Source organism: Ochotona curzoniae, unplaced genomic scaffold (assembly GCF_017591425.1).
Source record: "Ochotona curzoniae isolate NIBS_2020 unplaced genomic scaffold, NIBS_Ocur_1.0 scaffold_4701, whole genome shotgun sequence".
In the NCBI taxonomy this organism is placed as follows: domain Eukaryota; kingdom Metazoa; phylum Chordata; class Mammalia; order Lagomorpha; family Ochotonidae; genus Ochotona; species Ochotona curzoniae.
This window is the reverse complement of record NW_024467122.1, coordinates 13,453,540-13,594,770: the sequence shown is the minus strand read 5'-3', so window position 1 is coordinate 13,594,770 and position 141,231 is coordinate 13,453,540. Positions and strand designations below refer to the sequence as shown.

General features: G+C 48.6%; 2 protein-coding genes across 9 annotated transcripts; both read left to right on the top strand.

Moving 5' to 3' along the window:
• Nucleotides 1-21,312: 21,312 nt before the first annotated feature.
• TUBGCP5 (tubulin gamma complex associated protein 5) lies at nucleotides 21,313-52,451 on the top strand. 5 transcript variants are annotated; one of them, XM_040969146.1, is made up of 23 exons: nucleotides 21,313-21,458; nucleotides 23,391-23,444; nucleotides 23,546-23,654; nucleotides 25,924-26,023; nucleotides 26,760-26,839; nucleotides 27,244-27,376; nucleotides 29,758-29,872; nucleotides 30,321-30,410; nucleotides 30,880-30,973; nucleotides 32,375-32,621; nucleotides 33,583-33,785; nucleotides 35,300-35,415; nucleotides 37,529-37,797; nucleotides 39,759-39,957; nucleotides 40,536-40,724; nucleotides 42,815-42,997; nucleotides 44,445-44,529; nucleotides 44,630-44,750; nucleotides 45,489-45,670; nucleotides 48,791-48,916; nucleotides 49,474-49,562; nucleotides 51,159-51,259; nucleotides 52,148-52,451. In XM_040969146.1, the coding sequence occupies exons 1-23, from the start codon at nucleotides 21,313-21,315 to the stop codon at nucleotides 52,192-52,194; spliced, it is 3,078 nt and encodes a 1,025-aa protein (XP_040825080.1). In that variant the 3' UTR covers nucleotides 52,195-52,451. The 5 variants fall into 5 exon arrangements, with proteins under 5 accessions (XP_040825080.1, XP_040825078.1, XP_040825081.1 ...); XM_040969144.1 differs by having other exon boundaries at nucleotides 29,755-29,872; XM_040969147.1 differs by lacking the exon at nucleotides 40,536-40,724.
• Nucleotides 52,452-65,966: 13,515 nt separating this feature from the next.
• Nucleotides 65,967-140,996, top strand: CYFIP1 (cytoplasmic FMR1 interacting protein 1). Of its 4 annotated transcripts, none has more exons than XM_040969594.1 (31): nucleotides 65,967-66,095; nucleotides 88,827-88,949; nucleotides 89,035-89,124; nucleotides 90,449-90,526; nucleotides 90,841-90,942; nucleotides 91,801-91,982; nucleotides 94,600-94,696; nucleotides 94,795-94,923; nucleotides 96,084-96,188; nucleotides 100,457-100,548; nucleotides 101,363-101,480; nucleotides 105,389-105,511; nucleotides 107,096-107,221; nucleotides 107,436-107,602; nucleotides 109,570-109,717; nucleotides 110,863-111,016; nucleotides 112,812-112,968; nucleotides 114,158-114,254; nucleotides 116,124-116,200; nucleotides 116,295-116,403; nucleotides 117,224-117,343; nucleotides 123,379-123,578; nucleotides 127,246-127,333; nucleotides 132,534-132,677; nucleotides 133,558-133,648; nucleotides 134,365-134,495; nucleotides 136,205-136,277; nucleotides 137,043-137,137; nucleotides 137,797-138,035; nucleotides 138,260-138,407; nucleotides 140,294-140,996. In XM_040969594.1, the coding sequence occupies exons 2-31, from the start codon at nucleotides 88,833-88,835 to the stop codon at nucleotides 140,456-140,458; spliced, it is 3,762 nt and encodes a 1,253-aa protein (XP_040825528.1). In that variant the 5' UTR covers nucleotides 65,967-66,095; nucleotides 88,827-88,832; the 3' UTR covers nucleotides 140,459-140,996. The 4 variants fall into 4 exon arrangements, with proteins under 4 accessions (XP_040825528.1, XP_040825530.1, XP_040825531.1 ...); XM_040969595.1 differs by lacking the exon at nucleotides 110,863-111,016 and adding an exon at nucleotides 110,442-110,589 and having other exon boundaries at nucleotides 66,018-66,095; XM_040969596.1 differs by lacking the exon at nucleotides 89,035-89,124 and having other exon boundaries at nucleotides 66,004-66,095.
• The last annotated feature ends 235 nt before the right edge of the window (nucleotides 140,997-141,231 follow it).

Genomic DNA, 141,231 nt, shown 5'->3' with positions numbered 1-141,231 from the left:
CTGATTATATCATTTGTGTAAAAGAATAACAAGTTTCTAAAAGGACTAAATTCTTTTTTTTTTCTTTTTTTTTAAATTTCTTTATTAATAAAATTTATTTTGACATTCTTTACATACTTAGTTAGAGTAAGAAGGTTCAAGGGCTACAGGAAAGTGGATAATACTAGTATGTTTTCCATATTGTTACCTTCATGTTTAAAAGGGGGGTATTAAGGGAGAAGGCCCACCCAATTTCCCACCCTCCCCAAGTCCCGGATGTAGGGCATGCTCTGAGGTTCTTGCTCAAGTGGTTTTGATATTGCAACAGTTATGAATCGCTGTCAATCTTGCCATTCCAAGCACTATGAGGTCTTTGAAAAATCCACTGATTGACATAGTCCATCATAGCTGAGATGGTTGGTTGACCCGTTCTGTCTTCTCTCTTTTCTTCGGTAGGGTTCTGAGTCCAGCATTTAGATTAGGAAGATCTCCAAAGAAACTTCTTGTATGTGCTAACAAGTACAGAGCCTGGCACCGTCCATCGCTCCAATCAGCTGGTGGTTGTAATTGCTGGGTTGGTTCTGTTTTCACTCCCGACTTCCACTGGAACCAATGGGTGTTGCAGTCCAGCCTGGTTCTGCCCAGCACATACTTGGCCCTCACATAAACCAGTGGGAGCTGCAGCCTAGTTGGAGCGACCCACAATAACCCCCACCAGGACTGCCCCTACCTTGGTTTGCCAGTAAGTGTAGCAGTAATCCAGTCTGTCCCACACCCCATTCCACCCCAGCTGCTGTTTAGTTTTATGTCCTCCCGTGGAAGTGGTAACCCAAGAGGGATGAGCCCACTATTACCCTCCCAGGCCTCTCCCACTCCCAGATTCCGGTTGATTCTGCCCAAACAAACCTCGCCTACTTTAATTCTGTTTGCACCAGTAGGAATAATCCGCCCAGCCCGGCTTTTCCCTGATCTAGTCCACATGAGGCGCACAGGTGTGGTAGCTCTGCCTAGTCAGGTCTGCCCCCATCCCAGCCCATGCTCTCCTGCGAAAGTAGCTGTCCTGCAAAGGAACCCTCCCTTATTCACCTGCTGGCTCTGCCTACTTCCTTTCTTGTTCTCAGGCTGGTTGGATGCTGCGGTCCCCTCCGGTACAGGCAACCTCACCTCGGCATTCCATATTGTGCACTAGTCTTTGTTGCGACCAAACCTGGGTCGACCCACACTGGTGCTTGGATTTGCCAGTGGATGACGTGGACAGTTTCAGCCTGGTCTTGCCCCCACGTCTGCCAAGTGTATGCCAGTGGGTAGCTTTCCATGGCCTTTTCTGGGCTGTTTCCTATCATGTTTCTTGCGCTGACCTGCCGGGTCTGTGTCCTGCCAGAGGAGTTGCCCAGGCTCCTCCATCAGAACCTCTCCCAATGCCAGGTTTCACGCTTACCAGTGGGTCCATGAGCCAACCCTACTCAGTCCACCTCCTGTCATAGCAGGAACTGTGGCTTTTCCTGACTGGCTAAAAGGACTAAATTCTATACTAGCTATCAAATTTATTTTTAATTGTATACTAAGATAAAATTTACAAGTTCTAGGATCCACCAAAAGAGTCTGAAAAAAGGGGAAAACACAATTTGGTGACTTATGAAGAAAACTTATCATTAGGCTATGAGAGGCCAAACAATCGCAGGGAAGTCCCCACCCAAAACGAGACCAGGGCGCGTCAACCAGAACTGAATGTTCTAAAGCAGCCCTACCTTGCAGCGCAGTAGTTCCGTCCTGTTGGCTCTGTGGTGCACAATGCCTTCCAGCACGTGAGCGATCCTGCAGCGAGACCTTGCAAGGGATGTCACTTGTGACCTCAGACAGGCTTTCACTGGTAAACTTTAGTCTCCTTGATCGAAAAAAGGAAGCATAATATCTGCTAGGCAGTGAAGGCTAAATAAAGAATGTAATTAAAAATCTTGGCTAAAGGTGAATGGCACAGTGGTTAAAATACCACTTGGGAATGCCTGCATTTCCAATCTCAGTGCCTGGGTTCAGATCCCAGCTCCACCTGCTAACTCTAACTTCCCAGCACTGCAGACCCTTGCAGGCAGGAGGTGATGGTCCCCACCACCAGGGTGGGGGATCTGGATTATCTGGATGGACTTACTGGTTCCATCCAGTAATGGTTCAGGGAATGAACCAGCAGACACGAGAGCTCTTTCTCAGTCACACGTGTACTCTAACTCAAAGTAAAATTTTAAAAAGAATCTTAGCTCAAATTAAAGGCTCAATAAAATGTAACTGCTTTGTGCCCTGGGAACATGCTCCATATCAGGGACCCTGGGATGACACTGAGTGGTCGTCCCCCACCCCAGATAATGAAGCAGTTAGGCTGCCAGGTACATAGCCCTGTCTCTCCTCCCCCCAGCCCCAGACACATGAAGGAAAAAGAGAAAATTAGAAACAGTTGTGTCATCTGCTTTCCCCTATTCCTGGATCCTTACCACCCTAATCAGAGGTCCACATGGGCGTGCATCCTTCTCCACCATGTATACATCATCAAAAATAATTTTTTAATGTAACCGTTTTGGACACCATGTGAATGAGCAGAATAATAATGAAGATACAAGAGATGGTCACAAATTTGAACAATGACTGTTCATAAGTGATGACTATAATTGACCTTAGTAATAATTATGTATGTAATTACTAGGCATCCTATTCGTTTTAATATTTCTCACAATAACATTGCAGTGTCACTGTATGATCACGTGTCATCATATATATAGTCTATATATTGTATACAGGCAAAAAATAAGGATACTTCAAAAAATTGTGGAAAGATAACTGAAATATAAGTTTTACAACAAATGTAATTAAAATCCACTCATAATCACTTCATAATAAACATTTTTCAATGAACTTTTTCAAGACTCCTTACATATATTGTTTCTATATTTGAGTAGACTTCAAAAAGTTCTTAGAAAATGGAATTGAAACTATGAGCTTACATAACAGCAAAATCAAATTTTGAAATTCACACATAGCTTTTTCACGATATGCATTTTCCATGTAATATGAAAAGATTTTATTTCTTGTGCTAAAAAAACTTCTTGCACCAAAATAAAAATCTTCTAATTCCATTTTCCAACAGCTTTTTGAAGTGTACTCAAATTCATTTGGATGAAGTTGATATGAATCCATTGGTTAAAGGCGATGTAAACCCATCTCAAATTTTCTTGAACAAAAACATGAAATCTATCAGTGATCTAGACACAGATGACTCCTGTGGAAGACACTGGCAGGACTTGCTCAGAAGTCCACGTCGCTGTCTGAGGGTCCTGGCTGGGCTTGGGAAGCAGGTGCAGGCACCAGGCGCGGCAAGTCACCGGAGTCAGAGGTAACTCCCCTGCACCTTCTCCAGCTTTGAAGCCTGCAAAGGGCAAAATTCTGCAACACACCCTACATTGTCTTCCCAAGCTCCTGAGCAGATGGACCACCAGCAGCCCAGAGTAAAACTGTGCTTAAAAATGCAAACTTCATGACTTCCTTCACGTCTCATTCTTTTCTCTCTTCTCCCTTATAAGTATTTCCTGGATTCATTTCCCAAACAGTCTTCACACTCAGCTTCCTAGCATCCTCCCGAGATTTGGATCACTGCTACCCCAACCCCCGGAATGGCCTCTGGCTAGTGTCATAATTAGATCTTAATAAGCAATTTCATTGGGTAAAGGTCAGGTTGAAGATGAAGAAACTCAAAGTGTTGAGCTTCCTGCAGCGTTCACAGGGATTTAAAGAACCAATGAATGCAGAAATTTGTTCTAATGGTTTCTTCATCGCTTCATTTCTTGGTATTTCTTAGCCTTAAGGAAAATGAATAATCAATTTAATTGTGGTGTCTTTCTCAGGACAAGTCTATTTTAAAAATCCCCAAAGAGGGCCCAGCGAGGTAGCTGAGTAGCTTAAGTCCTTGTCTTGCATGCTCCAGGATCCCATATCAATACCAGTTCTAATCCCGGCAGCCCCGCTTCCTACCCAGCTCCCTGCTTGTGGCCTGGGAAAGCAGTTGAGGATGGCCCAAAGCCTTGGGACCCTGCACCTGTATGGGAGACCCCAAGGAGGCTCCTGTCTCCCTGCTTTGGATCAGCTCAGCTCTGGCCTTCCCAGCTGCTTCCAATGATAGAAGATCTTTCTGCCTCTCCTCTCTGTAAATTTGCCTTTACAATAAAAATAAATAATTTTTAAGTAATAATAATGTAAAATTAGAGCATCTTACATGTTAAAATCTTTAAGACACTTTTTCAAAATTTGGTAAATCTAGGTATTGAGACATCGCTATTAAAATAGAAAGGATATAAGAAGTACAGTGGCTAAAGTGATGGGTAAGAGCCGCTGATTAGCCCACCACCTGTGATGTGGCCACTGGATCAAGTCCTGGCTGCTTTTTTCCCAATCCAGCTGATTGGCTGATGCAACTAGGGCTGAAGGAGCAGGGCAGCGGGAAATGGTCCAAGGCTTTGGGCCCTACACCCACCTGGGAGACCCAGATGGACTTCCTGACTCCATACTTCAGCATGGCACAGCCCTGGCTACTATAGCCATTTGAGGTGTGGATCAACAGATGCAAGAAAATTCTTTCTCCTCTCTCTCTCTCCTCTCTCTCTCTGCCTTTCAAATAAGAAAAATAAAATCTTGAAAGATGCCCAAATCAAGAGTACCCGGGTTTGATTCCCAGCTCTGCTTTCTGACTCAGGTTCTTGCTAATGCAAGCACTCTGAGGCAGAGTGCTGCCTGGATCGCCGAGTCCCTGCTGCCGCACTGATGTGGGAGATCTCAATTGACTTCCGGTCTCCTAGTTGCAGGCTAGGGAAGTCAGGCTGCTGATGGGGGTGTTCTCACTCTCTTTCCTCTCTCACAAACACACTTTTTTTTTTAAAGATCTATTTATTTTTATTGGAAAGTCAGATTTACAGGGAGAAGGAGAGACAAAGAGACAGATCTTTCATCTGCTGGTTCTCTCCCCAAGTGGCCGCAACAGCCAGAGTTGAGCCCATCCAAAGTCAGGAACCTGGAGCTTCTTCTGGGTCTCCCACATGGGTGCATGGTCCCAAGATTTTGGGCCGTCCTTGACTGCTTTCCCAGACCACAAGCAGGGAGCTGGATGGGAAGTGGAGCAGCCAGAAAATGAATTGGCACCTATATGGGATCCCAGCACACAGCAAGGATAGGACTTTAGCCACTAGGCTAGCACACCAGGCCCACGAATGCACTTTTTAAAAATATGCTGATGTTATGTTTAAGTGCATCAATAAATATATATTGGCACACTTTAGTATTAACTCAAAATACACACATCTAACAGAATCCCCATTGCTATATTTCTGAGTCAGGCTCTAATTTCACATTATTATTAATAATACTCCTGCTGAGGCCATACCTTCCCTAGTTTTAACTCGTAAGGTGAAAGGCCCTTTAAAATCTTGTAGGCTTTCTGTAGTGTGTCTGTCATCTAACTTGGTTCTGAGATCATGTCATCCTGTCCTTGCAACAATATCTGCTAGCCACAAAAATAAGAAAGAGTCAGTATGGTTGTTACCATTAAATGTGAATGAAAAACACTGAGCGTATCACGGTATGAAACAAGATCCAACCACGTGGGCTCTGTGCACCTGGCCAGCTTTGAGGATGCTCTGTCCGCAATAACGGATGCAGACTGAGTTCTGCAGAGCTGTGAATGTGTCAGTCCCCACGCACCTTCCAAGTGGACCTTAGCAACTAGAAGTGAAGCCCTGGGAGGTGTGTAGGCTACACAGAGCGGGCCCCTCCCGACAAAGCCTCACTTTGTCATCTTCCCTTATCTGATTGCTCCCCCCACGCCCTCTCCTTCCTCCCTGGTGTAGCCAGCCTGAAATTAGGTTTGAATCCTGTGTTTTTCTACTTCTTGGTGAACAAGAAAACAAAGGATTGAAGAAACTAACATCCATGGCCTAACATTTTGTTGTGCCGGAAAATGTTTAGCTACTTGAAAATAAAAATGGACCAGCCTGGGATAAATGTGGTTGTTCATTTTTTAGGGATGGATTTGGTAGTCAAAGGAAGGTATCTTACTTTCACTGTTTGGTTAAAATGTCCTTGAAAAACAAAAAATCACCTGAGAAGTTTCAGTGAAACTCTAAAAGATGGGCCAGAATTCTTGGGAAAAAAATGATTAACGCCAAACAGCTGCTTTATATAAAACACGGGATGATGTCAGCTTATTCCAGCGATGGCAGGAAAGGTTTTAGAGCCACAAAATCAAGGGAGAAATGCCCAAGTCTTTGCTGCCTTCGTGTGCTATTTATATTTTAGCAGTTTATATTTAACATATGTCCATGAATATTGTTTTGCTTTTGAAAACAAGTTGTTTTTTAAAACAAACTTTCTAAAGGAACTCTGGATTTATGGATTTAATGGAAAACACTTGGGCTTTTCAATGACATTTGAAGGTCACCGTTCTTTACCAAACATTTGCATTTGGAAAAGACATCTTCAAAACAATCAATTAAAATGCTATTGAAGAGAAAGCTTCTATCTCTAAAAGAGTAAAAGTGAATGTCTCCTCCAAAGTTCCCTTTCAAAGGCTACGTATAAATGTCTGTATAAACAATTAAAAATAGTATTTCTCGATATTGCGACAGGTTCCCAATCCATTCATCCAACATGCTATTACAAACTGTTTAAAGTGATGCTTTCATTCCTCGACAAAATTTATACCAAAAAATAACATAGTTTCTATACAATTAAAGACTGACAGCATACCAAAATGTATGAAGATATGTAATGTGGACTATATACTCAGATGCATGTAACAGGAATATTACTTATTTACTATAACATATCACTCATTCATGCTCAAGAATATTATTCTGTATCTTGCAACAAATGCTAGATGTTATATTGCACACCTTATGATCTTGTGTCAAAATTCATTGCAGAGCTCCCCGTCTGTATTTAACATGCTATTTGCAGTTATAAGTCACTGTAGTTATACTTTAGAATTTAAAATACTGAATAAATAGTAAATATTGAATGTAGAAGGAATGAACAGAGAAGCTGAGTCCATGAGATTCAAATGTATTTTCTTGCCCATCAGCACATAGTTGTCATAACTGAATGAAGGATTTATTGAGAGAAACGTTCCATCAGCCCCAGTTAAAACATAGAAGGTCATAGCAAAGCAGAAAGAAACGTGTGGAGGTGGTTATGCAGTTCAGGAGCTGATGTGACACGCTCTCAAAGGGATGGCTTCCCTGACTCCCTGGTAAGAGGCAAGGACTAACCCAGACACAATCTCCTTCCCACCCCCACTCCTGCCATACTTTTCTGCCTTTTACCAACTGCTCAAAACTCTACATACTTGCCAAGTAATATAAGGTAGTAAAATTCTTACAAAGTAGGTGAAGCCCAGGCCAACTGGCTAAGGGTTGTCATCATTCATTCTTTCTTTCATTGGTCTACGTAGGGCATGCTTCCTAGCTCAACCTGCAGTAGGCCATGCAAAACCTACCTGTGCTCTTAGAACCTGCTCTGACCTTGAAATCTAAACAAAAGCAAGACCTTATGTAATGAGACTGCCTAAGTTATAACAGCAGGAAGAATCATTTAAAGTTTTGAGCAATTGCTGAAAGGCAGCACTTGCAAATTAAGGGGGGAAAAATCACATATTCTCCTAGATTGATCTGAATTATTCTCAAAATGCAAATGCTGATTGGAAAGATAGATAAAAATAAAATTTTAAATAATGCATTGTTTCTCATGGAAGATTCTGAAAGTCAGGATTAATAACCACGTTAAAATCCAGTGCATCCTATAAAGCCACAATATGGAACTGTTAAGACTTGTTAAAGGACATTTATCAGAGTTGGACATGAAATAACTCTGCAAGTCCCCAAAACATCATGTAGCACACACATGACCATTTTTCCAGCTGGCTACTTTATTAGCTAAGCCCTGTGCTGCTGCTGATTATATGCTTCAGCAGCATATAGAAGTAAATCACTCGCAGTTATGTTTTGGAAACAGCAGGTTCTTCTAACCAGATTTTCCTGACATTCATTTTATTTATGTCGTGTTGAAGTTTCATGGTAACAAAAAAAGAGGATGTCAGTGTGAAATTTTCCCTGTCCGCTTTTTTCCCAAGCAAATAAAGTGTGTTTTGTATTTTTGGTCTCCAAATATCATTCACAAAACTTAATTTATCTCTGTACTCTGTGACTCATTGTTTTGGGTTAGCGTCATCCGCTCCTCTATTCTTGTTTTCATTGTTGTCTGGTTCAATTTTTGGAAATTAGTTCTCAGTCATTAGTAAAGAAACTTAAACAATGGTTTTTGGCTGCAGCAGGAGCAGCAGCTGTGGGAAATTGAGCAAAGATGATGCAATCCTCCTGCCACTTTACAGAAATAGAAGGGTAATAAAATACCCCAAGAAAAGCCAACAGGATTATGCCAGGGCAGGAATGGTACCTTCCAGAATGTCTGGCATCTCCTGGGCACTGCTGTATTTACTGGTTCAGTCTTCTCATTCATCCTGCTGAAGGAACAACCTCCATCCATTTTTATTCCCATTAATGGACAAAGTTTGCAACTCTGTGAATAACTTGAGAAAACTCTGAAACACATGCCCCTTCAGATCAAATGGTCAATCACTTTATGAAGAAAAAATTTTAAATTCCTGATAGGATAAGAATAAGATTCTGAAAAACTGAGGATCCTCTAAATTCTCTCTTAAGTGACTTCATCTGCATACAGCCAAAGGGACATTAAGGATCCAACAAAGCATCACTGATTAAGGAAGGTTAGGATGAAATTGACAGAAAGCAATTATCCTTGTCATTGTTCTAGGATAGCAGGGCCCTTTCATCTGGCGTGTCACTGAAGGGTGCACTTTATCCTGGCTCAGCTTTCCAAGAAAGAACAAAATGTCATTTTTATGCACAGAGCCACAGACAACTGATTTTTCTTTTTCTTTGTGACAGAAAATCAATCCTACCTTTAAATCCCTGAAAACTGCTTGTGATATAAAATCAGGCACAAAATTAAAAAGTCTTTTGATCCTATCTCTTTCTCTCTCTCTCTCTCTCTTTATTGCAAAATACTACATGCCAACTTGCAAGCAAAGCTTAGAAAGCCCTAATTTTCCTTTTAGCAGCCTCACATTTTCCAAGGGCGGCATTGGCAAGGACAGATTCTATTCTATGTCCATATCCAGGCAGGCTTCCTTCCTTTCAGTTACTAGTAATGTGACACTCTAGGATCTATTTTGAGATACACAATTATTTCTTCATCATGTTAATGATTGTAAGTACCTCTGCACTACCACCTTGCTTCTTCTAGACTTGTTCCTATAACTTTTGACACATCATTGTAAAAAATAAAACTAATAATTTCTAATTCCACATTGGAATCTGTACCTTCCCAAATTATAATTATATGAAGAAGCACAACCCCAGCTATAGGCAACTGCCAAGGTTGCGTTACACTGCTGGGAGAAAAACAATAGCAGGTGGGCATTCTGGACCTGGTTAATGCCGAATCTGTGTTAACTATTCCAGTTTGCAAGCATAGTTTCCTGTTCTATTCATGCTGCCATGCACCACAGCAGGCTGGGATACACCACCCTGGCCCCAGGCACACCACACCCACTGCAAATTGCTTAGGGAAAGGGGTCTAGGGACATGTTGGAATGGGGGTCACCAAGGGCATATTTGATGGATGAGGAATGACTTCTCGGAGCTTCCATGGATTGGGCCACTGTCCTCGCAGGAGGGCAGGAAAACTGAGACAGAGTGGTTTAAAAGGGAGAAACCGGAGGGCATGTCTGGGTCAGGCCAAGACATCACCCATGTGGGAGATCTGGGTTAGGCTAAGTAGCGTTGCCCCATCACTTGCTACACAAAAAAAAGCTTGGGTTTGAGGAGCATGCCTGGCTGGACTGGGCTGCAGTACCTGCCTACCAGTGTCAGGTCAGGGGGTAGGCCACATCAGCCTGGGCCACAACACCCACCAGAACACTAGAAAACCTGATCTGAGGGCAGAATTTGTAAGGGACTTGTGAGCTTGCCTCTGTGGGACTGACTGTAGCACCTGCCAGTTTGTGCAGAACGCTGGGGGTGGTGACAGGTCAAGCCAGGCTGAACCACTTAACTCTCTAAAACTCACAGGACCTCAGGCTGTGAGAAGGTCAAACCGGGTCAGGCAGCAGCACCTGCCAGCACATGCAAAGGTCAGGACTGAGGGCAGACCATGCCAAGCAGGGCCACGGCACTCACCAACACCTGCTGGCATGTAGAAGAGCCAGAGTGTGGGCTGAGTTATGCCACAACACCCACCCCACGTTGAACAACTCTCCCAGCCTAATTTTGCACATTCCCAGGTCCGTGGATGCAGCAAGGTGAATTTGATCAGCCAATAGACCTTGGAAAAATTTTCTCAACCATGGTGCAATAAAGCCAACAACCTCTCAGAACTATCAAAACGTTCAAGTTACACCTTCAGAACATGCTTTCCCCAGATCAGGGTCCATAGGGAGCCACCTAATAACTGTCCGCCACCTGTGGGTGTTGAAGAAGTTGTAAGACAGCAATGAGCGGCCCTGTCCCCTTCCCACTCTGTGAACACAGTAAAAAAAGAAAAAAAATCCTAATTGGAGGCCCACATGGGCATGGCATCTCTTTCAACTATGTAAACAATATTAAAATATTTCTAAATTAGGAAAAATCTGAAAATGCCAATAATTTAAAGACTTTTAAAAATTCTTTTATTTTGGCAATAATTGAATAAAGCACAAAGGATCAAGGGCTATAGGAAAGAAGTGGGTAAGACCACTGTTTCCATATTAATAATATATTTTTTTTCTGTGTCTGGGGTAAAGGAAGAGATAAATGGAAAAACCCCACCCAGCCTCTGACCCATCCCAGGTCCCCAACATGGGGCATGCTCCAAGGGTCCTGCTCAAGCAGTTTTGATAGTTCAACAGTTCTGAATTGCTGCCATTCTCACCACTCCAACCGTGATGAACTCTCTTCAGAATCCACTGGCTGACATAGTCTCTTCATGGTTGGGGCTCTGAGATCAGCAGTTCAGTTGGAAGGATCTCCAAAGAAACTTTGTCTGAGGTGATCCCAGACCTGATTCCTGTGTGTGCTTGCCAATACAGGATCCGGCACAGTCCGTTGCCCCAATCAGCTTATGCACATCCTTGTTGTTACAATTTCTGGGTCAGTTCTGCTTCCAGCCCTGTCTTCCACATGACCAATGGGTGTTGCAGTCCAGCCCAAACTTGCCCATTTCATACTTGGCCCTCATGCAAACCAGTGGGAGCTGCAGCCTAGTTGGGGTGATTCCCCATAACCCCCACCAGGCTTGCCCCCTACCCTGGTTGCCATGCATGCCAGTATGTACCGCAAACTTGTTTAGTCTGTCCAGCATCCCATTTAGCTCTCATACATGTCAATGGGCATTGAAGCCTAGTTCAACACAACCTTCCCTACTATCCAGCCCACACACATCCTGGCGGATGCCTTTCTTTCCAGCTACCCCTACCCCAATCCTGGTTTTCATGCTACCCAATGGGAGTGGTAACCCAAGAGGGAGGTACCCACTATTTCCCTCCTAGGCCACTCCCACTCCCAGATTATGCACTCTCCAGGTGGTTCTGCAGTTTAACATGACAGAATTTGCCCCCAGTGCCAGCATCTGCCAACCAAAGCTGTACCAAGATAAACTTGTCCTTTAACTCCATTTTCCATGAGCTTTCTGAAGTGCCCCCATTAATGAAAACTTGCCAAAAAAACAAACAAACAACAACAACAACAACAAAAAAACAGAGAAAGCAGCCCAAGATGCCAGGCTCCAACTCAAGCTGTGTCCCCAGGAGGGACTTGGAATCCTGCAGCAGATGCTATAGCACCATCGGGCGCTTTCTCATCCATGGGGTTATTGTTAATTAGATGCTACAGCAGGGGCTCCTTTGGGAGCAGAGCTCATATGACTAAGATAATTAAATGGAAGGAAGTATAAACTGAACCGAAGCAAGATTTGATTTCCTGCCTGACTCATCTGAAAAAATGTGATGATTTGCCTATGTGAGAGATGAAATTGAATAACTCGGGGGAAAATTAAGTGACATGGAAATCCAACCCCACTGATTTTTCTGCAGCCAGCTGTTGAACTTCTTGAGATTCCCCATGTCCAGGAAAATGAATAAATTCTACATGTCCTGAAACAGGGCTGTGTCAACGAAAGGAAATACGATTTGACTTGCACTGACGGGGTGGGTCACAATGAGCGGAAACACAAGAAGAAGCGTGGCCACTGCAGCTCAGGCTGGAGGATGCCTGATCACGTGGGTTACAAGCCTCAGCCTGCGTTCCTTCCTCAGCTCAAGTTGAGAGAACAAGCTCTTCAGATGGTGCATTGCTTCTGGGGTTTTGTGTAGGGGCTCAAGGAACCAACATGCCCCTCAGACTTCCGCTCAGCGACAGCAAAGCCCAGAATGTTCTCTGCAGAGCAGTGTTGGAGAGGACCCTGGCCTCGCAACGCCAGCTCATTAACATATCAGTTCACCCCCAAGACTTAGTTACTTACCCTGAAAATGTTTCCTGAATCCTCCGATCTGTGTTTTCACGGTTCTTTTGTAGTTTTTCAGAACCTATGGGACATTCATTACCCATTTAGGTGAGAAAGCTAATGATGTGGGAGGGGTTTTTCCAGTTTTCTGGGTCTCTCTGGTCTCTGTGCATGGCAGCGTTAGTACAAGTCTAGAACAAGATTAGTCTAGAACAAGATAGTCTAGAACAAGATAGTCTAGAACAAGAATTAAAGGGGCAGCGTTCCCAGATTCATAGCCTGAGGGCATAGCACCAAGAAAGGAATATGCATGCATTTTAGTAAAGGAGTGTTATTCAAAATACTTTTTTAAAAAAAAAGATGTATTTACTTTTTATTGGAAAAGCAGGTTTACAGAGCAAAGAGAGAAAGATCTTGCATCTGCTGATTTATTCCCCAAGTGGCCACAACAGCCAGAGCTGAGCCAATCCAAAGCCAAGAGCCAGGAGCTTCTTCCGGGTCTCCCATGCGGGTGCGGGGTCCCAAGGCTTTGGGCTGGCCTCAATTGCTTTGCCATTGCATAGGCAGGTAGCTAGAAAGGAAGTAGAGCAGCCAGGACACAAACCCAGCACCTATATGGGATCCCGGCACTTGTAAAGCAAGGACTTTAGCCACCAGGCTACCACACCAGGCCCTCAAAATACTTTTATTTTGGAATCAGTTAGCACCAGTCAGTGTAGCTAGCACTTGGCATTTTAGCGTGTTTCTATCCTATCTTAAGGTTTTGATTAGGGCCATCATCATTTCTGTTTTATGTTCTCATGGTTATTGGGTGTGTCTGTGAGATAGAGATCTGAGCATCTTGGACAGTCCTGAAGTCAGTGTGGGTGCGGGGGCTGGAGGCTGCCTCTGGCAGGCGGGATGGCTGACTGTCCAAGTCTGACACGCTTGGTCATAGCACATGGTACCTTGAGGTGTTTTGTAGCAGCAAAGCCAAACTGGACACAGCGACAGAGATAGAGTGGAGGTGACCGAGGATGCCCAGCTGTCCCCCACCTGTTGGCATCCAGCATCCTGGTCTCTCCGTGCAGTCTCCTCCTGCAGGGTGACGATTCTCACCCTTGTCTTCCCTGCTCTTAGCCCATTCCACACCCCAGACGTGCCGTTCTGCCCTTGTCTGTAGGAATCTGCTCTCAGCAGTGTGACTTCCTCAGGTGAATTCACGCTGAGGTCTCAAGGTTTCTAACAGTACATAAACTGTCCATATTTTGGTGTCCCTTCAACTCTTCCCCATAAGCGGTCGATGGTAGACTTACAGAAATACTGATAGGGAAGAAGTTTGGAGGCAAATGTGAAACATTGCTGACCATTCTCAGTGGTCACCGTGAAAGCATGCCTACTTGTCTGACCAGGCCAGAGTCTGTTCTGGCTTCCCCAGCATTCAGGCATCACTGCCATTGTTCTAGCATCCACGGTCCATTTGGTTAATTGCTTCCCAGGAATCCCCTGGTAAGGTCTCAGAACCAAGAGTAGCAAAGCTCAACAGAACACACTGTAAGAAAGTGCCAGAAGGCCACAGCTGAACACTCGCGTTGCACTTCCCTCGTGCCTGGCTTGTGACGGGACTGCAGAAGTTGTCGTCATCAGTGTAATGGGGTCACCAGAAACACAATCCTTGCACCCGGGCAGTGCTAGGGTGACAGTCGGCTGTTTATTTTACTTTACAAATGACTCGGGCCCTAAGCACTCTCTCTGGTTGTGTTGCTTAACAACTTCGCATTTCTGACTTGAATCTAAGCAGCAAGCGTCGCGTTTTTAGAAATGTGGGAAAATGTTCTTGGAGCTCTGTCATCACTTGGGGAACTTTCTCTGTGTTAACCCCGTCCACCTCTCCCCTATAAATATAATTGCCTAGAGACGATTGAAAGCTTTCTGATTTTGGTTGTGAGCTTATGTCTTACACTAGAGGAAACACCAACGCTCTTGAAACAGAAAAGAAGTCACTTCCATTAACTGAGTAACAAGAGAAGGGGAATGTTGCGCCTCTCTCTCCTCCCTTTCTTCATTCTCCCTGACGAGAAGAGCTGACCAAAGCTAGTGAACAGATTTGGGCAGGGGGTCCGTGTCTCAGTGACCACTGCCCAGCTCTGGCCTCGCACCGTGAGAGCCTGCGCCACCATCTCACTCGACACAGGCCCTCGGCAGTGGCTAAAACTTCCCTACTGAAAAAAAAAAAACCACACCCAGCCAGTCCAGTCGCCCTTGCCCGAACACAGGCAGGAACCCGCGCTGTGATCTGAGTCCCATATTCCGTGTCGTCAGCTCAATAATCCAGCCACAGAGGCTGCAAACATGCGACATCCTCACCGTTCTCTTACGTCTGGAATATTCTTCCTCTCCCTGCCTCTCTGGGAAATACCATCACAATAAAGTATTGCCTGACCCTGAAAAGTAGAATGTCCTGTGAAAACCTTCACAAGTGTCCAAATATTTTTGGCAGTTCTATTTGAAACGAGATGCTGTCATCTAAATATTTTCTACAAAGAAATGCTTTAAAAAGTAATACATTTTGGGCCGTTGCACTCACTTGGGGAGTGAATCATCAGACGGAAGATCTTCCTCTCTGTCTCTCCTTTCTGTGTATCTGCCTTTCCAATAAAAATAAAATAAATCTTTAAAAAAAAAGTAATACATTTCAAGTAACGGTGCCATAGATTAAGGGAACAAACATGATCCTGTAAAAATTAGTGTTGCTTTGAAGGAGTCCTGATTGGGCTTAAGTATCTGTAACTGAATTCACAAGGCAAAGATGCGGCACCCGTCTGGCAGCAGCTATGAGAGACACCAAATCCTCAGTGAGAAAATGAAGTGCCTTCCCAGGGAACCGTGCGCAAAGCCAGGCTGGCCAGCAGGGAAGCTCGGCTCTCCAAAGCTCTCGGCTGCGCTTGGCGTCATCAGTTTAAAATGAGCATGCCGCAGTTTTCAGGATTTTCAGGAAACATAGCCAGAGGAGTATTCTGTTTTTAATACAAGGTGGGGTGAGTATAAAGTAAAACCTATTTTAAACAGTTCATGTTACCAGATGTTTTTAACAAAAAAAAAAAAAGTGTCTGGGTGGCCATCCACTGGAACACAGCTAACTCAGTGTTCATGGAAGTTACTCCACCTGAATCCTGGGAAGATCTTGGGTCTGAACTCCAGCTCTGAACACCTTGACCCTAGGCCCCGCTCTGGGAGTTTTTCAATTTCTAAACACAGGACTAAAAAAATTATTATATAGAATTGATTTGAGGATCATTTGAGATAATCTCGTTTGAGAATTTTAGAAACCACGGAGCAATTTCCAGTGCCCCCTTTCATCTTCACTTGCTTGTCTCTCAATCATATCCTTTCAACAACCCTCCAGATTGCTGTCCTATAAAGAATACACACACACACACACACACACACACACACACGCCCGGTAATGCCATGTAAAGATGCAGGCATGGGGCTGACACAGTACTGTAGTACCCTTCACCTGCAGTGCCAACATATGGGAATTAGTTCAAGTCCCTGCTGCCCGACTTCCCATCCAGCTCCCTGCTTGTGGCCTGGGAAAGCATTCGAGGATGGCCCAAAGCCTTGGGACCCTGCACCCACATGGGAGACCTGGAAGAAGCTCCTGGCTCCTGGCTTCAGATCAGCCAAGTTCCAGCCATTGCAGCCGTTTGAGGAGATTTGCAGAATGAAGCACGAAAGAGGTAATGAGTACGTGTTTTTACTACCCCCCAGGGGGAGGGGAACAGCCTTGCACACTTTGGACTCCAGATAGCAGGAAAATAAACACCCCCTTCTTTTAGCAATGAAGTTTGAAACTATTTGATAAGGCAGCCCTAGAGAGTTGAAATACCTCTTATTTGAAAACTAAATATTAGCATTTCTAATACTCAACAGCCCCATTGCTGGAAATGTTTCTGTAAAAATTTTTTAAAAACACGCTTTTACACATGAGCACCTAACTCATAAGATACTGAATGACACTGACCAGGGCAGTGCGATCCAATCTACTGCTAACTAACTCCTCACAGAATATAATATCCACAGAGCAATGAGAATAAATTATGGCTGCCTACAACAACACGGGGACATCCTGCAAATCAAAGGTTGAATGATAAAGCAAGTAGTGGAAAACCACAGGTGCTAGTATTCTGTCTCTGTAGACCATAAATTCTAGCAAGGTTATATAAAATATTGTTGAACACAAATATATGTTGCTATTGCAGTCATTTGGGAAGTGAGGGGCACCTCTCCTCCTTCTCTCTCTCTCTCTCTCTCTCTCTCTCTCTCTGCTTTTCAAGAAACCAGATCAATCTCTTAAACATAATAGATACTCATGCTTTGAAGGTTAATCCTCTCTCCAGGAACCTGGGTTTCAATACCAACTTTAAATTGGTAAATTCACTAGTTGCACACATTGAACACTAGGTGGCACCCAGTCACCTTAAACATTGCAAGTATCCCTAGAATTTCCTAAACACAAAGATTATTTTAATCATATGCATGTATGCACATTTTTCAGGACAGGTAAACTCTTAGAAGTTTTATTTTCAAAAGTCATTTACAGGTAAGGTAAAATTTTGAATGTTTTATAAACACTTAGAATACTTCAATGGAAATTTAATGTCTGTCTTTGCAAAAAGTAGACTTTGACAGCATTTTCCTAAGCCTGGAAAAGAGGCTAGGAGGCCAGCTTGAAAGACGGTCATCAATTTCTGGCTGAGAGCAAGAACTACAGAGAAACACAATAAAATGCCATGTTGAAGTATATACCCTGCCCTTCCAGAGGCTAGGGACATGCTTTATTCCGTGGTCAGATGGTTTGGGCTTCCTTATTTGAGAAGTTATCACTGTGATAGAAAGAAATGAGGAGGTGGGCATTGTGCCAGCCTGAGCTAAGCCCTCCACGGGGTACGTGCGTCCCGTATCGGAGGGTCTGAGATGGCCAGTCCTGCCTTCACATCTGCTTCTGATCCAGCTGCCTGCACACGCAGCCAGGAGGCAGCGATGACGGCTGAAGTCCTGGGTCCCAGACACACAGAGGTAATCCCGGCTCCTGGTTTTAGCCTTGGCCCAATGTGGGCATTTGGAGGAATGAACCTGTGGATACACGATCTCTCTCTCTGTTTCTCCTTCTAAAAAGCATCATACAGATCGTGTGAGTGAGAGGTCATCTCTGAGTGACAGATCACGTGCGTGCCAAGTGTGGAAACAGGAGAGAGGAGCTATGCAACAGTTGTCTCCGCCGTCGTCCCTGGTCCCCATGCTTCATAGCTGGACCACCTGGGGCAGTGACTGCCAGCCTGGAGACTGGGAAATGCCCTCGGCCAGCCTGGCCAGCCTGCCCAATGCCCCAGCACATCCTGCCAGCCAGGTGGACGGGGCCAGCAAGGGCTCCACTTGGCCTGCCAGGTGCGGCATCCTGGGACCTGGTCATCAGGCACCTGCAAGTGTTCTCTGGACGCGAGGAATGCAGGGTCTGAGGGTGGATGTGCAGCCGGAGCTTGCACATTGCAAGTGCCCAGACAGGCAGGCACCTTCACTCAGAGGGCCACTTCGCTGATACATGGTACATGCATACATGATTCCCTGGTACATGAGCAGGGTCCAGCCCCACAGGAAACTTTGGTGAGTCTAGGGGACTCCCAGGGCATCAGGAGGCATTGTGTTGAGGTGCTGTTCCACCTGGAAGTAAAGTCTAAATCCAGGTCATCAGGGAGGACTGAGGGCCACTGTAGGTCCAGCCCCAGAACACTGCGGGTGGAGAAGGTGAATGCGCAGGAGGAGACGTGGTAAGTTCTCCCTCTCAAGATGGCGGCCATCGAGCGGGCAGCGCTCTGGGAGAAGCACCAGGGGTCTGGCTGTGATTCTTCTGCCGGGTGACCTCGGAGGTTTCCACGTGCCTTTCTGGCCTGGAAGGGAAGCTCAGCTGGCTCTCTACCCTACACGAGTCCTGGTATCAGGAAAGTTTCCCAATTTCTCCCAGAGGCCAGGACCAACCCTGTGAGTACAGAGCCCAGGGGAGGGCATCGCAAGCTGGCTCTGAACCCTTGTTCTTACTGTCCCTTCAGGTGCCCAGGACTGGCTCGGGCAGGTGGGCTGCCAGCAGGGAGCGCACTGCAGGGCCTGACCAGGCAGATGGATGCTCTGCCTCCCTCGGGGCAGCAGCGAGGAGTGGACAGGTACCTCTGCCCTGCCCCGGCCTCCATCGCCATGGTCATGGTCAGTGCTGGCTGACCCAGAGCATTTCCGAAATCCCCTGTGGCGGCTGGCTGGAGACTTCCCTGGTCTTGGGCTGCGACTTCAGAAAACCAGAGTACTTGAAAAAGCTCATGCAAAATGAAAGAAGGTAAGTTTGTTCTGGTGACCAATGGATATACCAATGTATATACATATATATAAGTTGAAACCCCTGCATATATGAAGCCTTCAAAGACTTCATGATGTATGGACAAACTTTTTTTGAATATAATTGTTAAAAGCTTTTAATTTTTTCTTCGCTACAAGTCATGTAAAGTTCTACCTCAGCCCATACAGAAACGTCTCCAAGTCCACCTGCAGGGTCTGGCACAGGCTGAGAGGAGAGGGGACAGCAGGGAGGTCACACCTGGCCACATTCCCACTCCAGGGACTGCAGCACTTGCTTCAAGTCCCAGCTCTGGGCAAAGGCTTGCAGCCTAGGGATGTTGCACTTTTTTTTTTTTAAATGTGGGAACAGCTGTATGTCCTTGGGAATTCCTTGCACCTTTCTTTATTTATTTCTGGATCCTCTGAGTCATTCATCTGCTTTTCTCGTCTCAGTGTACCTTTTATTCCAATCTGCTTCAGGCAGGTTTCAGGTTTCAACCATAATGTCCAATTCCTCTGTAGTATGAACTTCCTCTTGATTAATGGATACACGTTTTCTATCCGTGAGAATTTTAATGACCTCCTTTTGAGGTGTTCAAAGTTATACGCAACAGGATTTAAAACTTTGGAATGATGAAAACATGCCACAGGTGGAATTTAAATCAGAGATGGATGAAGATATTTGTGGAGTATGTAACTGACAAATAACCTGTGGCCAGGATGTGTTAAACCACACATGCCCTACACATATCAAAGTTCTAATAGCCCAGCAGCACACTGGCCGCATATGTGGTTGTTAAGCCTCGGGAATGAACGTGCTGAACCCAAAGGCAGTGGGAGTAAGTGTGTTTCATGGGGAGTGGTCATTTAGAAACTGAGTTGCCCACAGGCCGTGCTCTTTTGGCCTCCAGCACCACATCCAGTGTCCAAGGCCCCAGAGGAGCTGAACCCTTCTCTGGGTCTTCATCCACCATGGGACATTTGGTGGTGGCTGGGATGTGTGGTCCCTGGAGAAGAATGACTTGGGCCACAGCTTGTCCGGTGACATGGACCCTTCCTTGGACAATGTCTCTGTGCCCATAAACAATAGTAGGAGTGAAGCTGGTCCCTCCCCCTGTGGCACCAGCATCCTATATGGGTGCTGGTTCAAGTCTCAGCTGTTCCACTTCTGGTCCAGCTCCCTGCTCATGTGCCTGGGAAGGCAGTGGAGGATGGCCTAAGTGCTTGGACACCTGCACCCAAGTTAGGTGAGGCAAGGATGCAAAAGTCCCTGAATACTGTAGCTCACAAGTTTGGGGTTTGTCCTGGAGGCTAGCAGCTGTTCCCCAGGGATGATTTTGCCCCCCAAAAGGCACCTGGCAAGGCCTGGAGACCTTCTGGTTGTCACAACAGGGCTGAGCAGAGTCGCTGTTGGAATCTGGTGAGTGGAGGCCCACTAAAACCCACTCTACAGGGCACAGGCCATGGGTCCGACATGCAGACCTGGCCCACCCGGTGATCCCTAACCTGAGGTCCAGAAAATTTCTGCACACGCTGAGGGTTGAGGCGGCCCCATCTGGTCCTGGGGGACAGACAGGTGAATAGAAGTGATGGAGGCTGGAGCCAAAGACCTGAGCAAGGGGCAAGACAGACTCTGGGAATAACTCAGAAACCAGACGTTGTCAACAACAGCAGAGAACAAGGAGGGGTCCAGCCTCACTGAGTTCCAACTAAGGTGCAGGGGGAAATGGTGGTACGGGTTCCTATCTCCAGGAAGAAAATTAGTGACACGAGACTGACAGGGAAAGGAGGGCGTGAATGTAGCTGAATGTTGCGTGAACCTTCCAGAAAAGCTGTTTGTTCGTTGCTTCCTAAATTCACTGAGACTTTGTGTGGTCCTGGTAACTAGGAATAAAAGTGCTGGTGGTTGGCCGTGAGCAAAAACCCTCCAGCAGGTGCAACAGGAAATATGTCAGGAAATGTACCACTCTATACGTAAACATCCACACGCGTTTCTCTGGGCAGAGGTCTAGGGAGCAGCTAAACAGTGGGCTTGGGATGTCAAGGGCAGACTGGAGGGTTAGAAGCCCACAGGTGGCGGCTGAGGCCGGAGTAGAAAAGATGGCTCGGTAACAGGACACAGGAATTAAAGCTTGCAGAAGGAAGAGCAGCTGATGCCACGGCGGTACCCGGGAAGGCTACGCTGGAGGATTAACTGCAGACGACCACGATGATGGTTGACTACTATCAGTATTATTATTAGCGCTCAAGTCTCCCGACCGGCGACCGCCCCATCCATTCCCACTTGGGAAGTCTCGCGAGAACGGCCGCCGGCTCGCGCAGGCTGGGCGCCGCGGAAGCCCGCGCTCTCGCGAGAACGGCGGCCGGCGCCGGCGAGCTGCCATGGCCCGGCCGGGCCCGAGCTGGAGCCGCCTGGAGCGGCAGCAGGAACGCGACGTGCGCGAGCTGGTGCGGCGGCTCAGCGGGCTGCGGGACGAGGCCGACCCCAACTTCCAGCTCGCCCTCAACTTCGCCTGGTCCAACTTCAGGTGCGTGCCGGGAACTCGGGCCGCCCGGGGTCTGTCGGCCCCCCACGCGCGCCTCTCCGTCCCCTCGCCCTGCTCGGGGAGGTTGGGCTCGGGTCACATCCCAGAATGAACGGTGCAAGATCGGTGCCGAGTGACTAGGTGGAGGCCGAGTTCCTGATTTTGAGTCTGGAAGGAGTAAATGACACAGAACTTTTTTTTTCTTAATTGGCATCCCGTGTTAGGATACTGCCTTGTTTCATTTCCATGGGAATCACGCATGTATCTTACTAATGACAGTTATATAATACGTCCGCTTGGTTTGCAAGAATAGGAGAGCTTACAGAGTCTATGAGAGAGAGAGGTTCCATCTGCTGGTTCGTTTCCCGAATGGCCACAGCAGCCAGAGCTGGACCAGGAGGCTGGACCTGGCTCCCGGTGCCCATGCGCTGCCCTCACCTGCCGCCTCCTGGGTGTGCGGTAACAGCAGGCTGCGTGGGAAGCTAAAGTGCATGCCCCAAGTGGAGCCTTAGCCGCTCTGCCACATGCCCACCCCTAAAACGCAGTTCTTCAGTGTCATTTAGAGAAATAGCAACAGTGCCTGAAACAGATCATATGCCGGAAAAACTTCAGCGCTCTGGCCCAAGTAAACCTTCCTGTTAGTGTCTCTTATTTGGCAGTAGTCAGACGGCCGCTTACTGGAGGCAGTAAAATTAGTGTCTCCTTTTACACATGCGGTCGCTAAACATGACAGGTGAAGTGATATTCCACTCAGCCACTGATTGGGATGGAATTAAATGGGCCGCTAGTTAATTTAGTCCTTTTAAACACTCATGGTTAGCTTTGGTACTAATACCTGAAAGAGTTGAGGAGGTCAAGTTGTAATTTTATGAAGATTTAATTCATCAAAGAAATGAATGACTCTTGCTTACATTTTTAAACATTGTGACCATGTTTTAGGCCCTGAAAATTCAGAGACAAGCAAAACACAGCCTCTAGCCCCAAGAAAGAAAAAGACCAACCTTAACCGCAGTGTGATATATAAAGATGGGTTCTTAACCTGAGCCCAGAAATAGTGTTCAGAAACTTAGGACTAGCAAGCTAAACCCTTCCATCTGCATGCGGCAGCATTACAGATAGGCGCGGGTTTGAGTCCCAGCTGCTCCACTTCCCATCCGGGTCCCTGCTTGTGACCTGGGAAAGCAGCGGAGGACGGCCCAAAGCCTCAGGCCACTGCACCCACTTAGGAGACCCAAAAGAAACTCCTGGCTCCCAGCTTTGGATGAGCTCAGCTCTGGCTGCTCTAGCCGTTTAGGCAGTAAACCAGCAGGTGGAAGATCTTTCTGTCTTCTCCTCTCTCTCTGTAACTCTAAAGTAAAATAATATTTTTAAAAAACGTTATACCAACCTCTGACTAAAAAGTAGTACTTCCATCAGTTATGAATGGAAGCAACAAACCATTGTAGTTTTAGGTTAGCTGTGATTGGTCAGCACTGGAAAGCACCTACCATATTAGAACTATGTAGATATTGCTGAATATTGTTTCCTGTTACTTTAATGGCAGTTTACTGGGCTCACTGCTAGATCCTGCTTTTAAATGCGTTGATTTGACAACTGTATTTTAGCAGTCTTTCGTGTGGTGGATTTCAAAGCTGTATGCAGGGGTGAGTCTTCACACTTCCCCCGGCTCCCCCCTGCCATGGCCAAGGTTGGGAGTGCCTGAGGCAAGGTGCACTGTGCTGGGCCTGGCTCAGTCCGTGGGAAGTCGTGGGAGCTGGCCCACAGGGCAGGGGCGCGTGGACCACGCCTGTGTCCTGAGGGAAGGACTGTCTGAGGGTGTAGGTAGGGCCAGGAGAGTTACACGCTGGGAACGCCTGGGGGTACCGAGAGCTGTGACACAGGACTGCCTAGCCAGGTGACAGAAATGACCCAGGCATTGCACTTTATTTTTATTAGGTTTCATCGTTTCTTAGATGTCAACAGCCATAAAATAGAGAAAACCATTGAAGGGTGAGTTGCTTCTGTGTGTCTGTGTGTGCACATTCAGAAATATATGCACTTTCATGGATCTTTTTCTTAACACATCTGACAGTTTTTTGTTAACATTTTAGAATTTATGAAAAATTCATCATTCATTCCGATCTCAGCAAGGCTGCTAGCTGGAAGAGATTAACTGAAAAATTCCTAAATTCTTACCTGCCCGGCGTAAGTGAGACAAAGGTAAGCCTCGCTTGGCGGACTCGGGTGTGTGTTTCACCGTGTCCGGTGTGTTCACTGTCAGCTTGTTGCCGGTGCTAGCACGAAGCTGAACAGTCATCACTGTCCCACAGGAAGCACACATGTGACACTCCTGCTTTTAGTGTGGTCCGGTGGCCACAGCAGAATCTCCTGGAAAGTGACTTTCGTGTTGCCCTCAGGCTGGACATGCCTCAAGTTTGGGGTGACAGGGAGGGCGTGTTCTTGTCTGTCCTTGTCTTACCCTGACCCGTTGAGGAAGGAAGACCGGAGATTGGCACCAGCAGCCCCGTGTGGGTACTCTAAAGCTTGCACTGGCTTCCTCACCCTGGGTCGTCATAACTGCCCACGCATGCTTGCTGGATGCCCAGTGCACTTTCACATGGTGTCAGGTGTCTTCAAGGCCACCGTGGGCGCGGTGACGCACTAGAAGGAGCCGCAGGATGCCTTCAGCGTGCACGGGTCATGACAGGGAGGCGACACTGATTGAATCAGCAAGGGAAAAGGTGTGAGGAGCTAAGTGTGGGAGAGACCAGGCAGCACTTCCACTGTCCCTGCTTGCAGAGACACGCGGAAAGGAATGCACCTGCCACTCGTCAGGGAGACCCACATGCAGGCCCAAAGGCCAGCCCTGGGCCACCGGGGCATCTGTGGAGAGGACCAGCCATCCACTCTCCCTTTCAAATAAATAAATAAATCTTTTTTTTATTTTTTTTTAAATGTCTGTTCTTAAGCTGTCTGGGTATAACAATGGTACCCGCTCAGAGTTGTATAAAATGAACCAGTTCCAATGTCTATGATGTTGGTTATCAGTTCTGCTGTTAATGGTCAATCATTTTTAATTTAGGGCACAAACAAGATGGATTTGGTCTTCGTAACTTGATGTGGATGGCCTGCCCTGCAGGTTTCCTCCTCAGCGTTACTTGGCACTTTCATAAACTCGGTCACCATTTGTAAACTGCTCATTTCCTTGGGGCTTTGCCTCCATAAATTCTTCATGAAGCAGCAGTCGTCTCACCATCTTTCCACCCCAGCTTCAGCAAAACCGAAATGCTTCTTGTTTCAGTTATAGTAGAATTCATATTGCTGGTCTCTTAGCCGCTTCAGTTCCTCAGCAGATCAAGTTGGACACGTTGTAGCAAGTTAGTATGAGTTTATTTTGATGCAAAAAAAAACATGCAAAATCTTTTCATAATATGCATTTCCTATGACCTTTTGAAAGTTCCTTCATATTTAGCAAGTTATGTGGTATATTCAACATGTTATTTAAGCAGGTTTTAGAGTAAATCTTTTTGCCTGGTTAACAGCACATTTAACCTAGACTAGGCTAGGCTATGATGTTTGGTAGGTTGGGTGTATTAAACAGCATTTCAGCTTAGAGTATCTTCAACTTAACAATGGGTTTATCTGCACAAAACCCCGTCATAAGTCTTTTTACAATAATGGCACTTGCACTTATATCTGCAGTCCATTGTTGCATATGCTGTAAGGACAGGGCTTAAGTATTTACAAAGGCATATCCAGTTGTTCTAATACCATTTATTGAAAAAGGCTATTCCTTACCTGTCAGATTCACTTTGACAACTTTGTCAAAGAACAGTCCACCTTGAATGGAAGGATGTATTTTTGGACTCTGGATTGTTACCTGTGCTTATCACCAGACCATTTGTAGTTGTAAGTGTGTGTGTGTGTGTGTGTGTGTGTGTGTGTGTGTGTGTGTGTGTGTGTGTGTGTGTGCGCGCACGTAGTATAATCTTTATGGAGGGTATTTCAGCATAGTTTTTTGAAATTCCAAATGTAAGTATTTGGGGGGAAGTTACTACACAGATAAACTCACAGTTATAAAACTAAGTTTGTGATGATCAAAGATTGATGGAAAGTTTCAATGTTATTCACAGGACTGGTTAGATAAAGTCTGTACAAATGTGTTAAACTATTGGACGTGTGTAAGCTTCACGGTACGTAATGCAGTGAGAATAATTCCAAAGCTAAAGGCATTTCACCTGTTGCGGAAGTAAAATTCATCATCACACAGATGCCTTATGCTTGTTAGAGACACAGGACTGAAACCTGACAGGCCTTGAGGTTCCTTGTGTGTACACATTTGAAAAAGTTCAGAAAACAGCATCTGTTTGGGTACTATGCGTGTTTTCTCAAACGAGGGGCGAGATTGGGCAGTGACTGTCGTGGGGCGTCCGTTACCTGGTTCTGAGCGCGCACCTCAGACTCAGCGTCTGCGTTTGTGCCTTTGCAGACAGACACGCATTACTCCCTGCTGTCACTGCTGCTCTGCCTGTCTGATTCTCCTTCAAACAGCACTTACGTGGAGACGCCAAGAGACGAAGAAGAAGCGGGTACGTGGCCAGTTTGTTGTACAAGAAATAGTTGGAGAACAGATTTTGTTACTGTTTTTATTGAAAGTTGTAAAAAAAACAGGGGGGGGGGGGCCCTGGCAGCGTGGCCTAGCGGCTAAAGTCCTCACCTTGAATGTGCCTGGGATCCCATATGGGCACCGGTTCTAATCCTGGCAGCTCCACTTCCTCCATCCAGCTCCCTGCTTGTGACCTGGGAAAGCAGTCGAGGACGGCCCAAAGCTTTGGGACCCTGTCCCCAAGTGGGATACCCGGAAGAGGTTCCTGGATCCTGGCTTCGGATCGGCATAGCACGGCCGTTGCACTCACTTGGGGAGTGAAACATCGGATGGAGGATCTTCCTCTCTGTCTCTCCTCATCTCTGTATATCTGACTTTCCAATAAATAAATGAATCTTTAAAAAAAAAAAAAGGAAAGTTGTAAAAAATGTGCAACAGTAAAAGTATTTCTATTTCTTTGGATATAATAGCAATTGCAAACTTTCATGTGAAACTTGAGTTCTACTTGGCTAAATTACTTTCCGTTTTATGAAGAAAAAGCTCACATTTGAAAGTGAGTTAATTAAGTTGTGCAAATATGTTGTCGTTTTACTGTATCTCACTGTTCTGGAACTTTTCATTTCTTGAGTGTGTTCATAGTGGTTTTTTAAGACTTCTTTCCTAGAGCTTCAGAGAAACATTTATGATAAAGCTTATAAGACTCTTCTGTTGCGTTTTAGAAAAGAAAGATGATTTTGACTGGGGGAAATACTTATTGGAAGGCGAAGAAGTTGACCTTGGTCCAAACGTGGACACGCCAGTAAGTAGCCGTAGTCTTGTTATTAAATTACAAAACTTGCCAAGTGATATGGATATAACTGGATATAACTGGAATAACTCAGCTGAAACAGGAGTACTCTTCACAGAATCAAAGAAGCTGGGAGAATTCCTAAAGGGCCATTCCTCTGTAGGGCAAGGTGACTGGGTGAAGGCCGTTGTCTTTAAGAAGCTGTGACTGTGGGGGTTTTGAAACTGCAGATAATACTGTTCCCTGAATTAACAACTTCAAGAGATTGGGGGGGGGGGCGGGAATCGCTTTTTGCTTTTCTGTCCCTATTGCTTCAGACTTTTCTTTCGTATGAAATTTTCTGTGTCTTTGAACCTGAATAAATAGCTCTCACGCTTACACTCCGTGAGATGCAGTCTGCTTCCTTTTCCCATCAGGACTGGTCTGAAGACAGTGAAGATGAAGAGCAGCAGCCCCTGAGCAGAGAGGACTCCGGAATTCAGGTGGACAGAACGCCGTTAGAAGAACCAGATCAAAGCAGGAAGCTGGGGTCTCGTGTCAGCTGGAAAGGTAGCTCGGGCTGCCCAGCGCCAGTGTTTTCTAACAGGAATTCACTAGAAGGTGGGGCAGGCTGTGAGGCAGTTCTATGTTTCAAGATCCTGGCAAGCTCTTTTTAAAAGATTCATGCATCATCTAAAAAGTAGCCTTGAGCGCAAAGCAGTTACAGCTCACTGTGTCGGTATCTCTTCTCTCCTAAACAAAGTACTTATGAATAAGTGTCTGATGAGTTACTTGGCCTCATGGTTCTAGAGGTTCAGATCCCACAGAGTGTGTCGTAGGCCTCACTGCGGGTTCTCGCTGCCAGTGTCCGGCAGTCGGGCACACTGCCCTGCTTCGTCACTGCAGGTAGGACCACTGCGGTACCCTCCTGCTGCACTGCGTGCAGAGGCCTGCATGGTCGCGCTGTAACTGAATTGAGTTTCTACACTGTTAACGAACTTAAAAATTGGGGATTTGAGTATTTGTATTTTTATTTATTTAAAAGTCAGAGAGACTGAGACGGGGAGAAATCTTCATTTGCTAGTTCTTTGCCAGAAGCCTCCAGCAGCTGGGGTTGGTTCAGGCCAAAGCCAGGAGCCCAGAACACAGTGCAGTCTCCTTCCTGGGCATCTGGTAGCCAGGTAGCTGCTGCCGAAGCTGCTGCCCTCCAGGGAATGCAGTAGTGGGACACTGGACTTGGAGCAACAGCCAGGACCCAGATCCAGTGCTCTGCTCTGCCTAGTGCCCACCCTAACTTTGAATGAATTTGGGGGCCGCATCCTATTCAAACTGGAGCTCTGACTTAGCATCATAATGATTTTCTGGGTGTCTTCCTTGCCTTCCCTTGCTCTTGATTTAGACATCCATGGTTGAGTGTGTTGTCACCCACTGCTCAGGTCAGACACATCACCACCATCTAGTCTGTTAAGCCTCTTAGTTTATTTCTGATTCCCATTTCTGTTTCTTTTTTCTGCCAGGTCAGTCATGGGCACCTGTCTTAATGTACTGTATGGGTGCTTTGAAAAGTTTATGGAGGGCCCAGCACAGTAGGCTAGTGGCTAACATCCTAACCTTGCGTTTGCCAGAATCCCATATGGGCGTCGGTTCATATACTGGCTTTTCTACTTCACTTTCAGTTCCCTGCTTGTGGCCTGAGAAAGCAGTCAAGGATGGCCCAAAGTCTTGGGACCCTGCACCCAAGAGAGAGACCTGGAAGAGGCTCCTGGCTCATAGCTTCGGACCAGCTCAGCTCCAGCCGTTGCAGCCACTTGGGGAGTGAACCAGCAGATGGAGGATCTTCTCTGTCTCTCCTGCTTTCTGTACATCTGCCTTTCCAATAAAAATAAATGTTAACAGATAGATAAGTAGGTAGATAGAAAAGAGAGAAAAAGAGTAAGTTTATGGAAAAATGGAATTTAAAATATGACTTCATTTTGGTGCAAAAAAATATACTACAAGAAATAGATATTATAAAATGCTGTACATTGATTTCCAAATAAACAGAGTTACAGGAGCCAGCTTTTAGCAGTCCTGTGTCAGGAACCCAGTTCCCCAGCAGCACTGAGCAAGACAGCTCCTGCCTTCTGCCTCAATCTGACGCTGCCTTTCTCATGCATCAGATTCCCCTGCTCTGAGCCTGTATCGTGAGTCCAGCCCGGGGGAGGCTTTTTACTCCCATGGCTTTGTGATGTCCTCCTCAGCCCCTGCTCCCTTCACAGTTGGCATGGCTATTTGTGAAGTTTTGTCGTTCTGTAGACATTGCAGGGAATCAGAAACATTTGGAAATTGACATTCCAACATCTTTATACATACGGTTGTCAGGTTATTCACTATACGTTTGTATCTTTTTTTTTTTTTTTAAGATTTATTTCTTTTTATTGGAAAGGCAGATTTACAGAAAGAAGGAGAAACAGAGAAGATCCTCTGTCCACGCCCCAAGTGGCCACAATGGCCAGAGCTGAGCTGATCCGAAGCCAGGAGCTTCTTCCAGGTCTCCCACACGGGTGCAGGGTCCCAAAGCTTTGGGCCGTCCTCGACTGCTTTCCCAGGCCACAGCAGGGAGCTGGAAGGGAAGTGTAGCTGCCGGGATTAGAACAGGCACCCGTGTGAGATGCTGGCACATGCTAGGTGAGGATTTAGCCACAAAGCCATCATGCCCGGCCCTGTTTGTATCTTTTTAAAGTTGAGTATTTGGAAAAAAAAATTCTACCCAGTAAAATAAATAAAATTGAATTCTCTGTGTTTCTATATCTAATTTAACGTATTTGATTAGATGCATCTGTGTTCAGACATGTTTGTGGTTTGGTAACTGTTAAAGAGCATGCTGATGTCCTAGGAGCACAAACCGTGGTCAGGATTTTTCCTTGTTGTTGACTGTTCTAACTCCGCTTTCTGACCGTGCCTTGCAGCAGATGAGCCGGATAGTCGGAGCTGGCTGGAGCAGCATGTGGTCCACCAGTACTGGACAGGCAGAGCCTCACGGCCCCCGCACAGCCTGCATTTACACTCCAACTTAGCTGCTGTGTGGTGAGCAACCGAACACTCCATTTAACATCCTGATAGGGGAACTGATGTTCAAATGTGAGCTAACTCAAGTATTCCCTTGAAAGTGAAAGCTCATTTCTTAGCAATTCTGAGCAGATATCAGTTGTTTTTTTTATTTTTAAATAATGTAATTTAATTGTACTGTTTGAAGATTTATTATTTTCAATATGCATGTATTGGTATATATTACTCCATTATTTAATTTCTGTTTTAGGGCTCTCGTTACAAAAATACGTTTGAGATCGGAGATAGCAGCAGTTAGAATTGCTCTGAAAATGCTTCTCTGAGTGTGAGCCTGAATCTGAAGGGAATTTCATGATTTTGTTACATTTCCTTACTGATTGATTACTAGCTTAGTTAGCATTCAATTGCATTTATTCCTTACTATTTGGAAGCCTTTCTCTTGATGCGTGATGCTTGCTTCTTACAGGGACCAGCACTTGTACAGCAGCGATCCGTTGTATGTTCCAGATGACAGAGTTCTTGTTACAGAGACACAGGTTATTCGAGAAACCCTGTGGTAAGATCTGTTAAGAGTCTCAAAGGCTTTGTTAGCAAGACGGGAAACTGTGTTTCTGAAGGAAAGTGTTCAGAGATTTTCACATGGGAACTAGAGCTGGGCAGTGCATCAGGGACAGTCGCCCATGTTGGCCTGCAGCGGCCCCAGGGGCTGATGCAGCATGAGGACCTGTCCCCACTACACCTGCAGGCCCCATGCTCTCACCAGGAAGCGTGGTCCTGACCTTCTGGAAGCCTTAGCTTGGGAAGGTCTCGGGTCACCAAGCGTGCGGGGGACAAGCGTTAATGTCACTGGGGTAGATTTCTTTGAGACGGTGCTGTATCTTGAGTCTTAAGGCAGTATGTCCCCTTTCTTCTGATCCAACCTCGTGTTCGCCCCAGTGCTTCGTTTTTCATCAAAATTTCTTAGACATACTGTATCAGACATCTGTTGAGCTTAAAGTATATTCATCTCTTTTATTTCATTTCAGGTTACTTTCAGGGGTTAAAAAGCTGTTTATATTTCAGTTGATAGATGGAAAGATCACCGTGAGAAACAATATTATAGTAACACATTTGACACATGTAAGTGATTTGCATTTGTTGTCAATTTAATAGAAAATATGTAAATTATAATTTTACTTTATAACATTTTATATTAAATTTTAACTATTAGACATATTTATGATCCAATCAGCCCAATTAAGTTGTGTTACAGCAATTCTTTAGTAATGTTTGTGGCTTACTGATTTTGATTTATGCTTTCTCCTTTTCACTTCTGTCATTTTGTATTGGGAAATCAGTGCGCTATGAGTTTTTTTTTCCCAAATATATGTTTGTAAAACATGTCATGCATGGGTGGGACAGTTGATAACACAGTTAAGGCTCTGCTTAGGATGTCCACGTCCCATCTCAGGGGGCTTGGTGTCAAGTCCTGGCTCCACTTCCAATTCCAGCTCCCAGGTAATGCATGTCGTAGGAGCCAGCTGAGGTGTGGCCACCCTGTGAGGGACCCCAGCTGAGGTCCGTGCCACCCTGTGAGGGACCCCAGCTGAGGTCCTTGCCACCCTGTGAGGGACCCCAGCTGAGGTCCTTGCCACCCTGTGAGGGACCCCAGCTGAGGCCTGGCCACGCTGTGAGGGACCCCAGCTGAGTGAGGCCTGGCCACGCTGTGAGGGACCCCAGCTGAGGCCTGGCCACCCTGTGAGGGCCCCCAGCTGAGGTCCGTGCCACCCTGTGAGGGACCCCAGCTGAGGCCTGGCCACGCTGTGAGGGACCCCAGCTGAGGCCTGGCCACCCTGTGAGGGACCCCAGCTGAGGCCTGGCCACGCTGTGAGGGACCCCAGCTGAGTGAGGCCTGGCCACGCTGTGAGGGACCCCAGCTGAGGCCTTGCCACCCTGTGAGGGACCCCAGCTGAGGCCTGGCCACCCTGTGAGGGACCCCAGCTGAGGCCTTGCCACGCTGTGAGGGACCCCGCCTGAGGTCTGGCCACACTGTGAGGGACCCCAGCTGAGGTCTGGCCACGCTGTGAAGGACCCCAGCTGAGGCCTGGCCACCCTGTGAGGGACCCTAGCTGAGGTCTGGCCACGCTGTGAGGGACCCCAGCTGAGGCCTGGCCACCCTGTGAGGGACCCCAGCTGAGGCCTTGCCACCCTGTGAGGGACCCCAGCTGAGGTCTGGCCACCCTGTGAGGGACCCCAGCTGAGGCCTGGCCCAGCCCCAGCTGTTGCGGGCATTTGGGCAGAGAACCAGGAAATGGAAGACCCCTTTCTTTCAAATAACAGTATAAGCCATAATTCTGTACTTTGGAGGATTGAATAATTTCTTTCTCAAATATGAAATTGTTGCTTGTTTTATTACTTTGTCTTCCAGTAAACATAGTATTTAAAAATAGTTACAAGAGAACTATTGTGCAGTGAGAGGGAAATGACTTTGAATGGTTACAGAAGCCTGGCGTTAATAACTGCAGTGTGCTTGTGTCTTAGAACTGCTTACGGTCTGTGCTGGAACAAGTAGCGGCGTACGGCCAGGTTGTGTTTCGCCTCCAAGAGTTCATCGACGAAGTCATGGGGCACAGCTCCGGAAGCGTCCTGCCCGGGAACGGGTCTGCTTCTAAGAAGTCGACAGAAGCGCCCTTCAGAACCTACCAGGCTTTCATGTGGGCACTCTACAAATATTTCATTAGCTTCAAAAAGGAGCTTGCAGAAATTGAGAAGTGTATCATCAATAGCGGTACTTAAAAGCTTTTTACTTTTCTTCTTAAGGGAGGCAGTGCGTGTGTATTGAATGCCAGTGAGGTTATTCATTCAGAGAAAATTTGAAAGTTACATGGCAAGTAAATAATTCTCATGAAAATACATTCATTTTTAAAAGTTATTTGAAGTTTATATTTTAAGCCATTCATATCTTTAAAAATTCAATAAGTACAGTAGGATTTACGAGACAGTTCTAACTGTAGTCCATTCCTCTCCCGAGAGATGGCCAGTTTGAGAGCAGAGGGACTCGGTTTCTTGTGTATCCTCCCAGAAATAGCTCGTACATACGTAGGCAACATGCACACATAAACACACACCTTAGTCCTCATACTGTTCTCTTCACAGGTTTTCTGATTTAAATCGTGAGGGTTATGTCATCGAGTTTATGTTGTTTTATTAAAAAACAAAGTTGCATAGCTTTAAACATTGGCTGAAATCAGTAGCAGCATACGCTTGGAATTGCCCTGAAAATACTTCCCTTCACAAGCCTGGCTTCGTGGTCGGGCGGCTGTAGCCCAGCCCCCCGTCATGCACTGCAGTGACAGCCTCTTACCCGTGTCTGTCATGGGGCATGCCAAGCAGGTTATTTGCCAAGTCAATTCTTAACTTGCTGTAGCCAATGGGATGTGATGGCACCGTGTCATTTCCCGTGGTCTGGCACCTTGGGTGGTGAAGATGAGTCAGTCTCTGTGTTGTTACAGTCGCATATCTCTCCTTGTCTGTGAACTGTCATTTCCTTCGTATGTTAATTTTCTGCTAGTTTTTTCTCTCCTGGACTTGTAGGAATTCTTGCTTCCTTGTGAAACAAGATTAACACCGACCACCCTCCATTTTGCCATGCCTGTCCACAAGCCAGATCAGTGGCTTCCTGTTTATAACACATTCTGGATGTAGATTTTTTTCTCCTGATGTTGAGTTTGATTTATTGTCCCTTACAGACACTACAATAACTCTTGCAATAGTGGTAGACAAGTTGTCGCCGCGCCTGGCCCAGCTCAAGGTCCTACACAAAGTGTTCAGCACTGGGGTAGCTGAAGTTCCACCTGACACTCGCAATGTCGTCCGGGCGTCTCACCTGCTCAACACCCTGTACAAGGCCATTCTTGAATATGACAACGTTGGAGAAGCTTCTGAGCAAACGGTGCGTGAGACATCTGCCTGGTCTTATCAGTGTGTCTCCATTCTGTACAGCAGAGTGCTGGAGGGCCGGGCACAGTTCCATGTCAAATGACATATAAATTAAATGAAGCTTAAATCAAGGTGGGCGTTTAGCCTAGTGGTTAGGACAGACATATGCCATGTCAAAGTACCTGGGTTCAGTTCCCGGCTGTAGCTCAGGATTCCACCTTCCTGCTAGCGCAGCCCCTCGGAGGCAACAGTGATGGGTCAGAAGCTGGGCTCCCGCCATCTGCGTAGGAGATCTGGATTGAGGCCGAGGTTCTTGCCTTAGGGCTGGGCCATTGTTGGCTTTTGGGGAATCAGCCATGGATGGGAGGCCTTTCTGTCTGTCTCTCACATTAATAGAAACAGAAGACAAAATGTTGGCTTCCAGGGGCTAGAGAGGAATGAGGAGGTCTTCCATGGGTGCAGAGTTCATGATGGTTTTACATCATGAAAAAGTCCTGGAAATTTGTCATAATATGAACTTACTCAACACTGCTAATGTTACAATTTAAAATAGCTAAGAGAATGCACTTAGTGTTATATATATATGTTAAATGCATTTTTTTAAAAATTTATTTTTTATTGGAAAGTCAGGTATACAGAAGGAGAAGAGATAGAGAGGAAGATCTTCTGTCCATTGATTCATTCCCCAAGTGGCTGCAACTGCCAGAGCTAAGCTGATCCAAAGCCAGGATCCAGGAACTTCTTCCAGGTCTCCCACACGGGTGCAGAGTCCCAAGGCTTTGGGCCGCCCTGCTTTCCCAGGCCACAAGCAGGGAGCTGGATGGAGGAAGTGGAACTGCCAGGATTAGAACCGGCACCCGTATGGGATCCTGGCATGTTCAAGGCGAGGACCTTAACCATTATCCTACTGTGCCGGGCCCTGTTGATCTCTTTCAGTTCTACAATTTTTTCCCCTATTAGAAACTGTAAGCGAGTAAAATCAATGTTCTCATTCTTAGTAAAAAACATTGGCAGGGGCCCGGTGCAGTAGCCTAGCAGCTAAAGTCCTTGCCTTACACACACCAGGATCCCATATGGCCACTGGTTGGCCATCCAGCTCCCTGTTTGTGGCCTGGGAAAGCAGTGGAGGACCCTGCACCCATGTGGGAGGTCTGGAAGAGGTTCCTGGCTCCTGGCTTAAGATAGCTCTGGCTATTGTGGTTGCTTAGGGAGTGAATCAATGGACAGAAGACCTTCCTCTGTCTCTCCTCCTCCCTGTGTATCTGACTTTCCAATAAAAAATGAATAAATCTTTAAAAAAAAAAAGTTGGCAGTGCTGTTTAGATAGGGCATCTATACTTGTTTGTGTGAGCTGGCCCAGGATACACCTGCCTGCCTTTTACTCTCAAGAGGGTCCTGACAAATAGCATTATTCCATGTTAGGTAAGTTTTTCGTAAGGATTTGAACCCATTCTGAAGGTGCTTTGGTTACTTTTGAGCTGAATTCTGCAGGAGCCCTGAGCGCTGACTGCGCCTCCTCATCCACAGGTCTCACTCCTGTTCTCTCTGTGGGTGGAAACGGTGCGGCCCTACCTGCAGACCGTGGACGAGTGGATCGTGCACGGGCACCTGTGGGACGGCGCCAGGGAGTTCATCATCCAGAGGTGAGGCCGAGGCTCGGGGCTGAGAGCACCGGTGCTGCCCGCACTGGGCTCAGCCTTCACTGGGCACTGCCCTCACTGGGCACTGCCCGCACTGGGCGCTGCCCTCGCTGGGCACAGCCTTCACTGGGCACTGCCTGTGCTGCCCTCACTGGGCACAGCCTTCACTGGGCGCTGCCTGTGCTGCCCTCACTGGGCACTGCCTGCACTAGGCGCTGCCCTCACTGGGTGCTGCCCGCACTGGGCGCTGCCCTCACTGGGTGCTGCCCGCACTGGGCGCTGCCTGTGCTGCCCTCACTGGGCACTGCCTGCACTGGGCATGGCCTTCACTGGGCGCTGCCCTCACTGGGCGCTGCCTGTGCTCCCCTCACTGGGCGCTGCCCGCACTGGGTGCTGCCCTCACTGGGCACTGCCTGCACTGGGCGCGGCTTCACTGGACATGGCCTTCACTGGGCGCTGCCTGCACTAGGTGCTCTCATCACAGCTGTACTCTCACATATAAGTCCAGTTGCATGTGTTAATTCCAGCAGCCGCTGGGAGCAGTTGGCTCCAGCTGCAGAGCTATGTCACCGCTGTGTAGCCTCGGCAGATTCCATTGCATTGTCATAGAAAATGCCGCTACTGGCCAGTTTAAAATACCCAGGTTCATACTGGTTCACAGCCTTTGTTAACAGACTGTATTTTTGAATGGTAGTTATATTTATGAGTAACTGGTATGTTAAAATGCACATTGTTTTCCCCAAAAATGAATTCCAGTGTTATCAAATGTTTACCTATCTCCTTTGTCATTAGTCAATAAAAGAGGTGAAAGTGTTACAGAAAGTCCTCTCGAGTCCTCAGAATAAGCTACTGAATCTTTACTCTCATATCATTATATTAATAATAAGAACTGAGAAAAACCTTAATCTATTTAGGATTCCCCTCCGTTGATGGATTGTTCTAGAGGGAACCACATAAACTAGAAAATGCACCCACTCTGCAGACCCCGTGGCAGGCTGCATGGTTCTTCCGGCAGTGTGGTGTCTGTTGCTGCAGCCCCTGAACTCATGCAGGCACAGGCCTGCAGGTCCGCAGAGCTCTTCCCCGGGCCTGCTGGAGGAGCTGGCCTCCCTGGCCATCAGACCGGAGCAGTCCAGGAGAATGGTGCTCTGCCGATCATGCCGGGACGTTAGAATACTTAGAGCATCATTTCCAGGATCTTGTAACATCAACTTCAAATGTAGTCTACTCTACATTGATTGGCTTTTTTTTTTTTAATATTTATTTATTTTATTGGAAATGCAGATGTACAGAGAAGAGGAGAGACAGAGAGGAAGATCCTCCATCGAATGATTCACTCCCCAAGTAGCTGTAATGGCCAGTGCTGTGCTATCTGAAGCCAGGAGCCAGGAACTTCTTTCTGGGTCACCCAAACGGGTGCAGGATCCCAAGGCTTTGGGCCATCGACTGCTTTCCTAGGCCACAAGCAGGGAGCTGGATGGGAAGTGGAGCTACCAGGATTAGAACGGGTGACCACATGGGATCCTGGCTTGTTCAAGGCGAGGACCTTAACCATTGCATCATTACGCCGGGCTCATTGATTGGCTTTTGAGTCCTGCCTGTGGTCGCCTTGGCAGGACCAGACCAGAAGGTTTCATGAGCCCCCACCCTTGTTCTAGGCCAGTGGACATCACTTCATCACTAAAAGCAGTACAATTAAGAACTTCATTGGGGAAGAAAAATAGAGAAATCGAGAAATTAGTTTCACAGATGATGAAAATGGGCAGACTTTATTTTTTTTTTTAATTGGGAAGACTTTTTTTTTAGGATTTTAAAATTTTTCTTGGAAAGGCTTAATTCTAAAAAGGACCATCTGCATCATATTTTGTTTAATTCTAGTTCAGGAAGCTGTTTCTCCTTAAATTTTACAAACACGCTTCAGAGTATATGTTCACTTTACTTTGTCGACCCAGGGACGGATAAAAACTGCCCCACTCGGTCCAAAGTTTGTTTCATTTTACTACAAAATCGCTGTTATCATGTTTTGGAATGCCTGGATAACATGCCAAAGCTGTGAAAGATTTTTGTTATTTTAGGAAGAAAAATGAAAGTTTATAATTCCTCTGAATCTCTACAGAAACAAAAATGTTCCAGTCAATCACAGAGACTTTTGGTATGCAACTTACACGTTATACAGCGTGTCGGAAAAGACAGAAAACGAGGACAAAATGAGCGACAACGCCAGTGCCAGCTCCGGCAGCGACCAGGGGCCGTCCAGCAGGCAGCACACCATGGTGTCCTTCCTGAAGCCGGTGCTGAAGCGGATCATAATGGCCGGCAAGTCCATGCAGCTGCTCAAGAACCTGCGCTGTGCCGAGAGCCCCGCGGGCCAGGCAGCAGCCCGAGGTGGGCCGCCCCTTCCGTCGGGAAGCCTTTGACTCACGTGGTGTGTCGTTATCTCAGAGAACAGATGGAGTTCCCACCTGCTAATCAGCGCCCGAATGGCCATGACCAGCTGGGATCGGGCTACGGTCAGGAGCTGGGAGCTCCACTGTGGTCTCCTGTGTTGGGGACCAGAAGTTCCTGGGGCCAGAGCTAGAAAGTGAACTCAAATGGCCCACTGGGCCACTGTGTGGTGGGTGTGGTTTAGTCAGCATCTGACCCAGTGGTTTCACGGCCAGGCAGGGATGCCCATCCCACCAGTGCCCTCTCAGGGTAGGACTAACTCCTCCCTGCTCACTTCTGGCATCCCACAAATCATCAGAGCCTTGTGTGTCCTGGAAATGATCACAATAATTAGGTCTGTGAGCGTGCAGCCTCTGAACTGGAAAAGGAGGAAGCCCATTTCCGGTGGTCACAGGAAGCCCCAGACGCATGTCACTCATTTGGTCCCTTCCTTCACAAAGGCACTCCCTGCCCTCCGCCCTGCGCGTGGTGTTTGAAGCTCTTGGGGGACTAGTGACCCTGGCACACAGTAATCTGTCAATGAACAGTTCAGATTTGATCATAAATTCTGAGAAAAAAATAGTTTTTAAGATTTATTATATTTTTATTGGAAAGTCAGGTACACAGAGATGGGGAGAGACAAAGAGGAAGATCTTCTATCCATTGATTCCCTCCCCATATGGCTGCCACAGGCAGAGCTGAGCCGATCCAAAGCCAGGAGCCAGGAGCCTCTTCTGGGTCTCCCATGCAGGTACAGGGTCCCAAGGCTTGGGCCATCCTGGACTGCTTTCCCAGGCCACAAGCAAGGAACTGGATGGGAAGCAGGGCCACCGGGACACAAACTGGCACCCATATGGGATCCTGGTGCATGCAAACTGAGGATTTTAGCTGCTAGGCTACTGCACTGAGCCCCGAGGAAATCTTATAATTACCATAATGTTGTGTGATGTGAAAGTGAATTAACCTTCAAGCATTCTGCGTGAGATTCTGCTCTGTCAGAAAAAAATTAGCTTATACTTTGTGATCTTTTTTAAGATTTATTTTATTTTATTTTTAAAGATTTATTTTTATTATTTTTTTATTGGAAAGGCAGATATACAAAGAGGAGAGACAGAGAGGAAGATCTTCCGTCCGATGATTCACTCCCCAAGTGAGCGCAACGGCCGATGCTATGCTGGTCCGAACCCAGGAGACTTTTCTGGGTCTCCCACGCGCGTGCAGGGTCCCAAAGCCTCGGGCCGTCCTTGACTGCTTTCCCAGGCCACAGGCAGGGAGCTGGAAGGGAAGCGGGTCTGCTGGGATTAGAACCGGTGCCCATATGGGATCCCGGGCGTGCAAGGCGAGGACCTTAACCACTGCGCCATCGTGCCGGGTTCTACTTTGTGATCTTAACATGAACCTTTTGTACCTGGTGCAGTACCCTAGCAACTAAAGTCCTTGCTTTGCATGTGCCGGGATCCCATATGAGCGCTGGCTCTGATCCCGGCAGCTCCACTTCCCATCCAGCTCCCTGCTTGTGGCCTGGGAAAGCAGTCGAAGATAGCCCAAAGCCTTGGGATCCCACACCCCTATGGGAGACCTGGAAGAGGCTCCTGGCTCCTGGCTTCAGATCAGCTCAGCTCTGGCCAGTGCAGCCACTTGGGAAGTCGATCAACAGACAGAAGATCTTGCTCTCTGTCTCTCCTCCTTTCGTACACCTGACTTTCCAATAAAAAGTAAATAAATCTTTTAAAAAATGCACCTCTCAGTTGTGTAATAGCAGATTTAAAACTTTAATCTTGCTGTAAGGTATGTAAAACTGAAGCAGTAGTGATAGACCCGCAGAACACCAAGAAGTCTCAGGCTGTGTTGAGGCAGCCGACCTTGCGGTGCCTGGTGGGGGTCACCGATCGTCATCTCCCTGCGTGTTTCTCCGTGTGCAGATGCGGAAAGGAAGAGCCTGTACACCCTCTTCCTGGAGTCGGTGCAGTCGCGGCTCCGGCACGGAGAAGAGGCCGCGCCACAGGTCCTCACGGAGGAGCAGGCGACCAAGGAGCAGCTCATCAAGATGCAGTCCATTGCAGAAAGGCACCTGGAGCTGGACGACACGCACGACCCGCTCCTGGCCATTAACTTTGCGAGGTGACGCCCAGCTGCTGCATGTTGGGTGGCTGAAATACGGAACTGTGCACTGTGTGGTAACTGTTGGTATCTGCCAGCCTTAAGCAAAACCCACAGCCGTGCTCTGCGGTGAATGTAATACAGGTTGTTGTGTTCGCTCGTCTCACACGTGTGATTACCCCCCCTGTCATTTGTAGTAGACTGTAGACTTGGTCCTGCTGTCTTCTCCCTGGATGTGGGTCCTCAGGCTCATGGAGAGAGCTGTGCCCACCCAGAAAACGCTCCCGGTGACATGGTCGTGGGCAGATGTCAGCTGCGCATAGACGGGGGGCTTGGCCTTCGCAGGTTTGGGGGCACCTAGCACCATTACTGGCCAAGCAGTGCCACCCTGTCTGATGGCCAGTGTTCACAGCTTGCAGGCCACCCTACCAGCTAGGAGAGTCTGCTCCAGTACCTTGTCCTAATGAAATATTTTGGAAGGAAAGATTTTTCTCTTTGAGTATAAATTGGGTATTTTAAGACGAAAGGCGAAAGTGATGCTTTAAGGGAATTCTGTGGGTAGCAGCTCATATAAAGAAGACTCGTGTTTTACCTTGTAGGTTGTATTTGGAGCAGAGCGACTTTCATGAGAAATTTTCTGGCGGCGACGTGTGTGTTGATCGGTCGTCGGAATCTGTGACCTGCCAGACCTTTGAGTTGACGCTGAGGTCTTGCCTCTATCCTCATATCGATAAACAGTATCTGGAGTGCTGTGGGACTCTCATGCGAACTCTCAAAAAAGATTACAGGTAAGAAGGGGTACCTTAGTTTTGTTTTTGTTTAATTACATTTGATTTTAGGGCACAGTGTCATAGGCTCTGGGATTCCCCCAGTCCCTCCCCGGACCCTTCCCCCATGGTGGGGGTAACTTAGTTTTAGGTAAAAAGGAGTAACTTCGTTTTAGGAGTGGTCATCAAAAACAGCTGAAATTATTTTCAAACCTGTGCTTCAGGTTAATTTGTATTAGGGTAAGCAATTTTCTTTTGAGAGGATTAATGGTAACCACAAGTATCTTTTGGGGTTTTTTTGGGGAAATAGTTACAGTGAGAAAGAGACAGAGGACATTTTTTTCTGCTGGCTCACTCCCCAGACTCCCCCACCAGCTGAGGCTGGGCCAAGCCAAAGCCAGCAACTTCATCCAGTGCTCCCGGGTACTGGACGTGGGGCCCGAGGGCTTGAGCCATCCTCCACAGCTTTTCCCAAGCCATTTGCAGGGAGCTAATGGGGCAGAAATGGAACAGCAGGACACAAATTCTCTCCCACCTGGGACACTGTTCTTTTAATGACTGTAGAATATAAAGCTGCAGGCAGCAGCTTTACTTACTAGGCCACAACATGGCCCCTAGCAATATCTTCTTAACTGTTTTAAAGTTTATTTATTTGTTTAGAGTTGAAAATGTAAACAAAAAAAATATGGAAAGATTTTGTTGTACAGAAGTATCTGTCGTGTGGTCAGTGCTGTGGCATAGTGGGTAAAGCTGACTTGTGTGACACCAGCATCCCATATGGGCACTGATTTGGGTCCTGACTGTTCCATTTTTAACCCAGCTTGCTGTTAATAGCCTGGGAAAGCAGCAGAATGTGGTCCAAGTGTTTGGACCTCTGCCACCCAGAGGGGCAACTGTGAGAAGTTTCTGGCCCAGTCCTGGCTGTTGCATCCATTTGAAGGGAGAGGCAGCAGATGGATGGAAGAGCTCTGTCCTCCTCTCTGTAATTTTATATTTCAGACGAGTAAGTAAATCCCTCGCACAGTTTGCTGAGGCTGAAAAGCATGCCATTGCTAATAGATGACTGGTTCTGCACCAGATGCATATCCATACCATGTAAGAACTTTGTAAAACTTATGTTTGCACACAGATTTTTTTTTAAAAGATTTTTTTGTTTTTTATTTGAAAGGCAGATTTACAGATAGAGAGAGATCTTCTACCCACTGGTTCATTCCCCAGATGACTGCAACAGCTGGAGCTAGACCTGAAGCAAGAGTCCAGGGCTCTGGGCCATTCTCTACTGCTTTCCCAGGCCACAGGTCTGGGAGCTGGCTAGGAAGTGGAGCAGCCGGGACTTGAACCAACGCCCATGTGGATGTTGGTGCTACAGGGCAGAGGATCAGCTTGCTGAGCGACTGTGCCGACCTCAGATGTATTTTGTTTTGTTTTTAAGATTGATTTTTATATAAACAAGCATTCTGGAAAGAAATATCCCAAATATTTAACAGTGGATATTCACTGTGGATGGGAAAGTGTGAATTAATTTTTTGTCATGTTTGTATGATTATATGCAATTTTTTAATAATAATATAGAAAGATTTCATTTGTTTCTGACTGATAAAGGAAAACACATAATTTTAATGATTGAAAAAGGTGTTTAGATGCTAGCACTGTGGCCTGGAGTTCAGGTCTCTTGTGCTGGTATCCCATACACATGCCAGTTCAAGTCCTGGTTGCTCCATTTCCGATCCAGCTCCCTGCTGATGTGCCTGGGAGAGCAGTAGAAGATGGCCCAAGTCCTTGGACAAGCACTCGTGTAGGGGACCTGAAGGAAGCTTCTGGCTCCTGGCTTCGGAATGTCCGAGCTCCAGGCGTGGCAGCCATTTGGGGAGTGAACCAGCAGATGGAATCTCTCTTTCTCTGTGTCTCTTCTTCTCCATATGTATCTGTCATTCAAATAGAAATGAATACATCTTTAGAGAAACTAAATCTTTAAGAGAAGTATTTCTCATTTGAATAAATACAGACTAGAAGCTTATATCACTAAAATGCCCGTGTACAAATCCTAGTGTTGGTGCTGAATCCTGCCTTATGAAATGGAGACATGTCTTTGCCCCTCCTGTCCCCTCTAGGCTGGTGGAATACCTGCAGGCGATGAGGAATTTTTTCTTGATGGAAGGTGGAGATACCATGTATGACTTCTACACATCCATTTTTGACAAAATACGAGAAAAGGAAACCTGGCAGAATGTGTCTTTTCTTAACGTCCAGCTCCAGGAAGCTGTAGGGCAGCGTTACCCTGAAGATAGCGCACGGTAAAAACCAGGAGACACCTTTTGGTTAAAATTGTGTAAAAAAGTCATGTGCCAAAAAGTATGGGAATTTTTAGTTATCATCTTTCTTAATCTTCACTTTAGCTCTGTGAGGTTTGCTAGCATTATTTTCCATATTGGAAAATGGGGCCAGTGAGTAACCAAGTGCCCACCCGCTAAGGGAGACCATCCTGTGGAGCCATCCACAGCCCCGCTGTGTGCCCAGAGCCCATACGGCTTCCTTGGCTCCCGTGGGGCCATCCACAGCCCCACTGTGTGCCCAAAGCCCATATGGCTCCCTTGAGCCATCCACAGCCCCACTGTGTGCCCACACCCCGTGTGGCTCCCTTGGCTCCCGTGGGGCCATCCACAGCCCTGTGTGCCCACACCCCGTGTGGCTCCCTTGGCTCCCATGGGGCCATCTGCAGCCCCACTGTGTGCCCACACCCCGTGTGGCTCCCTTGGCTTCTGTGGGGCCATCTGCAGCCCCACTGTGTGCCCACACCCCATGTGGCTCCCTTGGCTCCCACCATCTTGGGTGTTGAGCTCCCTACTGTGCTGCCCAGCCACATTGCTATCATGTGTTGGTTCTCTGGGACCAAGGGGTCAGTCCCCGTGCAGCATTTTGATGACTTCCCAAGACAAGAACACTTGGAGCCTGGGCATCCCAGGTGCAAACCACTCCCTGTACGTGTCCTCTGCTCCCTTTCTTGAGAATCTTGAGATTGTGCTGCTGTAAATATAGTATTACAGAACCCCTTCTCATGTGTAGTTTTAATTTCTTTTGGGTATATTCCTAAGAGCAGGATAGCTGGGTCACATGGCGGGTTTATTTGCAATTCTCTCAGCATTTTCCATACTGATTTTCATAGTGGTTGATTAGCCTGCACACCCACCAGCAGTGAAGATGGGTTCCTTTCTCCCCACATCCACACCAGCAGGTGTTGTTAGTTGAGTTCTGAATATATGCCAATCTGACTGGAGTTAGATGGCACCTAAGTGTGGTTTTCATTTGTATCTCCCTGATGGCTAGCCCATGTTTTCCACAGGGTTTTTGTTTGTTTTTGGTTTTTTGCTTTGTTTTTTACTGTCCCTGGGTTTCTGAAGCTCTTTGTAAATCCTGGATATTAGTCTCCTGTCAGTTGTATAGTATGCAAAAAGGCTTTGCCTTTTTTTTAATGAAGAATTGACATTGTTAAAATCTCTTCTATCTGTAGTTAGACCCATTATCTAAAATCCTTGTCCCTCTTCCATCTTTCAAAGCAATCTCAGGAGCCTCTGCTGGAATATATGCTAGAAAACATTGCTTAGTTGCCATATTTACGTTCCTTTGAAATATATGCTTTTTAGGATAATATGTAAATAAATGTTGAAGTGCCAATTGTTTTTTTAAAAGGCATCTTTATATGAACATAGTACACTCAAACTAAAGCTGGAATTTCTTATTCAGTCTGTCTATATCTTTTGAGAGTGTGGACACAGCTAAGAAGAAGCTCCCTGTTCATATCTTGGATGGTTTAACTCTGAGCTACAAGGTATGTGCTCAACCTCTACAACTCTTGTTTTCTGTTAAAGTTAAAACACACAATTGGTAGCTTGCTTTCTGCTCTAATTTTTTTGGTTTTGTTTCCACAGGTTCCCTGGCCTGTGGATATTGTTATAAGTTTGGAATGCCAAAAAATTTATAATCAGGTGTTCCTGCTCCTGTTGCAAATAAAATGGGCAAAATATAGTCTGGACGTTTTGTTATTTGGTGGTAAGACATGTTTTCAACAAGTAAATTGTAATTTAATCTTAGCTCCAAAAATAGAAGGTCAGTGGTGTTTGGCTAGGTTTTTGCTGTTGTTGTTTTAAAGATTTATTTGTTTTTATTACAAAGTCAGATATACAGAGAGAAGGAGAGACAGAGAGGAAGATTGTCTCTCTGTTGATTCACTCCCCAACCGGCCACAATGGCTGGAGCTGCGCCAATCCAAAACCAGGAGCCCAGAGCCTCTTCTGGGTGCAGGGTCCCAAGGCTTTGGTCCAGCCTTAACTGCTTTCCCAGGCCACAAGCAGGGAGCTGGATGGGAAGCGGGGCTGCCAGGATTAGAACTGGCACCCATATGGGATCCTAGTGTGTACGAGGCAAAGATTAGCTGCTAGGCCACCATGCCAGGCCCTTTGGCCAGTTTTTTATGCGCACACAAATGCCAAAATAACATGTATTTATAACAGACATCACAGGCCTGGAATGAATATCCCAATGTTGTGTGAGTATTCAGAGATATAGGACCTGGAGTGAGAATTTAGCCGGAATAAGCTTTCTTAGGTGGCAAATTTATAGAACCCCTCATTTACATTCCTCACAACAGTGATTGCAAAGGCCACATGGACCTTCATGCTTGCTGAGTCCCTGATGTACCCTCCAGGAGACGCCCTTTGTGACACCAGAACCTTGCCCTGCCTGGGTCAATGTGCCTCCCCTTCACTTTGCTCTTTCCATCTTTTATAGAGCTGGCTAGTTCTGCTGAAAAATTGCCGCTCAAAGAAGGCCTTCCAGGTGAACGCGAGCTAGGCGCTCCGCTTGGAGCACAGAAAGAGCCGCCAGTGAGACAGCAGATCCACCGGCTGTTCCTGCTGAGGGTGAAGCTCATGCACTTTGTGAACAGCTTGCACAACTACATCATGACCAGGGTCTGTGTCGGCCTCGGCGCTCTCACCTTGTATCTCACAGCTGTTCGGTTACATGTGAACCCACAGAGACCCATGGCTACATGTAGATCCTTTGGCACAAAGACGAAGATGGTCCTTGGAATGTTGCCATGCCATAGCAGAATGCCTGGGTTGGAGTGAGTTCTGCTCCCGGCGAGGCAGCCGCTGATGCCTCCAGCCAAGAGTCCCTGCTGCCCTTTGGGAGACCCACATTCAACTCCAGGCCTCTGACTGTGGCCTTCTGTGGCCACAGCTCGTACAGGCACTTAGGGCTAAACCAGCAATGGAAGATCTTTCTCTCTGCGTTTCAGATCAATGTGTGTGTGTGTGTGTGTGTGTGTCTAAGAAAGTTTAGGATGAGAACTTTTTTAAAGATGTATTTATTTGAAGGAGTTACAGAGAAAGAGATACTGCATCGCTTGGTTCACTCCCCAAGTAGCCACAGTTGCCAGGACTGGGCCAGGTCAGAGCCTGGAGCTTCACCCAGGTCTTGCACGTGAGTGGCAGGGTCGAGGCTCCTATGCCACCCTCCTCTGCATTCTTGGGCAGTTACAGGAAGCTGGCCCGGAAGTGAAGCCGCCAGGACACGCCAGCACCCAGGCGCGGTGCTGGCATGGCAGGTAGGGGATCTGCCTGCTGTGCCATGGCCTTGAGCCAGAGCTGAGGACTTCTGCAAAGCTTTTGCTTTTTGTTCTTTGGGTTTTTTTTTTAAAGATTTTTATTTTTATTATTATTATTTTTTTTTATTGGAAAGGCAGATATACAGAGAGGAGAGACAAAGAGGAAGATCTTCCATCCGATGATTCACTCCCCAAGTGAGCGCAACGGCCCATGCTATGCTGATCCGAAGCCAGGAGCCTCTTCTGGGTCTCCCACGCAGGTGCAGGGTCCCAAGGCTTTGGGCCGTCCTCTGCTGCTTTCCCGGGCCACAGGCAGGGAGCTGGAAGGGAAGCGGGGCTGCCAGGGATAGAACTGGCTCCCATATGGGATCCCGGGCGTGCAAGGCAAGGACCTTAACCACTTGCGCCACCGCGCCGGGACCTGCTTTTTGTTTTTTTAATCATAAAATAACATATCAGGAAGCAAAATGTGTCTCTTTTTTCATGTTTGTTTATTTACATTTGCTTGAAAGAGCACCAGAGAAGGAGAGATCTTCTGTCCACTGGCTTGTTCTCCAGATGCCCTTGACAGGGCTGGAGCAGGCTGCAGGCGGGAGCCAGCACTCCATGTGGGTCTCCCATGTGACTGGCGGGGATGTGAACATCAAGCCAGTGTCCGCCTCCTCCCAGCACACATGAGCGAGACCTTGCACTAGGACAGAGGTGCTGGGGCTGGAACCAACATCCTGATACAGGTTGCAGGAGTCCCAAGTGGCAACTTAAACTACTGTGCCACTGTATACAGCGTTAGAAATGTTTGTTTAACCTTCCAGAACACGTATATTCAAACTTTGGAGGTTCCCCGCTGTTCACAAACACGGGACAGACACATCCCAAATCCCTCTTTTGGAGTCGGTTTTGGAACATTAGCTGTGCTCTTTTCATCAGCAGAAGCTGCCGTCCCTGGAAAATGGCTTCGCATTCAGTAGCAGCCAAATCCCTCAGGCTAGTGCAGTGTGTAAGGAAGAGGCCGCCAGATTATATCCTTTTTTTTTCCCCATAAGAAATAAGAAGTAGCTTCCATTAAGTAAATGAAACTGCTTTTCTTACACATCTGAATCACCATTCCCGGAGGAAGTTCTCATTTGGGTTCAAAAATGGATATTGGAAAGCTGCACGTGTTGCCATTCTGGCTTTCTTTGTTTTGTCATTTTGGTGACCTAAAGAGAACAGAGTCCACTCGTATCATACATGCAGTTCCGTTCTGGTTTTAAGTTCTCGAACGCTCTTGTGAAAGGAAAATGACCCTAGTGAGCCCAAGGTTTGGCTGTGAGGAAGGTAGAGGCCGCACGTGGGCCTCCCCAGCCACAGTGCCGCTCCGGGGGCTGCCGGAAGCCCCTGATTCATGCAGGGAAGTGATGAGGAGTCAGTTTTTTCTTCGTTTTTTTCATCTTCCACTTGAAGTATCTTCATTTTAAGACCAATTTCCTCTATCAGAAGTGGAGCTCACTGTAACACCCAAGTTCATAATAAAAGTGACGTTCAGTTATTATAACAAACTTAACCCTTAATTTTTATGACCATGGCATTTGTGCAGTTTAATGAACTTGCCACTGCTTCCAGCACGCCTGCAGTGTAAGGGGCTGTCCCACGAGACTGGCCCTTTACTGTGTCCACATCAAAGGGCAGTGTTGTCTGGTCGGCCTTTAAGGAAGGTGGGGGTGCTATGTGAAACTTGCAAGGTGTGATTCCTCTTTTTTTTTTCCTTAGATTTTTATTTATTTACGTATTTGCGAGTCAGAGAAACAGAAGTATCTTCCACCTACTGGTTTACTCCCCAAATGACGGCAGCAGCCAGGTTTAAGCCAGACCAAATCCAGGATCCAGGAACCCAGTCTGCCTCCCAAGTGAGTGGGAGAATCCCAGGTTCTTGGGCCACCATCTGCTGCCTCCAGGTGCATTAGCAGGAAGCTGGATCCAAAGTGCAGGGTAGCCGGGACTTGAGCTAGGCACTCCAGTATGCAATGCAGATGTCCCAGTGGTGGCTTAACTCATTGTACCACAATGTCTACCCTACGTGTGATTATGGGAGGAAGGATTTGAGAAGAAAAGGATGGTTGAAAAAAGAGTGGGGTGATACTGTGGCATTGTGGGTAAAGCTATAACCTGTAATGCCAGTATCCCATGTAGGCACCAGTTCAAATCCCAGCTGCTCTACTTGTAATCCAACTCTCTGCCAGTGCCTGGGAAATCACTGGAGGCTGATCCAAGTGCTTGGTCCCCTGCACACCCACATAGGAGACGCAGAAGAAGCTCCTGGCTGCTAGATACTGCCTGGGCTAGGCCCAGCTTTTGTGAACTAGTAGGTGAAGTTATCTCTCTCTCTCGCTCTCTAACTCTGCCTTTTAAATAGATTTTTTTTAAATCTTCAAAAAAAAAATAGTTTTATGTACATCACACAGTTCCATGAAGCATGCTAATTCAGCTTTTTATGTTTCCCCAGATTCTTCATAGCACGGGGCTGGAGTTTCAGCACCAAGTGGAGGAAGCCAAGGATTTGGACCAGTTGATTAAAATCCACTATAGATACCTGTCAACTATCCACGATCGATGTCTGCTGAGAGAAAAGGTACGAGCCGTCACTGTCCCGGAGGGAAGCTGAGCAAGTGCTCCTGTCTGTGTGCTGTGCAAGGTCATGATTCTGATGCTTCTGTCCTGCAGAATATTCTTTAAGGAAGGACCAGGTCAAATGAGGTTACATTAAATGTGTGCCCCATTGTATCTAAGAGAAACATGAGTGGAGCGCCCCAACTCACCTGGATGCAGTTGGGCAATTGTGGGGTGATTGTGTGTGCGCAGCTTAGTGTGAATACTTGAATAGTACAAGCACCATTGGAATTACTTGCCCGGTTTCATTGTTGAATTTAAATGACTTTCCCAACAAATGGGAGCTTACGCTCTTGGTTCCGCGTCAGCACTAACTGGATCTGTATTGCGTACACAGTAAAATGGATGGGCTGATCTCAGGCGGGCTCGGTTCAGAGCTGGCGCCGTCCTGAGACGTGCAGGGCGGTCACTGTACCAATGAGCTGCCCCTGTGACTGCTCTGCACTGGGTGATGGTGGTGGGTTCACTACGAAAGCCTAGTTAGAGAGCCCACATCCTGCCCCTGACTTTGGTCTCCAGGTCAGCTTTGTGAAAGAAGCCATCATGAAGGTGTTGAACTTGGCTCTCATGTTTGCAGAAGGTTGGCAGGCAGGCCTGGGGGCGTGGCGGTAAGTACGTGCTCTGGGGGGCATCTGGGCCATGACCATGTCAGCTTCCCCATGTAAAGGTTTCGCCCAGGAGCCTTTGATCTCAGCAACGTCACCCCTACTGCGTTACTGTATTTTATTATCAAGGAAATTGCATTTGTTCATTAGAACTAGGTAGCATTAAAAATTTTGTAGTTTTTTACTTATGAAAGGTACAACAGGAAAAATCTCATGTTAATTAGGACAAGTAAGCATTCTTACATTACAGTCATGTTTTGTTAAATTCTTATTATGGATAATTTGAAATATACTCAGAATAGTGTAGACAGCATAGCAACCTGTATGCCTCCAGTCCCATTTCCAGCCATGACCAGTGATGACCAGTTGCCCAGCTTGGATTTGCTAAATTAAAGCAGGTTCTGGCATCATGTTAGCTTTAGGTTCAAAGTTGTAATTCAGATAAACGCTAAAAGACAGTGTGTGTTATTCACATGAGTCACATAGAGTGGCAAAAGCTGTGAAATCAGGAGACAGTTGCTAACTGCCTCTCCAGCTGCAGGACCATGCCCTCCTGGAACTGGAAGTAAAGCTGGGCATTTCCAACCCCTCTTGCCTATAAAGGTCATCCTCTGGAATTCTCTGAAGTAAAAACGCCTGCCTGGCACACTGCCCTGGTGTGGTCCCAGCTTCTACTTCCCTAGCCTCGGTGAGGACATGAGGATTCCCTGCATACTGAAACTTGAGGTCCTCCCCTGTGGCTGTGGCTCGGTGAAGCCACCAAGATCGCACAGTAGGCACACGCCACACTCACCGCTGTGCCCGCCTCAGAGGGGCAGGGCGTGTTCTGAGTGGAGTGGGGTGCAGCGGGAAATTGCACTGCCACATACATCTGCTGAAATGGAACTCTCCCCAGTTTCTTCAACAAACAGAGAAAAGCAGCACGAGGAGGAGGACTTAGGAAGCATTGTCAGTCATCGTGACTTAAGGAAGTCCGCTAATGCTCATTGGAGCTTAACACAGAAAGGTGAAAAGCGTGGAAGCAGTTTGCAGTGTGCTTGACCACTGGCCCAGGAAGATATCAGAGCATCCTCGAATGTTTGTAGCAAGTGGTACTGTGGCTGTTCTGAGAGCAGTGTTTCCTGTTAGTGCTTATCCTTATGGAATGTTCACATTGAGATGTTCTGAGCTGCAGGCACGCTTGCCTGAGGGCTGCTGGCTGAGGCTGGTGGCCGGTGGGTGTGTAGACGCCCTGTGTGGATTTGCTGCTTCCTGTAAGTAGGTTACGGTCTAGCAAGCATTCCAAGCCTTAGGCCTCTGTTATTTACTGTGCTTTCTTGAAGAGAATATACCTTCTCCAGAAGACAAAAATAAAAAATAGAAATAGAGAACTGCGTGCAGTCAGCCTAGCTCCAGAAGCAGCTGCTGACTGGAAATAGCCCAGTGTCGCAGACCAGGGAAGCGTCCTGGAGGTACCTGGGAAAGGTTTTAAGTAGGGCAGGACAATTGATTTTATAGTCTTTAGAATGGGGACTTTCAGAAATCACAGTGCATTTGATGTTGCTCATAAGTGACGTCATAGCCCATCTTTCAGTCCCCCGTGCACTTCCTCTTTTCTAGAATGGAATCTATAGAGAAAATGGAGTCTGATTTTAAGAACTGCCACATGTTTCTTGTCACCATTTTAAACAAAGCTGTCTGCAGAGGATCTTTTCCGCATTGTGAGTACATCATGTCATGTTTTTATAGGATCGCTGAGTCCCTGTGGGATTGCTGAGTCATTGGATGAGTCCTGTTACAATTGTGCCATGTGCTGTGTTCTCAGAGTTAGCAGGGAGCAAGTGAATATCAAATAGAAAGGTTAAGATTGAAGCTCTTGTTGGCTTGCTTCTAAAATATCATTTGTTACAAAACAAGGCAGATGGCGGAGTGGACTTCTGGTGGTACATTGGACTACCACGTGCAGACTTTGTAACGGTTGCTTTGCAAAAGATGGGAAAGGATTTTTAGCAATTTTTAAGTTCCCACATCTGAAATATGGACTTGAGAGTTGAAAACATAGGCTATGGAATAAGGGTATGAGGGGAGAAGAGAGAGCTGCTTAAATTCTGGATGCAAAGAAGTATGTTTGCTCAACTTTTTGTAAAGAATGTTTATCGGTTATCTCCCATTCCGATATAATTTGTATATTCAAATTATCTACTTTCTAAGAGTAGCTAAGCATTTAAAAAAAAAAAAACTGTTGGAGGAAGTGATATGTTTCCCCATGTCTGTGTCGAAAGAGTTCAGAACAAGTAGGTTTCATCCACAGGCAAATATACAACACTGTCGGGAGCTGACTCCGCACTGCGTGACTTACAGGACAGCAGTGCAGGCAGGCTGTGTCTTGCTTTCAAAATTTAAATTATCTGAAATGAAAATATACTGCCTTTTTCCATTTATATTTTATCAGTGAAGATAGTCATCTTTACATTAAAAGGAATCAGTGTTGTAACAAAAACGGAACACTTCTTTATATGCTTTTTAATTCACTAAAACTTTATTTAAATATGTATATATTTTTTTCTTCTAACTTGTTCTTCTTAACCTTGCTTTTCTTTTCCCCGCAGTGGAGTCTCTTGCTCTGTCCCTCATGGCAGGCATGGAGCAGAGTTAGGCGCTGCCGGGGCCAGGATCGCCTCCGACCTCGCGTCCGTAACCTGCGCGTTCCCACCGTGTGCAGCTTGCAGAGCAGCTCTGCATTGCCAGGATTGTGTATAGAATCATGTACATTCAAAAATGTGTAAATAATGCAAAATATATATATAGGCTATTTCCTACTATATTAGCTAAAATTTTATGGTGTGGGTACCCTTAGATATAAATTATATCATTTTGAAATTATTTATAAAAAAATAAAAATACATGAAATTATTATTTTTTTCTTTTGTTTCTGTACCTTGGTCACAGAAGCCTTTTAAAATAGTTTCACATGTTGTATTCCGTAATAGTTATCTTAGATTTGTCAAAAAGGGAAATATTTATATTTTTACTTGCTTGGGAAGTTTTAAAATGAAAAATAGCTTCAAGTCTGTATCAATAGGCATGAAAAAAACAGCTTCACTTTGAGGCAACTATTGGTACATGTAATTGTTCAGTATTCCTGAATAATTTTTTTTAAAGATTTCTTTTATTTATTGGAAAGGTGGATATACAGAGAGGAGAGACAGAGAGGAAGATCTTCCCTCTGATGATTCACTCCCCAGGCAGCTGCAACAGCAGGAGCTGAGCCAATCTGAAGCCAGGAGCATCTTCCGGGTCTCCCACACAGGTGCAGGGTCCCAAAGCTTTGGGCCTGTCCTTGACTGCTTTCCCGGGCCACAGGCAGGGAGCTGGATGGGAAGCAGGGCTGCCGGGATAGAACTGGCACCCATATGGGATCCCGGGCATGCAAGGCGAGGACTTTTAACCACTGTGCCATCATGCCGGGCCCATCCTGAATAATTTTTGTGAGCTTGCCAGTTAATAGCTTAAGTAAAATTATGTTTACTATTCAGTTTATCTATTTCTTTATGTATTTCTTGGCATATGTGCTAACATTTCTCAGATGAGTAGAACCAATGGGAAGTGTAACTGTGTGTTGTGACGGAGCGGCCCTGCAGGGAAGTGGCTGAGGGGTCCTGTGCCCACCAGCTGGGAGCCGAGGGAAGCCAGGCTGCCAGCCTGAGCACAGGAGCACCCATGTCAGGGCAGAGCAGCCCAGAGAGGGAGCCCATCTCCCCTTGCTCTGCCTGTTTATTCAGTTCAAGCCCTGGGTGGATTCGAAGATGCTCCCCACACATTGATAAAAGTGATTTTTGTCCACCTGTTCAATTTCAGGAACCTCCTCACAGACGTACCCAGAAGTAATGCTATGAACATTTCTTAGCCATTTCTTAAATGACAAATAAGTTAACACTTGCCACTTATCTCACACTTAGAACTCAACATTTTATGCCTTTTATTATTTTTATATAAATTTATTTTATTATTTTATGATGCAGTTCCATGGGCTCTGGGATTTCCCTTCCTCCCTCCCCTTTCCCCGTCACTGATCTCCCCTGTATCAATACAACTGTATAGTCCTTCATAATTAGTCATAAGTCCATCAGTCCACTATTTAAGTGTATCCTGACATTGCAGGTATGGACAACAGCAGAATCCAGCATCCTGTTGTCAAGATAGTTAACAGTTTCATTGGGAGTCCATCTTTATCTGGAAGTAGAGATGCATGCTGCATTGTATCTTCACATCTGGATGTTATAGTCTGTATTACACAATTACTCTGCATCCCCTTAAATGAAAAGCCATAAAACAAAATCAACAACAGGAAGAAAAAATAGAAAATTAATAATAACATGAAGTTAAATGACATGCTCCCGAATGACCAATGTGTCACTGAAGAAATGAAAAAGAAAATAAGAAAACCTTGAAGCAAACAATGCTACTGTGTGACCTATGAGTCAACGAGGAAATTAATAAGAGAAAAAAATGTTTTGAGCAAATAAAAACAGAAACTCTTTTAAAGCAAGCACTGAGCTCCAAGCCGAACACCAGTGTCCCCTGTCCTGCACTGTCATCTTGACCAGCTGACAGCACCAGCAAAAGCAGAGTCAGAAAGGGAAGCAGAGGCCTTCGGATGGAGAAGGAGCCGCTGCTCCGAGTCTCAGCGGAGTGCTTCGGGAGGGCCTGCGGCTGGGTGAGGCCTGAAGCCTGTGAAGTCTCTGGGGTCCTGGTCCTGTCAAGTCGAAATCTTAGGAAACAGGCACAGCAACGGCACCCGAAAGGAGTCAGTGGGAACAGTGATGGCCCACCTGTTTGGGTTAAGATTTTTACTACTCAAAAAAAAATCATAAAATGTACCAAAAGACCAACTGTCTGTAAGCTGAATTATCACTATTTCTAAACCTGAAATGGAAGGCAAGTTTATTTATAAGATATATGGGAAAGGAAGGATTTTTATTTAAAAAGAGAAAGCATTTGTAATTTGTTACTTCAGCTAACATCTTACTCTGCATCTATATTTGTTCCTTTCTTGGAACTTCAGAGTTCCCAAGTGAAGATTAGCAAGTTTAAATTGGCAGGGAAGTATTTCACAAATTGTCACAGTTGGTCTTTGGGATTTAATTTCTAGAACACGTTCAACCTAAACTTCCCAAAGGACAGAAAGAAAGGGAAGCCACTGGCCAGATAGGAATGTACCTGTGATGGCTGGCATCAGGGCAGGCCTCTCCCACTCCGAGCAAGATGACTGGGGTTTCACTCTGTCCATCAGCTGTCCCTAGCAGCAGCTGGAACTGCCAACCCAGCCAGCAGAACCCTCAGGAGCAAGGATAACAGCTTGTTTTAAAAGAATCTGGCCAGTGCATCCTCGTGTCAGCTGCACCCACCAAATGATTCCCTTCCAACTGAGCAGCAGATACCAAATCCCTCAGAGTCCCATCACACTCAGGCAGGAGCTGCCATCTGCAAGAGGGAATACCAAGCTAAGGGGCACTAAACTGCTGGAGGCTCAGTGTGAAACTTACACACTCCAGGGGGCCCACGCTCAGGGTCTTTGGTGAGTTTTACTTCCAAAAGGCCCATCAGGTATCCATAGCAGAGATCAGAGAAAAACAGCAGGCGGGAAGAAAAGGTGGCATTTTCCCAACATGCCCAGAACATTGTATCCATACCATCCTGCACATCTGCTCAGTGGCGTGACCCATCTGAAGAAGGGACGTGCTTGTCCCTGGTCCCTAACTACCCTTATCCCTGCTCCACTGGGGGAGGGGAATGGGGGAGTGAGATAACCGAAGCCTCTGTGGAGAGCCCAGCCCAGAAGTACAGCCTCTCAGAAGAGCCCAGAGCCAAGGCTAATCCTGGTACAGGGTACTTCCCTTATCTCCTTCTACAGGGCGCATGTAAAACAAAAAGATGATAACCAACCTGAAGGGCTGTAGACTACACCTTGTTCAAGGAGACAAAGCAAGAACTACGGAGGAAATTTTATCCTTTGACACCAAAACAGCAATGTCCCCTGGCCAGATAAGACAAACCCACCTGAAGAGCCTATTTGCCTCTATCTTTTTTTTTTTTTTTTTTTTTGGCCTAGTACATCATGTTTGCCTTTCAACTGAAAATTATACAACATGCTGAAAGGTTAAAAAAAAAGACTGAAACATAGTCCAGGAACAAGCAGATAACGGAGGCAGACATAGATAATGCTAAGGATATAATGGACCTGAACGGCAGTCAAGTGGATCAGATTGACACTTCTTGGCGTTATGGCAGTCATCCAACACCACAGGACACCACAGGTTTACACAGAACTTCTGTGCACTAAACTAGACCAGACATTTTGGCGATCAAACACCTTAACAAATTTTTAAAAATAAAAAGTGAGGCCATCCAAGCCTGCTAAAATCTTGTGTCCGGTCCAGGGGCAAGTGGCCATTCTGCCTGGGTGACTGTCTCACTGGCCCCTGTTTGCGCATCCTACTGCTGGAGTATTAGCCATCAGCAAGAAAAACAAAACACGGAGAAGCCTGAAGGGAAACTTGCAGCTGGCCGGGAAGTGACACTTGCCCGCCGGCAGCACAGGACTTGCCCAGCCACTTGCTAATTGGTTGAGAGACCACCAAGGAAGGAAGAATGTCTTCCCCTGAGTTCCTGCTCAAACCAAGAGTAGTTAAAAAATTATTTTTAAAATCTAGGTCACTTCCTAAAGCCCTGGCATCCCTTTATCCTTTCAGGAAGTACCCCATCGTCTCCTGGATCCCTTCTGGGAAGTGCTTCCCTCTTCCTTCCTTCCATTCACCTGATCACTTTGCAAATAAAACCTCTCTCTGCAACCGATTCCCAGCTTTGTATTTGTTAGGCTGAGGGGAAAATCCTGCCAAGCTTTACCAGTAACACAAGGCTTGCTGTGAGACCACCAAGGGGGGTAGGAGGCAGACGTGGTGACAGGGGCAGGGTAAGTCCTGCATTGAGCGGGAGGAAGGATGTCATTGGTTTGGTAATTTTGTGTCTGGCACGGAAGTAAAATGTGTTAGACTGAGGGCCCAGTAGGGCACAGCTGCACCAAAAGGGCAGCCAGCCAGGGCTGTATGGTGAGAACAGAGGGAACCAGAGATAGTCCCAGGTCAAGTAAACACACGGAAGAAAAGTTAGTCCTATTCATACAGTGTGAAGTAGGGGTGTGAATTCCTTCATTTACATGTGGATTTCTAGCTATCCCCGCATGCTGTGTCGAAATGACCATGTGGGTACTTTTTTTTTTTAATATTTATTAATTTTTATTGGAAAGTCAGATATACAAAGAGGAGGAGAGACAGGAAGATCCTCCGTCCGATGATTCACTCCTCCCCAAGTGAGCACTGTGGCCGGTGCTGTGCCAATCCGAAGCCAGGAACCTAGAACCTCCTCCAGGTCTCCCACACACAGGTGCAGGGTCCCAAGGGTTTGGGCCGTCCTTGACTGCTTTCCTAGGCCACAGGCAGGGAGCTGGATGGGAAGTGGAGCTGCTGGGATTAGAACCAGCGCTCATATGGGATCCCGGGGAATTCAGAGTGAGGACTTTCACCACTAGGCCACGCCGCCAGGCCCGACCATGTGGATTCTCTCCCTTTGCCTCAATGCCATAGCATATGGCATCCACTGGCTTTCATTTGTTGAACCAACCTTACCATCCCAGAATCAACTTGACTGGGTCGTGCTGTATGATCTGTTATGTGCTGTTGGAGTCAGTTTCCTGGTGTTCATTGCACCTGTGTCCCTAAGGTGTACTGTTTCACAGTATTCTTGTGGTAGCCATGGTATGTGAGATGTGTGTTATGCTGCTGTTGGATAGAGATTATTGTTAAACCTATCATTCAGATATTTTGTCTAGTTGTTGCATTATTGAAATTGTCATGTTTAAGTCACCAGCTATTGACCACTGAATTCTTCTCCCTTTAATTTTGTCAGTGTGGTTTTATGTATTTGAGGTTGTGTGTAGGTGTGTATATGTTTGTAATTGTATCTTGCTAATGGATTGATGCTTTTATTATCACACATGGCCCTTCTGTGTCTCTAGCAACAATATTTGTGTTTAAGTGTGTTTTGTCTAATAATGGTATAGTCATTCCTGTTTGCTGTATCATCTCTTCATATGGAACAGATTCTTCCATTCTTTTGCTTTCAATCTATTTGTGACTTCTTTGATTTTGAAGTTTATCATAGAAAAATAGATACTTGGATTTTTTTTTTAATCTATTGGGGCTTGATATTGTCAGGTAGTGAGTAAAGCCACCACTTTGATCCCTTATGGGCACCAGTTAAATTCTGGCTTTTCCACTTCCATTCCAGCCCCCTGCTGATGGCCTGGTCAAGGCAGTGGAAAATGACCAAGACCTTGGACCCCTGTATGCATGTGGAACACTTGGAAGAAGTTCCTAGGTCCTGGCTGTGGCTTGGTCAGGCCCTGGCTGTTGTGGCCATCTGACTGACGGAGTGTGTGTGTGTGTGTGTGTGTGTGTGTGTGTGTGTGTGTGTTTTTCTCCTTCCCTCACTTTTCTCTCTCTTCCTTTCTCTATAACTCTGCCTTTCAAATTAAAAAAAAAAATGTGAATCCATGTCTTCCAACTGGAAAATAGATTTAATATTATGATATTATTGATAGGATTTATCTCTGCTGTTTTGCTCTTTATGCTTTTTTTAAAGACCTATTTATTTTTATTTAAAAATGCAGATTTACAGAGAGAAGGAGATATAGGGCAAAAGATCTTCCACCCATTAGTTCAATCCCCCAGTGGCTGCAACAGCCGGAGCTAAGCCAATCCAAAGCTAGGAGCCAGGAGTTTCTTCCAATTTTCCCACATGGACACAGGATCCCAAGGTTTTGGGGCATCCTCCTCTGCTTTCCTAGGCCATAAGCAGGGAGCTGAATGGAAAGTGAAATAGCTGGGACACAAATCAGCATCTATATGGGATGCTAGCACTTAAAGGGGGGAGGTTAGCCAATTGAGCTGTTGGTCCAGGCCCTTCTATTTGTCTTCTTAAGATGCATTAGTAGGGCCCAGTGCAGTGGCCTAGCGGCTAAACTCCTTACTTTGAATGCGCCCGGGATCCCATATGGGTGCCGGTTCTAATCCTGGCGACCCCACTTCCCATCCAGCTCCCTGCCTGTGGCCCGGGAAAGCAGTCGAGGACGGCCCAGAGCTTTGGGACCCTGCACCCACGTGGGAGACCCGGAAGAAACTCTGGACTCCAGGCTTCAGATCGGCTCAGCTCTGGTCATAGTGGTCACTTGGGGAGTGAATCAACAGAGGGAAGATCTTCCTCTCTGTCTCTCCTCTCTGTATATCTGCCCTTCCAATAAAAATAAATAAATATTTTTTTAAAAAAAGACACATTAGCAATACTAAACTTTGTATCTCAGTATTTAAGTTGCTGCTTAGCAAGAAAAAGAGAGTGTCAGTCCAGGGTGTCCTGTGCTCTGCCAAAATGTGCATCAGGGAGAGGGAGACACGGTGGCTCAGCAGCCTGGCCATCCTCGTGTTAGCTCTGGTTGCCCGTTTCCTGACCCAGAATCCACTTACATGTCTAGGCTTAGGGCTGTCTGAGGGCTACTGGGGTGGGAGGAAGGAAGGGTGACACTGGTCGGCAGGCCAAGGAGTTCCTAGATTCAGAGGAGTTTGAGTATTCTCAGATACCCTCTCCTGACTTGTCAGGCTCTCACAATTACTTCATAGCCTCTGCCAGCCTTCCAGAAAAGCGCTCCAGTTGCTGGGACTCCTCTGGGGAGTGAGATTGTTTACATAGCCTGGGGTGGACCAAGGAGACCTCTCCACAGCTGCCCTCTTCCGGGTCAACAGGTCCCGCCCAGAGGACTGAACTATCATGGATTATGTATAACCAGGGTCTTATTCTAAGCCAGGCCCCAGCTGGCAACATGTCTGTGTATACATTGGAGAACCTTGCATCCTCAGCTTTAGTACCTTAGAACCTGTAGAGAAACATCACCCAATAAATCACAGTAAGAGCAACATGAAGACTGGAGTGAAAACACAGGAGCTAGTTCCTGATAATTAATGGGAGAAGAGCAAGAACAATCAAGGATGGATTTCGTGGCATCAAGAGCTGGATAAAGAGTGAGATGGGGCGAAGGTAGCTGGGTGAATTTGGACAGGGAAGTAGTTACAGTGGTAAGGAATGTTTGCCCTTTGTACCCACAAGATCAAATATCTACTGGGCAATTTATCAGAGATCTGGCTAAGAGAAATAGAAAAGAAGGAAGATTGTTACCCTAGAAACATTTTCAAGGGAATGTTTTCCGGGTACAGTTTCAGGCATCTTTTCCCCAAATTTTCCACAATGAATATGACCATGTATTATTTGAATAATCTAAACAAAAAAATTGAGATGGGTATCTTATAGGGCCACTCTCACTGCTGAATGTCCAGCAGAGGGAGGTGTCAGCCTCATGCTTTCCAGGCTCTCCATTGTCCCGGGAGCCAGGGCAAGATCATCCGGGTTCCAGCCCCCATCCCCTGGGTGGAAGGAGGGAGCCCACCGCGCTTGCCTGGCCTTTGGCCCCAGCACTGGGCAGAAGAGGACAGGATGAAGTTCTTTTCCTCCAGGGAAGAATGCCCTCAGACTGGGAAGTGGCGAAGACTACAGCAGAGTACAAAGAAGTTTGCTTGTGATCCAAGAGTGGGAAACAAACGAGGTTGGTTCAAATATCATGGACTCTCCTGATCTTTATTGCACACTTTTCCGATTTTCCTAGGTAGGTGTTTTTATGGCTGTTTGTTCTTAGACTCACTTCTAGAAGCCTTAAAGGTCTCCCCCTCCCTCTCCAAGTTTCACACTGCCACTGGGCAACTGGTCTATGGTACCTCCACTGCCCTGCTGGGACTCATGGGCTCTTCTGCTATTTTCAATCCTTCTTGATCCAGTGTCACCTTGTCACTAGAAACCCATGTTTGTTTCCAAGAATTCCAGAAGAGTTGGGTCTGACTTCTTTTTCGCTCATTTTTGGGGGGCATTTTTCTGGGGCTGAAGACCTCTGCCCGTTTACTGATGTCACTCTTGTATTTTTGTTAGTCTTTTTCCTTTCTCTCTTGTTCTCTCATCACCTGGCACACAGTATGTTGACCGTAGCTTGCACATCACAGGATTTGAGTTACGGATGAGAAGAATGAACCACACCCAAGGATTTGGCTTCCTCATCTGGGGAAGGATAGCCCATGTCTGTGGTTGCACATGGTAGAGTAATGTCATCTCAAGCAGAAGCATGATTTCCTTATTGTCTTTATTTGGGAATTAAGTGTGATTCAAAATATGTGGGGCTGCCCAGTGGAGAAGGAGTGGATTGTAATGGTCTTTTGGACATGTTGACCTGGTGAGAACATCAGCCCAATAATCCTATTGCAAACACAGGTTGTGTTGGCGTGAAAGTGTTTTGCAGATATGTCTACAGTTCCTAATCAATGGACTTTTAAGTCAGGGAGGTGGGCCTAGAGAAGGTGGTAGACTTGACCCAAATGGTTGAAAAGCCTTACAAGTAGCACTTGGGCTCCTGAGAGAAGAAAATCTACTTGAAGGTATGCAGTGGGTGATCTAAGAACACCAAACATGCTTGCTTCTTAGTCCCTGAGCTATGGGACTGCATTAAGTTAATGGCAAGGGGATTAAAATTGCAGATGGAATTAAATCACTAATCTGCTAACTTTGAGATACAAGGATGAGCGCTGTGGTGTAGGTTAAGCCAACCCTGGGGGTGTTCACATCCCATGTTAAGAGTGCCGGGCTTGAGTTCTGTCTTCTCTGCTTCCAATCCACTTTCCTGCTAGTGCATGCTGGGAGAGAACAGATGATGGTTGGGGTGCTTGGGGCTCTGCCTCTGGGGGGCAGACCTGGGCTCCTGGCTTTGACTGGGCCCAGTCCTGGCTGATGTGGATCTTTGGGATGTGAACCAACAGATAGAAGATCTCTTTTTTCCTTCACTCCCTACCCCTTCTATTGCTCTACATTTCCAATGAATAGAAAAAAAAAAAAAAAAGATAGATGGGGGGGCTGTGGTTCAAACATATTCTGAAATGTCTTCTGCTAGATGCTCAATCCCCAGTGCAACGGTACTGAGAGGTGGGGCCTGCAGGAAATGATGAGGTCAGGACGACTCTGTCTTCCTGAGTGGAGACTGCTGTCATGGAAGTGGGTTCTTGAGAAGAAGTGATGGCTCCTCCTCCCTTTCACTCTCTCTTGCCCTTCTGCCTTCCACCAGAAGATGATGTAACCTTGCCCTTGCCAGAGGTAGACCCCTGCACCTTGGATTTCCCAGCTTCCAGACCTGCAGGAAATGAATCTCGTTCTAAGGTGGGCCTCTCAGGATGTCTGCATCATAGACCAGAACCTAATTTGGGTCCTAATTGCTCAGCTTCCCATCCAGCTCTCTGCTTTGGTCCTGGGAAAGCAGTCAAGGATGGCCCAATTTCTTGAGACCCTACACCTACATGGGAGACCCAGAAGAAACTCCTGGCTCCTGACTTTGGATCAGCTCAGCTCTGGCCGTTGTGATCACTTGTTGAATAAACCAGTGGATGTCTCTCCTTCTATCCATAAATCTGCCTTTCCAATAAAGATTCTAAAATCTTTTTTAAAAAATTGAGAGGCAGAGAGTGAAAGAGAGCCTACCAACGAGTTCACTTCTCAAATGTTGGGGCGGAAGCTGGGGCTGAGAGCCAGGACCTCAGCCTTGGAGGGGTCCTGTGTGCATGGAAGGAGCCATGGCTGCTGCCTGCCCAGGGCCTGCGGCAGCAGAAAGATGAAAGCAGAAGCATTTGGGCAGTAAGTCACCCTCAGGCCCAGGCCCTCCCTCTGGGACATGGAAGCCTCACCAAGGTCTTAACAGGCCAAACCTCTCAACATTTTCTTTTTCTGAACATTTCAAGACTTGACCCAGTTGTCTTCTACTTACTCTCCACTGCTTCGCCCGTGTCTACTACAAGATTGTGAAATTCTTCTCATATTTTCCTCTAGATACTTGCTAGCTTTAGCCTTTAGCTTTAGGTCTCTGATCAATATCAAGTTAATGTTTGTAGAGGGAGAGAAGGCCAGGATTGAGGCTCAGACTTTCCCATCGTTAACCAGCGATACCAGTAATACTGACACACCAAAGGACTTTCAAGGACACTTTGACATCCTTGCTGAAATTTAACTATGTGATACATACTTGCTTTTCACTTCCGTCCACACTCTGTGTGTGTACTCCCTGCTGAGACCTCCCCGCAAGTTCAACTGACACCGCTTTGTCAAATTGCTCTTGTTTCTTTCCTGCTAGAATTCACCAATGAAATTACACAGCATTGGAATCCTTACATGTTTTTAATTAATCAATTGTTAATTTTTTCTCATCTTACCAATATGAGATTATTCAAATTTCTCAAGTATCAGCTTTGGATAGTCTTTGTTTTTGACAAATTTATTTCTTCTAGATCATTATTGCTATGAAATGTCTCCATAACATTTCTTTAATCTAAACATTTTTTGTACAAGTTTTTCTGAGTTTGTTTCTGATATGACTAATTTTTTTTAAAAAAATCAGGTTTGTTAGGGAGTAGTAATTTTATTTTTTAAAATGCCAACATTTGGGGATTTTTTTCAGTTTTATAATGTTTTCTGTTTGATTCGTCTCTGTTCCTTATTATTCCTTCAGTTCTATTTTCTTTGGATTTAATTTTCTCTTGTTTTTCTAACTTTTTTGAGGTAAAAGTTTAATTTATTTTAAATCTTATTTTCTAATGTATGAATTTCCGGCATAAAAATTTCCCTTTGAGCACTCCTTGGTTGCCCTCACCAGTTGGATATTATGTTTTTCAATTTTTTAAAGTTTTATTTATTTTCACTGGAAAGTCAGATATACAGAGAGGAGAAGAGAGAGAGAGGAAGATCTTCCATCCATTGATTCACTCCCCAAACAGCCGCAATGGCTGCAGCTGTGCTGATCTGAAGCCAGGAACCAGGAACCTCTTCTGGATCTCCCACATGGGTGCAGGATCCCAAGACTTTGGATCATCCTTGGCTGCTTTCCAGGGCCACAAGCAGGGAGCTGGGTGGGAAGCAGAGCTGCTGGGATTAGAATTGGCCTCCATATGGGACCTCATTGCATGCAAGGTGAGGACTTCAGTTCCTAGGCTATCACATCAGGTCCTTGTTTTTCATTCTTCTTAAAAAATATTTGTGGTTCTCTTTTCTTATTTCTGCATTAGAGAGGTAGAAATGGGTGGATAGATAAATAGATAGATAGATAGATAGATAGATAGATAGATAGATAGATAGATAGATAGATAGAAAGAAAGATGATAGGCAGATAGTAGGAGCTTCCACATGCCAACTATGACCACAAGGTAGAAGCTGGGAGCCTGGAACTCGATTCAAGCGTTCCATGTGGGTGGCAGGAACTTCTACCAGCTGCTTGAGCCACCAATGCGCTGGCAGGAAACTGGATTCAGGAGCAGGAGCCGGATGTTACCAAGCAGTTACTTAAAGGTGATGAGGGCGTCCAAACTGATACATTCACTGCTGGGACAGAGAGCAGCTCATTGCTTGTTCAGCAGATGTTTTAGCTTTCATGGTGATTTAAAAAAAAATTTTTTTTTTTTTTAATTGGAAAGGTGGATATACAGAGAGGAGAGACTCACAAACAGGTTGAACCTGTGGCACTATAACAAAGTTATTATTATTGCTTTTTAATGAATTGCCCCATGCATCTTTAGCCAATGTTCCCTTTTCTCTGTGGTGCTCCTTGATTGGAAGTCTACTTCGATATTGATCTCTCCACTCTAATTTTCTTACACTTACTATGCACATGATATATACCATTATACATCTGAAATTTCAGTCTTTTTATTTCCCTCAAATTGCATCTGTTAAACAGCATATGTCTGGATCTTGTCTTTATTCATTGTGGCAATTTCTGTCTTCTAATCATAGTGTTTAGTTCATTTGCACTGAGAGAGATTTTCATTTGCTGATTCACTCCCCAATGCCTGCAAAGCCAGAAGCCAGGAACCTCCCTCAGGTTCCCCACACGGGTGACAAGGGCCCAGGCTCTGGGGTCATCTTCCATTGCCTTCCCAGACTCATTACCAAGGAATCAGAACTGAACTGCAGCAGCCAGGACACCAAACAACACTTGAATGAGATGGCAGCGTGGCAGGCATCGCTCATCCCAAACGCTGGCTCCTGCTCCTTCCTTTGAGTGTATTTTAGTATCGTACTTTCTCTCTCTTCTAGCTACACCGGTTTTTAAAAAATCAATCGTGCTGGGGTCATTGGGGTGGCTCAATAAGCTCAGGTTTCGCCTGCAGTGCCGACATCCCATATGATTGGTTCATGTCCAGCTGCCTCACTTCAGATCCCGCTGCTTATGGCCTGGGTAAACAGTGGAATATGCCTCGGGTCCTTGGGCCCCTGCACCCATGTGGGAGACCTGAAAGAGGGTCCAGGCTCCAGACTTTGAATCAGGCAACTCAGGTAGTTGCAGCCATTTGAGGAGTTAACCAGCCCATGGAAGATCTCTCTGTGTCTCCCCTTCTCTCTGTAACTCTGCCTTTCCAGGAAATAAATCGATCTTTAAAATAATTGTCCTGAGGATTCACATTATTTTAAAATTATCAATTGGTGTTCTGTCACTTCACCTGCAGTGTCCCAAATCTTCAGACTCTGACATTCAGCCCCAGGGCAGAGGGACAGAGAAAAGCAACAGCTTGCTTCTTGAAAATGTGTGAGTTAGGCACCCTGAGGCTGTGAGGGACAACGCGAGATTTGTCGGAATGCATTCACTCCAAGTTTTTGGCGAGTTCACAACGCAACCGAACCTTGTGCCCACCGTTATTGCTCTCCGTAAGAAGTTGAGAGAGGAGTGGAGAAGGACGGAGGCAGGCGAAGGTGAGCATTCAACACTTCCTTGGGATGTGTTACTGAACTTGCCTCCAAGACCCGCTTGGGGATGAATCGGAGCGAGGGCTTTCTTCTGCCCGCCATTCCCACAAACAAGTCTGCATATGGGGCTAGATCACTGCAGAAACTGACTAGGTCACTTTCTGTTGGCCCTGGCGGTGCCCACCTTTAGGTGAGCGGACGTCCTCTCCGGCGTGGGCGCCCCGGGGGGACCGTCCCCCTAAGTCCTCTCTGCAGCTCATTCTACGCGGTGGGGCGCCCTGGGGACCCCCTGCTCCTCTTTGGGGACCGATCCCCGCGTGCTCCCTCGCAAGCGGACGTGGTCCCGGCCCGCATGCGGGAGAGGCGCCTCGGTGGGTCGGCGAGGGAGCGGCTGGCCAGGGGGCACTCCCGGCCGAGAGGAGGGAGCCGCCAGGGCCTCGGCCCGAGCGAGCGCGGAGGGAGGAGCGCCAGGAGGAAGGGGCCGAGCCGGGAGAACACCCGCCCCGGGAGGAAGGGGAGGAGGCCGGGTGTTTCCTGGCGCATTCCCGGCCCGCCCGAGTGACTCACTGAGGCAGGAAACTCCCAGGGCCCGCTCGGGACCCCCGACCGCCGCCGCCTCCGCCGCGGACGCAGGTAAGGACCGGCGCCGCGCCCGCTCCCGCTCCACCCCGCAGCCTCCGGGGGGCTTCGAGGCTGCCCTTGGGCACCGGAGCCGGGCGGGGCCGAGCCGGGCCCCGCAGGCGGCCTCCCGGGTTGGCCCCGGCTCCCGCCTTCGCGTGTCCCTGTTCCACGCGCTGCGCTGGGCGCGTACCCCAAAGCACGGGGTTCTGTGTGCTCCCGCAGTTCCACACTCTCGGGGCCCCCGCGCGCAAAATCTCGCCCGCCTGCCTCCCGAGGGTTCCCTGCGCTCCGGAACTCCGGCCCGGAGTCCCCGAACCCCTGGCTCCCCACCCCGGCTACTGTGTCCCGCGCCCCTGGCACATGGCGGAGCTTCGGTGGGGAAGGGGTACACTGGTGGTTTGCACGGCATTGTTGGAAAGTCGGGGGAACAGATGGTGCGTGCCTCCGGCGCTGGGGTCGCGCGTCCTGCTCCCACCCCGCTGGTGCCTGTTTCCCTCCCCTCCCCCCTTTTTGAGGACAAGAGCGAGACTGTGGTCTAGCGAAGCCGTTCTGCAGATTGTTGGGGGTGGGTGGGGGCAGAGGAGTTTCGGGCTTTGTTCGGGAGATGAGATAGTGAACGTGGGCAGCGGCGTTCGGCACAGCCATACTGAATTGTGTTATTTTAAGCCTAAAAGGCACGCGCTTCATTTGCAGCTCCTGGTGGGTGTGAGCAGAAGGTGGAAGCTTGTTGGGAATGGGGTCTGAGGAGCGTGATGGGAACCAGGGAGGCGCCTCCAGGGCGTCGTTGGGCTGCTGGGGTCTGAACGGGTCGTGGGCAACGACTGCTTTGCGCACGCCTCCGGCGAGCAACGGAGACTTGGGAACGCGTGGTTTTTAGCAGCCGAGGGTAGCGGGGGTGGGGGGCGCACATCGGGGGATCTTTGCAGCTTCGTGAACCCGGTGGCGGTTCCTGGCCGTCGTGATTGAAGCGCTGAATGAGCTCCACATCTTGAGAACTGTGCTGGATGGGTGAGGGTCCCAGGTGCTGATCCCTGCCCTGCTGCTTGCTAAGGGCTAGTTTGTGTTACAGCGCTCACCTGCAGAGGCAGGACCGGAAGTAAGCCGAGTTAAATCCCCGTGGCCCACGGTAGACAGGCAGGTGTAGGCATTCAACGAATGTGGGGTTCCTGTTCGCCAGCACCACCCTCAGCTGGCACAGGGGCAAAACGTCCGGAGTGAGAAAGTTGCCTGGATTCTCCCGTGCATCTGTGGGCCCATAGTCTGCTCGGAAACGTATGCCCTGCCTTTTATACTTTTTTTTTCCCCTGTGCATGTTCATTTCAAGTTTATGTACTGTAAAATTTGTGTTGTGGGGTGCAGTTCAACAAAGTGTGTGACAGCGGCAGCCGCAGTCAGGGTAGGGGACAGCTCCACCACCTCCGGAATCCCCTGGTACGGGCGCAGGCGCCCTGTGCAGCTTTGCTGGGACCCCTGCACTCCGAGCTGGGGCTCACCTCCAGTCTGTGGGCTCCGGCGTGTCTGACTCAGGGTGGCACCTTGGAGATGTAACTGGTTTGGCCCTCACATAGCGAGGGAGTTGGAAGATGTGATGTGAAAGGCCAAATTCACGTGTTTACGTGGTATGGAACGTTTCAAAACTACTCATCAAAAAGGTAAAACAGCACAGGACTGCGTGTGACTTCAGTGACACGGTGAGCTTATAGTCTGTGTTTGCATACAATTTCACTTCGTAATGGTAAAGATCTTGAAAAGCAGTGTTTCCCTGTCTTCCTAAGATCTCCTAAATCCTCGTTGCTGTGTACACGTCTCCCGTTATTGTGACTGCGGCATTCCATAGTGTAGATGTATCGTTTGCCTCACCAGCTGTTAATTGGCATTATTCATAACCAGTATGGTCTGTGCTTCTGCCACACTGAAGGCAAATGTTTGCTTTTTTTCAAGATTTATTTGTGTTTGAAAGGCAAGTTTTACAGAGAGAAAAGGAGAGAGAGGTTTTCTACCTGCTGGTTCACTCCCCAAATTCTGCAGTGGCCAGAGCTGAGCTGATCTGGAGCCAGGAGCTTCTTCCGGGTTTCCCAGCATGGGTGTAGTGGCCCAAGGACTTGGAGCGTCTTCTGCTGCTTTCCCAGGCCATTGGCAGGGAACTGGGTTGAAGTGGAGCAGCCAAGATACGAACTGGCACCCATGTGGGGTGCCAGCACTGGCAGGTAGAGGATTAGTCTGTTCAGCCACCATGGCAGCCCATAGTGTTTCTTGAGTACTGCTTACATTCTGGGCGTTCAAAACTGAGGTTACTTTACCCATAAAGGTCCAGATAACGGTTTTAACACTTCGTGGGACATTTAAAGTTTATTTATTTGAAGGGTTGGTACAGTAGCATAGCTAGGTCATTCCACCTCTGGTGCTGGTTCTAGTCCTGGCTGTTCCACTTATGATCCAGCTTCCTGCTTCTGATTTGGGTAAGCAGCGGAGGAAAGGCACCAAGACTTGAGGCCCTGCACCTGCGTGAGAGACGCAGCAGAAGCTCCTGGCTCCTCCATCTGTTGGGATCATTTGTGTGGGTGAACCGGCTGATGTAACAGCCCCTTCTCTCTAATTCTTTCAAGTAAAATAAATCTACAAGAATTGATGAACTGGAGAAGCAGTGAGAGAGAGAAAGGTGGGGCGAGCTCCCTCTTGCTTGCTTTCTTTCTCAATTGCCAGGTGGGACTGGGCCTGAACCCGGGTGCTGGAAACTCCATCCACGCCCCCACAGGGCTGGCAGGAATCTAATTATTTGGGCATTAATAGAAGGTTGGAGTCAGGAGCTCTGGTGTCTCGGCTGGTGTTCTAACCGCCAGGCTGCATGCCTGCTCCTGTGGATCTCCGTGTGTAGCACCTGCTGAAACAGCAACCACCATGACGGGATGCTTGGGTTGGGCTTTAGGCCAACAGAACCTAGGCTGTCAGGTAGGGGCTCCTGTTCTGTGCTGTCATTCTGAAGATCCGCACACCCCTCGCAGTTGAGGTGCCAGTAGTCCCACGCTGTGAATGAGGAAAGGTGATGTGGAACAAAGTGCTGGTCCCAGGTCCCAGACCTGCTCAGGGGCAGCCGGGATGCAGCCACAGACCTCAGACTCACATCTCTAAATCAGGAGGACGCTGCCAGGTCTCCCACCTCCTCCACACCCCAGATGTTGGGACCCTGTGGCAGGTACTGCACCCCCTACATGTGCTTGCTCAGGGAGCCCTCTGGCCCGTGTGCTCTCACTTCTCACCAAGCCCTGCGGCTTCTGGGTTTTGTTCAATGTTATGGCAGCACCAGCTGGTGGAAAGGTGGGCTCCATCGGTGCCTGGGGCCTCTCAGGTGGCCAGTGGGAGGGAGGACAGAGGCGGCTCTGCAGGGGAGAGCCTGGGCGGTTGGGAGGACAGAGGTGGCTCTGATTTTGCTGGTGTCTATGCCCATGATGGCCATCCTCTGAGCTCGGGTGGCCATGCCACTTGACTTTTCACTGCCCATTCTCTTCCTCCTCTTTATAATTTATTTTTATTCGAAAGGCAGATTTACAGAGACCAGGAGATACAGAGAGAAAGATCTTTTGTCCACTGGTTCACTCCCCAAGTGGCTGCAACAGCTGTAGCTAAGCTGATCCGGAGCCAGGAGCTTCTTCTGAATCTCCCACATGGTGCTCGCTCTCTGTCTCTGTCTCTGTCTCTGTCTCTCTCTCTCTCTCTCTCTCTCTCTCTCTCTCTCTCTCTCTCTCTGGTTCTTTTTGTTTGTGTGTCTGTCATTATTTATTTGAAAGACTCTGTCTACTGACTCACCCCTCAAATGGCTGCAGTAGCCAGGGCTAGGCATTCCGAAGCCCGGAGCTGGGAGCTTCTTCCATCTGGCTAGCCAAGGCCAAGTTCCCTGGGCTGTTCTCTGCCCTCCCAAGCACACCAGCAGGGAGTTGGATCATGCGGGATGTCAGCATTCCCGTGGGATGTCAGTGTCGCAGGCTGCAGCTTAATCCTTTCTGCCATGAACTTGGCTCCCTCATAAATACATCTGTTTTTTTTGTTTTAAAGATTTATTTTTATTATTTTTTCATTGGAAAGGCGGATATACAGAGAGGAGAGACAGAGAGGAAGATCTTCCATCCGATGATTCACTCCCCAAGTGAGCGCAACGGGCCGATACTATGCCGGTCCGAAGCCAGGAGCCTCTTCCAGGTCTCCCACGCGGGTGCAGGTTCCCAAAGCTTTGGGCCGTCCTCGACTGCTTTCCCGGGCCACAGGCAGGGAGCTGGAAGGGAAGCAGGGCTGCCGGGATTAGAACCGGCACCCATATGGGATCCCGGGCGTGCAAGGCGAGGACCTTTAACCACTTGCGCCACCGCGCCGGGCCCAAATGCATCTGTTTTTAAAAAACAATAAAACCTGGTGAGTGGATAAATGTTTTGTATCCATACAGTGTAATGTAACAGCATGAAAAGGAAGGGGACCCTGGCACTTGCTGCTATGCCAGTGAAAGAAGCCACCTGCAAAATCATGTGTGTTTTTTGCACATTCTATTGTAAGAGAGACACGCAACAAAGTAAATTCTGATTGGCTGGGGCAGGTTAGGAATGGGGATTAACCGGTCAGGGTTAGGAGGCATCTTACCGAGGTTATGACAAAGTCATTGTTCACTTAAAGTAGGTGTGTCTCAATTCAGTCAAGTTGCTTGACATTTTTTGCTTTTTTTCTTTTTTAAGGATGTATTTAAGTGGTAAGGCAGGTGTACAGAGAGGAGATACAAAGAGAAAGATCTTCCACCTGCAGGGTCACCCGCCAAATGGTTGTACTGGCTGGAGCTTGGCTGATCCGAGCCAGGACCTGGGAGCCTCTTCTGGGTCTTCAGGGTCCCAGCCACTGGGGCCATCCTCTGATGCTTCCCCAGGCTGTAAGCAGGGAGCTGGAAGGGATGTGGAAAAGCTGGGATGTGAACTGGCACCCGTGTGGCATCCAGCTCTGAAGCGAAGGATCAGCCAGTTGAGCCGCCACACTGGCTCTGACGTTTCTGCTTTCCATTTTTCCTGCTGAGATTTTCCACTGTGTTGTTGGGGAGCTGTGGGTCAACTTGGAGAGCAGCTTTCCTATGTTGACAGTTCCGGTTGATGGCCATGGCTCCCTACTTACGCGATCTTTGATCTCATTCTTGCCATCTTCAAATCTTATTTTATTCCATTTATATTTGAGCACTTGATTTTTTTGAAGTTATTGATATGGCATGTTTTTAAAGCATTAATATTCTTTTTTTTAAAAAATTTATTTGAGTAGTAGAGGTTTTTCTACTGTCTAGTTGAACCCCAAATGACTCCAACAATCAGGGCTGACCCAGGCTTGAGGCAGGAGCCTGGATGTCTGTCTGGGTTTCCCACGTGGGTAGCAGGGGCCCAGATACTTGGCATCTGTCACTGCTTCCCCAGGCATACTAGCAGGAAGCTGGATCTGAAGGAGGACAGCAGGAGTTGAACTGGTGTTCCATAATGGGATGCTGGCAGCATACAGGCCAACGCACTGCACCACAGTGCCAACCCCTGAAATGTTGTCTTAGATTTTTTTAAAAAGATTTTTATTTATTTATTGGAAAGTCAGATATACAGAGAGGAAGACAGAGAGGAAGATCTTCCGTCCGATGATTCACTCCCCAAGTGAGCACAATGGCCAATGCTATGCTGATCCGAAGCCAGGATCCAGGAACTTCTTCTGGGTCTCCCACATGGGTGCAGGGTCCCAAGGTTTTGGGCCATCCTCGACTGCTTTCCCAGGCCACAAGCAGGGAGCTGGATGGGAAGTGGAGCTGCCAGGATTAGAACCAGCGCCATATGGGAATTTGGCGCATTCAAGGTGAGGACTTTAGCCGCTAGGCCACGCCACCGGGCCCATCTTAGATTTTTTTAAAGATTTATTTTATTTTTATTGGAAAGGCAGATATACAGAGAGGAGGAGAGACAGAGAGGAAGGCCTTCCATCTGTTGATTGACTCCCCAAGCAGCCTCAACGGCTGGAGCTGTGCCAGTCTGAAGCCAGGAGCCTGGAGCCTCTTCTGGATCTCCCATGAGGATGCAGGGTCCCAAGGCTTTGGGCAGTCCTCCACCCAGGCCACAAGCAGGGAGTTGGATGGGAAGTGGAGCTGCTGGGATTAGAACCAGCGCTCATATGGGATCCTAGCGTGTGCAAGGTGAGGACTTTAGCCACTAGGGTATTGCACCGGGTCCAGTATCTTAAAACATTTTTTATTTTTGATGTCACTATTAGAAGTTACATGCAAGCCTTAAGGGGGGGGGGTCATGTTTTAATTTCTCTTGAGAGATCTATAAGTGTTATTTCTGGTTATATGATAAACTTTAAATTTTTAAAATAAATCCTAGCAGGTTATTTTGATTAAGAAAAAAAAAAAGATAAACTGATTCTGCGTGCTGGCACCATGGCATAGTGAGCTAAAAGCCTGTGCCTGCAGTGCCAGCATCCCATCTGGGTGCCGATTCATGTCTCAATTGCTCCGCTTTTGATCCAGCTTCCTGCTGCTGGGCTGGGAAAGCAACGGAGAATGGCCTGAGTTCTTGGGACCCGGCACCCACATGCGAGACCCGAGAGAGGCTCCTGGCTTAAAAGGGGCCCAGCTCTGGGCTTTGTGGCCCTTTAGGGGATGAGGCAGCACATGGAAAATTTGTCTCTCCTTTCTCTGTAACTGCTTTTAAAATAAAAAAAAATATATTTTTGAAGATAAGTTGATTTTAAAGCGTAATTGAAAGGAAAAATAAACCATAATAGTTTAAAAAGGCTTAAGAGGAAAATAAATTTGTAAATTCACAGTCTTTGTTCACTGAGATGAAATAAAGAAAATGTGCCATTTTTAGCAGCAGTTTAGAAGCATAAAGCACATCTCCGCTGTGTGTGGCCATCACCACTGCTCCAGGAACTCTTCCTCATCCCGGACTGAGTGTGCGTCAAACCGGAACTCCCGCCCTTCAGCCCCGCCCCCGCTGGTGTCCTCCACTCTGCTGCTCCCTGCCAACTGCTCACTGTCCCTGACAAGTGGAATCTTCGGACATTTGTCCTTCGTATTTGCTTACTTCACTGGGTGTGGCTTTTAGAAGACTTGTGTTTGTAGCGTCTGTCAGAACTTCATTTCTTTTTAAGGTTAGATGATATTTCATATCACATTCTTTTTCAAAATTTTCATTTATTGGAAAGGCAGATCAGAGTTATGGAGAGAAGACATGATGGAAAGTTCTTCCATCCTGCTGATTCACTCGCCCGGTTTTTTTCCCCCTCTATTCTGGGTCCTTTGAGGTTTCCATATGTCTTTTGAGATAGAATTTCTGGGGTTTTTTTTGCAAAAGGAAATAGCTTTTAGAATTTTGAAAAGGAGCGCAGTGAATCTAGAGAGGGGTCAACTTTCCAATATATGTTTTTTATTTTTATTATTTTCCACGATGCAGTGTTGTTGGTGTGGGTTCCACCTGCCCTTCCTCCCTCCCCAGCCCCCCTCCCTTTGTCAACAGCATCATACAGCGCGTGAACACTGGATGCTGCTCTATCTAGTTGTGTATCTTAGCAATGTTTTGTGATTTTTAGCATGAAAATCTTTCACTTTGGTTCAATTTATTCTTTTTAAAAAGCATGTATTTATTTATCTGAAAGATTTAGAAGGAGAGACAAGGTGTGATCTTCCATCTGATGGTTCACTCCCCAGTTGGTTACAATGACCAGGGCCGGGCAAAGCCACAGCCCGGAGTCAGACTCCATCCATGTGTCCCATGTGGGTGGTAGGAGTCCAAGATCTTGTATCCTCCACTGCCTTCCAGAAGTGGAGCATCTGGGATTCGAACCAGTACTCATCTGAGATGTTGGAGTTGCAGCTGTCGTTGCCAGCCCTGTCATTTCACTCTTGGGGCCTTCACATGATGAAACTCACCCACAGTATGTTGGTTCATGTGTTCTATTAAGAGTTTACAGACTTTAGATGACAACCTCCTTGGGAAAGTTCCTTCCCAGAAGCTGGACTGGAGTTGAGCACAAAGCTGGGTATCATGGCCTCAGGTTGACAGCAGCAGTAACCATCACAGGGGGTAGTTTTCTGTGTTAATCATTTGTACTTTAGAGGATTGCTTGCTGTGCTGGTACAGGAAGTCGCAGGTGTGTCCTTAGAACTGCTAGAACTGACAGCCCTGCCTCTACCAGGAGCGGGAGCCCCAGGGGCTGGTCACTGGGGGCCCGTCAGAGCTCAGCAAACCATGGAAACTGGAAGCCCTCTCAGTGTCCACGTGGGTCTCATACCCACTGGGGTGCTCTGCCCAGTGGCCTGGTCCAGAAGCTAGCACAGCGACATGACCATCAACGTGAACTTCTGTCCTCTCTGACCGATAGTGAAGCCGTGACGGTTGGCTGTCCCTTGTTTGTGAGATGGGTTGTGTTCCTGTGAACGGCATTTGAGAAGTGTCTGGCACTCCCACTTGCCTACCTCTGCCCAGGTCAGGTAGGGGGCAAATGTCCTGGGCTGCAGCTAGCCTGGCTCCCACAGCCAGTGTGGCAAGCAGCCCTGTGGGCCTTGGCGGGGCGGTCCAGCAGGTAACCCAGACCCCATCATTCCATACACTCTGACTTGATTGGCTTAGGTGCCGCGAGAGTCTTGTATCGGACATGTTCCTCCAGTGTCAGCCAAGATGGTGTGCTCCTGAGCTTTGCAATTTCACATAGAAAGAAAGGAACTGGCTACGGCTATGGCACCCACATCTTAACTGGAAGTGCCACTGCCCTGAACCAGGACACGTGTCCCAACCCCTTAGCTAGCAGGGAGGGCTCAGCCAGGGGCTGTCCGAGCCACGCTGCAGGCCCAGGGTGTTCCCGTCCATTGCAGGCCAGCTGGGTACACAGCCTCTCCTGGGAAGTGGTGATGGAGCATTGTCCCCTCGTGTCCCTGAGTTACATCTGAGGATCTTTCCAAGTTTTGGGTTGCTTGGAAAAGTTTAAATTATGCAGACTTATTCAGTAGTTCCCCTTGCTCCCCTACCCCTGTGGAGAGGGGAAGAAGAAGTGATTTTGAGGAAGTGTTTTCATGTCTGGGTCATTTCTGAATGCACCCTGCCCCCCAGGGCACCTCGGACCTTGTGTGGTGGGGTGTGTGAGTTACGGCTTATGCCCTTAGACACTGCCTCTTCCAGCCTGATTGCGTGTATCCTAAAACGCGTGCTTTGGAAGGGTGGCCTCAGGATCACGCACTGTTTGCCCAGTGGTTGTGGAGGTCTGTATCCATGGCAATTAGAATACCACCCTTAGGTTTGCATGCTGGTGGTGAACTGTCGGGGTGCAGGTTCCTAGGTCAGAGATCTCTAGGATGGTGTTGTCTGCCTACCATCCTGTGGTTGGCCCCTCTACACTCATTTCTTCCTCATCTCTAGAAATCAGCCATTTCCAAGGGTGTCTATATTGGTTTGCCAAGACGATCATAGCTGGTGATGTGGCTGGGGGGCTTGGCTGGTGGGTTTCTTTGCTGGAGGCTGGACAGGGTTGGATTGTTTGGAAAGCCCTCTCCTTGGCCGGTGGGCCACTGTCTCCTCCCTCACATGTTTGCATTATTTTACCCAGTATCCCTGGGTCCCTTCTCTTTTGGTTGCACTCCGGGGGTGGGGGGCACCTATCCTAACAGCCTCATTTCAGCTTCATTACCCAGATGAAGACCCTATGCCCAGTGCCATGTGTCCTGAGGATCTGGGGGGAGGGCTTCCACATGGGAGCCCAGAAGAGTTTGTGTAGTTAGAGCGTGGGCCTGGGCCTGTCCTTCACACTCTTCTGTTGAAAGCATTCCTATGCAGGCTAACTAATTTGTATGGAAAAGAGGTTTTATTGACTCAGTCCTGGAGGGCACCACTGCCACTTGGCTCTGATGAGGGGCCCAGGATGGTGGGATCTCAGCTGAGGGGAAAGGATGAGAAACATCTCACAAGGATAGCCAGGGAGGGAATATTCTAAAAGTAATCTGCCTTGTGGGAACTCCCTGGGGTCCCCTGAGGACGGTTTAATGCCTTAGGGAAACGTCCAGCTATCTGAACAGCTCCCCCAGACCCCACCTCTTGACGGTTCTGTCATCCTGCACATTGCTGTCACATGACTACAACTAACCCTGCTTCAGTTCAGCAAGGTTGGCAGGTCTGTTTTGAACACTCTAAATTCCTTTTTCCTTGTAGCCACAAACATCTCAAAGGGAGCTGTATCTATTTTAAAATAACTTCAAATGTGCAAACCATTGCAAAAGTAAAAACAGTTGGCAGAATGAATGCACACAACTCGTGTCCATCCATTGTAGCTCTTTGTCCCTAAGCACTAAAGCGTATGGTTTCCAAGAACAGGATGTTTTCTCGTGCAGGTCAAGTGTATGATCTGAGTGTCTGAAATGCTCCTACACTGAGGTTTGTTGAAACCTGACTGTTATCTGACTTCATGTGAGGATGCAAGCACACTGAAAAAAAAATCCAGTATGCAGTTGCCTTCAAGCTGTGCCGTGAGGTGCGTGGAGGGTCTTCCTGGCACAGTGATGCTGCTGTTTAGCATGCCTGGGGTCAAGTCCCACGCCCTGCAAGGCAGCAGGTGCATGTGGGTCCCTGCCACCCCTAAGAGACCCAGATCTGGATCAGCCCAACCCTGGCTGCTGTAGCTTTTGGCAGGTGAGCCAGTAGCTGGAAGATCCCTGTTTGTAGGTCCCTGTTTCCCTTTCAGTAATTAAAATTTTTCAAAAGGACTGTAGGAAATGTGTGATGATACCAACAAAATAGAGGCAACTCAGGATCATTAGTCTAAGTAAAAAATATGCCAGATACGAAAAGAAAAATAGCATTTTCTCTTACTTGTGATAGTTAATAGAGAAAAGATTAAAAAAAACAAAGGAGGGAGGGATCGTTATGTCCTTAGAATTGTGAGCCACATTGGATCTGTTCTCTTTGCATTAATATCATGTTAATGTGAGCATTGATAATTGTGTTATAGTGGCTATCATGCATTTGCTGTGGCCCTGTGAATCTAATGTATTAATAAACTCCTTAAAATGTTTTGTTAGTACCAAAATGGAGTTAACTTGCAGTTTTGCTTTCTATGAACTTTTGGAAGTACACTCAATATGAAACTTAAATGGGACTGGGTCGCCTCTGTAAGAAATCTCATTATGCAAATGCAGGTATTTCAAAATCTGAAGAAAACCCAAGCTCTGAGCTACTCGTGGTGTCAAGCAATTCAGACAAGGAATATCACTGTGCAGCCTCACTGTTCGTACTGCCTGTGGCCTCTGGCTGGAGAGTGCATGGCCTGTGTGTCAAGTACAGGAATATTCCACAGCTCGTGCTAGCAAAGTCTGTCAATGGCCTCAGTGACTGGGAAGGACTGGGCAGGCTGAGCTGCTTGATTGAGTTCACTGGAATAGGAAGTGCCCTTAAACGGTACTTCTGGTGTGCCGTGGGGCTGTAAGGATGTGTGTCGGTCATCAAGTAGTAGTGGGTACTAGTGGGAAGGTCAAGGGGACTGTAGGTAAACCCAATTCATGAGTACTCAGCTTAAATGTACCTTTTCAGAATCTGTATAGATGAACTGCAGCTTTTTAAAATACATTTTGGGGGATTTTTCATTTTTAATGTTTATAATTGAGAGGGATGCATGCCCTTGTGGACTTTGGGTTTCGGTGTAGAGAATCAGGTACTGAGGAAGATGGATGGGACATAGTTTCAGGGTTTTTTTTTTTTTTTTCTCCCTGGTATCCTCGGGGGAGGAGGAGGTGGGAGCATGCCTTGCTTTCAGACTATAGCAGCACCTGGGGATGGGGGTGGTGGTTTGAGGACACCATGGAGAACCCAGTGTGGAAACAACATTCCAAGGGTGTTACTTGAGTGGTTTTGATACTTCTCTGAAGTTGGTGATTTTGTTGCTCTAGGATTGAGAAATTCTTTAAGGTCTCTTGGCTGACCGGGTCCACCGGGTCTACCATAGTGTATCCACAGACCCAGGCACTTGCTGCGAAGCTAGGCCAGGAGAGTTGTCTAACCTGTTCTGCTTTCCACCCTTGGAAGAGGTACTCCATGTCTTCTGCTGGCCTAGATGAGCTGGCCGTCATGTCCACTGTGTGCATCTGGGCATGCTGTCCACTGCGCAGGCATCAGCAATCCAGGAGGCCCAGTCCCAATACATGGCTCTCCAAATTGGGCCACACATCTGTGATTTTTCTTGTGACTGGGGTTTGAGTGCAATGGTCTAGTCAGGGAGCCCTTGCCCACCAAGGAACCAGATGAACTAGAGCTTCCCCCCCCCCCAAGAAAACAAAAAACAAAACAGAAACAAACAAACCACGCAGGCAGCTGACACCCTAATGGTACAGGCCAATGTGGTGAGGCATGCTGTGGATAACAGGCAGGGTTCAGCCAGGTCACAGTGATAGTGGATTGCTGTTTGTTTTATTATTTAAATTTTTTGTGTTAAAACTTTTGTGTGTGTATGTGTTAATAACTTTAAAAAAGATATTTATTTGAAAGGTAGAGCAAGCAGGTAGAGATCTTCTAGCTGCTGATTCACTCCCCAATTGGCCACAATCCCAAGCTGAACTAAGGGGAAGGCAGGAGCCTGATGCTCCATCTGAATCTTGCCCATGGGTGACAGGGACCCAAGTTCTTGGACCATTTCTCTCTGCTTTCGCAGGTGCATTAGCAGGGAGCAGGATGGGAAGTGGAACAGGCAAGACTCTGGATGCTCTTGTGGGACGCAGGTGCTGCAGGCCGCAGTGTTCACTTGCTGTACCACAGTGCTAGTCGCAGTAACTACGCTTTTCGGGGGCAGAGAGAGCAAGGAAGGGAGAAATGAAGCAAGCTTCCACCATCTAGTTTACCCCCCTCACAGCCACAGTGGCCTGGGCTGGGCCAGGCGGAAACCAGATGCCTCATCACTGTATCTCACATGGGTGGCAGGGACCCAAACATTTGGGCCATGTTTTGCTGCTTTTCCCAGATCATTTGCTGGGAGCTGGATCATAGGTGGAGTAGCTGGGACATAAACCAGTGCCCATATGAGATGGTGGCACTGCAAGCAGTGTTTTTACCTGCTGTACCACAATGCTGCTGGCCTCAAATATAAAATGCTTGTAACTTCCACTTGTAGGAGGGAACATGTAGTATTTGTTGGTCTTTCTTTTTAAGATTTTATTTATTTTTATTGGAAAGGCAGATTTAGAGAGAGACGAGATAAAAATCTTCCATCCGCTGGTTCACTCCGTGATTGGCCGTGACAGCCAGAGCCGAGGCAATCTAGACCAAGCCACTTCTGGGACTCCCATGTGGATGCAGGGTCCCAAGGAGTAGGGCCATCCTTCACTGCTTTCCCAGGCCATAAGCAGGGCACTGGATGGGAAGTGGAGCGGCTGGGACATGAACCGGTGGCTATATGGGATCACAGAGGTTGAGGATTAGCTACTTGTGCTATCTTGGTGGGTCTAGTATTTGTCTTTCTGTGGCTGATATAATGATCTTCAGTTTCATTCCACTTGAAGAAAGTGTTAGGATTGTGTCCTTTTTTATGGCTGAGTAATACTCCCTTGTCTTTGTCCATTTATTGGTAGATGGGAGCCTAGTTTGATTTCCATATGTTGATTGTTGTGAGGAAAGGTAGTTGTGTCACGATTCTCCTATCTTGAACATTATCGCAAACAAGTGTGTACATTGGGAGCAAATGAAGTCTAAGAATTAGCAGATGTCTGTGGGGAGCCATGCAGTTGGAAGGCCCAGGAAATGCACGCATTCAAGTTCAGCAGCCTTTTCATGGATCTCAAGGTTACTCTTCAATCTCCCGGAGGGCCTTGTGCCTGAAGCATTTACCATGTGGTCGGTTGCAAGGCTTGGAATGGTGGAGAGAGCAGTTTGCTGGGACTGTGATTAAAAAACCGCTTCCTTCCCTGGGCTGGCAAAGCCCTTCCTACTCTGTAAATTTAGAAGTGAAAGAGGAAATTGCCAAGGTAGAAGGCAAGGAAGTGTCATCCATGACAAGTTAGAACTCAGAGAGAGAAGCATGGGGTGAGCGAAGAGCAAGCAGCTCAGCTGGGAAAGGCTCCTGTGGCATGGATGGCAGTGTCTGCCTTGCTGGCATCACAGGTGTTGCAGGAAGAGAACACCAGGTCTCCCAGGGATTGGAAAACCAGGCAGGCAAACCACCCAGGCGGCCAGTAGACAAGCTGGCCATTCCCTAGGAAAAGGGTTGAGCTTCTGCAACAATGGAGGGCGTGCAAGTTAAATGAGCGTTTGGGTGCCCTTTTATCTACTGTGCTGTGTGACAGGGATCCCCTGGTTACTGTGGTGAGGTCCTCTACGGGGAAAGATTCCAGAATTGTCAATAGGACGCCATGGGTGAGAGTACCTGGCTCCCAGGTGTTTTTCTGTGTCCCTGGCAAGTTTGGCTGTGGTTTAGTGTGTTGGTTTTACACAAAGGGGACCCCACTCCAGGCAGTAAGAATGCTGAGCCTGTGCCTGGGGGCATTGAGGCGGGGTGGCTGGAGATGGGCTGGGAAGACCCAAGGCTAACAAAGAAAGAGTGGGTCCCCTTCTCTGCCTGTTTCCACGACCCCCCCATTTATTTTAGCTTCAGGATAATTTTTTCTGCAAGTCCTTGGGGAATGCCTCATTGTATCAAATGCTTTCTCTTGCCACTGCAAGACACCCTGGGCTCCATGGAACATAGCTTGGAAACCACAGGTGCAGGCAGAGGAAGTAGACGAGATAGAAACAGGTACAGAGTGTTAGGGGAGTTGCACGCCATGCCCGGAGTTGCACGTCATGCCATTGGGCAGGTGTTTGGCCTCATGATTCCAGTGCTGGTTAAGAGGCTTGTGTCCCATATCAGAAAAGCTGTGTTGGAGTCCTGGCTCTACTCAGAATTCACCTTTAGTGCTCAGGCAGACCCTTGGAGGCTACAGGTGATGGCTCAGGTGGCTGGGATCCTGCCACCTGCACAGGAGAGCCAGACAAGTTCTCAGCCCCAGGCTCTGGCCAGATCCAACCTTGGCCTTTGTGTGAGCAGTTGGAGAGTGATAGAAAGCAGAATGGCAGGGGAAGGTGCAGGTTTGGAAGGATCCAGCTGGGTCAGGGGTGACCAGGCTGTATAGGGAGTGATAGGAAGGAAGCCTGAACACGGAACGTTCCAGAGGCGGAGAGACCACTGTGTGTTGAGCGCCTACTCCAGGGCCCAGCATGATGGCTCAGTGACTAAATCGTCACCTTGTAAGTGCCAAGATCCCACATGCATGCCGGTTCATGTCTCGGCTGCTCCACTTGCCAGCCAGCTCCCTGCCTGTGGCTTAGGAAAGCAATGGAGAATGACCTTGGGACCCTGCATCCTCTTGGGAGACCTGGAAGAGGCTTTGAAGCTGCTCAGCCCCAGCTGTTGTGGCTACTTAGAGAACCAGTGGACGGAAGACCTCTCTCTTCTCTCTCTCTGGAAATCTGCCTTTCCAATAAATATAAATAAATCTTAAAAAAAAAAAAAAAGGTGCATCTACCTCGCAGGCAGCCTGGTCTGGCCACAGGGACTGTGGGCTGAGGAGGGGCCACTCTTCCCTGAATACCCATGTCTCTCCTTGTGATTTTCATGCTCCTTTGATTTTGGTTTCTTTGTAAGGAGTTAATTATTTGGCTGTGCTTTTGAAAATAGAACTTGAAACTTGCATACTTTGGATTTTTTTTTTACTTCAATATTGAAGCTAGACTTGAAGATGGTGATTTGTTTTTCCTTAACATGTATTTATTTATTTAAAAAATAGAGTGACAGAGGAGAGGGAGAAAGGTCGTGAGAGCCAGTGCTGGGCCAGGTCGAAGCCAGGAAGCAGGAACAGGCATTTGTCAGTGAGGTAGTGAGTCTGGGTCTCCCTGTTTGTGGCAGGAGCCTGTGCTCCTGGGTCAGCATTTGCTGCCTCCCAGATGCAATCATCAGTTAGAAGCTGAATCAGAAGCCAAGTAGGCCGGCCTCCAACCACGCACTCTGAATAGCAGATGTGGGCATCCCAGCCCGCGGTGTAGCTTGCTGCACCCAAGTGCCAGCTCCAGCGATCTGGTTTTTAATTGTGAACTCTTTCCCTGGCTGATCGCAGCAGCCTTGTTGCCATGGGCGAGCTGTGAGCTCTGGCTTTATCTAGGGGAGCCAGCTGGAGGGCAGGCTGGTGCTGCTTGGTGCTCGGCCCTACGGAAGAACACATTCCTTTCCAGGTTGTGGGAGGAAAGGGGGGGAATGGTTCAGCAGCATCTGCTTGTCTTCCTCAGATGGTTTAATTTACATGGGAACAGACTGCGCAAAATATTGGAAGTTTCCACTTTCCCAGGAAGGGCTGATATTCACATATAGAAGAGGAAGAAAAATCAGCATATCAACAGTATTTTGTAGTTGGCTATGTGTGTAAATGATAAAGCAAGATGCTCTCAAGGTAAAATGCGGAAAATGACCTATTTGGACGCGCTGGGAAGACCTCCTTTTTCACAGAACATGCCTTGTGCCTGGCATGCAGGTGGGCCTCTAACTGCCACGGTGCTGTGTGTGCCAGTGGCACGGGTGTTTTGTTGTGTGCGCCACCCTCAGTTCTGCATTTTCTGGCATGCAACTTCACAATTTTGCAACCCTGATATCGAGCTCCAGTAACTTTCTGTTTTCACAGTCTTTAAGAGTTGTTTTCACACCCCAGTTAAAGGACAGACCCTACCCTGGTTTGTGTTGGACAGTTAGTTCTCACACGTTGTCCCCAACCTCTTCTCCGACATGGGCCTTGCAGGGCAAGCACTGTGGCACTGCCAGCAGGCCCAAGACCCCCTTCCTCAAAGCAGAGACTGCTGAGTCTGGGGTCAGTTCCTGGGAAAGCTGGGGCCATGGCCCCTGCATGCTGGGTCCTTAGGGGCTTGGAGCTGGCCGGAAGCTGCAGTCATGGGTCACTTGCTCATGCGGTATGTTCTAAGAAATGCATTGTTGGGGCATTTTATCTCCATGTGAACATCATGGTGGATACTTCCCCAAAGCTGGGTTGCAGAAGTCACTTACTCAGCTTGGCCTCTTGAGGCAGACAAGACGTGATAGGCAGATGTCTGGCTACTCATGGTGTCACTCGGCACGCTGTTTGACAGCGAGCTTTTTAAGATGTGTAGTCATTGTTTATCAGTAATCAGGTGCTATGTCCTGTAAGTACTTGCAAGTGCTACACTGACATGCCTGGCGGTGCAGGAGGCTAACCAGCACTGCAGTGGCATGATGACAGCTGTGACATCACTAGGCTGTGAGGTTTTGTGTGTGTGTGTGTGTATTTTTCCCCCAGCTCCCTAGTAATCTTACAGGATGTGTATTGTGATCTCTGTCTGTTGGCTGAAACACGACTACGTGGTACGTGACTTGTAGAAACCCTTTGGCCTGTGTTTCTCTGGCTCGTGGTTCACGCAGGGAGTCTGGGCTGAGCTCCGGTACGGGTGCAGGGACCAGTTGGCTTTAGGTGCCTGGGGCATTGCCAGGTTGAAGGTCAGTGATTGCTTTGAAAGCAAAAGTACCCATGGCATCTCTGTACTCTGTGCTGGTCCCCTTGGGGCCTTTCACCCCTTGGTCTCTGTGAATCCCCCTCGTGCACCTGGTGTAGACAGGGTTCCAACCCTGATTAGTACTCGTGTCCTCTTGTCCTCGTGTTCATAATCCTTATTCTGATTGCAGGAAACTCTTCCAGCAAAAAGTTCTTCAATTTTGTTTGCTTCCAGGACAACACTAGTTAAATAATGATGGAAAACAAATACATCTCAAGACAGCTAGCTATCCTTTGGTCCTGTGAAGACGAAGGCCCACTCCGTAGCCTGCGTCCTCCTGCGGGCACCTGCATCGACAGTGTCAGCTGAGGTTGTCTTGGCAAGGAGGAGGCTGTGTGTGTGTGTGTGTGTGTGTGTGTGTGTGTGTGTGTGTGTACACGCACGCGTGTGTGCGCACGTTCGTTCGTTCTGTGAATGACAGCTCCAGAACCCCAACCCCGCCCCCACCCCATTGTGCCTGTGTGAGCCTAACATCAGTGTGTAGGACTGGCAGTCCCTGGGCTGCCTTCAGCTTTATTTTAATTTTATTGCAAAGTCAGACATGTATAGAGGAGGAGAGACAAAGAGGAAGATCTTCCATCCATTGATTCACTCTCCAGGTCGCTGCAACGGCCAGAGCTGAGCTGATCCAAAGGCAGGAGATTGTTCTGGGTCTCCCACAAGGGTGCAAGGTTTTGGGCCATCCTCGACTGCTTTCCCAGGACACAAGCAGGGAACTGGATGAGAAGCAGGGCTGCCGAGATATGAACCGGCGCCCGTTTGGATCCCGGTGCGTTCAAGGCGAGGTCTTTAGCTGCTAGGCCACCATGCTGCCCCTTGCCTCTATTATTCCTGAAGTTTTATTAAAAAGGCAGAGTGACAGAAGGGGAATCACAATGCAAGATATCTTGCATCGCTGGTTGGCTTCCCAAATGGCTGCAGTGTCTGGGGGCTGGGCCAAGCCAAAGCCATTGTGGCGAGCTCCAGCCAGGGTGCCCATGTGGTCGGCGGAGGTCCAAGGCCTTGGCTTATCTCCCATTGGCAGGCAGCTGGATTGGAAGCTGAGCAGCCAGGACTCGAACTGGCTCTCCAGTACAGGATGCAGGCATTACAGGCAGCAGTTTAACCTGGTGCACCACAGTGCCAGCCCTATTCTCTTATTTAGTTATTTAAGAGGCAGAGCGACAAAGAGGAAGGGAGAGACAGAAAGAGATGCCCCCACACTGCGCTATCATGGGGCAACCCCTGCTCATCAGCCTACCCTCCTCTCCTTACCACCAACCTGCCATTGAGCCTCAGTTGGGTCTCATCTGTGACACTCCTCATTGAAGGCACCTGTCTCCTTTGGCCCTCTGGCTGGTTTTCTGATGAGTAAGCCTGTGTCCTTCTAGGGATGCTGGCTTATTAAACATACTCACATGCCTTGTCCTGCTCTTGCCCTCGCAATCCGCTGGCACTGTCCCTGCTGCAAGGGGCAAAGTCAGTCTTGCTGCTCCACTTTCCACTAGGCTTGGTTTTTTTTTTTTTTTTCTTTTTTCAGCCTGTGTTTTCTTTATGCGACCTTGTCCAGTTACACCAGGACCATTTCAGATTTGTTCTGTCTTCGTCAAGACAATGCTTGCTGTCCACATATAACCTCCCTCTAAGTGTGAGAGAGGAATAACCAGCTCAGGGGTGGCCTCGCTTCCTCCCAGGATACAGTCATGACATGGTCACTTCCATAACCTCAGAAGGATGAGATTTCGCTCCACCAGCTCGATTCAGTCCTGACCCTGCCAGCCACAAGGCAGCTTTAGGTCCTTGGGTTGGTGTTCTGGTAGCATTTTATTTATGTAACTCTTGTAATTATATAGAGAGATGTACAGCTTACTGTTAGGCAATTTTACATAATTTCCATTTATAGACAGATGTGTTAATTGTTGAATCCTTTTGACAACCAGACTTCTTTTTTATCTTCCATTCCCTGGTTCAGTCCGCACATTGCCACAACAGCCAGAGTTGGGCCTGTCTGAAGCCAGAAGCTAGAAACTCCATCCCCATTTCCCACCTGGATGGCAGGGGCCCAAGAGCTTGCACCATATTCTAGTGCCTTCTCAGATGCATTTTCTGAGAGCTGAATCCGGAGCTGAGCAGCCAGGATTCAAACCAACACTCTGGGACCCAGCAGGATGGCTCAGTGGCTAAATCCTCGCCTTCCATGCGCTGGGATCCCATGTGGGCACTGGTTCGTATCCCGGCTGTTCCACTTCCCATCCAGCTCTCTGCTTGTGGCCTGGGAAAGCAGGAGAGGATGGCCCAAGGCCTTGGGACCCTGCACCTATGTGGGAGACCTGGAGGAGGCATCTGGCTTTGGATCAGCTCCAGCTGTTGGAGTTGCTTGGGCAGTGAGCCAGTGGACGAAAGATCTTTCTGTCTCTCCTCTCTGTAAATCTGCCTTTCCAATAAAAATAAATAAATCTTTTTTTTTTTTTAAAGGGTAGCACCAATGCTCTGATTTTAGAACTTGTGTTACAAGTGGTGGTTTAACTTGTGAACCACAAGAAAGTCCCCCGAGATCTTGGGAGGTGTTGGAGAGGAAATTATGTCTTCTGTGTCTTTACCTCTGCCCACTCTGTCACTTCAGCTTCGCTCCTCCCGTCCCAGGCTTCCCCTGGGCAGTTCCCTGTGCTGTGGGCTCCTGTCCATGAGTTCTGATTGCACTTCAACGTTCTCCTCGTACCCTCATTCCTGTACAGAGCCTGCATCACCTGGCCCCGCTGCTGAGTCTCTGCCTCTGCACAGCTGCTTGCAGAGGTGAGAGCCACGGGCATGTCTCTCTGGCTGTTTCTCTTTAGTTTTCAGTAGTTTGGCGATGATGGGTCTGAGTGTAAACTTTTTTGAGTTTGTTTTGCAGTCCATAAAGTTTTCTTTTCTTTTTTTCTTTTGAAAGAGATCGAAAAAGAGCAGCTCTTCTATCTGTTGGTTCAAATACCTGTAACAGCCAGAGCTTGAGCAGGTGAACGCCAGGAGCCAGGGACTCATTGCTGCTCTCACAGGCGGGTAGCACCTGCTGCTGCTCAGGGTGTAGGAAGATGGAACTGGAAGTGGAGCTGGGTCTTGAACCCAGGCACTGGCTATGGGACGCAGGCATCTTAGCGCCTGTGCCAAATGCCTGTCCCGGTCAGGCTTCTTGAACCTGTGGGCCAAAGTCTCCAATTTGGGAAGCTTGCAATCTTTTTTTCCCCTTGTTTTGTTTTGTTTTTGCTTGTTTGTTTGTTTTAGCACTGTTGGCTTGGCCCCTGCCTCCCTGCACTCTGTGGCCATCAGGATTGACCTTTCCTTTTGTCCCCAAGGTCTCTCCGGGTCCTCTCTGGCTTCAAAGTGCACAGATGGCTTGGTGTGTCCTGGAGCTCACAGCATCTTTTGCTTTTCTCTCAGGCCTGTCAAGGGGTTTTGAATATTTTCAGTTTTGTAGTTGGTAGTTCAAAATTTCCATGTGTTTCTTCTTGACTTCTTGTTTGGTTGTCTTCCCGGGCTCTGGAAAGTTTGTGGCTGTCGGAGCACTTGTTTCTTGCTCCGTGCTTCCAGCGGATGACGGCAGTGTTGGCGTGGTTTTAGCCTGGGTGTGTGTAGATCGTCTTCCCCACAGGAGCTGAAGTATTCCTCATTCTTCCTGGGCTAAGTCATTTGGATTGGCTGTTGGATACTGTGATGTGAGGCTGTGAGCCTTGCATAAACCCCAGGAGGATGCAGAGAGTTTCGTTTTAGCAGTCGGGTTCAATTTAGGTCTGGTCTGCTTTCCATACATTGTGGCTCAATGTCAATTCCAATTTTCACAGCCACAATGGCTTCTGTCCCCTGTGTGCCTCCCACAGCTGTCTGGGATGTGGCTGTAGGCTTAGGGTTGGGGTTTGAGGATGAGCAGGGCCAGGCCTCTGCTGCCTGAGGGTGGCCTGGGAGTTCATGAGAAATGTGAGCTGGTTCTTCTGACTTTCCTCCTTGCCACTCTGGTGAGGACTTTCTGGGACTTTCTGTGTCTTTGGGGACCTTCCCTTTTCAGTTCTCCAACCATGTGTTGGACCCCATCACACCTGAGTTTATGTCTGACTCCCCGGCCAAGGCTCCTTCTGTCCTGCATCCTGTCCAGCCTGCCTGCTGCTCTAGTTTTTTTTTTTTTTCCCCCTAAGGATTTATTTGTTTGAAAGGCAGAGTTAAGAGAAAAAGGGGAGAGACAGAAATCCCATCTGCTGGTTCACTCCCCAGATGGCTGCAAAGGTTGAAACGGCTGATTGGAAGCTGAAAGCCAGAAGCTTTTTCAAGGTCTTCCACATGACAGCAGGGATCCAAGGCCTAGGGCCATCCTCTGCTGTTTTCCCAAAAAATGTTAGGGAGCTGGATCAGAAGTGGGACAGCTGGGACCTCAGCTGGTGGCCCTAAGTGCTGCTGATGCTGCATGCGGAGTCTTAATGTGCTAAGCTGCAATGCGGCTTATTTAATATATATTAAATATTTAAATATATTACTTAAAATGCAACAAAGTTCCCACCTACTGCTTTTTCTTTCTCAGCACCTTGTCGTTGCCCCCACATTCTCGGGCTGGGTCAGAGCTGCATCCATGTCCTAGTCAGGGGCCCAAAGGCGTGTCAAGCCTGGTGACTCCAGCCTCTGAAGTTGGCATGCCAAGGGCATTTAGATGATGTCCACATTCTGGGTGTGCCACAGCGTCTGTGCGCTGTCCCTCCTGTGCCCACCTCCTTGGTTTGCTGTGCATCTCTGGCCAGTCCCTCTATGCTGCTTGTAGTCCCTGTAGCCCCAGCCTCTCTTCATGGGAGTATTGCTGTGCCCCTCTGATGCCATGCTCTGTGGATGCAGTGCATGGGCTGCCCCTCTCTGGCCAGGCGACCCTCTCAGAGAGCCCACATCACCGAGTGGGAAGGGGTGCAGGAAGCGGTGGCATGTGCAGTGACCCATGCCCCTTGCACTGTGACAGGGGACCAGGAGGGCCTTTCTCCAGTGAGCATGGAGTCGGGAGAGCTGCACAGAGCTGCTTGCTTCCTGGCCCACTTGACCTCAGAGAGACCCCTGACTTGAGGGGCACCGACCCTGACCTTGTCAGCCACCCCCGATGTCTCCAGCCTCAGTACTCCAGCTCGCACCAGGTGCCTCGTTCCGCACGGTGCAGGTTGTACAGTATCTTTGTGCTTGGTCCTAGGCCAGGATGGCGGCCCAGGTGACGTTGGAGGATGCACTGTCCAACGTGGACCTCCTAGAGGAGCTGCCTCTGCCGGATCAGCAGCCGTGCATCGAGCCCCCACCGTCCTCACTGCTCTACCAGGTGGGTGCCCAAGGGAGGTATGTGGTCGGCGGGTGTGCAGTCAGCAGCTCTGATCTCAGTGCCATGGCTTCTCTCTTCCTTGCAGCCGAATTTCAACACTAACTTTGAAGACAGAAATGCATTTGTCACGGGCATTGCGAGATACATTGAGCAAGCCACCGTCCACTCAAGCATGGTAACGCCATCGGTGTTTTGGGGGGACAGCACATCCTAAGGAAGGTGCACGTTTCTGGGCTGGGGGATTGTCCTCATCGGCAAAAGAGGAAAATGAAGAAAAAGAGAGGAGAATGCATAAGATATGTGTATTTTAAAGATCTGTTCAGACGAAGTTAGAGAAATTGATCTTCCATCTACTTCCCAAACGGCTACAACAGCTGAGGCTGGCCCAGTCCCAAAACTAGGAACCTGGAGCTGTATCCAGGTCTCCCACGTGGTTGCAGGACCCAAGCTGCCTGCTTCCCAGGCTTGTTAGCAGGGAGCTGCCGGAAGTGGAGCAGTCGGGACGGCAACCAACATCCGTCTAGGATGTGCTGTCATCACAAACGGTGGCTTAACTTGTTGCGCCACCACAGTGCTGGCCTCATCCCTTCTATGTCAGATGACGTCTTCATCACAGAAACAGTGCATATTCTTAGGGACAACTTAGAACCTTTGTCTGCCAGTGTTGGAGGGTACCTCTTCCCCTTTCGTGCCCGTTCTCCTCCCGGGCCAGGGTGGCAGTCAGCCACGGCAGGAGTGCGCCCATGGGGGATCAGGTCAGCTGCTTGTGAGGGCTGTGATTTCCCGAGCTGGTGGTGGTCATCTACTGTGTGACACACTGAATGTCCACAGTTTGTCATTGTTCCACACTTCCTTAGCTTCCCCTTTGGTCTGTGCTGAGCGCCTCTGTAAATATTCGCAGAACCCAAGTGACAGGATTAAAAGTCACAACTGTTTTAAGTGTCTAAGAGGCTTTATCAGATGCCTTCTGAACATCTGTGCAATATTTGCACCCCTCCCCCCACCCAAATTAGAAAAACAAAACGACAGCTCCTTTCCCAGGGCTCCTCGGCCAAGTACAAGTGCTTGTACAGATAGCTCAGCCTCTCCCTCTGTCATCAGGGCTGGGGGCGGGCTCTGAGTCCTCTCTGAACCAGGAGGCGGTGCTCTCTGATGAGGAGTGAGGACCTGGTGTGTGCCCTCTGCTGCTGGGGGGCAGTGCCTGCCCGGGGCCCCTGCCCTCCTCAGCTCGGCACTGCCAGCAAGTGGTTAAGGACATAGGAAGCTGAGTTGCGATGCCTGTTGGGCCGACCCTGTGCCGAGGCACCTGCTTGCTTCTGAGAGGCCTCTCCAGCCTGGAGGGGCTACAGGGGTGTTGCCGGTAGCTGTGGTTGCCTGCCCACAGCATCACCAGCAGTTTAGCAGTACAGCCAAGGGAGAGTGAGGAGAGTACTTTCTGGCACTTTCTCTGTGTTAGCAATCTGACATTTTTTCCCTGCCTGTCCCGTGTGCCTTTGCAGAATGAGATGCTGGAGGAAGGCCAGGAGTACGCCGTCATGCTGTACACCTGGAGAAGCTGCTCCAGGGCCATCCCCCAGGTGCCTCCCTGCCTCCCCACTTTCCCGTGTCACACTCTGGGCTCTCCTCCAGTCCCGCCACTTCGCTCCTGGCTGCACCTTCCTCTAAGGCCCCGCCCATCTCCCCACAGACCTCACCCAGTGCTGCCCCAAGGCCCCACCCCTCACTTGCCTGGCCTTGCCATCCCTACTAGGCTCTGTAACCTAGTTCTTGCCAGACCATTAACCGCCCCACTATGCTACCCGGCAGGGGCAGGGAGGCCTCCTCTGGCAGACCCCTCGGCTCCTCACTGGCAGAAGGCCCTGGGGGCTCACACTGGATTCTTGATTCCCAGGTGAAATGTAACGAGCAGCCTAACAGAGTGGAAATCTACGAAAAAACTGTGGAGGTCCTGGAGCCAGAGGTCACAAAGCTGATGAATTTTATGTACTTCCAGGTAAAGCGGCAGGCTGCCCTTGGGGTCTGGGGCACAGCAGTGCCCTCCCAGGCAGGCCCCGGAGCTGCTCTTCCTGTCATGTCTCGCTCCTCTTAGTGGGTTGTGTTCCTGCGTGATACCCGCTTCCTGTCGGTTCCCAGTTCAACATTTCTTTAACTTTGTCACCTTGTACTTTGTTTTCTTTCATTGGCAAGCGTTACCTCTTGCCAATGCCTAGGAATTTCTTGCCCTGGCCAGGGCCCTTTAGTGAGGTAGAAAGTGCCTAGAGGCAGTTGAGTGGATTTTTAAGATGTCCTTTGGGGAAAACAGTTTTAAGATTTACTTATTTTAAAGGCAGCATTAGAGACATTCTTCCACCCACTGGCTCGGTCCCCAAAAGGCCACAGAAGCGTGGGCTGGGCCAGGCTGAAGTCAGGAGCCCGGAACTTCATCTGGGTCTCCCACTTGAGTGGAGGGACCTCAGCACGTGGCCATCTTCTGCTGTTTTCTTCGGTGACTCAGCAAGGAACCGGATCAGAAGGGGAGCAGCCAGGACTTGAACCAGTCCTCCAATGGAAGTTACTCTCTAATTTAAAGACGTTTTATTGGAGCATTTAGCTCAGAGCCTTTGCTGGAATGACCAGCAAATTCTTTTACTTTGGGGACGTGGTTGGTAAAGTGCAAAATGAGTAGAGCTCATGACACAGTGAAAGACAGGTGGGAATTTTTTGGTATCAGGGGTGTCTGTTAGACTGGAGCCTCGTGGAGTGGGGGTCTTGCCAGTGAGCCACAGTGCTTGCAGCTGCCGGGCCTGAAGCCAGGGCGTGGAATCCACGCATCACTGACCACGGCTCTTCTGTCTTCCCTTGCTGTGCTCAGAGAAACGCCATTGAGCGTTTCTGCGGGGAGGTGAGACGCTTGTGCCACGCCGAGAGGAGGAAGGACTTCGTGTCGGAAGCCTACCTGATCACGCTGGGCAAATTCATCAACATGTTCGCGGTGCTGGACGAGCTGAAGAACATGAAATGCAGCGTGAAGAATGACCACTCAGCCTACAAGAGGTGAGCCGCGCCGTGCGTGCAGTGCTGTGCGTCCTCTGCTGCTCCCGAGTGCGCCTGTGCCGCTGTTGTGTGCCCACCTGCCCGCCCACCTGCCTGCCAGCTGCTCGAGTCTCAAACTGAGTCAGTCTGTGCTGCCAGGGAGGTCCTGGGATCACTGGTACCCAGCACCCCAGGCACAGGATGCTGTGCTCTTGGAATGTGAGCGGTACCCAGCACCCCAGGCACAGGATGCTGTGCTCTTGGAATGTGAGCTTTTGGCTCCAGGAGTGTGTTGGCCAGGGCCCAGGTAGGCTGGAGGTGGCACTCGGGCATCAGACGCTGCCACTGCTTCCCTATTGCTCCCCGGGACAGGCATGGGCCAGGCGCCGTCATGAGGTGTCTTGGGCTCGGGTGTTCCGGACAGCTCTCATCTGTGGAGATTTTCTCTTTAAATGTAGACAGATTGTGAGAAGCAGCCAGTGTGGATTGGGAAAGTGGCAGGGGCTCAGCTTGTGTTTCCGGAACGTTGGGGCGCATGGCAGCAGGCACGAGGGGGCAGGTGCCATGAGCTGTCTTCCCATGGACTGTGCTCAGCACGTCTGTGCTTAGCGCTGTTGAAGACGTGCTTGGCTGGAACAAGAAGCTAACTTCTGTGTCTGAGCAATAGTGGAAAGACATCTTAGTTCCAAAATTAAATTGGAAGAATGTTCACATTGGAATGTGCTGTACTTTCTCTTAAAATCTTACCAAGGTTGGGCTGTTAGTATAAGATCAATTGGGACGGCACCTGCTGAGTGTGAGCGGAGAGGAGGCAGTGGGAGTCAGGCTGATTGGCCTGCAGCTTTCAGCCTTTCCCTGGGAAACACACTGTGTTACCTTCGCCACCTGTCCAGTTGGCTGTGCAGTGGCCTGGCTGTCAGGAGTTGGGTAGCGGCAGGGCATGCTGGCGCTGTCCGGTGACAGCGTGTGGGATTCTGAACCTGTGACTTGTCGGTGGGAGCCAGGTGGGATTCTCGGGGCAGAAGCAGCCGAGCTGTGCACAGCAGCTCCTGTTGCCCCAGTGGTTCGCTGGGTGACTGTGCACAGCTTTCCCCTTGACTTTGGTAACACCGTGGGGAGTGTGGGTAACACCGTGGGGAGTGTGGGTAACACCGTGGGGAGTGTGGGTGGCATCATGATTTTCAGTGTTCACAACATTCTGTCTTCTCTCTGAGCAGCAACACCAGTCCAGTGTGTAACACCTTAGGGTGGGGCTGCCCTGGGGAGGGTTGGGAGAAGGGGCTCTCCCTGGCATCTTCCCCACCCAGGCTCCCTAGGCAGCACCCGCATGGCCCCGTTGCTTCTTCCTGTGATCCCTGTTGGTCACTTAGCCTCACAGAAATCTCAACTCCTGCACACACATCCTTTTTCTTGGCACCTGCCTGGGAGCCACCAATACCATGGCTTCTAAGCATAAATGCCGGGAACCCATATGGCTATGGTAATACCTGTGGAAAAGCCAGCATCTCCGCCCATCCACATGTAGTCTGCCCCCGCAACTGCTTCAGTTGATAAAACCAACAGGTGTACGAGGCAGAAATGCCAGCACGCCAGTTACTGCAGAGTCAACTCTAGCTCACAGAAACACCAAGCCCCGCCCTGAGAAGTCCACAGTGAGGTCTTCCGCAGCTAAGCACGGGGCTGCTGCTGTCCTGCTGCTTGGCCGTCTTTGGGTGTTGCCTCGTGGTCTGAGATGGCTGCTCGAGCTCCAGCTGGTATTTGTGCATTGAGGTTACCAGGGAAGAGAGAATGAAGGCAGGCCTGTACATAAACGTGAACGTACTCTTGACTTGGGCCCTGTGCCTGGTCTCATGGCTGCGGCTCTGGCAGTAGCAAGGGGGCTGAGGCATGTTGCTGCCCCATGAATGAGTGTTGGGTAGGTTGGTGGTTACTCGTCTTTCCCTAAGACCTTGGAGTTCTGAGTTTCTCAGTCCTATGTTTGTGGGGCAGCTTCCTCCATACACTGGGACATCAGAGGGTCCACATGGTGGGCCTCAGGGTGTCCTTGGCCCTCTCTGTACAGTTCCTCGTGTGTGTGTGTGTGTGTGTGTGAGAGAGAGAGAGAGAGAGAGAGAGAGAGAGAGAATGTGAGAGAGAGAGAGAGAGAGAATGTGAGAGAGAGAGAGAATGTGAGAGAGAGAGAGAGACACTGTTGCCAAGCCAGGGCTCCCCCCCCCTTGCCAAGGTGACTTGGCCAGACAGGTGTTCTGGTTGGGAGGTGGGGGCCTAGGGGTTTTTAAAACAAAGTGCCTCAGGCCCTTGGGCTTCTCCGAGTCCCTGAGAAGGGCAGCCTTAGACTTGGGGCTTAGGAGACCCTGTGACCCACAGATGGGGTGGGCATCCACCAGCAGTGTGCTGCGGCCTGGGCCACCAGCTGTGCAGGGCCACGTGAGCCATCCAGAGCCATGTGTAAGCCACATCTGTTGGCAAAAGACACAGCTGGAGTTGGAGTCGGGAGAGTTGGCCAGCTTGTAGGTCCCCCGTTTCTGCAGATAACTGTGGAGAGCATAGGGGGAGTGCCTGGAAGCCCCGTTTTATCCCCAGACTTTTTGAAACACCAGATCCTTGGGACTGAGTAACTCTTGGCTGCTTTTCCAAGGGCTGCTCAGTTCTTACGTAAAATGGCGGATCCGCAGTCCATCCAGGAGTCGCAGAATCTGTCCATGTTCCTGGCAAACCACAACAAGATCACACAGGTAAGGCCAGTATTGCTGCCACACGGTGTGTGGGCCACCGGGGGGCGGAGCGGGAGCAGGCGCGGGGTCACGCGCCTCCCGCTGGCTCTCTGTTCCAGTCCCTGCAGCAGCAGCTCGAAGTCATTTCCGGCTACGAAGAGCTCTTGGCGGACATCGTGAATCTGTGCGTGGATTACTACGAGAACAGGATGTACCTGACGCCCAGCGAGAAGCACATGCTTCTGAAGGTAGGCCGGCAGCGAGGCAGCGAGGCCTTACCCTTTCTTACCATCGAGCTGTCGCGGGTACGAACAGCGTCCTCATCCCACGCTGCAGGCTCGGGGTGCATCGCATGAGCGTGGGCCGAAGGAGGTCCTGGGCTGTGGGTCCTCCCAGCCAGAGGTTCTTCAAGAATATGCTTGAGAAGGTCATGCCTCGTGGGAATTGAAGGCACTTTGGTGTCCTCACGTGCCTGGACCTAGGAGGATTTAGCCACAAGGCTGTGGCGCCGGGCCTGGGGGGTATTTTTAATCCGTGGTTGGTTGAATTATGGGATGCAAGAGCTGTCAGCCTCTGCGGGTGTCCCACCTCAAGCCTGGGAAGTGGTCAGGGCTGAGTGGCACAGCCCGCTGAGTGCTGCTATGGCAGAGGTGTCGGCTCTTTGCCGGCTGGTGCTGGTGCGGGAGCCTCAACCACAGTCCCCTCGGGAACACTCGTGTGTGCGTTAATACTTGTCCTCATGCGTTTGAGCTTAGTTACACATGGCCACCTTCTGGCCAGAATACATCTACAATAACCTGTTGCCCAGGTTTGTCTAATAGATGATTTGTGTTTTTAGCTTTTAACAGCAGGCCTGGGACCCCATCTACTGTTTTTAACGTGAAATCATGAGGCAGGGAAAAATACATTCAAAACATCCTAAAAATACATCATTGGGAAACTGTTTCGGGGAACTGTCTGGTAACACAGGAGACTCAAAGCCTTTCAAAAAAAAAATGAATTTCACACACTCATGTGCACCCGCGCTTGCATGGCTGGGCCGCCTTTAGCCTAAGCCGAGCTAGCACTTAATATGGCATTGAGTCATGGTGTTGGGTGTTCTGTGCATTCGCCACTCCTTGTTAAACACTCGAATGTGGGAGTGAGGTTACTGCTGAGAGCCCGGCCTGAGGACAGTGTCAGCTGCCGCGGTCCGTCCGAGTTCGGCATGGCCCTGGCCTTGACCAGAGCTGGCCTGAGGTGTGTGCTTCGGGAGGAGGTTGGAAAGGCCACACAACAGTGCATGTAAATGAACAGCTTATTGTCAGGGGAAGCTCTCGGGGAAAAGGGGAGCGAAACGGCGGTTTCAGACCTGCCAGCTGACTGCGTGCTGGGTCTGAGTGCTTCATATCATCTCGCTGCTTTGCAGGTCATGGGGTTCGGTCTGTACTTGATGGATGGGAGTATGAGTAACATCTACAAACTAGACGCCAAGAAAAGAATTAACTTGTCCAAAATTGACAAGTTTTTCAAGGTGAGTTCCTTTTTTTGAGATAAATTGACATGCTGTACAGGTTGAGTTTTTGCAGGGTGAATCCGGTGGGTGGCGATGAGTGTCAGAGACGCTCGAGGAGGTGGGGGGCACCTTGGGGGGTTCTCCCGTTCTCTGCAGAGGCTCGTTTCCTGCTGTGTGACTTTTAACTGGCCTGGATGTGGTAGGAATGGAGCCGTGCTGTTGGTGATGTTGAGGCCGCTGCGCGCATCCCCCCGGCTTTCGCTGGTGGGATGGAGGTACAGGCCTGGGCTGTGGTCCCTGGGGGTTCAGTGTGGGTGGTCTTCTGATTCATGGCCACCCTGCTGCTTAGTCACCCACTCTGCCAACTCTGCTTCCACCTGGTACAGAGAGGGCTGCTGCTGGGTGCGTGCCAGCAGAAGTGACGGTGTCCGAGGCGCATGTCTTTTCAGTGTCAGTAGCCTGATGACCTGGCCACCTGTCCTGGTTTGTGTCTCCCCTTGCTGGGAGCCTTCCTGTCCTTGCGCATGCTCGGCGACTTTGGCCTTGTCTTTCGTGCAGTGTGAAGGATGCCTGCGATGCTGTGGTGGTTTTAGGGCTTAGTGCTTCGCTGTGTTTTGGTGGACCTATTCCTGATGCCTGTGTTGGTATCGGCCTTTTGTGTGTTCCCTTTTGTGAAGTACTACTTTAACTCTTCTGCCATCCCTAACCCACTGATTCTTTATATAGATGCAGAGTATCTGTTCTTTGTCGCATACTTGGTTATAAAATACATTCTCCCCTGTGTGGCTCATCTTTACAATTTTTTCCTTAGCTTTTTTTTTTTTTAATGATTCTTGTAATTTACTTAGAAATATTTGGCAGAAAAATGTATAGATTTTGGAATTTACTTGTTCTGCAATGGGTGTTTGGAGCGTTTTATTTATTTGAAAGGCAGTTTTACAGAGAGCGAGAGAAAGGGTGTAGTTCACTGCTCAGATGGCTGCAGTGGCCTACAGGTGGCTTCGCCATGTCTCCCCTTGGGTACATAGGTTCATGTGCTCGGGTCATTTTCCGCTGCTTTCTTGGGTACATTGGCAGGGAGCTGGATCAGGAGTGGAGCAGCTGGAACTTGAGCCAACATTTGTTTGGGAAGCTGGTATCAGAGGCGGCGTTTTAACCCACTGCACTGTGACACCTGCTTCATTCCTTAGCTTTGCTGAGCAATAACTGGCTAATAAACATTGTCTGTATCTGTGGTGTACAACACAATGTTTTAATACATACCGGCTTTGTGGAGTGATTGCATCCAAGCAATTAACATATCTTGTACCTCAAAGACTTCTCTTTGGGTGAGGACATTGAAGAACTGCTCTTTCAGCATTTTTCTAACTCACATAATACAATATTGGCACAATTCATTGCATAATACAATATTGGTACTATTCATTAGCTCTTTAGAACTTACTCTTTCTGTGTACCCTTGGACCAACATCCCCTGCTTTCCTTCTGTCACGCTCTTACTTTCTTATTTATTTGGAAAATAGTGACACAGGACAGCTACTTGTTCATTCCCCAGGTGCCTGAAGCAGCTAAGGCTGAGCCAGGCAGAAGCCAGGAGCCCAGAACCGAGCCTGGGCCTTCTGCGTGAGTGGCAGGGACGCAGTACTTGAGCTGTTGCTGATGCCATCCAGGTGCACATCAGCAGGAAGCTAGGGCTTGAGCCCAGCCCTCCTCAAATGGGATGGGAATGTCCTGAGGGGTCGCTTTACCACTGTGCCAAAGACCTGCCCCTTTTCAGTTTGTTTTTTTTTAAAGATTTATTTTTATTATTATTTTTTTACTGGAAAGGCAGATATACAGAGAAGAGAGACAGAGAGGAAGATCTTCCGTCCGATGATTCACTCCCCAAGTGAGCACAATGGCCGATGCTATGCCGGTCCGAAGCCAGGAGCCACTTCCGGGTTTCCCACGCGGGTGCAGGGTCCCAAAGCTTTGGGCCGTCCTGGACTACTTTCCCAGGCCACAGGCAGGGAGCTGGATGGGAAGCGGGGCTGCCGGGATAGAACTGGCGCCCATATGGGATCCCGGGTGTGCAAGGCGAGGACCCTAACCACTGCGCCACCGCACCGGGCCCCTCAGTTTGTTTTTTAAGAGTGATTTGTATTGGAAAGGCAGATTTCTAGAAAGAGTGACAGAAAGATCTTCCATCTGCCGGCTCACTCCCCAAGTGGCTGCAATGGCTGAAGCTGAACCAATACCAAACCAAAAGCTTTTTCTGGGTACAGGGTCTCAAGGTTTTGAGCCATCCTCCACTGCCTTCCCAGGCTACAAGTGGGGAGCTGAATGTGAAGTGGAGCAGCCGGGACAAGAACCAGCGCCCCCGTGGGATACTGTGACTTGCAGACAGGATTTGCCTATTGTGGGAAGCTTTCATTAATATACCCTTGAAGAAATCTGTGTAGGTAGCAGCTTGCTGAGAAGCTTCGTCTATGCTAGCTTCAAGAAGCATTCTTTCCTTTTGTTGTCTAGCTCCACAGCAGTCACCCAGGAACTGGCAGAGCTTCCGTGTGAGGCTCCGGAGAGGTTTGCATTCTTGATGTCCTAGCTGAGCCCCTTGTGATGGCAGAGTGTCTTTCCCCGGTTGCTCTGCAGGGATAGAGGATCAGAAGTCAGACCTCCAGTCCTCTGGCTCTGAGTTGTCTATCCCTGCTCTAAGGCCGTGCTGCGTGGATTATCTCAAAGTAGATGCCTTGGATATTTGAAACACATCTTCCTATTGCTTTGGTAATTTACACCCATCATCTCCAAGTAAAACTGTTTCCTATCCTGGATTGTTGATTGGGAATCCATTAAATACATGGATCAATTTAGGAAGAACAGACAGTTTAAAACTGCCAAGCCTGATGGACTTTTTGGCCCAGCAGTTAAACGGTGAGCTTCTTGCGTCCTCAGAGCGCTTGATTTACATCCTAACTGCCAGGCTTGCCACCTAGCTTCTTGAGAGGCAGCAGCTGATGGCTCAAGCACCTGGGTCCGTGCCATGCTGCATGGAAGGCCCAGGTGGTGTTCCGGTTCCTGGCTTCAGCATGGCCCAGCTGTGGCAGGTGCAGGCTTTGGGGGAGTGAGCCAGCGAACAGAAGCTCTCTCTCTGTGTCTCTGCCTTTCAAGTAAAATGAAAAATTTTTTTTTTTAAAGATTTATTTTTATTATTTTTTTCATTGGAAAGGCGGATATACAGAGAGGAGAGACAGAGAGGAAGATCTTCCGTCCGATGATTCACTCCCCAAGTGAGCGCAACGGCCGATACTATGCCGATCCGAAGCCAGGAGCCTCTTCCGGGTCTCCCACGCGGGTGCAGGTTCCCAAAGCCTTTGGCCGTCCTGGACTGCTTTCCCAGGCCACAGGAAGGGAGCTGGAAGGGAAGCGGGGCTGCCGGGATAGAACTGGCGCCCATATGGGATCCCGGGCGTGCAAGGCGAGCACCTTTAACCACTTGCGCCACCGCGCCGGGCCCTCAAGTAAAATGAAAATTAAGAAACCAAACCTCCTAGGACACAGGTTTATTTTATTTTTTTTTAAGATTTATTATCTTTATTGGAAAGGCAAATATACAGAGGAAGGGACAGGCAGAGAGGAAAATCATCATTCACTCTGCAAGTGGCCACAGTGGCTGGAGCTGAGCTGGTCTGAAGCCAGGAGCACCCTCCAGGTCCTCCACACACGTGCAGGGTCCCAAGGCATTGGGCTGTGCTTGACGGCTTTCACTGGCCACAGGCGGGGAGCTGGATGGGCAGCTGGGTCACGCGGCGCCCACCTGGGATCACAGCACCCACATGGGGTCCCAATGTGTGCAAGGTCAGGACCCTGGCTGCTGGGTCACTGCGCCGGGCCCCATGGTTTATTTTTTCTGTAGGGGTCTTAAACATCCTTTAGATTTTTCATGCCTATTTTTAATTTTTTGATCTCATTAAATTTTCATTTTATGATTATTGCTAGTATACAGAAATTGTGTGTGTGTGTTTGAAGTGACAGATCTAGCAACAAGATAGGTCAGTTTTAACATCTGAATAGCTTTTAAATGTAGGTTGGTGCTTAGTTACTTAAAACCTTTTACATCTTGATTGGTACTTGCAGTCATAGTTTGTTCCAAGTACATTTGCAAGTTACCTACATTGTTGTTGTTATAAATGATCTGCAGAGGCAGCGTGTAATATTAGTAATTATTTGCTTTAGTCATTTTCCTTGTACTTATGTACCTGGTGACTAAACATACATAATGACTCTGATGCTTTGTCCTTTGAGTACAGCAGCTCCAGGTGGTTCCACTCTTTGGGGACATGCAAATTGAACTGGCAAGATACATCAAGACCAGCGCCCACTACGAGGAGAACAAGTCTCGGTAGGCGGGTGGGGCTGCCCGGCGGCTCTGCGGGTCCCCCATTCTGCGTGCAGAAGGAGCACTTGATGTTCTCAGCAGGCCGGAGCTGAAGATCCAGCAGCAGCCCCTGCTGCATGTGGCGCTGTACATTTCAGTTCCTTGCAAAGCACAATTAATTTTTGATTTCTTTAGAAAAACAGCCACATTACCAAGTGTTCTCAGGCAACTGAAATGGACCACATAGACGCAGAACATTTCGTTGTCTCGGGGGTTTCTGTTGCATAGAGTTGGCAGAGAACGTGGCAGTGGGGAAGTGTTCCCTGGGCGCAGTGAAGTGCTCAAGAACCAGCTCTGCTGAGGCACGGGCGAGCATCGTATATATGATGCAGAATGTCACCCTAAGGCTGAGCCAAGTGGGCCTCTTCGTGTAAGGTTTTGTTTTTTAAGTTTTTTAGAAGAAGGAGACTGTTTGATACGTGAGAGGCAGTCTGGCCTGGGACAAGCAAGGTGCCTGAGCTGTTCCGCGAGACAGCCTGAGTGCGCAGTGACCGAGAATGACAGGCGCACAGCCCTCTCTCTGAGTCCACACAGCCAGCTGAGTCTCCTAGGATGCTGGTATCAACTTCCGCTGAGTGCTGGCACCTGGAGCCAGACGAATGCTACATCTGGCTCAGGGCTCGATGGGGCTTTTCCATAAAGGCCTGATTGTCATTTCCTAGGCTCTGTGGGGCTCATCTGGTCTCTGTCCCAGCAGCTTGCTTCAGTGACCTTTGGAAAGGGGGTCTGGTCCCCAGCTGCTGTGGCCTCTGACTGACACCGACCTTTCCCCCCCCAGGTGGACCTGCACCTCCTCCAGCAGCAGCCCGCAGTATAACATCTGTGAACAGATGATCCAGATCCGGGAGGACCACATGCGCTTCATCTCGGAGCTGGCACGCTACAGCAACAGCGAGGTGTGTGCCCCTCTACCACCCTCCCCCGGGGGGGGGCACCGAGAGCCACACGGGCACCCCCACGTCCTTTGTGCTCCCTTTTGTACCTCCACATTAACTGATGGCTTTGAAAGCATAGTTAAGTTGCAAACGGTGAAAAGGCACCTGTTACAATTGAGAAGGTGGCAAAGTTAGTATTACCTGTGTCTGTCCAGGCACCTGTATAAAAAGTGTTTTGGAAAAGTGAAATAGAAAATCTGAAAGATAAAACCCAGAAGAGACTGAGTGAAAGGCGCTTCCTAGTCTAGTACCATAGTGCCAAGCGGCTAGCAGTCAGGTGGAGAAAAGACAGGGGAAAAAGAAATGCCAGTTCTGACCTCTGACCCCCTTCACGTTCCCGGAGGAAGGAAGTGCCACGGCTGGCAGTGCCACGGCTTCCGGGCCAGCAGGGGCTGTCTGTGGGCAGGGGTCCGCGTGTTTCTGTAGCACTGTGTGTTGTAAAGACTGCTGTGTTCAGGATGGCGTCAGGAATCAGTTGCCATGGCTGAGGTGTGTCTCTGTTCTCAGGTCTGCTCCCATGTGTCAGTAGTATTTCAGATCCTGTGCTGGCCACTGCATTGTCTTCACTTCATGGTTAGGTGGAGGTTGGAAAGCTCAAGAATTCTGGCCACATTCTGCTCTGTAGGAGTCTGCTGTCCTTACTAAGCCTGTTGATCTCCTGGATTTTCATATCAATGTTAATATCAGTCTTACCAATCTCTGCAAAACACAAAGGCAGCTAGAGTTTTGATAGATACTGAGTTGAATGGGTAGCTAGGCATTGGGAAGTATTGTCATCTTAACTACATTAACCGTTTGTGAGCAGTTCTCCATTTATATAAACTGTCTTTAGTTTCTTTCAACAGGGTTTTTAGAGTACATTTTTAGAATAATTTTTACTGCTTTAGTTACATTTACTCCTAACTTATTTTTGGTGGCGTTGTACGCGGGATTATGAATTTTACTCTCAGGATAATTGCTCAGTTTCTTCTGGCAACGCAGCAAGGTTTGAGCTGGGACCATGTGAGGGTTGAGTCATCCGTAGCGTGTCAGCGCAGTGTGTGCGGGAGAGCCTCAGATGGGGTCACTTCCTGACAGTGCCCAGTGCCATGTTCTGGGCCATTTTGTTTTTGTTTATTTTTAAACTTCCTACTACGTGACTGTTTGTTGGTACCAGGAAGAGGGGACAGTCATGGCCCAGTTCCCATCTCAGGTGCTAGCACTGGGCTGCTTCTGGGGCCCTTTCGTGACCGTTCCCAGTACTGTGCCTCCATCTCAAACAGATCTGACAGCAACACCTAAAAGCGTCTGCAAAGAGTCCATAAATGGTTCTTTTAAAACCAAATCATCCTATGACTGTCACATCTGGAAATGGCAGCAGGTGGCCCACAGTGCCGGATGGCTGGGAGCTGGGTCATTCCTCAGATTTCCCAGGTTCGAATCACAGAGCTTATTCTTTCATGTTTGTTTGGCCCAAAATCCAAATTAGGTTCTTACTAATGGGCATGGGGTGTGGGGGACTTTTAAAAAATCATTTGTTTATAGATTTAATTGAAAAGGCAAAGATACAGAAAGAAAGATCTCTCATTTTGCTGGTTCACTCCCCAAGTGGCTGAAGTGGCCAGAACCAAGTTGACCCAAAGCCAGGAGCAAGAAGCTTCTTCTGGGTCTCCCATGCGGGTGCAGGGTTTCAAGGCCTTGGGCCGGCTCAACTGCTTTCCCAGGCCACAAGCAGGGAGCGAAAAGGGAAGCGGAGCCACCATGGTTAGACCTGGTGCTCATATGGGATCCTGACAGATGCAAAGCAAGAATTTAGCCACCAAGCTGTCATGCCAGGTCTGGGACCATATCTTTTTTTTTTTTTCCTAAGATTTGTTTATTTTTATTGGAAAGGCAGATATACAGAGAGAAGGAGAGACAGAGAGAAAGATCTTCCATCCAGTGGTTCACTCCCCAAGTGACCACAACAGCTGAAACTGAGCCAATTCAAAGCCCAGGAGCAAGGAGCTTCTTCCAGGTCTCCCAAGCGGATGCAGGGTCCCAAGGCTTTGGGCCATCCTCGACTGCTTTCCCAGGCCACAAGCAGGGAGCTGGATGGGAAGCGGGGCCGCCAGGATTAGAACTGGTGACCATATGGGAATTTGGCACGTGCAAGGCGAGGACTTTAACTGCTATGCTATCGCACTGGGCCCGGGACTGTATCTTCTAAGACACAAAGCAGCAGTGTCTAGTACCTGGAGTCTGAGCTCATGAGGTTGAGTTCATCTCACTCTATCCTTGTTGACTCCTTGCAGTGACCTTGCTGTGAAAAATGCTTTCCCCAGGAGGAACAGGCCGGTGGCTTGGATTTCTCTCCGTTTCAGATCAGCTTCAAAAATAACAGGTTCCCCAGGATCATCTAACAGTATCAGTTTTTTTAAATACTATTTTGAAGTCAGTCCACTTCGGGTTTGTTGTATCTTTTTTTTAGATTTTATACTGAAAGTCCTGGTTCTTATTCATTGTAGTATAATTTGATGTGTCTATTATATATATTGGTACATAATATGTATGTATATTTCGAAGAGGAGACTTACAGAGAGGGAAGTGTGATCACTCCCCAAATGGCTGAATGGCCGGAGCTGAACTGATCCAAAGCCAGGAACCAGGAGCCTGGAGCTGCTTCTGGGTCTCCCATTTGAGTGCAGGAGCCCAAAGACCCAGGCCATCTTCTGCTTTCCTAGGCCGTAAGTGGAGAGCTGTATCAGAAGTGCAGCAGCCAGGACATGAACCCAGCACCCCTATGGGATGCCGCGCTTGAAGGTGGAAGATTAGCCTGTCGCCACAACGCCAGCCCCAGTGTGGTTTCATTTATGTTGTGAGCCAGTCTTCAGACAGCTTAGCCGCACAGCTAGTTGCCATGACTCAAAACTGTTCTAGATTTCCTTGTCGGACTGTTGTGCTTTCGAAGCTTTCCTGGGGGTGCCACGTTAAGTCATGGTGTGTCCAAGTCGCTTGAGTGGTTCCTTCTCTAGAGGTCCTGCTCTACACACTGCCCCATTCATACTTCATTTATCTTTTGTCTTCTATGGAGATTGCTTTTTTTCTTCTAACTCCATCCTGTGTCATGCCTACAGAGAGTATTTATGGGATTCCAGTGGCACATCTGCCAAAGGAAGTGTGTGCGAAGAAGTCTGGCTTCCCTCCCCCTCTCCCTTCCTCCCGGATCAGTAACCATGTTTAAATCTTACGCTTCCTTATTTGCAGTAAGCACACATACTTGCTATGTGAGTTCTGCTGCTGCTGTGCACACAGCACGCCTGCGCCGTGTCCTGGGGACCCCCACAGGCAGGCATTGCTGTCGCTGTCCCGCAGCGATGGACTTGGTGCACGGAGCCGATAGTAACATGCGTGGACCCTGACTGATGGTCAAAGCCGAAGTTTATTAGTGGAGTCAAACTTTATACACTGAGGGTTATATTGGTTAAGAGGAGATACTGAGCTTATCAACAAAACCCATCAGCTGTTTCCATACTTTTGTTTGGAACTCCTTTTGTATATTCCACCAAGTGTTCTCTACACATGCTGCCCCTCAACTGTTCTCATAGAAATGATATCCAATCAGGTATACAGAAGGTGGCCATTCGGTTGTTCTCATGCAAATATTAGCCAATCAACTGTAATCCTGTGCTTGCTGACCTTCTAGGATCACAATGTCCTCCTGCAGTTGCTGTCGGGCCGTGGGACGCCCACTGTCGGGGCTCCTCGTTGCCATCTTTTGTGGTGGTAGGGAACTTTGTGTTTAGCAAGTGTGGCTTTGGGACAGAGTCCAAAACAAGTTTGATGGTTTGCAGGGTACGGTGCCTGCGGTTTTCTTTTGTCTCCTGACACCACTGCTTGCTGTGCCCTAGGTAGTCACAGGGTCTGGCCGGCAGGAGGCGCAAAAGACTGATGCCGAGTACCGGAAGCTCTTCGACCTGGCGCTGCAGGGCTTGCAGCTGCTGTCCCAGTGGAGTGCCCACGTCATGGAAGTGGTAGGTGTGGCTCTCGGGCACTTTTGGAAGTTCAAGGAACTAAAAGAGTTGTTCTGTGGTTGGTTAGAAGAACTTTTCTTCCCGAGCTCACCAAGAAGTGAACTGATTGATTTTCCACGTTAACTTTGGCATTGGGGTCAAGGATGAATTGTTATCTCTAATCCTAGAAATATAAATGTAAGGTGACTCAGTATGTTTCATTTGTGTGTATATCAATAAAGGGGCTCATTTTTTAACACACTGATAGAATGGGCCCAGCACTGTGGTGTAGCATGTTAAGCTGTTGCCTGCAATGCCGACATACAGTATGGCCCTTGGTTCATATTCCAGCTGCTTCATTTCCTATTCAGGTTTCTGTACCAATGTGGGAGACCTGGAAGAGGCTCCTGGATTTTGCCTGGCCCAGCACTGGCTTTCACAATCACTTGAGGCATAAACAAGCAGACTGAAGATATTTCTCATTCTATCTTTCAGATAAATTTTTTTGAAGGTTTATTTTTATTGGAAAGATCAGATTTACAGAGAGGAAGAAGGACAGAAAGACCTTCCATCCTCTGGTTCACTTCCCAAATGGCCACAACAACAGAGCTGAGTTTATCTGAAGCCAGGAACCAGGAGCTTCTTCTGGGTCTCCTACACAGGTGTAGGGTCCCAAGGCTTTGGGCCGTCCTCAACTGCTTTCCCAGGCCACAAGCAGGAAGGTGGGTGGGAAGTAGGGCAGCTGGGACACCAACTGGCATCCATCTGGGATCGCAGTGCTTGCCAGCTGAGAATTTAGCCATTGAGCCATCTCTCTAATCCCCTTGGAGATCAATTTTTTAAGAAATTAAAAAATAAAAGCACTCATAGGATTAGATTTGTGCCATTATGATCTTTAATTCTCACTTTCTTAAACAGCATTTTCTCTTGGGCGCTCTAGTAGCATTGTTTGTTGAATATTAGTAAAAGTGATTTGTGTGGGTGGGATGTTTGGTGGTTAAGACACCCACGACCCATGTTAGAATCCCTGGGTTTGACATCCAGCTTTGGCTCCTGACTCCAGCTGCTGTTGTTGCAGACTCCGGAGGCGCTGCAAAGGCTCAAGCCATCCTTGCATTCCTACTTCCTGGCTCAGACCTTGCTGGCTGACTGTGGCTTCAGCTGGGCCGTTGCGGCTGTTGGAGAACAAACACAGCAGATGGAATCTCAATCTCTCCTCCGCAGATAAATTTTTAGAAACTGAAGTCGTTTCTTTTGCCATCCCTTTGGCAATTTATTTTGATCAGATAGAAATGACCAAATTGGAAAAATACACCATCTTTTGAAAGGCAAATTCTTGAGGGGGGCGGGAAAGCCTGGTGTTTTAGATATTCATACCATGTAGGTCATCTTGCCTAATTTGTTTCTTAACCTCCAGTAACAGGGCCAGAATGTCTTGCCATTTTTTGTGGTGGGGGAAAATGTGTGAGTGTGAGTGTGTGGGTAGTTGTGTGTGCCTGCATGGGCTGCACTGTTGGTGCTTTGGCCGTGGTCATGAGAGTCCGACCGGAAGCTAGGCGTTTCCCATTCAGCATGGGATGTCTCTCCTCTCTCTGATCGCTCCAGTACTCCTGGAAGCTTGTGCATCCCACCGACAAGTACTCCAACAAGGACTGCCCCGACAACGCCGAGGAGTATGAGCGTGCCACGCGCTACAACTACACCAGCGAGGAGAAGTTTGCCCTGGTGGAGGTGAGCCCGTCCCTCCCCCATCCCTTCCTCCTCTCACTCTGGCCTCACACCGGGTCTTCTCTTTGAAAAGTAGAAGGGGTGCATCTTGAGTCAGGTGCATCCCTGCCCTCAAGGCGTTCCAGGGGGCGGTGGGTGAGTGGACTGACTGGGGCAGTCGAGGCCGAGGCAGCTCCTGGCCACACTCTCCAGCAGCTGATGGCCGTGTCCCCTGCAGGTGATTGCCATGATCAAGGGCCTGCAGGTGCTGATGGGCAGGATGGAGAGCGTGTTCAACCACGCCATCCGACACACGGTCTACGCAGCACTGCAGGATTTCTCCCAGGTGACCCTGCGGGAGCCACTGCGACAAGCCATCAAGAAGAAAAAGAATGTTATCCAGAGGTCAGCCCCGCCCCTGCGCCCGATCACCCCAGGAGGGAGCAATGGCCGCAGACTGCAGCAGAACTGGTTTCCGTAAATCAGCCTGAACCTCCAGACAGGCCTTCTGTAAATGTGCTCTAGCTGTAATTCAGTGGGGCCTGGTACCAAGCCGGAACAACTGGCAACAGGTCAACCACAGAGCGTCTAGGAGTTCAGGGACAGGATGTGTTCATCTCGGGTTGGGAGTCATAACAACAGCTTCCTCCTGATTCCGTCCACAAGGCTGGTGGGGCCCATAACACCACATAGTCCACACCCCTGGCCCCGCAAAGTGAGTCATTTGTGGTAGTCTGGCTTATGTCTGAGCCCTTCTCCGGATTCCAGCATCCTGCCAGCACAGCACCCTGGGGGACGGCAGGTCCTGGCTGCAGCACTTGGTTCTTTGCTGATTTAGTGTTTATAGGCTAGGATTCCCTCAGGCTGTGTGTATAAAGGGTATGCAAAATGTGAAAGATTTCTGAAGATTTAAAAAAAAATTATTTAATGTATTTGAAACAAGGCAGAATTGCAGAGAGAGAGAGATCTTGCATCCACAGGTTCACCGCCCAAATAGCCACATGGCCAGAGCTGGGCAAGTCCAGAATCAGGAGCCTAACACTTGGGCCATCTTTTACTGCTTTCCAAGGCAGCTGGATGAGAAGTGGAGCACGTGGAACTGGAGTCAGCACCTATATGGGGTTTTACCTACTGTGCCACAGCACCAGACCTGAATTTTGTGTTTGGACTTGCATCCTGCCCCTTAGATTTTTCTTTATGTACCATGAGCCTTCATAAAGTTGCTGGAAAATGTATGGTCTTAAACTGTGTATGGGACCAAATGTATCTGTTTTTCATGAACTTTACAAAATACCTTCACAAATATTCCCAAATGCTTAAAAAAAAAAAAGGAAAGAAGAAAAAATTTCAGAGACCTTAAACACTTCTGGTCCCAGGTATTTTGGATAAGGTACCTTCAGTGTGTCCTGTTATTCTTGCTGGTTTGTTTTCTCTGCTCCGGGAGTTTATTTCTCAGTGTGGCCTGCTGTTCCTATACAGCTGTGTTCACAGGAACCCTGGTATATAGTCAGGTCCCGGTTCAGACTTGGGTTTCTGTGGACTGACCTGCCTTTTGGAAGTGTTTGGGACTTGGAGTTGTTGGAAGCAGGCAGTGTGTAGAAAGTGTGTGTTTAGTGCTGAATATGCACAGCAGTCTAAGCCACCACCCACAATGCTGGTCACAGTCCTAGCTGCCGCATTTTCGGTCCAGCATTCTGTGATACACTTGGGAAGGCAAGGGAAGATGGTCCAAGTGCTTGGGCCCCCGACTCATGTGGGAGTCAGGGATGAAACTCTTGGCTCTCGGTTTCTGCCCAGCCCTGCCCAGCCCTGCCCAGCCCTGCCCAGCCCTGCCCCAGCTGGAGCAGCCAGTGTTTGACAAGGAGGAGTCCCCAGTTGTGCAGCCTATGCAAGAGAAGTACCAGTAACTTGATCTTCAGCCAGAACCTTCCCCAGAAGATGACCAGGGCATGCCTGTGTCTACACATCGGAACCCTGTTGGTGATGGGTTCACTTTCCAAACGGGGTGGAGGGACACAGGTCCAATGTCCTCTGTGGTGAGGGTAACTTCACATTCCTGTTGGTGCCCCAGAGGACAGAGCTCAGCTGTGGGAGAAGTGGCTTTTCCCTGCCTCAGCCTGACATGGGCCATCTTGTTGCGGTGAAGTCAGACGTCACTTGTGGCTGAGTGAGGCAAGCTGAGCTCAGCAGAGTCTTTGGGTTTGAGCTGAATGCTCTCAAGAATACAATTGACCTTTAAAACCTTGTGCTGGACTCTCCTGCCCCGGGGAGTTTGCGTCTGTTTGTTGGCTCTGGCAGGAGCCTGTCTGGTAGGTGAGAAGATGTTGTGGTCATCAACTTTATGCTCTGGTGGTGATGTGTCAGCTATTCAGTGTCCTGCAGGCCATCCGGAAGACGGTGTGTGACTGGGAGACGGGACACGAACCCTTCAACGACCCAGCTCTGCGCGGCGAGAAGGACCCCAAGAGTGGCTTTGACATTAAAGTGCCACGACGTGCCGTGGGACCCTCCAGCACTCAGGTTCCTGTCCCCTGGGTCCACGAAGGGGGTGGCTGGGGGACAAGGAGTGGGGTGGGGCAGGAAGGGAGTCAGAGAGTCGGGGGGAAGGATGCACCTGAGCTGTGGGTGGCCAGGGCAGACAGAGCCAGAGGACAAATCGGGCATCGCTGTCTGCTGCTTGGGCCAGTCACGTCCTGTGTGTGTCTTGTCTGCCCCTCCCTCTGTCCCCTTGCCACATGAGCCTGCTCGATGCTGGCTCCATGGTGCCTGCTGTGTGTCCAGTTGCCTGCAGGAGTGGATTAACCTCTGCCTCAGCTGTCATCCCCCAACACCCGGGTTGTCCACGCAGACCCATTGATTCTGTCTTTCTCGCTGGGTGTCTAAACGTGTCATTGTAATTTTTTGCTATGTGCCTTTCCCAAAAGATGGAGATTCTGGGAAATTGTGAGCGCTTACCCTCGCGTGTCTTCCTCCTGACCCTGCCCTGCAGATCTCTCTCTGCCTCTCCCACCGTTCTGACTCGCTCCCTGCTTCTCTCCTCCCGGACCATCCCTGGGACCTCTCGCCCACCTCTGCCTCTGTGGCTCCAAGATGTGCCCCCGGCCATCCCTCCAAAAGCCTCGAGTGAAGCACGCTGCTGGCCCTGTCCGAGCCCTTCCCGCCTGGCCCCTGGGCGCCCGTGCCCCTCGTGTCATGTGACTAACGGCTCTCTCCCACCTCTCCCTCCTTGTCTGTCCGTGTCTAGCTCTACCTGGTGCGCACCATGGCCGAGTCCTTGAGCTCTGCCGAGCTGCTCCGGCAGCTCAAGTCTTTGGGCATGGAGAGGCTCTTGCATGTGGTTAACGCGTTTCTCAGGCAGTCATACAACTACCCGCCTCTCTTAACCTTTGGTGGTAAGACAACGTTTGTTTTTCTCGTTGGTGGTTGTGGCGCGGAAGTGAACTCTGCTCCGAGTCGTTCTCCACCCCTTGCCCTCGCAAGCAGCAGCAGCAGCAGCTGTAGCCACATAGGTGGGCCCCCAGACCCCCCAGCCCTCGGAGGAGCCGGGCCCAGCTCCGGCTAGGGCATAGCGGAGTGGTCCTTCTCCCCGTGGGTTTTCCGGGTTTGGCATCACTAATGTACCATGTTATTTTCTCCCCTGCCAATGTTTTCCGTGGATAATACAGCTTTACATGGTGAGAACCATGCTAGAGTCCCTCATTGCAGACAAAAGTGGTTCCAAGAAAACCTTGAGAAGTAGCCTTGAGGGGCCCACCATATTGGACATAGAAAAATTTCATCGCGAGTCATTCTTCTACACTCACTTGATAAATTTCAGCGGTAAGAGACACTGCTGACGAGCATCTGGCCTGGCATGATCTAACACCGCTAACACCGTAGAGTGCTTCCGCCTGCCTCACCGTTCTCTGCTCCGGTGCTGTCATGTGCCCAGATGGTGACGTGTCCTAACATTTGTGGCAGTGGCCGTATGTCCTGAGGTTCCCCCTGCCTCAACTCCCTCGCCAGCCCTGACCTTGACCTCCATGATGTGTGACCTTTAAGAAGGATGAGAGCTGTAGGGCCATGTTTGACCTTGCAAGGTGAACACAGCCTTTTGCTCCCTGGAGTCTAGAAAACAGGTCAATGTAATCCATTCTCTCGATTGAAACCTGGGTGTTGATACCTACTGGGAATGGCTTCTGCGGGTGTGTGGGAAGGTGGCAGGTGTCCCGTGCCAGGCAAGCCCCCAGCTGGGTGATGCCCAGGCACCAGCGGCTCTGCCCCTGCCCTCCGCGTGTCTGCCTATGTCCTCATCGAGTTGTCCATGTGCCTCTTGCTCAGCGCACAGGGCCTGTGCCTTGGCTGGGCTGCTGCAGTGTTGGAATATATAATAATCCTTTGGCTGTGAGCTGTGGAAGGATGCAGCTGTTATTTCAAAGTGTGCCTCGGATTACCGCAGCCGGACCGCTTCCCAGTGTGCGTGGCGTGCTGCGGCCCACGTCACGTGACCGGGCGGTTGAGCATTCCTTATTCAGGACGCTTGGGCCCAGGCGTGCTTCAGATTTTTTTGTTCTCCTCTTTAGCTTTGGAATATTTGCATGTACATAATGAACTAGCATGGAAATGAAACCCAAATCTAAATGCAAAGTTCGTTTCTGTGTTATGGGCACCTTCCACAGGAAGCCTGAAGGTAATTCCAGCCATGGAACGTTTCAGGCTGTGACTGAACTTGTATATCATGGTGTTCCCATCAGACTATCGCCTAATGATGTTGTACCTGTCCTGTTTGTCAAAGTGCATGTCATGACTTTTTTTTTTTTAAGATTTATTTTATTTTATTGGAAAGTCGGATATATAGAGAGGAAGATCTTGTGTCCATTGATTTCACTCCTCATTGGCCACAATGGTCGGAGCTGCGCTGATCCAAAGCCTGGAGCCTGAAGTCTTTTATCGGTCTCCCATGTGGGTGCAAGGTCCCAAGGCTTTAGGCCTTTCTCAGCTGCTTTCCCAGGCCACAAGCAGCGAGCTGGATGGGAAGCAGGGTCCCTATAGGATCCTGGCACATGTAAGACGAGGACCTTAGCCACTAGGCTATTGTGCCGGGCCCTACATGATGATCTTTGCACAGCAAGGCAGTTGCATAGCAGTGCATGGCTGTGCCAGCTTTGCGTTGTACCCCTGCATTTTTGCTTCTACCCCTCACCTGAGTTCAGGGATAGAATGTTCTACCTGAAGTGTCAGGTCAACCCTCAAAAGATTTTGGGAGCATTTAGGATTTCAGTTTCTGATAAGGAATGCTCAACCTGTCACTGCGTTTTTATTTCTCCTTTGCAAAAGGACATTTTGTCCCAGTCCCGCCAGGGGCCTCACAATTTTGGTGAGGTCCCTGCCAGTGGGCACATGCTGACTACTCAGCATGTCCAGGGTCCTCAAGGGGCAACCCTGCAGCCACAGCCTCGCCATCGTGGTCCCTCGCATGAGGTGCTGGGTGTGGCCGCCCTGTTCCCATCCATGCTGCTTGGCTCCAGGCTGAGGCAGCAAAGCCTTCGCTCGGCCCCCGGCCCCACCTGTCCTTTCTCTGCTCAGTCTGTGCCTGTATGCAGAAGATAACCTGGTGTCTTTTGACTCCTTCAAGAAACACTGCAGCAGTGCTGTGACCTTTCGCAGCTGTGGTTCCGAGAGTTCTTCCTGGAGCTGACCATGGGCAGGAGAATCCAGTTCCCCATTGAGATGTCCATGCCCTGGATCCTCACCGACCACATCCTGGAGACCAAGGAGGCCTCGATGATGGAGTGAGCAGCCTGTGCGCCCGGGCCTGTGGCCGCTGTGGTCCCGCGAGGCCGTTGGGAACTGGGAGGGAGTTGGGGGATGCCAGGTTGCCTTCTGCACGGCATTCGGAGTCGTGTTTCCTGGTAACACAGGTGGACCATTTCTTGTCTTCACACTAGAATCTGAAGCATGGAAAGAAGTTGATGGAATTGCTTTATGGCAGGAGTACTGAGCCAGGCTAAGACTGGGCCTTTTGCAGGGACCCTGGGTGTGTGGGCATGCCTGGTGCTCTGCCAGGGCAGGTCCCCATTCGGTCTCCTGTTACATCTTCCACAGCTTCTGATCCAGATGAATCTGGCGAGGGGCAGTAGTAACTGAAGAGCTGTTTGGGGTGAAATCTGACATCCAGGGCAGGGAAGCAATAGAAAGAGAAGTGTCTGGGTACTTGGGGACCAGCCCACGGGGTCAGTTCTTGGTGACAGTCACAGGATCAGTTTCTGGTTTTGGGGTGGCCACAGCATGTGTGTGGGCAGTGTCCAGCAACCCATTCCCCAGCTTTAGGGGCAGCTTGGGGAGCCTGAGAGTCCAGCCAAGGCCTTCCCCAAGGTCGGGGCCTTGTTGGTACCTGGGCCCACCCACCTTTGGCCACGGCTGCTCCCACATCACCCCATCAGGCATCTAAGCCTCGGGTCACTGCTTCCTACCTGTACTTGAGGTGAGGGAGATGAGGTCTCTGTTCATTGGCCCTGTGCTGCACATCCCTGTGGCCAGCTGGGGAGGAACGGAAGTCTTTATTTGTCGATCTTGGTAAGCCGGACAGCAGCTCATTTTCAAAAGAGGAAAACGTGAGCTTGTTATTAAACAGAAAAACTGAACCAGCAGTGGGAAGTGAAGGTGTGGTGTGTGAGAAGGCTGGGCTGGCGACGCCCTTGTCTGTGTGTGGTGTCAGTGAGCGTGGGAGCCTCCGTGGGCTCAGCCGCCAGGCCCTCCTGGCGCAGTCCCTGGCCCAGGCAGATGTACAAAGGTGTAACCACCAACAGCCCTGGGCGGGAACAGACTTGGATGTCTAAAGCAAGAACTTGGGTTATCACATGGGGGAGGAAGAAAACGCAAGTTATATGTTCTGCAGTGGAGGAGGCTGCGAGCCGCGTGTACCCTTTGTGGGAGGGCTGGCAGCTGGGCAGTGACCACCACCCCTGCCCTCCTCCACAGGTACGTCCTCTACTCCCTGGACCTGTACAACGACAGTGCCCACTACGCGCTCACCAAGTTCAACAAACAGTTTCTCTACGACGAGATCGAGGCCGAGGTGAGGGCCCGGTTAGCACCACTCCTGTGCCTCCCCCTGGAATTGAGTGTCCTTTATCATTTCCTCTTTCTCTTGAGTTGTAAAGGGGTTAAACTTTCTTTAAAATACAAAGCAGAGTTTCCTTTAAGACTTAGGCATTCCTATTGGAAAGTTAGATTTATGGAGAGAAGGAAAGGGCAAATGATCCTCCATCCGCCGATTCACTCCCTGAGTGGCCACAATGGCCAGTGGCAAGCCAATCCAAAGGCAGGAGCTGCGAGCCGCCTCTGGGTCTCCTGGCTGCAGGGTCCCAAGGATTTAGGCCATCCTCACCTGCTCCCCTCCCCCAGGCCACAAGCAGAGAATTGGATGGGAAGTAGAGCAGCTAGGACATGAACTGGCACCCATATGGGATCCCAGCACCTGCAAGGTGAGGACCTTAGCCGGTAGGCTACTGTGCCGGGCCCGCAAGGCGGTTTTCAAAAGTTTTATTTTAAATTGTTTTTAAATCATTTGCAAAAGAGACTCTAGACAGAGTTCCCAAATTCTCTCAAATTCTCACAAAGTTTTGGGGCTGAAGCTAAGCTACTCGGAACTCAAGCCAGGTCCTGCACATGGACCCTGGGAACCCAGTTGTTTGAGCTTTCGCTGTGGCATCTCAAGGAAGTAAGGAACTGGAGCTGGGAATCAAACCTGTGCCCTGGGATGTGGGATCCAAACTGGTCGCCAGCTGGACTCCCAGTCTCACGGCAGTGTGAGCAGGAACAGGGGCTCCTCTGAGCCCCTGTGCGCATGTGTGATGAGGGGAGGGCGTGCCTTCTTGCCAGCCTCCGGGCAGCCTCGGGCCGCCTCCTGTTACCTTTGCACTGTTCTTCATTCTTTTGGTTCTATAATGGCTGAAGCTCTTGGAACGTGGTGTTTGGTTTGTGCTGAGATCTCCAGGTGTGACTCCTGCAGGTGGTGGAAGGTGCCTGGTGCACATCCACACTGCCACAGGGAGTCTTCTCGTTTCAGATTCAGGAGAGAATTGAACCTCTCAGAATTGCTGAGTGTGTGTAGGCCTTCCTCCGGTCCTCGTGAACACCCAAATGTGTTTCCCCAGGGACGTGGCCCAGGGACGTCCCCCTAGCTCTGCCCACCTGGGGTCCCAGGCCCTCTTTCCTCTGAGCACCTTGTTGTCATGGTTCTCTGCTGGGGCCAGCCTCATCTGCATGAGTGGGGCTGGAGACCTCTGACCAAGTTCACCCGAGTGCCTGCTGGCTTCCCGAGCAGCAGCTCCCAGGAACAAGCTAGAGGAAGTGCTTTGGGGAGCCCCAAGTGCACATGGATCCCCTGGGAGCCGGTGATGAGGACAGCCTTCCCACTTTCTTGTGTATTTAGGAGAGTTTTGCTTCCTGCATGTGGATAGGTGTGAGGTAATTTCCAACAGCTGTGTAATGACCATGCCGTAATTTACTTAACATGCTCTGGTTGGATAGTGAGATAATTTCTCTAAGAAAAGCCTTAGTTAACTTAGAAGGTTTTTGTTGGAGTGAGGATGAGTATTTGGCACAGCAGGTTAAAGCTGCCGGAGAGGGAAAGGCCGGTTCAGGTCCCCTTTGCTCTGCTTCTGATCCAGCGCCCTGCTAACGTGCAGCCTGGCGGGCAGTGGTAACAGCTCAAGTGCTGGGTCCCCGCCAGCCATGTAGGAGACCGAGGTTGAGTTCCAGGGTCCTGCCTTCGGCATTTAGGGAGCAAACCAGTGGATGGAAAATAGGTCTCCTTTTGTCTGTCTCCTCTCTCTCTGCCTTGCAAGAAAAAAATTTCAAAAGCTGACAGTTTGTTTTGAATAGGAGTGTTTGATCTTGGCATGGGGAATCAAGAGCTAATGTGTGCTTTCTTTTTCTCCAGGTGAATCTGTGTTTTGACCAATTTGTTTACAAGCTGGCTGACCAGATATTTGCATATTATAAGGTGATGGCAGGGAGGTGAGTTACCTGGTTTGATTTTAATAGGAAATCTTAGACCTTGTGACGTTTCCAAGTTTTCTGACAAGTGGAAAATGGCCTGTCTCCTGTCCAGCTTGCTTCTTGATAAACGGTTGCGATCAGAATGCAAGAACCAGGGCGCCACGATCCACCTCCCGCCTTCCAATCGCTACGAGACGCTGCTCAAGCAAAGGCACGTGCAGGTGAGGCAGTGTTCCGGGCCAGCCCCGCGCGTGCTCGGGAACGGTGGGCCTCCCCATCACTCTAGAAGTGTGTGAGCTCTTAAAGATAGTTTCTGTTGGGTAGCCTCGAGGGAAGATTTGCAGCTCTGCATACCTGTCCCTGAGCTGGCTGCCGGGGCAGGTATGGCTGGTGGTGAGGGGTGAGGGTATGGCGGGTCCAGCCACAGACCGGAGCAAAGCTTTATAGGAATAAAGGTGAGAAACCTTTGTTAGACTTTCTCTGGATCAGGATGAAGAATGAGAAAATGCATGCTGCTGGGGCAGCCGGTTAGCTTAGTGGTGAGCGTGCCTGGGTAGCACTCCCAAGGCTGGTTCCTGATTCTAGCTCGCTGCTGTGTAGACCGTGGAAGGCAGTGATGATAGCTCGAATCACAGCCATCCACGTGAGAATCCTGGGTCAAGTTCTTGGCTCCCAGCTTCTGTCCGCTGGCTATTACAAGCATTTGAGGAGTGTGAACCAGCAGAATCTATAAATAATAACAAATATATCCAGGAATGTCCAGTCCTGGCTGGCTGGATTGCACAGGAGTGGGCGGAGTGAACCAGTGGCTGAGCACTTTGCCTCCTTCCCTCTGCCTTTCACATAAATAAAGCTTTTCAAGTTCCATTCCAGGAAAGTAGTGCATTTGCTTAGGGTACTGAAGTTTGTCATTTTGGCTAAAATGTCTCCTGCTCTGAGGTTTCCGGGAGACGCCCTCTGCTCTGCCCGGCCTGTTTGCTGTTTGACACTCCCGGGATTTCCTGGTTCCTCTTGCTGACCTGTCCCACTCTCTGTCCCCAGCTCCTGGGCAGATCCATAGACCTCAACCGTCTGATTACGCAGCGAGTCTCCGCGGCCATGTACAAGTCTCTGGAGCTGGCCATCGGGCGCTTTGAGAGTGAAGACTTGACATCCATTGTGGTACGTGCTGGGACTAACTGCACTTTTTTTTTTAAGATTTATTTATTTTTATTGGAAAGTCAGATATACATAGAGGAGGAGAGACAGAGAGGAAGATCTTCCGTCCCCCAAGTGACCGCATTGGCTGGTACTCTGCCAATCAGAAGGCAGGAGCCTAGAACGTCCTCCGGGTCTCCCACGCGTGTGCAGGGTCCCAAGGCCTTGGGCCATCCTTGACTGCTTCCCCAGGCCTCGAGTAGGGAGTTGGATGGGAAGTGGAGCAGCTGGGATTAGAACCTGTGCCCGTATGGGATCCTGGTGCGTTCAAGGTGAGGACTTTAGCTGCTAGGCCACAGCGCTGTGCCTTGCGCTTTGTTCTTACCAATACATCATCACTGTGCCTAACTCCTGCGTGGACCTATGGGAAACAAGACTCGTTGTGTTTGGCACATTTCCAGGTATCTTATGTAGTATCTCCACTGTGTAGTCACAATTCTAAATGGATTTCAAAGAGTATCCCAACTTTGAGAAAATTAGGCATAATGGATTATATCTAACAATGGCACAAGTAGCATGCCATATTCAGTAACATACTTGTATTTTAGTAGCAATGAGCTTGTAGGGAAAGAAAAAATGTGCCAATAATCACTTCCATTTTTGCTTTCAACAGAGAGCAAAGGCCAGCAGTCAAGATGGCTGTTCCAGCTAGTCCGTAGATCTGATATAATCGCTGCTGGATTCTAGGTGCTCTATATAGAATTTGGCAAAATAATTCTAATGTTGTTTGTTGCTGCTGTTATTGATTTTTGCTTCTTTTGAAATAAACTGCCAAGGTTACCCGCTGCTACTCTGGTTTTGAAGGAGCACGCTGTGGGGAGACCCTGTCAGAGCCACATACGCTCCAGCCCAGCAGAAATACAACTGGGTGGCCTTTTGTTTCTCAAAATCAGGAAAGAGGAAAAGCTGGCAGAACAGAGCAGACTAGAACAGCATGTTTCAACTGGAAAGGCAGGCTTGTAATCTTGCTCTGGTGGTGAACCGTTCTACGTGGAAAGAAAGAGCAGAAGGTTCTGTGTGGACTCCCACGCTGACTCAGGAGAAGATGCGGGGGCTCAGCGCGGGTAACAGTCCCAGTGAAGACCACCAGACAGCTGCATCACCCAGTAACCCCAGATGACACCAGGCCTCAGAGGGGGCAGTGCTTCCAGCCACGCGCTCAGGGTGCCGAGCTGCTTTTCCTTGGCGTTTCTGCCTGCTCTTGGCTCGGACTAGCTGCAGGGAGCCCGAGTATGCGTGGCCTGGGCATCAGACTCCTAGGAGAATAGAGGAAGTACAGAGCTCTGGGCGGTTAGCAAGCCTCACATGATGTTACAAACAGGATGGGGCTCCAGGACACGGCCGGTTCCGACAGCTAGGCAGCAAATCTCTAAATCAGACTAGAATTTGCCACTGTTGCTTTGTGCTGGGGTCAAAGACAAAGGAAATGAAGCAGAGTATCTTGGGATTATCACAAAACATATCAAATAAATATTTTAGAATTAAAGTGCACCATGTCCTTGATGAGTCTGTAGTTACATTCTGGATAAGATTAAGGAACGCCAAAATAGGGTACTAGAAAAATATCTAAACCAGGGATCGGGGAAAACTGGTGCAACAAAATGAACATAAGGAACGTGGGAACCAGTACAAACATGAGGTGGGGGGCTGCAGGCGAGACAGGGGCGCCCCAGGCCTGGTCTGTCTCGGTCAGTGTCTTGAGGCTCTTCTTCCCCTCCATTCAAGTTGCTCCAGCTCAGGAGTTCGATGGGCGCAGTGATTCTGGCCTGACTTCCCAGGTGAGGGCCCGCAGCCCTCCCGCAGGTGAGGCTCAGGGAAGGGCTTCCAGAGCTGCCTGGGATTTCATGATCGTGGCCAACACCGAGATCTCCCCACACCACAAGGGGTGCTGCCCCTGCTTGGCCCCGTGGAGTTCATGGAGCCCAGCGTGATGGTTTCAGTTCCCACCGTTGTTCATCATTCATTAACTGTGGGGAGTCGGTGCCTTTTTCCCTTTTTTTGGTAAGATTTATTTGAAAGGTAGACTTACAGAGAGACAGGTATCTTCCACCCATTGGTTCACCGCACAGATGGCCACAGCAGCCAAAGCTAAGCCAGTTTGAAGCCAGGAGCCAGGAGCTTCTTCCAGGTTTCCCTTGTGGGTGCAGGGGCCCAGGCACTCAGGCCGTCCTTCACTGCTCTCCCAGACATGTTAGCAGGGAGTTGGATTGGAATTGGAGCAGCCAGGGACAGCTTTGCCTGCTGTGCCACAGCACCGGGCCCCTAGACATGTCTGGGCAGCTCTTCCAGGATTCCTGAAACGAGAGGCAGTTTGCTAGTTACTGGGCCAGTCACCTTTGCAGGCTCCCAGATGTGAGAAGCCAGATTCTCTGCCAAGGCCAGGATGTGCATGGGAGACGCTGCTGAGAGGAACACACAGGAGCGCCTGCGCACATGTGGGGATGGTAGGCTGAAGGAAAGTCCAGACTGAATTAGGGGAGCGGACAGAGTGTGCCACAGGATGGCTGGAGGCACGGAGGTGGACAAGGCTGCCTTGGCCAACTGCTTCCGAGCAGGAAGCATGCTCTTTTCTCAGTGGTTGAGCCACACCCAAGGGTCATGGTTCAATCCCATCTAACTGTTGTAATAAGAATGGAGTAAGTGCAGCAGTAACATCCCTGCAGACCGTGAAAGCACATCAAAAAGGTGCCCGTGGAGCTTAGTGAGGATCACGCCCCAGTCCTTTGAAACAAGGGAAGGAAGCAGTGCTTGCTGAAAAACAAAAGCAGAAGTCAAAAAAAAAAAATTATAGAGGCATTTATTTTTATTGGAAAGTCAGGCTTTCAGAGAGAACAGAGAAAGATCTTTCTCCACTGGTTCACCCCCCCCAGGTTGTTGTAACAACTGGAACTGAGCCAATCTGAAGCCAGGAGATTGTTCTGGGCCTCCCACGTAGGTGCAGGGATCCAAGGCCTTGGGCCGTCCTCGACTGCCTTCCCAGGCCACAAGCAGGGAGCTGGATGGGAAGTAGAGCAGCTGGGATTAGAACTGGCGCCCATATGGGATTCCGGGCACATTCAAGGCAAGGACTTTAGCCACTAGGCTATCGCACTGGGCCCAGAAATTTTTTCAAATCTAGAAATACAATCATTAAAAACAAAAAAGTTTTGAAAAGATGGATGCTGAAGTTCATGAACAAATTAAAAGCAAAACAATTTCGAAGATGAAGACAACATGGCAAGGTACTTGATAATGACTATGGAGAAATGAAAAGAGAGAGAGGCTGGGCTTTGTTGGCACAGAGGCTAAAGCTGCTGCCTGACACCCACATTCCATATCCTAGTGTCTGGTCTGAGTCCAGGATACTCTACTCAGACCCAGCTGCCTACTAATGGGTGGGCTGGAGACCACACATGATGGTTTAAGTCCTTGATTCCTGGCACCCACATGAGTTCCTGCCTCCTGGCTTCACTCTGGTCCAGCCTTCACTGTTGTGGGCGTTTGGACAGGGAGCCAGCAAATGGAAGATCTCTTTCCTGTCTTTCTACTATTAAATTTTTTTTTTAATTGAAGAGAAAAATAAACAGATTTAACAGGAAATAATGTAGAAGCTAGACTAGAAAGAACCACCATACATATTATAGAGATTCCTGAAGAAAGGAAACCAAAGTAATTGAATGGAAGAAATGTTAAAATTTGTGTTTCATAAAAAGTTATAACACTGGGGCCCGTGTTGTGGTTGAGTGGGTAAAGCTGGTGCCTGTGGCACTGGGACCCTGTATGTGTACTGAACTGAGTTCTAACTTCTCCACTTCTGACTCAGCTACTTAATGGGCCTGAGAAAGCTGCAGAAATAGTCCAAGTACTTGTGGGAGACCAGAGAAAGCTCCTTGCTCCTGGCTTCCAACTGGCACAGTCCCGGCCATTTGGGCAGTAGACCAGTAGTTGAGCTGGAGATGTCTCTCTCTCTTTCTCTCTCTCTCTCCCTCCCTCCCCCCGCCTGCCTTAACCCTGCCTTTCAAGAAAATCTTAAAGGAAAGAAGAGCTTGATAGAGTGGATGATAGCATAAAGTGGCGATGACCCCATTCGACAACAGTTTTCTGCCTTCGCAGTGCTGGGCAAACATTTACATACCATTCTTTTTCTCAGTTTCAGTAAAGTTTAGTAAAGTACAAAATGTACTGTGTATGTTGTTATGAGATAGACTTTGGGGTGGTTTTGTGTTAGGAGCACATTTAAGGACACAGGCTAAGCTACGATGCGGGTCAGGCTAGGTGTACTAAGAGTATTTTCTCTTTAGTCTGGGTTCAGCCCGTGACGGGGCTTCTGGGATACAACGGCCTCTGTGCGTGTTGACAGCATGCATCATGTCCCTGGGAAAGCTGAGACACTGAGAGATGCTGCTGGTATAGTGGACTTCAAAGAAGAACAAATCCTTGGCCTTTCTGAACAGAGCAGTCAGGAAGAGGACAATGTGATCGCGCTCCATCCTTGCCAGCACAGCCTGGCAGAGGGTGCCAATCAAGGCTTTTGTACCCAGCCAGATTGTTGTTCCCGGAGTAGGGCGGTGGACAGATGGCAATGAACATGCAAGGATTCAAGGACGATGGTTCACGGCTGCAGCCTGCGGAATAGGGGCGGCCTCGGCAGGTGGCCAGGGCGCGTCACACACAGCCTGTGTGGGCGTGCTGTGTGGAACAGCGCAGTTCTTGTTCTTTCCCAGAACTAAACAGGTCAGACCCTAGTTCCGGGCCCTCGTGTATCCATTGTGATTGATGCAGTATGATTTTGATTTAAATCATTTGTCAGAGCTTTTAACTCAGACTAGAGCATTTATATATATATATATACACACACACACATATTTTTAAAGGATTTTATTGTGGAGCTGGCATTGTGGTATAGCTGGTTCAGCCATCATTTGTAATGCTGACATCCCATGTGGCTGTGGGTTCAACTCCTGGGTTCCACTTCCTGCCCAGTGCTCCACTAACATGCTGGAGATAGCAATAGGAAACTGACTGGGTCTCTGCCACCCACATGAGAGACCCAGAGGAAGTTCCAGGCTCCTGGCTTGGGTCTGGCCCAGCTGAGGCCATCGCATCTGTTTGGAGAGTGAACTTGCTGATGGAAGAGCTCGTCTCCTCCCCCCACCCCGACTTTCCCTCTCTCGCTCTATAACTCTGCCTTTCAGATAAATCATTTATAAGAGTGTTAACTATTCTTTAAACATTATTTGTTTTGAAAGGCAGAGTGATAGAACATGTTTTAAGTATGTAATTGCAAATTCAATAATAGTCATTAGAAAAGAAAACGCGGTGTGGGATCCTATTTCAGATAAGATGTTTGGGTAAGCCAGACTACCGCTCTGATGTGATCCACGTGACTGCGCTATGGAATTATGGAGATGGGGCTTTGCTGTTCTTTCTCTTGGGACAGAGCTTTGTGATCTGGCGTGTCTCCCACTCAGCACCTCTCAGTTGGGGCCAGCCACATTCTAGCACTGGCTGCCTCATTGGACAGTCCTAGATGAGTCCTGAGCGAAACCTATGAGAACTTGCCAGGGGCCTTGGGTGACCTTCTGGCTGGCTTCACCCCAGCACGTGCCCTGGAGTACCTCCAGGCCTTAGAGGGGGAGCAGGCCGCCCAGACACCCTGGGGAAAAGCAGCAGCCAGCCCTGTGGTGCTGTTGGAGGTGGGGAGCTGCTGAGCTTAGTTGCTGAGTCACTGGGAAATGGTGGTGGGAGAAGCTGACACAGCCAAACGGACCGTGCCCTGCGGGGTGACGAGAGGGCAACTGTGGACAGTGGCGAGGGCTTTGAGGTTGTGATAAGCAAGCTCCCATCTTCCAGATGGTCTTGGCATAACAAGCTGGCCACTGCCCGGCTCAGCTCCACTGGGTGGTGGGTCCTCCCAGGGACCGCCCAGTCAAGGTGGAGAGTGGAGGCACTAGTGGCATGGGAGCCTCCTCCACGTGGCCCGGTGCTGCTCTCATGCCCCCATCTCTGTGATCCTTTAGGAGTTAGACGGCCTGCTTGAAATCAACCGCATGACCCACAAGCTGCTGAGCCGCTACCTAACGCTGGACAGTTTCGACGCCATGTTCCGGGAGGCCAACCACAACGTGTCGGCTCCCTATGGGAGGATCACCCTCCACGTGTTCTGGGAACTCAACTATGACTTCCTGCCCAACTACTGCTACAACGGCTCCACCAACCGGTGAGCAGGCTGCTCTCCGTCTCTGGGCGCCTGCCCTGGAGAGCAGTGCCCCGTGTAGATGTTCCCGGAGGCCTTCCATGTCTCTGCCTGGCCACTTTCTTGCTCATGTCCAGCACCATCTGACCCTCCCATTCCCTTCCTTTCACAAGTCCTTAAATAGGTCATTAGGCGTGTCCCAGTGGAGACCAAGTGGACCACAGCTGGGGCCTGGGCGGGGCACTCACCCGGGGCTCTTGCTGGTGGTTTGGAATGGATCTGAATGCATGTGGGGTGTGGCAGCTGAGGCTGGGCTGCCTGCTGCAAGGCTGCAGGGAGTGTTGCGGGGTGTGGGTGGATTGGTCACTGACACGCTCTGTCTTCCTGCTGCCATCATACTGCTCTGCTGGAAGAGATGAAGAGGCAGACTTTGTGGGTGCAGTTGATACCCCAGTACTATGTGGGTTAGCCTCCTAATACTGGCCAAGGTTTGGGGAACTGAGGCTTGCTCTCTTTCTGCTGAGCTTGTTGGCTCTGCTGTGTTGTGTGCCAGGGACACTCAGGTGTGGGGTGTAGGGGCACCCCTGGCCTCACCTTGGGTCCCAGCAGTCCAGAAGGCAATGGGAGTGCCCAGGAAGGTGCCCAGTTCCCTGTGTCTGCATTTGTGTGTGCATGAGCGTGCATGCACATGTGTGCCAGGAGCGCTGTGAGTATAAGTGTTCTTACTGCGCTGGGGGTTTGCCCCACCTGAACAAGGGGTTGAGACTGGGGGTTTTCTGTCACAAGAGTGAAGGATGCTGAACTCGGACTGAGGCAGGAGGGCTCGTGCTGTGGCCCACTCGTGTCTGCCATTGCTGCTGCTGTTTGGGCCTCGTGGCTGTCAGGATTGCATTTCATGTGGAGACACAGGTCAAGCCCTATGTGCGTTTGTCAGGCAACTTTTTTTTTTTTTTGTAATTATGCTATTTAAAATTTTCATTAACAGTTTTGTAGAGAACAGTTTAATGTTTTGACATTCAGCAGTCAAACCAGGCCACAAGCTTTTTCATTCCCCTTTTTTGGGGGTAAGCATTTGGCATCTAGCAGGTCTCTCGCAGTTCTGTATGCCAGGCAGCCCTCCTGACTCTCACAATGGCCGACAGACACCCTCAGCCAGAGGCAAGTAACAACCCAGCCGTGGGCTCCAGAGTCACAGGTGGCTCCTTCCACATCACCTTCCTCAGTGACCCCCAGGCCTGGCCTGCATCTGCTCCATGGAAACCAGAGCCAAAAGACAACTCCTTTTTATTGCATCACTTAACATTTTTAAATGATTTTGTGAATGTATTTGAACAACAAAGATGGAACTGAAAGGAGAGCAACCCTGTGCAGGCACCTGCAGTGGTGAAGGCTGCGCTCAGGTCAGAAGCTGAGCCCTCCAGCTGGTCTCCTCCCGTGACCTGAGCTTTCCCTGCCGCCTCCCAAGGTCTGCTTTAGCAGGAACCTAGAGTCAGGAGCCAGGGCCGGGAGTTGATCCCAGGCACTCCTGTGTGGGATGCAGGGCTCTTGCCTGCCAGCTCAACACCCATCCCTCACCCACCTTTAAGGTACTCATTTCCTGGAACTTACTTGGCAAGCTGGTATGGAAAAAGAATATTTGTATTACACATATAATGCCTCCTACTTACAGAAGAATTAGAAATCATAGATGTATCATGTGGGAGGGCAGGAAGGGCTGCCTCCGGGTGCTGTGTGTGCTCCTTGCTCCCAGGCCATCCCTGGGTGTGGACCTTCACGGTAGGCCGAGCTGCAGGAGGCTGGTATGAGCCTGTGCCAGGCTCCTGTGGTTGCTGTCCTTATTGTCATGCACTGAGTGGCTTCACGCCACAGTGCTCTGTTCTCACCGGTCTGGAGACAGGAGGTCAGAGCCACAGGGTCTGCAGGGCTCAGCTCTCTCTGTGTCTTTTCCTGGCCTCTGGTCATGGCCATCAATCCCTGGTGGCCTGGGCATACAGCTGTATCACTCTCATCTCTGTCTCTTCTGTTGCTCTAAAAATATGAGTCACATGAGGGACAGTAGTGTGATGGGGACTTATGTTTCTGTGACAGCTTCATATTCCAGCTGCATGCCATACAGAGCCAGTTCAGGCGTGCCTGCAGTCAAGGCAGTACTGTAAGCATTCTCACCTTGGGAGAACATACCACGCTCGAGGCGGGCATAGAAGACTGGTGCAGCCTCACTGCTCTGTCTCATTTCGGGTTTGGCTCCCTTTAAGTGATTTGGACTGTGGTTTTTCTCTCTGCCCTGTCTCCATCTAAGGTGGATGGAGTCTGAAGTGCATGCAGCAACTGTACAGGTATGGTGCCCACCAGGAGCCATCCCCACTCTGTGAGCAATGCCCAAACTGTCTGGAGTAAAGGGTACCCTCTCTGTAAATCACCCCAGCATCCATGCCTCCTGATGAAGTGCTGTTGCTGAGACAGGTGCAAGCACACAGCTCATGAGCATTCAGAGACATACTCTACATGGGCACATATACCCATACACCTGTGCACAGTTAGACGCACACACACAGGATCAACACACGTGTGCAGACAGCACGGCCGCGCTGTCACATACGCACACTGCCCCAGCAACACCCACAAGCACATCACTTCTTTATTTACTGAAGTACAGTGTGAGTCCATTCAGTCTATAGGATTAAATAATGGGCAAGTCCATGTGTCTTCTTTATTATACTTCTTTGTAAAAGTCTTACTTGTTCATATGTAAGACATGTTCAAAGCAGGACCCTTCTGCTTTGAAGGCCTTAGCCAAGATCGCTATTTCTGCTTGAAAAATTGATCATTTGTGTTTTTGACGGTCCTTAACCAATCACCAATCATCCCTTAGTGCGCAGGTTCATAAATCCCTAAGTTGGCTTGTTCTTTCCTGGCCCCTGACGAGTGAGCAGAGCAGCACGGTACCCTGCTCACCAGTGGGCTGCTGTTGCTGAGTGCGCGTTCGCTGCCCATTGGTACAGGCTGGGGTGGGACCAGGGTGGTTTTGCTCATGCTGGACCAGACTCTGCCCTGGCATGGAGATTGTTCCCAAGAAGACACTGTATGTTCTCAATTTACATCTTAAACTTTAGATATATTTATTGCATTTCAGAGGATTTGCATATGATTTGTTCTATAATTTATTTGTTAGAATTTTCCTATTTGATAATTGTGTCAGCTAACTGGAAAGATTTAACAGATAGTTAATACAAACACTCTGAATTATATATATATAATATATATATATGTTTCTTTATGTACACACACACACACACACACACACACACACACACACACAAAGGGCTTAGTTTTACTTGAAAGATTTACAAAAAGAGGAGAGAAATTTTCCATCTAGTGGTTCACTCCCCAAACGGCAGCAATGGTTGGAGCTGAGTCTGTCCAAAGCTCAGAACCAGGAGCTACTTCTGGGTCTCCTGTGTGGGTGCAGGAGCCCAAGACTTGAGCCATCGTCCACTGCTTTCCCAGGCTATTAGCAGGGAGCTGGATGGGAAGTGGAGCAGCTAGGACTCCAGCTGGCACCCATGTGGGGTACTGGCACTGTAGGTAACGGCTTAACATACTAAACCGAGGCATTATCCGCAAAAGTTCTGAATTTCAGAGAACTACCATGAAATTTGATTTTCTGTTTTCCTTAATCTTTCTTGTTTAGGTTTGTTCGGACAGTATTACCATTTTCTCAGGAGTTTCAAAGAGACAAACAGCCAAATGCACAACCCCAGTATTTGCATGGGTCCAAGGTAGGTTCTTTGTGTGTGTGTGTGTCAGTTTCTAATGCAACATTTTTAAGCTTAATGTTTTAAGTAGGTTTAATTTAGATCCATTAAGTTGCAGTGATTTTAAGTGTATCATGCCAAATCTAAAATGTTATTTTTCCTTCCTTTGGTGTTTGATGCTCATGTCAATAATGCAATTGAAAAAATTGCATTACTTTGTTAGCTTTTATTGGTGAACAGAAATTAACCACTCCTCCCCCCCCCCCCCCCCGGCCCACCCTAACCCTCTGATTTTGGATTAATAGGACTTTGTGGATGTCAGGGTATGTCTGGTCTCCTCCATGGAATTAAAATATGTGAGATTGTTAAGTAACTTAAATGTCTAAAAACGTGGAGCTAGGACAGTGTATGGCGAGCAGTTCTGAGACGTAGGGGCCAGGCTGCTATGCACTGGCAGAGGTGAGGGAGGGAGGTGGGAAAACAGCAAAGCCAGCCTGGGTGTGTGTGTTGCAAGCAGCGGGAAACCACTGACACCCTTGCCTAGTGAGAGGGGGCGAACACCTGGGCCCAGGGGCCTGATGCGCAGTGGTGTGTGCTGGGACCTCAACTCAGTCGGCTCTTCCCTGTCCGTTGCTTTTGCCTCTGGATTCGGCCGGCTATGGATCAGAAATACGCAGGGAAGACAGAAGCTGTGTGTGTGCAGAGCAGGCACAGACTTACTGTCATGATTCTCGCAGTGCACTGCGGCTACATACATGTCACTGGAGTGAGGTGCCGTAAGTTATCTTGAGATCTCGATGCTGTTTTAAGGGAGGGGCTTGAGATCTGCACATCTTGGTGTCCGCGGGACTCCTGGAACAAGGGATGATGCATTTAAGGCACTCAGTTCAGTAGAAGGAGATGTAAAGAGACTGGTGAGATGAACACAAGTTCCAGAACTAAGAATAAGTAAAATGAGAGCCAACATCCAGCCATACTGGTTATTGAAGAGAAATATGACAGCAGTAGGAATTATGTTCCTCAGGTGGCAAGAGGTTGAAGTGCCTGGCTCCTCTGGTGCAGCGTGCTGCTGGGGACATATCCCTGGGCCCTGGGCCTCTGAGAGGCACACACCTGCACTCACGCATGTTGAACTGTTCTCTCTGAGGCAAGCTAAGTTCTTGGGGAGAAACGAGTTAACACAAAATGAGCTCTGACAGACATACTCCTGGGACACTGCCTATCCCATCTGCCAGTTGCAACTCAAGAGCTGGGCATCTCAGGTTTGTCATAGTTCCACCCACATGTGTTGGCATGTGGGCAGTTGTGGGGTGACAGAGGGCAAGCACCTGCACCCTGCCCCAGACTGCGAGGAACAGGACACTGCTCCACTGGGCATCACAGGTGACACCAGGGACATGGGGCTGAGGGCACTGCGAGCAGGATTGAAGAGGACAGACCTTGTCCCGTGTGCTGGGCTTAAGCCGAGTCTGCTTTGTATGAACTCGGTGACGTTGGTTATTATGTGCTGTCAGACTGTCGTTGCAGTTCCCTGGCTCACTCATCTGGCATCTGACCAGCGTTCACTGTATTCCTAAGTGCCCCTGGTCTCCATCCAGGAGTGGTGTTCACAAAGGGGCTTCAGGAGGGAGCCCCCCCAGCCCACGTCTCACCATTAGAAAGTTGGTCCAAACAAGGAGGAAGTAAGGGATTCGGGCTTCCTCCCCTGTGCCCGTGGGTTGCAGTGTCTGCCTCTGACCTCTCCCTTCTGGGGAGAAATGCAACGCCTGTTGCTGCTGCTGCTGCCTCGCAGGCACCATGGGTCACAGAGACCCCTCCCTCAGCTTGGGCTCTGTGTACCCCTGTAGAAACCATCTCTTTGAAGATTCTAGGATTGTAATAATTATTATTTATTTGAATGCACAGCTGCAGAGAATGAGGGCATAGAGAGGTTTTCCATGTACTGGTTTGCTCTCCAGATGGCTACAACTGCTTGGGCTCAGCCAGACCAAGGCCAGGAGCTTCTTCCAGGTCTCTCACGTGGATTGCAGGAGCCCAAACACTTGGGTTATCTTCCTCTCCTTTTTCTAAGCTGCTACCAAAGAGCCGGATTACAAATGGAGCAGTTGGAACATGAACCAGCATCCAGTGGGGATGCCAGGACCACTACATCAGCTCTACAGAGATATGTCTAGTGCACTTTATTTTGTTGCAGTTGTGATGATTTTATCTTTTTTAAAAAAATTCTTTTATTTTGATTATCTTTACATAGTTGATTAGGGCACAGAGGGTCTAGGACTACAGGAAAGTGTGTAATGTGTTTCCACATTAATATTCTTTCTGTATCCTGGGTAAGGGGAGAGATTAAGGGAGAAGCCCCACCCATCCCAGGTCCCCAACGTGGGGTATGCTCCTAGGGTCCTGCTCCAGCAGTTTTGATAGTTCAACAGTTTGGAATTGCTGCCAATCTGGGGATTCCAAGCACGCTGAAATCTCTTCAGAATCCACTGGCTGACATAGTCTCTTCGTGGTTGGGGTTCTGAGATCAGCAGTTCAGTTGGAGGGATCTCCAAAGAAACTTCGTCTGAGGTGATCCCAGACCTGACTCTTGTGTGTGAATGCCAGTACAGGGTCCAACACAGTCCATCACCCCAATCAGCTTATGCACATGCTGGTGGTTGCAGTCAAGCCTGATTCTGCCCAGCAGATGATCTTATCTTTGTGACTAGGAATTAAATAGGAACCTAAATTAAAATTCATGGTTTTTTATTTTTTTTTTTTGAGTGATGAATACATTTGGGGCATGTGTTATAGTGCAGTGGTTTAAGCTACCACCTGCAATGCTGGCATCCCATGTGGCACCAGTTTGAGTGCTGGGTGCTCCGCTTCCATCCAGCTCCCTGCTAATTTGTCAGGGACAGCAGTGGAAGATAGCCCAAGGTCCTTGAAACTATGGGGGAGACCTGGAAGAAGCTTCCGGCTCCTGGCTTGTCCTGGCCCAGTCCCAGCAGTTGTGATCATGTGAACCAGCAGATACAGAATCAATCAATCAATCAATCAATCTCTCTTTCTCTCTGACTACAAATAAATAAGTCTTTAATAATGAACCAGGGCTAATGTCTAATGAGAATGAAACTGGCTTTGGTGAATGATCATAATCCGATGTCTGTTCTTGAGAATGTCACCACTTGAGCAGTCTGGTTTTCTGACTAACGCACACACACTCCTGAGCACATTACTCGTGCTCCTTTTCCTAAAGGAGAGTAAGATCGTCCTCAGTTCACAGAGGAAGGCACGGGGCTGTCTGGAGCAATGGAAGGGCCCAGGTGACACAGTGAGGGTGCCGTCCTCGGTTCACAGAGGAAGGCACGGGGCTGTCTGGAGCAATGGAAGGGCCCAGGTGACACAGTGAGGGTGCCGTCCTCACTTCACAGAGGAAGGCACGGGGCTGTCTGGAGTGTTGGAAGGGCCCAGGTGACACAGTGAGGGTGCCGTCAGGTGGAGCCTCTGCCTCGCAGCAGCCACTGTGCAGCCGACTGTCCAAGAGCTTCCCTCCTCCGAGTGCTGGGCCAGTGAGGTTCTGCTGCTTTGAGGAGGAGCTCGCCCACCCCGAGTACTGCAGTCATATATGCTGCTGATGACAGTTCTCTTTTTGGGATGTCTGGGCTTTGTCCACGGGGTTAGGGTGAAGAGCTGGGGGTGGGCTGTGTCTGCGGCACTGGCTCCTCTAACAGTCAGGTCGACTCTGGGAATGCTTTAAGGAGGCCGAGAGGAGTGGTGTGTCTGAGCTCATGATCAGATATGGCTCTTTGAAGTCCAGCGGTGGTTTTAGGGGTTGGTCATGGGATGGGCATTTGACAGGGTGTCCTGTCTTTAATGTTGTCTGACATGGTTTAGTTTAATACTTTATAGTTTTGATGCGGATTCTGTTCTCGGGATCCCATGACCACCCACACATCTGGTGGCTGGCCAGGAAGAACTCACAGCAATCAGGCTCTTCGTGACTGCATTTTATTTTATTTATTTTTTAGGATTAATTTATTTTTAGGCCTGGTGCAGTAACCAGGTAGCTAAAGTCCTTGCCTTGCATGTGCCGGGATCCCATATAGGTGCCAGTTCTAATCCCAGCAACCCTGCTTCCCATCCAGCTCCCTGCTTGGAACCTGGGAAAGCAGTTGAGGTAAGCCCAAAGTCTTGGGACCCTGCACCTGCATGGGAGACCCAGAGGAGGCTTTTGGCTCCTGGCTTCGGATTGGCTCAGCTCCAGCTGTTGCAGCCAGTCAGGGAGTGAGCCAGCAGATGGGAGATCTTTCTCTCTGTATATCTGACTTTCCAAGAGGTAATTTTTTTTAGTACAAGGCATGAGCATCAAAGGAAGAGAGAACACGTCTTGCGCCTACCTGACTTTGAACGTGTATTCTCATACTGCTAGGTGGAGTATTCCATGTGTACCCGTCACATCCTGTTTGTTGATGATTTTGCTTTTTCTCTGTTGTTGCTGATTTCCTGTCCATTTTGTCAATTGCTGAGGACATTGAAGTTACCATGTATAGCTGTGACTTTTTCCTCTTCTGTGAGTTTGCCTCAAATATTTTGAAGCAAAATATTTGGTTTGATATTCTATTTTGTCATTAAACGATACCCATGTTACTCATTTCATGGACATCTTTTTTCCATTCTTTGACTTCCATTCTGAAGTTTTCATGCAGCATATCATTAAGCTTTATTTTTCATCCATTCTGCCAATTTTTCCTTAACTGTCTTTAAACCACTTGTATTTAATATATTCACCATGATATAATTACTAAGTGTTAGTGCCCATGAAACAGTCACCAAGACAGATCATATCCGAGCTGTAAAAACCTCAACAGAATGAAAAGAGTTGAAATCATACAGAGTGGAACACAGTGAGTTAAACTAGAGTCAGTAACAAAGAGGTAACACAAAATTCTCCAGGTAGTTGAAATTTAACACACTTCTAAATAATACATGAGTCGAGAAAGTCTCAAGAAAAATTTTACCAAAAAAAAAAAAAATTGAATTGAATGAAAATGTGAACATGGCAGAATTTGTGAAGTGCAGCTAACAAAATAAAGGGACATTTTTGAGGTATCGTATTTCCAAGTAAATTCACAGGGTCGGTCCTTCATGCAAGGGTGCTGTGTGTATTGCATCCATCCCCCACTGGGATTCTTCCCTGCCTCCGTGTGCAGAGACCACAGTCACACTCTGCTGTGTTCCTCAGGCTTTGAACCTGGCCTACTCCAGCATTTACGGCAGCTACAGGAACTTCGTGGGGCCTCCACACTTTCAGGTCATCTGCCGGCTGCTTGGCTACCAAGGCATTGCTGTGGTCATGGAGGAGCTGCTGAAAGTCGTCAAGAGCCTGGTGAGTTCCCATTGGCAGAGCTTCCTTCGCTTGCCCTGAAGTCGTCAGGGTCAGCCAAGCGAGGAGCTCTTGCTGTTGTCTGGACTGTGGTTCTTTTACAGATGTTCATTTAGTTTCACAATCATACAGAGCTTGATTTAGCTTGTGGCCATGTGTCACTTGATATCTCCCCCATCTTTCCTACTTCCAGAGAATGGCTCCGTGTAATTTTAACTGATACAGAAAAGGCTTTATCTCCACACCCACAGTGCCTATCTTACAAGAAAGTACTGTTCTATGCAAACGCAGACTCTACATTTTCCCAGCCTTGGCATTGACCATGTAGGTCAAAAATTTAAAACTTAATTAGAATTTAGATGAATTCCACCATAGGCCTCTAGGTCCTATGCAAGCCTTGCTGGGAACTCAAGCCGGGTGAGGGCTGGCTGTGCCCCCAGACACTTGGGAGCGTGGTCAGGATTCTTGGCCTCACCATGGCTGAATGTGATGGCAACAAGGTCCTCACAGTTGCACCACATCCAACAGAGGCACCCAGAAGGCATCCTGTGGGAGCTGCTATTTCCTGGAGCTGCCAGCACTCATCAGTTGGTGATGCTTCTTCAGAGGTGCCACTTGGTGTCCAGGGCTTCCCACCTGTTCCCTGTTGCACTTCAAGGCCATCTGGATCCTAAGAGTATTGTTGTGTTTTAAATGTTTGTGCATGGTAGGAAGATGCTTGATGCAAGCTGCCTTCTCTTCCCTCTACTGGGTGTTCACTCCCCAACCAAAGCGACTGTGTGGTCCTGGGTGTTTCTGCAAGACTCCTTTGCAGCATGTGCACCAGCCACAGCCCGCGATGAGAGCGGAGGCCCGTGGCTGACGCAGCCTGTGTCTCCTGCAGTTGCAAGGCACGATCCTGCAGTATGTGAAGACATTGATGGAGGTGATGCCCAAGATCTGCCGCCTGCCCCGGCATGAGTATGGCTCTCCTGGTAAGCACAGGTGTTTCTGGGCCAGATGGGAACGTGGTCCCCCGAGGTAAAGGGAGCTTCTGGTGATGTCCGTGGAGAAGAGGGTGAGGTCAGTCAGACCACAGTGAAGGAAATCAAGCGGAAATTCTTGAGATGTATTGGGAGGAGACAAGAATGTCCTGAACCACATCCTGACTTAATAGAACGAGAAATTGAATCTTGTAGCCAGAAGCAGATTCTGTTTGCAACTATGGAAGCTGAAGGAGCCCTTGAAGTCAGCAGGTATCAGACACTGAGAAGTAAGGAGCCCAGAACTCCAGCTCCCCACCCCCCAAAGTGGTCCACCAGAGTGAGCAAGGAGCTCAGTCACTGGGTCCTATTGCCCTGCTGAGCTTGTGGGGGACTCAGCCTCAGGGACAGTTCCATGTGTGTGAAGGGACATTGAATTGTTATCACACACTCTGTCATCAGTGGGGATGGCAGTGAAATCTTTTTTTTTGTGATGTAGTGACATTTCCTATCGCCATCATCTTCTCTAAGGATACTGGATTGATCCAGCACAGGTTGGCATTTTCCTAGATGATGAGCATGCCACCATTCCAAGGAGGATGCTAGAGATGGGAAGTCCTGGCGAGCCCCATACCTAAGCATGCTAGCAGTGTCAGGGGCAGGTGCTCCGGTTGTGGGTCATAGCTGCGCTTCACAACTTCCACTCACCCTGCTGTCTGCTCTTGCAGGCATCCTGGAGTTCTTCCACCACCAGCTCAAGGACATTGTGGAGTACGCGGAGCTGAAGACTGTGTGCTTTCAGAACCTGCGGGAGGTGGGCAACGCTGTTCTCTTCTGCCTGCTCATTGAGCAGAGCCTGGTGAGTGCCTGACCCAGCCTGCCCCCCAGCATGCCCAGGTGACTTCCTGTCACTATGCAAGGAAAGCAGACTTGACTGAGTGGTTTAGTAGGGAGGATGGAAGTGTTGTAGGGCACCATTCCTTTTTCATGGCTTACTTTGATTTGGATGTGTTGCTGACGACTGAGAAGTAAAAATGTGATACAGATAATTATTTCAAGGATGTTTTTCTTTGTGAATTTTGTGACTGTTCTGTGATATTTTCACTGTCTACACTGAGACATCTGATGTGTCTGTAAGATAATATGGAAGGCATTACTGCCAGGAGAGGCTGCTACAGAGATGGAAACTTCCCTACCTGGGGCTAGTGAGCGCTTGAAGTGTGGCTCAATGTTATCGAGAAAATCGTTTTTAAATTTTATTGAAGTTTAAACTTAAGTAGCACATTTGGAGACTAGAGTGAATACCTGGGATTCCTCACCTCCTTGACTGCCTCCTCATGTCATCTGACCTGATACTCAGGCCTCTGCACCTCACGTCAGCTGACAGCTTACAGCCCTCAAGCCTAGCGAGCATTAACTAGTGTGTTACACAGCCCCAGTCTGCCTTTACCTAATGACTCACATGGAGAGTATCTTCATTCGGTCACTTGTTCTTTTTTTCCCCCTGAAAAATGCAACATTTGTTTTTTGTGTTTTTGTGTAAATGATTTATGGAAATTCAGATGATTCTGTGCAGATAATTATGGAAGTTGAACTTTTATGCATTACACACATGGCAAACATTTCTTCCCCTTGAACCTCATCTTTTTATTCTGATCAAATGCTCTTAATTTGAACAATCTCTTTCTAAAGGGCTTTCATTTTTGTTATTTTTAAAGATTTATTTATTTTATTGGAAAGATATTTCATCCGCTGATTCACTCCCCAAATGGCCACAATGACTGGAGCTGAGCTGATCCAAAGCCAGGAGCCAGGACCTTCTTTCAGGTTTCCCATGTGGGTACAGGGTCCCAAGGCTTTGGGCCGTCCTCTACTGTTTTCCCAGGTCACAAGCAGGGAGCTGGATGGGAAGTGGAGCAGCTGGGACTTAAATGGCACCTACGTGTCATGCTGGCACTCCAGACAGTGGCTTTAGCTGATACATCACTGGCCCCCATGAGTTATGTCTTGACTTTTTTGATGGCCAAGTCTTTTGTTAATCCTTCATTTTATCTTGATGGATTTCTAACAGTACAGAATGGGTATGAGCAGGAGGCCCTTCTCGTCTTCTGCCTGCCCTGTAAAGAATCACCTCAATTGGTAGAGGCCCTTGCTCATGCTCTAAGATTCTCACTGTCCTATTCTTGGCTGTGTTTGGGCTCATGGTGGCTTTTTAGGGGTTCTATACACTCTGTAATGTGTATATTATCTGAAGAATGCTCATTAGGACTTGGTGGAGAATAGTGAGGTCTTGCTGTATAAAATGTGGTTGAGACTGGGTGAGGAAAGGGCTGCCCAGCTGGTGAATCCTGGATGGCAGTCCTCCATCTTCAATCCCGATCCTCACTCATCTCCAAAAAGTTTTAGAATTACTAAAACTTCAGTTCTTCAAGTGTACTAGCTCACACCCAGTAGCCACCCATGGTTGAGTGGCTACTGCAGGGATAACATACACAACACTTCCACCATCCCAGAGTTCCCGCTTCCCGAGATAGAACTCTGACATGACGTTTTTTTCCTTCACCCTAGTCTTTGGAAGAAGTATGTGACTTGTTACACGCAGCCCCTTTCCAGAACATCTTACCACGAGTCCACGTAAAAGGTGAGCTGTGTTTATAGTATGGAGTAAGGAGTTCAGGGTGTCCTTTGCAGTGTTATGTGCCGTAAGGCCAAAACTAAAGGCAAGTGTTCACTGAGCTTGATGACTGGCCAGTCACAACTGGGAATGACAGATGAGTACTCACTACCTAACTAAATGGATGTTGAACACTTGAGCTGCTAATCGCTGAAACTGTAGTTTACACAACTTAGGAACAAGAATGGCCAGGAGATGCTGACAGTCACAGTGGATGATAAAGAGGTTCCTTGTACAATTCTCTGCTGCTGATTCTATATGGAATCTAAAGTTAAAAAAGCAAAAAACTGGACAATCAGTTGTCTCAGTTTGAATTAAAGCTTCAAATGGGTCAATTCTATGAAAGAATTGTTATTTTAAAGATTTATTTTGATTGGAAAGGCAGATCAGATTTATAGAGAGACAAAGATCTTCTGTCCTAGTTCACTCCCCAAGTGGCCATAATGGCTGGAACTAAGCCAATCTGAAGCCAGGAGCTTCTTCTGAGTCTCTCACATGGGTGCAGGGTCTCAATGCCTTGGGCTGTCCTCCACTTCCTTCCTGAGCCACAAGCAGGGAGCTAAGAGAAGTGAAGCAGCTGGGACACGAACCTTTGCCCATATGGGATCCTGGTGCTTGCAAAGCTAGAATTTAGCCACTGAGCCATCACACTGAGTAAGAAAGAATTTTTCAAAGAACCTCTAAACATCTTAAAAATCTCTTTAATATTATGAATTCTTTCTTCTCCTTCAGAGGGGGAGAGACTTGATGCTAAGATGAAGAGGCTGGAATCCAAGTATGCCCCTCTGCACCTTGTCCCCCTGATCGAGAGGCTGGGCACTCCTCAGGTAGTGTGCTGTGGCTGGAAGGGCTGCAAGCTGGGTTTCCTTTCTTAAGGGTGTGTCATGGTCAGGAACAGCCTGGAAGGCTTTCCGAGGCAAAATGGGCTACCTAGTCACTTGGGCCTTCCTGTCTCAAAGGAGGTTACAGAGTTTAAGTGAGCTGAAGACAGCAAAGGTTTAGTGTATCACTTGGGCCTACGACATGCCACAGTAAATGTCACTGGTTGTTGCTGTGGTCCATTCCTTTATGGTGGATAATGAAGGCTTTTTCACAGTGTTTGAAGGAGGCAGAGTTATCAGGCTAGTTAAGCCTGGCACTGTTGCCACCTTGGATCTCTTTGTGGTTGGGGCTATCCTGTGCATTGTAGGGGACTGAGCTCCATTCCTCATCTCCACCCACTGGATAAAAGGCCACTTTCTCACACCCAAAACGTGTCTCTGGATATTGCCAGATGTCTCCCACAGGCAAATAACTTCCTGAATATGAACTGTATTTTTAGTCTTACAAGCCATAATGATAATTGCTGATTTAAATTGACTTTTCTTCTGTAAACCCTCTTCTTTAAGCTCAGTCTATAAACAAGCAAAGCTGTAGTAGTTTAGTCTCAGCACTCTGGCATTCTGCTGAGGGCCTTTTAACATTGCTCTGCTTTGGTTTTCTGCAGCAAATTGCAATTGCAAGAGAGGGAGACTTGCTGACCAAAGAGCGCCTCTGCTGTGGCCTGTCTATGTTTGAGGTTATCCTGACACGGATTCGAACCTTTCTGGATGACCCTATCTGGCGTGGGCCTCTGCCTAGCAACGGGGTCATGCATGTGGATGAGTGTGTGGAATTTCACAGGCTGTGGAGTGCCATGCAGTTTGTCTACTGTATTCCTGTGGGGACGCATGAGTTTACGGTTGAGTAAGTATGTGCTGTGATGCTCTGGAGTAGAGTGGAATGGGTGCAGCAGCTGCCTGGGGAGGGAACATAGGAGTCCCGAGGCTCACTCAGGAACTGCAGGAGAGGTGTTTGACCCTTCCCCTGGTGATTCTGGTGCTTCCCTTGGCTGTGGGGACAGACGGGGGAGTGTTATCTGGGTCTCACTGATGTGTGGACAGACTTCCATTGTTTACTGCTTCTTCCAGGCAGTGTTTCGGTGATGGGCTCCACTGGGCTGGTTGTATGATCATTGCACTCCTGGGGCAGCAGCGGCGCTTTGCCGTTCTAGACTTCTGCTACCATCTGCTTAAAGTCCAGAAACATGACGGCAAAGACGAGATCATCAAAAACGTGGTATGTGAATGTCTGCAACAACTTACTTCCTAATTAGGAAAACTTTTTGTGGGAAAGTGTTGTATCTTAGTAACAAACCACCATCTGAAACTTTCCTTGCCTGAATGAATTTAAGCAAGCAGAGCAATGCAACAGACAAAATACTAATTGTTCTATTTTCCAACTGTTTTCAAGATACATTACTTGACATGCTTCATTTCTTATCTTGCACACTATTTTCAGTTTTTTGCCATGTGATTTGTTTTTTGGCTTCCCAAAGTGTGCTTTTTTAGACTTTCTAAGCTATTTTCTTTCAAGAATTCCTTAAAATCTAGAAAATTCTCAGCCATTATCTTATATTTTAGCCACTTTCCATTCCCTTCTGTAAGGACTTCAATTAGACATATGCTAGTCCTGCTCGTTCTGTTTTCCACATGCCAGTTTTCTCTGGCTCCTGCAACGTCACAGGCTTAACAGCTGGATCTCACAATTCCTGTCAGAAGTCTGGGTCTGGTAGTGCTGGTTCCTTCTGGAGGCTCGGAGTGAATGTACTGCAGGCTCGTTCATGTAGGTGCCTATCACAGAATGGGGGTGCTGTTTCATGTGCACTGTTACTTTGCCTGTCTGCTCATGCCTTTCACGTGTGACCCAAGCTCCCCTATGACACCGGGTTGAGAGCTGTTAATGTGGCATTCACTCCTGCTCCAGAAAGTCCTATGAAAACAGTGATTCTACCTGGGGAGACTCCTTGGGTCTTGAAGTTTGCAACCTTAGCCACATCTGCCCGTGTCTGTTGACATGTAAGGTAATGCACTCATGGTTGCCAAGGGTTAAGCTTGGGCATTGTGGAGGGAATAGTTTAGTGCCTAAGCCTCTACTTCTTTGACCAGATAGACAGATCAGTCCTCAAGGGCTCGCAACAGCTGGACCTGAGCTGATCTGGAGCCCAGAGCTTTTTCTGAGTCTCCCATGCGAGTACAGGGTCCCAAGGCTTTGGGCCGTCCTCAGTTGCTTTCCCGTGCCACAAGCAGGGAGCTGGGTGGGAAGCGGGGCTGCTGGGACACAAACTGGGACCCTGGTACATACAAGGTAAGGATTTTAGCCACTAGGCTACCACGCCAGGCCCTACACCATTTTGTTTAAATCTGCTTTTCCAATATAAATAAGATCTTAGAGGAGAAGCAGTGACAAAGATGATCCATCCACTGGTTCACTCCCCAAATGGCTGCAACAGCAGTCAATCCAGAGCCAGGAGCTTCTTGCAGGTCTCCCATGTGTGTGGGAGCAGGGACCCAAGGCTTTGGGCTCTCCACTACTGTTTTCCCAGGCCACAAGCAGGGAGCTGGATGGCAAGTGGAGCAGCCAGAACAGTAACTGGCACCCAAATCGGAACCTGGCAAGTGCAAGGTGAAGATTTAGCCACTAGGCTATTGCGCCAGGCTCTGGTTGTAGCTTTAATAAAGTTTCCCCCTAACTCTAAAAGCCTTTGAAATGAATTTAGGTTGTTTTCCTCCCAAGATTAGCATTTCTTCTTCTCAGGACTAGGTGGTCCCAGTATGGTCATAATTAGAGAGGGTTCTGTCTTCCAGGGTAACCCAGCTTCCTTGTGGCCCAGGTTGTCACCTCACGCTGTTGTTGGCCCTGACTTCTGCTTTAAGTTCTGGGTCTAACATTCCTGGCCTTTCCTCAGTGATCTTACATATCATCTTTATCTTTTGTATCTAAGTTCTTAATAGCTATTGGAGAACAGGCCTCTGGATTTTACATGTGGGCATGGAACTGGCAGAGAAATACACCATAGTTCTAATAGTTGCCTTCTGTTTCTAAAATACCAAGATTCTCAGAAAAATAAAATAGCAAACTATAAGAAATTTACAAGCGCTAATAGTGAGACATCCTAATTGTAGCCTTTGAAGAAGATGGTGGAAAGAATTCGCAAGTTCCAGATTCTTAATGAGGAGATCATCACCATCCTGGACAAGTACTTGAAGTCGGGCGACGGAGAGAGCACCCCGGTGGAGCACGTGCGCTGCTTCCAGCCGCCCATTCACCAGTCTCTGGCCAGCAGCTAAGGGCACACGTGGCAAACAGTAATTCTAATGGCGTGTTTTTCCTTCCATCAACTATTTAGTGAGAGATTTAGGGACTATTTTCTAGTATCTCTGTTACTTGCTAAAGAAAGAGGGTGCTTTTCAATCTAAAAGCTTAATTTTATAAAACTTATTTTTCTAGACTAAAATTGTATATGCTTTTGGTAATTAGGAGGTCTGACCACAGTGGCTGCTCAATGCTCCCATCATAGCTCCAGTTTTTCTACGGAATGTTCCAGCAGCTAGCTATGTCAAAATGCTGCTCAGTTTGTTCCTCCAGTAACTTAATACCAGCTAATTGTATTAAACTCCCTTTGAAAATTTAATCAATGATTAACTGTTTAGCTTTATTGAGGGATTTTTTTTCTGGTCTTTTTGGACAATCTTTTGTAAGTCATTATGCCCTTTTCTGTTTTGTGTCAGTATTTCAGAAACAGTGAACTCCATTCCTTTGCTACCAACAATTCCAGTTGTGACAGAATCCAGTATGATTTAAAAGTTACAGAAATAAAACTAATGAAGCCTATTGGTATTCTTTCATTTACTATGCGCCTGTGCAGTTTGGTTAAGCAGGGTACTCTAGCTGAACGGAAGGACTGGGCTCACCAGATCCTGCATGACACTCAGGATCATGAAACAAGATTACAACACCGTTCAGAACGCTGCTCTCCTCACCAGCACAGTTACCTCTTCCTGGCAAAGGTAAGACAATGACTGTCCCTCTTCCATTTGCAGCAGCCGAAACAGAGTAAGGG

Excerpts from the sequence above, each read along its gene's own strand:
- TUBGCP5 (XM_040969143.1), top strand. The coding sequence starts at position 21,313 with ATGGCCCGGCCGGGCCCGAGCTGGAGCCGCCTGGAGCGGCAGCAGGAA. Across the intron at positions 30,974-32,374 it reads TAGTAACACATTTGACACAT|AACTGCTTACGGTCTGTGCT; the intron begins GTAAGTGATTTG and ends CTTGTGTCTTAG. Across the intron at positions 49,563-51,158 it reads GCAGGCCTGGGGGCGTGGCG|AATGGAATCTATAGAGAAAA; the intron begins GTAAGTACGTGC and ends CCTCTTTTCTAG.
- CYFIP1 (XM_040969594.1), top strand. The coding sequence starts at position 88,833 with ATGGCGGCCCAGGTGACGTTGGAGGATGCACTGTCCAACGTGGACCTC. Across the intron at positions 100,549-101,362 it reads TACGAGGAGAACAAGTCTCG|GTGGACCTGCACCTCCTCCA; the intron begins GTAGGCGGGTGG and ends TTCCCCCCCCAG. Across the intron at positions 138,036-138,259 it reads ACGCATGAGTTTACGGTTGA|GCAGTGTTTCGGTGATGGGC; the intron begins GTAAGTATGTGC and ends TGCTTCTTCCAG.